Genomic DNA, 144179 nt, shown 5'->3' with positions numbered 1-144179 from the left:
CACATGCAACCTGGTCTCACACGGCAGACGTCAGGATTCGACGTCTGTCGTTTGCATCCAAACGTCGAATTCCGACGTGACATTTCGTTCTGAAAGCGCAGGGGTGCGCAGGGGTGCGCCTGTTATGTGCGCCTGTCGGGCTGGCATGGGTGGCACAATTTTGAGAATGTAACACTTAATTCCCTGCATTCTGGTCAATTTGTGCACCATACAAATGTAATATTAAACTCCCATATTTATGAATGAATGAATGAATGAATGATGAATGAATGAATGGTCTTTATTGTCATTGCTATAGTACAGGTACCAAACAACGAAATTTGGGAGGGGTGGCTCCCCTGGTAGTAGGAAAGAAAAAAAAAACTAAAAACAAAAAAAACAAGAAGGGAAAGGAGCTGGTTTACATAAATAAAGGCTATGTACACTATCCACTATACTATACTGTACAGATAAGACGACTAGGGTTGTCATATTGCACATAGTGTTATTGCACATTCATTTAAAGTTTGCAGGCTTGAAATGTACACATTTGTGCCTCAGCACTACACCTGATTTTTTCAATCCAGCAGCTGCCATCAATCCGTCCAGACTGTCCAGGGCCCAGAACCTAGGTCTTTGCTGTGTTCAGGGCCTGGATGGCCCTGGGGTAGAAGCTGAGCTTCAGTCTGTTTGTCCTTGCGGCCATGGTCCTGTACCGCCTTTTCGAGGGCAGCCGGGCAAAGTGTTCGTACCCAGGGTGGGTTGGGTCTCTGGAGATCTTGGAGGCCTTCCTGAGGCAGCGTGTGTTGTACAGCTCTTCCAGAGAGGGGAGGGGGGCGCCGGTGATCTTCTGGGCTGTTCTCACGACTCTCTGTAGCGCATTTCTCTCCGCGGTTGTGCAGCTGGAGAACCAGTTGCAGATTTATTCTTTAAACAAACAAATCTGGGGGAGTGGTCGGAGTTAACGAGATATTGTTCCAATCCATTACCTGGCCATTACCTGCCTGTGAAAAGTATGAAAAGTTTGCATTGCCTAGCGTGTAGGCCCGTGAGAAATTGAGAGCATATAAATCACTAGATGCCTACAACTACGCAATCTGTGGTCATGTACAGTACATCAAATACCATGACATAGATTCAGACTTTTATGTCTTGAAATCAGAAGTCCTCCCAAGCCAAAGACAAGATAGGTTGTCTTACAATCCGTGCGTTTAATTGCAAACTTCCACATACAAAACCGCCAGTTCACCGAAGCTCTCCTTTCCTCAACGCAACACCCGCCCCCCCCCCGTGACCTCCACCAATCACAGGAATGCATTGGCACACAACACAGCTCACAGTAACAGTGCTAACATTGAATTTCTGAGCATTAATTGCAACATTAATGAACATATTATTACACGGTTGCTACAATACTTTACCTGATATAAAATGGGCGGCACATGCACAAGCATTTTTTTTAATCTTGTCCTCAGTCCAGTTGACGCCGCCGGTTGCTCTGAAATGGTCTGATCCTGATGGAATTCGGTAGAACTTGAGTCCGATAGTCGTGGAATATCGATTCTGACAACCGAACACGCAACAAGCAGACATTTCTTTATGCTAGTAGCCGTTGTAAGCTATTTTAAGCGTACCTAACTGATATGATGCGTTTTGTGTAACTATATGCAAATCTTGTGTGCCTATCGAATATTGCAATACTCATTGTTTAACCTTAAACATACTTTAAGTGTGGCCACTCTCAGGACAGAAATTGACCACTCTGAGTCAACATGCGTTTCTGTGTAATTGGACCTGGGCCAGATTTAGAGACCACGGCTAGTGGAGACCAGTTTAACTCTAAGGACATAGGAGCCTTGCAGTGGTCAGTAGGATGGTACAGCGAAAAGGACACAGGATGGAGCCATGTAGGGGAACTAATGTCAGTATATTTAGGACCGGCCAGTCAGCTGACTAGAGTCAGGTAACTGTTGCCATAACAACCAACCCGTTATGGTATGGAGGAGAGGCGAACTTGTATCTAACTTTAGTGTAAACAACATGTTTGACAGGAGAATAATGATTTGCAAGGTACAGCTGATTCCTGTGTCAGCAGGAATCTAGATTATAAGGAGGCACTGTGAATGTCATTCTGTGCGTTCTCTGTCTGTGCCTGCGACGGAACACACCCGGCGCCGTGAATAAACTTGTATCTTAATTGTCTACTTTGAGCAAGCTTTAATTAATTACTCTGGGGAATCAACAAATCTCGGCCTCCGCCCATCACGAGAGAAACATCTATTATCAATTGGCGTTTAACGAACAGGATCCTAGATTCAGCGAAACAGGTAAGGCAGATAACACAATGTGATTGTGTGCTTTAACCTGAATTGCTGTTCTAGAACGGAAAAAAACTGGGTCTAAAGGAGAAAAAAGGGGATGGATGTGGTGATGGGGGATAACAACTAAATTGAAAGTTAAAGGACTAATATTAAACTAAGTTTGAGTACTGCTGTTGATAAACATGAATGTCATTAATTCACATATAGGATAATACATTATAATAGGACAGAGCTGCTAGGTGTCACTCTGGAGGAGATATACTGACACTGTATATTGATTAATTCATAGAAGAATTGATTAAACGGAATTGGGCATTCCGTGGGTTTTTATTTTAAAAAGTAATGGTAATACTGTGGACAGGGTTACAGTACAGATCTTATATTGAGGTATTTGACAGGAAATAAGGTGAACTGCAGATCACGCTTGAGTCAACAAAGTTATGTTTATCTGTAAGGTACAGAAATAAGGTATTGTGTTATAGCACAGGATTTGAAACTATGCAGAAGTAGAATGTTGATTAAGACGGTTAAATGAATAAGGTATTAACACGTAAGTGGTTATGGTATGTAAATTAAGGTGTGATTAAAGAAAAGTGTTTTATAAAAGGTCAAGCAATGTGGGTATATTCTGTAGAGAAATAGAATAATGAAGGAATAAAGGGACAGCGGTAAAAAGACAATTGTAGGACGATAAGAATTTGAACAGATATGGTATTTGTGTTAATGTTAAAGCGTAACAGATTTGAGTGACAAGATTGACTAATTGAGACAGGATAGAATAGATGAGACGTGGATTTAAATGACCTTGATGAAACGCAATACAACAGACTGAATTAAAGTATACAAGAAGTAATAAACACGAATTGTGTAACTATAAAGCTCTAACGAGACAATGTAGATAAAAGAATTCCCTTTTACTAACATTGTGTGCATTTTAATTAATCAAAAATGGGTAATCAAACTTCTAGGACGGCAAATTGTGATAAACGAACCTTGAAATATAAATCTGTAAGGGATCTGCCACGAATAGAAAAGAAAGCCATTAAGAAACTATTGAAAATTGATCCACATATAATTGATATTCCGAAAAAATACACTAATACAGTGTAAGGCTGCCACGATTAGTCGACTAGTCACGACGACGTCGACTACCAAAATCGTCGCCGACATATTTGCTAATCGCCGTAGTCGCTGTTTTTTTGGAGCTGAAATAAGCGTTTTTTGTTTTGTTTTTTTTTGCCTAGCACCAGGGGAGCCCCCCCTCCCAAATTTCGTTGTTTGGTACCTGTACTATATCAATGACAATAAAGACCATTCATTTCATTCGATAAGCATTCGTTTTTCTTCCCTGAAGCTGCCACTGGCTAGCGTCTCCCAGTGTCTTTGATGTACATGCGCAGTGTCGGTCATCCGGGGCACACGTGACTTCCCCGGAAAAACAAACAGAGAAATGTCTTCCTGTCCTCGTACCTCTAAAGTGTGGGAGCATTTCAACCACAACGTTGAAAAAAAGAATGTAAAATGTAAAATTTGCAAAGCTGAACTCGCTTATCATGGCAGCACGTCTATGATGCGCGAGCATCTAAAAAGGAAGCACGTTGTGGCAGATGACGAGGAAGACGATGGCTCGTCTCGGTAAGCTAGTTAGCTTGTTATTGGCTAACAATATTGTTACGTTAAAAGCCTTCTTACATTATTTTACGTTGTCATCAAAGCGATACTTATCAAATAGCTAAAAATGTTGTCTTAACGTTACAGTGCTAAGAAGGCGCGTTCTACTATGAGATGAGTGAAGCAAAGCAAAACTTTTGTACTCTGTACAAGTATTTATTTTTGTTTTTGTATTCTTTTGGTTGCCTAGTGCCTAGCCTACCTCATTTTACTCAGCAGTTTGCACCCTCTACTACTCTTTACATTACATTACATGCAAGTGATGCCAGAAATAAATCTGCAAAGTTCATTAAAATATCTATTTTTGAGTGAACAATCATTTTAATTGTCTTTATTTTTAGTTAGCACATGCCTACAACAACAACTAACAACTTCAAGCTAAATTTAGAAGCTGATTTAGAAGATGATAGCTAAATAAGAGCGATTGAGTAATTGTGCGATAAGCTGTAATTTATGATCCGATTAGTCGACTAATCGTTAAAATAATCGGTGACTAGTCGACTATGAAAATAATAGTTTGTGGCAGCCCTAATACAGTGACACCAGAAGGATGGATTTTACTTAAATTAGGACCATTCTATGCAGAACCATTTCTAACAAAGATTGCGGAATGGAGTGACGATAATTTCCCAAGTATCGGGAGTTTTGAAAAGAATAAACTAAAGATTATTGACGAATATTTGATATCAAACAAAACAATTAGAGATCCAACATGGGACACCGATTACATGAAAGTAATACACATACTCACACGCCTCCCGCCCAACCTGGATCCATACCAGTTCGCCTACAGAGCCCACAGGTCCACAGAGGACGCCATCGCGACGACTCTCCACGCCACTCTATCCCACCTGGAGAGGGGAAACAGCTACGCGAGACTGCTCTTCGTGGACTTCAGCTCCGCCTTCAACACCATCCTTCCAGACAGGCTAGTGACCAAACTACTAGACCTGGGTCTATCACACTCTATATGTGCGTGGATCAAGGACTTCCTGACCGACCGCCCCCAGAGGGTGCGGGTGGGCCCCCACACCTCCACAGCCCTCAGACTCAGCACTGGGTCCGCCCAGGGCTGCGTGCTAAGCCCCATCCTCTACAACCTCTACACCTACGACTTCACCCCCGTCCACCCCAGCAACTCCATCGTAAAGTTTGCAGACGACACCACCGTGGTGGGATGTATCTCGGGGGGGGACGAGGCGGCGTACAGGGATGAGGTAGAGCAACTGAGCAAGCTGTGCAAGGTTAACAACCTGCTGCTGAACAAGTCAAAGACCCAGGAAATCATCGTAGACTTCAGGAGGAAAAAGTCCGAGATCCAGCCCCTGCTCATCGACGGAGAGAGCGTGGAGAGAGTCTCAATCCTCCGATTCCTGGGGATGCACATGCGGGATGACCTGACCTGGAAGGACAACACAAAGAGGGCACAACAGCGGCTATACACCCTGAGAGTCCTCAGGAAGGAACACAGCAAGCAGGAGATACTGGTGACCTTTTACCGCGGCGCAGTGGAGAGCATCCTCACCTACGGCATCTGCAACTGGTTCTCCAGCTGCACAACAGCGGAGAGAAATGCGCTACAGATAGTCGTGAGAACAGCACAGAAGATCACCGGCGCCCCCCTCCCCTCTCTGGAAGAGCTGTACAACACACGCTGTCTCAGGAAGGCCTCCAAGATCTCCAGGGACCCGACCCACCCTGGGTACGTACACTTTACCAGGCTGCCCTCGAAAAGGTGGTTCAGGACCCTGGCCGCTAAGACAAACAGACTGAAGAACAGCTTCTACCACAGGGCCGTCCAGGCCCTGAACACAGCAAAGACCTAAGTTCTGGGCCCTGGACAGTCTGGACGGATTGTATGGCAGCTGCTGGACTGAAAAAAATCAGGTGTAGTGCTGAGGCACAAACATGTACATTTCAAGCCTGCAAACTGTGACACTTTAAATAACGTGAAACAATACTATTGTGCAATATGACAACCCTAGTCGTCTATCTGTACAGTATAGTACAGTGGATTGTGTACATAGCCTTTATTTATGTAAACCAGCTCCTTCCCTTCTTGTGATTTTTTTTTTAAAGTTTTTTTTTTTTCCCTTTCCTAACACCAGGGGAGCCACCCCTCCTAAATGTCGTTGTTTGGTACCTGTACTGTAGCAATGACAATAAAGTCCATTCATTCATTCATTCATATTCAAGAAGTCTATCAAGCATGGTTAATAATGTCTAAACAATGGCCTGGTAATATTGTCAGAAAGCAGGAACATGATAGGCCTAGCAAGAAACGGGAGGTAGAGAGTGTCTCTCCCATAAAATTACGGGCTGAGCAGGCGGAGCAGGCTGTGACACGCAGCGTGGTCCAGGTGCAAGCACCACTGCTAAATATAGAAGAGAAAGTCCTGTACAAACCATTAACACTATCTGACGTATCTACGATTATAGATGACGCACCCAAACCCTTGATTAACCCTAAAGGATTCATAAATTGGTATAAAACAATGTTGTTACATGGTAATTTGAATGGCACGGATTTAAGATACATTCTGATCACTTTAATGCCAGATGTCGAAATTGATACTTTGATAAATGCTTGCGAAACTTTAAATGAACAAAATGATGGACCATGTAAAGGAAAAACAATAAAAGAACGATTCCCATGGCTTGATAAAGAACACAAGAATACTCACATTGAACAATTAACCAAATGTCTAAACGACCATGCCAGCCAAAACCGTGATATCTCACAAATTAATATTTTGTCCCAAGATGGCTGCGCGCTTAGTCGCTGCAGCTGGGGGGGCTACCACACTGGTGTTTCATTGTGTTTTTAAGTACATTTGTATGTTCACTTTTTTTTTAGTACTTATAGGGAACAGTTGTGTATATAGTACCTACAGCAGGCTCGACTTATTAGAAGTCGGCACGCAAAACGACAAGATAGTTACGGCGGATTTCCTGGAGCAATACAGGATAAACAAGGACATCGCCCGGCGACCGGGAGAGCCCTGGTTCACAGTCCCCTCCCTGAGGCGGAAACGCTGGCGCCGAGACCGTAGGAAACTGCTAGCAAGATTGAGACGCAGCCCAAACAAACCAGCTTTGCCAAGCATTTTCCTCTCCAACGTCAGATCCCTGACGAACAAGATGGATGAACTGAGACTACAGGTTGCTAAAAACAACATCGTAGGGGATAGCTGTGTGATTATTCTGACCGAAACCTGGCTAAATGACAACATTGTGGACGCAACTGTTAGCTTGGAGGGGCGCACGCTACACCGCGCTGACCGAACGGAGCTTAGCGGTAAGTCCCGCGGAGGTGGGATCATAATATCGACAAAGGATAGCTGGTGCTTAAACACGAAAACTGTAAGTAGCCACTGCTCCCCAGACCTGGAATACTTGACTGTTAAATGCCGACCCACATACCTCCCTAGGGAGTTTAACGCGGTGCTAATAACATGTGTGTATATAGCGCCTAGCGCAGACAGCAGAGTAGCATTGGCGCGACTATATGAAGTCATCAGTAGCCAACAAAGCACTGATCCACAGGCTATTCACATCATAGCGGGGGACTTCAATCATGTCGACCTGAAGGCAGTACTACCCAAGTTCTATCAGCATGTGAAATGTGCAACGAGAGGAGAAAAAACACTGGATAAGGTATACACCAACATCAAACGTGCTTACAAGGCTAGTCCGCTAGCTCATCTAGGCATGTCTGACCATGTGTCAATCCTCCTGATTCCTGCATACACTACAATGGGGAAAAGTGCTCCCATCACCACTAAGACTGTCAGAACCTGGCCAGAAGGGTCCGCTCCACTGCAGATCTGCCTAAATGACACCCTATGGCAGGAATATGAGCATGAGGACCTGGAACAGTACACGTCGTCGGTTCTGAACCACATAGTGAACTGCACCAACTCAGTCACCGTGGACAAACGGGTCCGGGTCTACCCCAACACGAAGCCATGGATGACTGGGAAGGTCCAAAAACTGATCAACGAGAGGGACAACGCCTTCTTCGCAGGGAAGAGCACACCGCTGTACAGCTCCACCAGGGCCAACCTAAAGCGCGGCATCAAAGCGGCCAAGGCAGAGCACAGAGAGAAGATTGAGGAATGCCTCCTGAGCAACGACTCCAGGCGGATGTGGCAGGGGGTTCAGCAGATGACAAACTTCAGAGCCAACAGGCTCACAGCCGCAGAGGACGACCCCCTGCTGGCGGGAAAGCTGAACACCTTCTACGTCCGGTTCGACGAGGGGCGAACGGAGGTAACCGCAACACAAACACCACTCTCTCCAGCTCTCAGCAGCCTCACCCTCACAGAGCATGAAGTGAGACGCGTACTGAAGGCGGTGGACCCCAGGAAAGCCTCGGGCCGGATGGCGTCCTGGGACGGGTGCTGAGAGACTGCGCCGACCAGCTGGCCGGGGTTTTCACCAACATCTTTAACCAGTCCCTGTCCCAGGCCACCGTCCCACCCTGCCTGAAAACCTCAACTATCATCCCAGTCCCGAAGAAAAGCACGGTGAGCTGCCTAAACGACTACCGCCCGGTGGCACTCACACCAATCATCATGAAGTGCTTCGAGAAACTAGTCCGGGCCCACATACTCACACGCCTCCCGCCCAACCTGGATCCATACCAGTTCGCCTACAGAGCCCACAGGTCCACAGAGGACGCCATCGCGACGACTCTCCACGCCACTCTATCCCACCTGGAGAGGGGAAACAGCTACGCGAGACTGCTCTTCGTGGACTTCAGCTCCGCCTTCAACACCATCCTTCCAGACAGGCTAGTGACCAAACTACTAGACCTGGGTCTATCACACTCTATATGTGTGTGGATCAAGGACTTCCTGACCGACCGCCCCCAGAGGGTGCGGGTGGGCCCCCACACCTCCACAGCCCTCAGCCTCAGCACTGGGTCCCCCCAGGGCTGCGTGCTAAGCCCCATCCTCTACAACCTCTACACCCACGACTTCACCCCCGTCCACCCCAGCAACTACATCGTAAAGTTTGCAGACGACACCACCGTGGTGGGATGTATCTTGGGGGGGGACGAGGCGGCGTACAGGGATGAGGTAGAGCAACTGAGCAAGCTGTGCAAGGTTAACAACCTGCTGCTGAACAAGTCAAAGACGCAGGAATTCATCGTAGACTTCAGGAGGAAAAAGTCTGAGATCCAGCCCCTGCTCATCGACGGAGAGAGCGTGGAGAGAGTCTCAACCCTCCGATTCCTGGGACATCACATGCGGGATGACCTGGCCTGGAAGGACAACACAAAAGGCACCATCAAGAGGGCACAACAGCGGCTATACACCCTGAGATGCCTCAGGAAAGAACACAACAAGCAGGAGATACTGGTGGCCTTCTACCGCGGCGCAGTGGAGAGCATCCTCACCTACGGCATCTGCAACTGGTTCTACAGCTGCACAACAGCGGAGAGAAATGCGCTACAGAGAGTCGTGAGAACAGCACAGAAGATCACCGGCGCCCCCCTCCCCTCTCTGGAAGAGCTGTACAACACACGCTGTCTCAGGAAGGCCTCCAAGATCTCCAGGGACCCGACCCACCCTGGGCACGTACACTTTATCAGGCTGCCCTCGAAAAGGAGGTACAGGACCCCGGCCGCTAAGACAAACAGACTGAAGAACTGCTTCTACCACAGGGCCGTCAAGGCCCTGAACACAGCAAAGGCCTAAGTTCTGGGCCCAGGACAGTCTGGACGGATTGTATGGCAGCTAGTGCTGAGGCACAAACATGTACATTTCAAGCCTGCAAACTGTGACACTTTAGATAACGTGAAAAAATACTTTTGTGCAATATGACAACCCTAGTTGACTATCTGTGCAGTATAGTACAGTGGATTGTGTACATAGCCTTTATTTATGTAAACCAGCTCCTTACCTTCTTGTGATTTTATTCTTTTTCTAAAAGTGTTTATTATTATTTTTCCTTTCCTAACACCAGGGGAGCCACCCCTCCTAAATTTCGTTGTTTGGTACCTGTACTGTAGCAATGACAATAAAGTCCATTCATTCATTCATTCATCATTCATTCAAATTCTTAACTGTAAACGTAAGCCTAATGAAACAATGTCTGACTTTGTAATCAGATTCCAAAAGACCTGGAAAGAAAAGGCAAATTTGGAATTAGAGGACAAACAAAACATATTTTTTTACAAACATGATTCTAGATGGTATTGGAGACGATGCAAAAAACTTCAAATTATCGACACCAGACATTTTCTCAATGACCCCAGCATTGATAGAAAAACGAATAAGGGAACTGGACGCTTTGGGAGTGTTTAATAAGCAACCCCAATCACAAGCTTTGGAGCTTGCACAATACACAGAATTAGACGGATGGAATGAATACTAAGCATTATGAGTGATATAGTTATAGCGAAATCAGTGAGTTAAGTAATAATAATCCTTGTATTGATTAACATATTTTAAACAAATGATAAAGAGTGAAATGAATAACCATTGCATTTTTCAGGACAAGCGAAATAGCTTAGTACTAACAGCAAAAAGTGGTAAGAGACGAGTGCATTTGTGCTCCACAAAGCTGCACCAGAGACAGACAGACACTCTGAACCTATTAATAGAACTGCTCTTGCAAACAAGACGCAGCTTCTGTGACACAGAGACACACAGACACGCATTCTTGCAGATAACACATAGAAGTGTTACACATATACATGTAAATGTAGTTGTCTCTTATTGCAATTATCATACAATTCTGCATTGACTCAGCAAACATAACATTTGAATTTACTTAGTAAACAGAGACATAAACCATGCATTAATGACTGTTAATGTTCACACAAACAGAGAGGAATATGTGACTTTTTGATGGGAGGATAATCCCAAACGGACAACACCTGGAACATTATGACAACTCTTGCCAATTCTATCTCCTGACAGAACCAAGAAAATGCAGAGAAACTGAGCGACGGACTACCACGGGGGCGCTGCTGAGGGCCACTCTAACAGAAGTGGGGGCGAAAAAAGATATTGAACGATTGAACCAGATGAGAGAAAGTGGAAATCACAAATGATAATTCTCTGTGTAAACTGTAAATGTAAATGTTGTTTTTCTGTTTGAAAGCGGAAACATGATAATGACATGACAGACTACAGACTTTGATAAAGCAATTACACATACGAATATGACAGTACTTCACACAATCAACAGTGTTAATCGGCCAACAGCTGAATGCACGAGCATTACACGTTGATGCAACATTTATGATAGAAAACCATTCACACTGACTCAAGAATGTCTCTGATAAATATACTAAAACCAACGAGTGATTGACTGAGAAATATTGATTATACGAGAGGGAGAGAACATTGAAATGTTCACAACAAACTTAAACCTTAATGCAAAATACGCTTATACTGTACATAGACCAACGGGGAAGTATTCACGCTATATGATTGTGATCAGAATTTTTTAACATACGGGTAGAATAGAACCTATCTACCTCATTTAAAGTATATGCTTATGGGAATTGACTCAGATTGCACATTGACAGTGACTAAACTAAGTATTGAAGACTGATTTGGAAATTAAAGGGACGGTTCACGGTTTTTCACAATCCACGTCCTAGTTTGATACCCATGAACCTCAAATGACAAATCCTTTTTGTTTCCTCTAGGAGCATTGATGAAGGACAAGTTAACCCTTTTAAGAGAAACTAAAATGTCTGTCTACCTGTAATTAACGATTGTGCAATCCTTGTATCTAAAACTGTCTCAGCAGGCAAGTGCATAACTCACTACACTGGGGGGACCACAGGGAGCCCAACCCACTCTCGACTCTGACGATAGGACCCAAGCAAAGGGGAAAACGGACACGTATTATGACAAACGATTACTGATTACAGTACCATAATGATGACTATCTCTGCTATTAACAGTTATTCTTGATGTTGTTGTGTATTAAGATTGAAACTAGGACAAGAGATACCGGACAGACGATGCGTGCCGAGAGAAACCGTGTGATCCAGACCTCATTGTGGATAAGGGGGATAATATCCACAATATCGGTTCTGTATACGCTCTGGGTGTTAACTAACGAAACAGACATTACTTTAACTGAAGACTCTGACACTAATCTTGTTCGCATGCGTCGTGACATCCAGGGATTTAAACCAAATAGCGCACTAGACTCAGTTGCAGGAGTTTGTCAGTTTGTTGAAGATTGTTGTACGTATTCACCACAACAGGATTAAACCTTTAAGATCCCCATTTGATTTGACTTAATGATGGAAATGATACCTACTTCATTTGAAATGAGTATTTAGACATAGTAATGAGAAACCTATTTGGATATTTTCTCCTTTAAACAACAAAAGGTTTTTATCCAAAGAAGGTGATTATTAATCAGATAGTTTAACCACAAAGTGACCTTTTACTCATGCCAAGTCAATTGTGGAATGAGATGTTTGTTCATTTTGTCAGGCCACATGACGAAGGACTTACATTTGTCTGTGGGGAAAATCATTTAATGACGATTCCGGAGGAGGAATGTAAGGTCTCAGCCACGTGGAAAGAAAGAGAAATAATTAAAGTTACTGTCCATTAGAGGAGAAAAAAAAGAGTGAGCTGATATGATGCGTTTTGTGTAACTATATGCAAATGTTGTGTGCCTATCGAATATTGCAATACTCATTGTTTAACCTTAAACATACTTTAAGTGTGGCCACTCTCAGGACAGAAATTGACCACTCTGAGTCAACATGCGTTTCTGTGTAATTGGACCTGGGCCAGATTTAGAGACCACGGCTAGTGGAGACCAGTTTAACTCTAAGGACATAGGAGCCTTGCAGTGGTCAGTAGGATGGTACAGCGAAAAGGACACAGGATGGAGCCATGTAGGGGAACTAATGTCAGTATATTTAGGACCGGCCAGTCAGCTGACTAGAGTCAGGTAACTGTTGCCATAACAACCAACCCGTTATGGTATGGAGGAGAGGCGAACTTGTATCTAACTTTAGTGTAAACAACATGTTTGACAGGAGAATAATGATTTGCAAGGTACAGCTGATTCCTGTGTCAGCAGGAATCTAGATTATAAGGAGGCACTGTGAATGTCATTCTGTGTGCGTTCTCTGTCTGTGCCTGCGACGGAACACACCCGGCGCCGTGAATAAACTTGTATCTTAATTGTCTACTTTGAGCAAGCTTTAATTAATTACTCTGGGGAATCAACAAATCTCGGCCTCCGCCTATCATCTGAGAATCACCTATTATCACTAACTCTATGGAGGGTGGATCGTGCCACATTTAAATGCATTACACACATCGGAATGCAATACACACATCGGAATGCAATACACGTGTAACACTAAATACAATGCAAAAATACAGCATATTTGTGCCAAAATAAAATCAATGTGTATTACATTTGAGCGCAGCGTATTACATTTGGTCATGAGTGTATTCCATTGAGCATGTGTATTACATTTGGTCACGAGTGTATTCCATTGAGCATGTGTATTACATTTGAGCGCAGCGTATTACATTTGGTCATGAGTGTATTCCATTCGAGTGTCGGTGGAAGAGTTTGAAGCAGCGGAGACAGGGTTGCCAGATGGGCTGGTTTTTTGTGGATTTAGCTGTTTTTAGACTGGTTAGGCTCGAAATTGTCAATCTCATCTGGCAACCCTGAGCGGAGAGTCTACAGATAGTATGTTTACAGATATCGCACTGCTGGAGATGCACTCCACACTTTGATACAAGCCACTCCCCCTAACTGTCTAAGCCACACCCACTTTGATAAATAAATTATATTTATATAGCGCTTTTCCGAGGCTCAAATACCCTGACAATATGGGGAAAAAGGGAAAGTGCTGTGTCCCTTGTTGTATGAATAGATCCGACCGGTCTCAAAATGTAGCCTATAATTAATGCAAGTGCAATCGGGCTAACGTTACTCATTCTCGCAGTTCCAAATGAATGAACGTTGAAGCGCACTGCCGTAGGGTTGTAAAATAGCCTAGTTTGATAGGCCTATTGACAGCGAATAAAACAGTGAAGATGACAATTGTTTCTGCTGTTGTTATTAAAATCTGTTCTCCGTTGGTTGTATCTCAAAATGTGGCCTATTAAAATCTGTTCTCCGTTGGTTGTATTTCAAAATGTGGCCTATTAAAATCTGTTCTCCGTTGGTTGTATCTCAAAATGATGTGGCCTAACTAATGATGTGGCCTAACTAATTAATGCAAGTGCAGCCAGGGGCGTGTCCAGGGGGTGGCCTGGGGTAGCACGTGCCACCCCTGAAATCTGATTGGCCACCCCAGGTGCCACCCCCCTGATTGATTGGCACACAGCTGACATGATGTATATAATTTGATGTAAAGAACTCTCAAAAAACACATACGAAATATTGTTTTAAGTACAATAAAGATTTATTTTAAGAACGTGTGGAGTGCATCTCCAGCAGTGCGATATCTGTAAACATACTATCTGTAGACTCTCCGCTCAGGGTTGCCAGATGGGATTGACAATTTCGAGCCTAACCAGTCTAAAAACAGCTAAATCCACAAAAAAACAGCCCATCTGGCAACCCTGTCTCCGCTGCTTCAAACTCTTCCACCGACACTCGAATGGAATACACTCATGACCAAATGTAATACGCTGCGCTCAAATGTAATACACATGCTCAATGGAATACACTCGTGACCAAATGTAATACACATGCTCAATGGAATACACTCATGACCAAATGTAATACGCTGCGCTCAAATGTAATACACATTTATTTTTAATTTTTTTCATTTATTTTGGCACAAATATGCTGTATTTTTGCATTGTATTTAGTGTTACACGTGTATTGCATTCCGATGTGTGTATTGCATTCCGATGTGTGTATTGCATTTAAATGTGGCACGATCCACCCTCCATAGAGTTAGGTACGCTTAAAATAGCTTACAACGGCTACTAGCATAAAGAAATGTCTGCTTGTTGCGTGTTCGGTTGTCAGAATCGATATTCCACGACTATCGGACTCAAGTTCTACCGAATTCCATCTGGATCAGACCATTTCAGAGCAACCGGCGGCGTCAACTGGACTGAGGACAAGATAAAAAAAAATGCTTGTGCATGTGCCGCCCATTTTATATCAGGTAAAGTATTGTAGCAACCGTGTAATAATATGTTCATTAATGTTGCAATTAATGCTCAGAAATTCAATGTTAGCACTGTTACTGTGAGCTGTGTTGTGTGCCAATGCATTCCTGTGATTGGTGGAGGTCACGGGGGGGCGGGTGTTGCGTTGAGGAAAGGAGAGCTTCGGTGAACTGGCGGTTTTGTATGTGGAAGTTTGCAATTAAACGCACGGATTGTAAGACAACCTATCTTGTCTTTGGCTTGGGAGGACTTCTGATTTCAAGACATAAAAGTCTGAATCTATGTCATGGTATTTGATGTACTGTACATGACCACAGATTGCGTAGTTGTAGGCATCTAGTGATTTATATGCTCTCAATTTCTCACGGGCCTACACGCTAGGCAATGCAAACTTTTCATACTTTTCACAGGCAGGTAATGGCCAGGTAATGGATTGGAACAATATCTCGTTAACTCCGACCACTCCCCCAGATTTGTTTGTTTAAAGAATAAATATGGGAGTTTAATACTACATTTGTATGGTGCACAAATTGTTTTTGGGATGTTATTAAAAATTCAAGTTTCAGACTTGCACCAATAATCGAGGAGGCTGAGGACGTGGCAGACCAATCAAACGACTCTGATTAGATTTCACGCCTGACTGAGATGTTCAGTGGTCGGGCACAGGTAGACGGTTTTAGTTGAAGACAGCACAAGGGAACGGGACACTGTGGATTAAACGGTAAGGTTACAACATGGGCGTCACCACCATATATTTGGGGGGGGACGTGTCCCCCCCACCTTTGAAACAAGGTCGTTTGGACCCCCCCACATTTGCCATCAAAAATATGTTGCATGACTGGTCAGCGTTATTTTCATTGCTTCACAATCAAATCCGTTCCACTTTATGAGTAGGGGATTGCCCATATCCAGAAGTCCACTCCGCGTTTTACTTCTGTTTTTAACACGGCAGCAGCAGCATCCGACACGCACGCAGATTCAAAACATTCAGACTGAGGCAAGACGTTAGATCATCCACCAAGATGGATATAAGGAAAACATTTTCTAAGAAGATAAAAGTAAGTCAAAGTCATCCAAGTTTTCCCGTGAGTGGCCAAACAGCAACATTGCGTTCTCCCAAGGTCAAACACAGCCAGCTTTTCTGATAAGAATGTTAGCACCTTATGAGACTTTCTCTGTATTAGCAATATAATTAGCATAGCCTACTAGCAACCAAATACGAGCTAGATCAGCTATATGGCACTAGCAGTTTTGTTAGGCATTACTAGTGCGGTTAGACATGTTTAAATGCAGAACAGACACAGGCGAAATGTCATCAAAAGCACAGAATGGCGACAAACACCTCACAGTGCTTACCTGTCCTGTCATTATTGCATCTCCTGCCCGTGTTCATTGCCCTGAGCATTTGCACTATTTAATTTGGCCATTGCACCCACCCAAAGAATCAATTTTGCATCTGATTGCTTGAGCTAGGGTTAAAAAATAAGAAGAAAACACCTGTTCCATTTATTTTTCTATTTCTAAAATGCTTGTGATTGTATTTTTTGTATTGATGATTGTATTTCTATGTCAAATGTTCTATTAGAGAAAAACAATATGAACAAGTGCTCAATGCATCCCCATTTCTCCTGATATAGGTGGTTGAGAGTGAGAGTGAGTCAGAGGCAGGGGCAGCAGGCAGGGGCAGTGGAGACAGCTCTAATTCACTCTTTGATTTTGTTTGTTTGTTATAGTTGTATGTTCTGCAATGCACTGAAGAGGGCTAAGTTTGATTGTAATAGGCTCTGAGTATTACCTCATTCTTTTCTAATTCACTCTTTGATTCTTTTTGAATCTTCATATTTAATAAAGTACCTAAAAAGTGCCACGTGTCAGTGTCAGGCCTCTGTGAGTTAAACCAAAACATAATAGTAGTCAGTAATTGCAGACCATGCCAGCTCCAAGGAAAAACAAAGAAAGAGGGAGATTATTTTGGGTGTAAAACGCACCAGAATGCAGGAAATTGAATCTACTATTTAAAAAAATTCGGGGGGGGGGGGACCCCCAGACCCCCCGAAAAATAAGTGTCCCCCCCACATTCAAAAAGCTGCTGACGCCCATGGGTTACAATAACTGTTTTTAATTGATTAACAGTACTTTGTATGGATACATTTACTTTCTTGACCACAAACTAACCGTTAATGTGAATAACGTCGAGCGTGTGTGTTGTCAGAAATTGCTAGGAAGCTGGGCGCAAAATTTACTTTTATCCACCGTCCAAATCGACAAATTGGTGAACGTTCAGATTTTACCTGGAATGTGTCCAGGTGCAGCAGCAGGACTTGAGGGGAGCAGAAGCCCCACACTGTTCGAGGACTAAATCAAGCAATCAACACTTTGGGAATGCCTGTTTGTCATGAGGATATGTACTGTCAGAGATATGTACTGTTGCAGTGATGATAGGTTCTGACTTCCATGTTTTCAGTATGTACAGTATATGATGTTTTGCTTTTTTTTTTTTATATATATATATTCTCAAATGAAAGCCTCTCCCTGTCTCACCTCTGTTGTTAATGTTAATAAATAATGATACATTATGTTGAAAGACTTGAATATTGATGTTATCAAACTTTTACATGTGTTAATACGTTTAGCTAAAAACATTTTAAGAATGTTTGGGCATAATGTTTTAACAGGGTTTTCAGTAAACATTTTAAGAAGGTTATAAGCAAACGTTTTTAGAATGGTTTTTAGAGCACGTTTGTTACGAGGGGGGTCAGCGAGGACGACTCCCCGATGCCTCTGCTGGTTGAAGAGCAGCATCACTCCAGCCCTGGACTAATTAAGTGATTATTGTCACCTGTGAGTGTTTGTATGTGTATTTAGGTGTGTCCCATTTCCCTGTTCCCTTGTCAGTTGTTCGTACTTGTTAGCGTCTTGTGAACCCTCGTCTTTCCCTTAAGAATATTGTGCATGATACTTGTCCCTGTCCTTTCGGTCCTGGAGGACTTTACCTTACCTGTCGCTACTTCCAGGTATTATTGACTATAGTGTGTTTTGATTTGTTTGTGTTTAAGTGAAGTTTGCTTTTAGTTTGCTCATCTTTTGTTTTCGCTACTCGCAAGTGTTTTGTTTTTGTTATTAGTTATCGACTCGCTACGCAGAGCCTTGCTTGCTCTCCTTTATTTTTCTGTGGTTCTGTATCACGGTCCTATAGATATTCAGTGTATTCATCTCAGTAAAGAGAACTTTATTTTATTCATGTCTCGACCTCAATTCCTCTGAGTCGCACCGCACATGGGTCCAACACCACTCTACATTTAGAACATTATTCCAAAACGTAACACACGTTATCCTAAAACATTCTGGGAACAAACAAAAAACTTAAGCTGAAAATGTTTTGAGAACATAAGGTGTAATGTTCTAGCAATATTGTCAACTCACATTTTAAGAAGGTTATTACCGAACATTATCCTAAAACATTCTGGGAACTTCCCACTGAAAACGTTTTCAAGAACATTAGGGCATAATGTTCTAGCAATGTTGTCACTTAACATTTTAAGAAGGTTATCACACAACATTTTAAAAATGTTTTTAGAGAACGTTATCCTAGAACATTCTGGGAACTTAAAGAAAACTTCCCGCTGAAAACATTACGAGAACGTTCTAGGTAACATTCTTTGAACATTTTTAGAACCAAAAATTGCTAGCTGGGTGGGAGCCCTTGGAGCAGAGTCGGTAACCAAACAAGCGAGACAGACCATCGGGCATAATGTTTTTACAACCAAGCCGGTAGGACAAAGAAAAATTATAGCTATTAAAAAAGAGAGCTGGTACACTTCCTCCAAACACTGGCGCCGCTCCTTCAGGGCCACCTTGATGGTCAACGGCTCCCTGTTACCTCCTCCTTCACGGATAGGAAGGCGCATGGGTGAAACATGTTGTCCCCTGGATACCACTGGGAGACAATAGCCCCAATGCCCACATCCGAGGCATCCACCTCCAACACAAACTGCTGACGGGAATCCCAGAGAGCTCATAAGCGCTATTCGCAAGTATTATCTGGGGACCTCTAGTAATTTGTACTAATTGTGGAGGTCGTCTGTGATCTTAACCCCATGCGAAACTGCCATGTCTGTAATTTGTAAAGTAAAAATTCCACCACAAATTACCTACCATATTTTGCCAAACACAGAGGTCCTGTGATAATATTAGTCCCGTGTGAATCGGCATCTCTGTGATTTGGGGTCATTTGCAATGTTTTTTCTTTTTTCTCCTTTTTTCTGCCGTGGTTTTTCTGCTGCTGTCGGAATTATAAATTCAAGGTTTTGACAGCATTTTGGGTGCAAATTTAGGAGGTTCATCTCACTACACATGGGATGAGGTTCTTAACACTTAATCAGCCGTGAGGTGTTAAACAGCACCAGTGAGTACAAAAAAAAATCTACCTTTGCACTCGATCAAATTTCAGGACCCTCCTTTCATGACTTTTCCTAGATATGTGCGTTCTACCACCCAGCATCTTTACATTTTCAAAATCGAGTTAGTATAAAGCGATTTTGCAGTATTTCCGTGTGTGTCTGTGTATTTGCCTTGGGATTCGGCTGCCATCTTTTTCTCCAAGGCTGCAATTCTCTTTTATATCAGCAGAGGTAGCAAGGGGGCACACACTGTGCTCAACCTTCAGGCTTCAGTGCTGAATTAGATACAGTGGATAAGACTGATATTTGTAACATAATGTGTTTATATATAGGCTATATATAGCAATAGTGATACATAAGATATGTATATGTACAGACAGTTATGAAAATGATAAACTGTACAGTATGTCTCCCAATCCCTTCAGATTTGTTGGAGCTGAGGGGTTTTTTTCACAGCGGGTTTACCCAAGTTCCATGCAATAGTGATAAGATATTATGATATGTGTAGCCTATGTACAGTTATGAATGATACACTGCACAGTATGTACCTATCAAGCTGTGTGGTATTACATAGGTACCACAGCAAAGTAGTTCATCAACGAATATTATATAACAAACGGATATTTATAATATTGTATATAATGTATTTTTTGTATATCACTGTAGACCACGTTGTAGTAGTAGCCAATTGCAGAGTGTATTCATTATTTTGTTTGTTTGAATCCTCACTGTGTTCATGTTGTGCAGTGAACAAACAATTGTTGGGAGAATAAACTGTCTCTTGCCGTGAAATGTGTACATCAAATAAAATGATGTCGGCGATGATTATGCCTGTAATCATATAACGAACTGATATTTCTGAGTGGGGCAGTCCCAGATATAGTGAAGACAGACAGGAAAGTAAGGAGAAGAAGGGAGAGAGTATTGACAATTGATAATAAGATATTGATAATGTAGGAATAAGTGTGTTCATATGCAAACATATTCAATGGCATGTAATTAGTAGGCAATTGTTTATCACAGATGAATCCTGACAATTGATGGTTGATGCATGGGGGAGGGTCATCTTATTCTCAATGATCTCTTTCTGATCGTTTCCGATCACCACACAAAGGATGCCTCCAACAAGCCCTTCAAACCATCCCCCACCAGAATCAACGATATAACGAACGGATATTTCTGAGTGGGGCAGTCCCAGATATAGTGAAGACAGACAGGAAAGTAAGGAGAAGAAGGGAGAGAGTATATTGACAATTGATAATAAGATATTGATAATGTATTTCGCTGTCGACCAAAATCGTTTGAAATTACGTGCTTGTGCATTGAATGACACTATGTACAGTGCTGTCAATTTTCAAATAATGCAATAGGCTATATATATGAATGTTCAGTTGTGATATGAAGTAGCCAACAATTCTCATGTCGACCATGATAATAATAGGCTACAACAAGGTTGTACATAGATATACGCAGATTCATATTTGGATAGTTGATTTTGGCACCATTAGCCAATTGCAGAGAGTATACATTATTTTGTTTGTTTACTGCACATTATAAATGAAATGATGTGTATTAATTATTTTGTTTGTTTGAATCCTCACTGTGTTCATGTTATAATGTTTAGTGAACGAACAATTGTTGGGTGTTTGCCACAAATCGGAATTCTCTTGCCGTGAAATGTGTACTCAATAAGACATGCGCTCTGCGCTGCGGGCTACATTTGATTATGTAATCATCAACGATTGATTAGTAGGCCATTGTTTATCAAAGATGAATCCTGACAATTGAATGCCATTTGAGATCGAGACTCGGTAGCCTAATAGTGATAATGAGTTCAATCTGTAAACAGTTATCATCTCAATAGGACGGCCAATGTAATGCGTTGTTTTTTTGATTTTGCATTCCTTGTTTCGTGGTAAACTAATCTCTTTCTGATCGTCCCGTTCACAAAAACTTAAGGTGCATAAGTCACGTAATATGGTGAAATAAATGTTCGTTCAGACAATACAACATACAACAAACATACTAGGCTCTGTTTCTAACAAGTAGGCACAAACAAAATCACTGTATGGGACAACTCGTTTCTAAGTTACAAACTTCTGAGTTACAATCACTTGATGTTGATGGGGGAGGGTTGATGGCTGTCGATCGTTTCCGATCAATGAACAAAGACATCGGGTTTCCCCCGCTCCAGCACGTCCCAACGGTGTGTTTCTGTAACCATTTTCTCCTCCTTCAAGTCGCTCCTCTCAGGAGACCACTATTTATAAATAATAATCCACAGATAGGCACAGTCACAGTGCTACATGAAAATATCTAGCCACACACCACATATCATAGCTCCGCCCTATATGTATTTATCATAATATTTCTCAATATAAAACGGAGGTACAATATATGGCAGATATATGTATGGTATATTATGGCAGTTTCTGGCGCCTGTCCCGTTCTGTTGTTCAAAGAATATAATATAAAACGCATCACATGTTTGTCATTGTGTGAAAATACAGATACCTGGTCCACACAGCTTCAGATTCCAAGGACATTACTTGGAACTATGTGTGAAAGGGACAACATTGCAATATATATTACAGTTATTTTTTAATAATGCTAATAAACTTTCATTCGTTAGTAATGAAAACTCCCGCAGTCTCGATCAATCTCCTAGATCAATCTCCTCTCCACTTACGTTACATACATGCATACGTTATTATATATATATATAACATGCATAACAACTAAGACATGCGCTCTGCGCTGCGGGCAGTGGGGAGAGGGTTGATGGTCCCCCGCGGTGTGTTTCTGTTGCGTGTTCACGCTTCTTGCGTGACATCGCCATCCAGCGATGTTTGTGGGTCAGTACACACACCCCCATTGTGATTAGTAGTCGTGTGATTCCACACCTCGTCGCGCTTTAGTAGGTAAAAAAACGTCGGCGCCTCCAGTGTTAAGTTACAAGATCTAAATGAAGCCTACCATTCATTTTTTGTTATTTTTAATTCTGCTTTGGATGCATGCTTTCCTTTGACTACCTCAGAAAATAATCACCGACGAGCTAAAAAAAAATGCTCCTGTAAAAAATAGAAATCTATATAGGAAAGCTATTATGAACCCCAGGGTTGCCACGCTACCTGGAAAACAGGGAAAACATGGAAATTATTGAGCCCTGTTCCATACCTGGAAAAGGCATGGAAACTGAGCAAAATTGAAAATTAACATGGAAATCTTGTGTTGTCCTGGAAAATTTGATAGGCTTTCTAAAACATTTAATAATTTAAGTTTATTCTTAAATGTAAGTAGTTGGCTTGGAACTGTCTGTGGCTGTTCTAAATGTGGCTTTATCAATGTTGGTTGGCAAGCACATGGTTCATTGTTGCAAACAAACATTGATGTGCTTGCTAGCTAGCTAACGATGAATTGAGAATCAAGGACCCCAATTGAAATAAGCCAGTGGCTTTCTTGGGTTTTTATCCTGTTAGTTGACCTTGTATGTAATATGTACTTTCATGTACCTACTTCTGCAAATCATCTAATAAAGTTTTCAATCAATCAATCAATCAAGCGCTTGGAATGTGTTGCTAACGGTAACGGCCAATAGCGCTATAGCGCTAATACTTCCTGATATCCGCGAGTGGGGGGCGTAAGTTAAAACGGTCATATCTCAGTGTAGGAACGTTGGATTTACTCAGGAAGTGGTAGAAGTTTGACTGGCGATCAATGCAAATGTGTTGATTGATTGATTGATTGAAAACTTTATTAGAAGATTTGCAGAAGTAGGTACATGAAAGTACATATTACATATATGTGTGATCTTTGCTACTTTAATAGATGATGCATTTGCCAAGTGATCCGTATTTAGCCTGTATGGTATATATAGTATATGTATGTGTGTATATATATTTATATGATGTTATAGCTAGCTAGGATTTATTATCAAAATAATGAACAGCAAGCTAGATCCAAAACTAGGGCTGGTGGAGGAGGGCAAGTGTCACATTGGACAGACTACCAAAACAGAAAAATAAAGTATCTTAACTTCAGCAAGTGATAGATGTCAGAAATACATTATCTGGAGATTCAATAAGGTAATTGCATATGTCAGGTTAGGGTTATATGACATCTCAGGCCGTCTGGTCGTTCAGCCACATAGATGGAGGCAGACTGAAAGGACACACATCAACCTCTATTTCATGATTTTTAAAATATATAACGACGTAGCTCATTGATCGGAAACACTATAAAACTGTTTATCTGACTGGCCATCGGATTTGGGCTCCTAATAGCTAAAAAGCAATACTGTTTTCTTATTTTAACGTATAAAAGTAGCAAAGACCATACATTTGGATTGACCGCAAGTCAAACTTCTAACAATTCTACCACCCAAAAGGGGGCGTGATCGCTCTGATGACAGGGAGATGACGTATGACTGCTCTGATGAATTGGAATCACCACCATCACCTATACGTTTTAGGGAACCAAGTTTTTCAGCCCAGTGGTGTTCTAGGCTGGAAGTTTTAACGGTCTAGATATCATCACAAAACATGGTACCTGGAAAATCAAGAGGTGGTATGGAAAATTATTTCAAGGCAAGCGTGGCAACCCTCCAAATGTGGAAACCTATAAGAAATTCAAAAACAAATTTACCCTTTCACTAAGGAAAACAAAAATGTTTTACCATGCAGATACATTTAGTCAAGCTTCTAATGACATTAAGTCAACTTGGAACCTCATTAACCAATTAATAAATCGAACTAAATCTCCAGCTGTGAGTGAATTCTTTGTTAATGTTGGCTCTTCATTGGCATCTAGCATCAAGGACTCTGATGTGAGCCCTTGTAGCCTAATTAAAGGCCAATTTTCTTCACTCTCAAGTTTCAATCCACCCAGTGCTAATGACGTGCATGATATAATAATGAACCTAAAAATGTCTGCCCATGGTCATGATGGTATCAAAAGCAGTCTTATCAAAGAAACTATTAATTATAGTGTTGATCCCATAACTCATGTAAGAACATGAAAAGACACAATACCAACATTCTACCAACATTCTACCAACATTCTACCAACATTCTACCAACATTCTACCAACATTCTATCTCATCTCATACCAACATTCTACCAACATTCTACCAACATTCTACCAACATTCTACCAACATTCTACCAACATTCTACCAACATTCTACCAACATTCTACCAACATTCTCCCAACATTCTACCAACATTCTTTATCCCTACAAACTGGCATCGTCCCTCAGAAATTCAAAATCGCCAAAGTCATACCAATTTACAAATCAGGCGACACTAAGGACTTTGGCAACTACCGTCCTATATCTGTACTGCCCTGTTTTTCAAAAATCCTGAAGAAACTGATTTATACAATAATCTCTAAGCACCTAACTGTGAAGAACATTCTGTATAACCACCAGTATGGTTTCCGTAAGAAATATTCCACTGAGCATGCATTGCTGCAACTTGTCAACAATATATCCACAGCGCTGGATGACAAAAAAAATGCTCTTAGGGTCTTTCGAGATTTAAGCAAAGCTTTTGATACCGTCACCCATAATATTCTTATCTCCAAGCTTAATAGATATGGAGTGCAAGATATTGCTCTTAAATGGTTTATCAACTATCTAGATAACAGAGAGCAATTTGTTTCCTCCAACAGCTGCTCATCTAAGAAATCAATCATTCTTTTTGGGGTTCCACAGGGTTCCATTTTGTGCCCTTTACTATTTTTACTTTACATCAATGATTTGTCTGTCTTGTAAAAACCTTCTCCCCTCATTATTTGCTGACGATACCAACCTTATAGCCGTACATGATGACTTCAAGTCTCTGGTTGAATGTGTAAATGAGGAATTATCAATTATCTTTAACTGGTTCCAACTGAACACGTTAACCCATAATGTAAACAAATGTAACTTCATGATCTTTTGCAACAAAAACAAGTGCTACTCCAAAGAAGATTCTAAAATAAATGAATGGAACTGAGGTTATTCAAGTGCCACATACTAAATTTGTAGGTGTTATTGTTGACGAGGGGTTAAATTGGTACAATCACATCGATCATGTGTGCAAGAGATCCATGAAGATTGAGATGGGTTTGCCCCCTGATCCATCCTTCTGCTCATCTAAACTTGTATTACAGCTTCTTATTTCCTTACATCAACTACTGTATAGTCTGGGCTGCTACATATCCCTCATATCTCAACAAATTACTCGTAATTCATGCTTATTCATGCACAAATTCATTAACATTCATTAAGTTAGCAGCAGCAGTCATCATGAGTAGTCGCATCTATCAGCGCTCGGGCGCAACGGCGAGGATTATACCACATTTTCTTCTGTTCCTTCTATGGATTACGGATTTGTACATCAAATCACCACAGAACTTGCATCTTATGGAGAAGGAGTCAAACTTTGTTGGAAAAGGTGAGTCCCATAGCGACTTTTATCTCCACGCCGCAAAGAAATGTTTGGGCTTCGGAGCAACAACCATCCACACGACGCTGACTGCGGACCGGACGAGAAGGAACAAACCCCCGGCAGGTAGAATGGACCGAAGGACCGTGATATGGCTCTATCTACTACTCTCGGGAGACATTCAGCTGAATCCCGGACCAGTCTCAACCAGGCAAGCTTCACGTTTAGCCAGAGAACAACAATACCTTTCCCAGGCAAATGTTACTAGCATAGACTTTGACGCCATTGTCGACAAACCGGTTAATTTGCCGGCAGCAGCAGACTTCCAGGTTTCAGACGTGGCTAGCAAAACAATGGGTAGCTATGCTAATAACATTGTAACATAATAACCCCCCCACCTAACTTCCACCAGCTATCCAGTGAGCACAGAGGCCTCCCCCACCCGGTGACGAACCCCCCCCTCCCCCCTCCCTCCCCCACCCGACGACGACCCCCCCCCTTCTCCACCCGGAGACTCTCCAACGAAACCGTTGAACAATGGGCGCCCCCCCTCATCCCCCAATCCTCAACGTGACGATGACCAGAATGGTGGTGACTATTTCCAAGTCAAGGACATAATCTCTCTATTTGGACACAGCAGTAAGGGCCTGCATATTGTTCACCTTAATGTGAACAGTCTTGTGCCTAAACTGGACCAAATCAGAGAAATGTTCCATGACAGTAAGGTTCACATTTTGAGCTTCTCTGAGACCAAGTTTGATGAATCCATCAAAGACCCAGAGATTGAAATAGTTAACTACACAGTCATCAGAAACGACAGAAACAGGTATGGGGGTGGTGTCTGCATGTACATTCACAACGATATTATCTTTAACACCCGTGATGACCTGAATCGTGACAAATTAGAATCTGTTTGGGTTGAAATTATCTTTAACAAAGCAAAACCGGTGCTGGTTGGTACTATCTACAGACCTCCCGATCAGAATGATTTCTATGATATTCTTGAGGGGTGCTTGGATGACGTTGACTGTGTGGAAAAGATTCTTATTGGAGATTTGAACACGGACATGCTCAGAAATGAAGCATCCGTTTTCAAATCCTTCACTAGGTTTTCTGAATTACACGGTCTCCGTCAACAAATTACCAAACCCACTAGGGTGTGTATTTCTACTCAAACCACCATAGATCTCATTCTAACATCGGATGAGTCCAAAATCTCCAAGAGTGGGGTTATTGTATGTGGGCTAAGTGATCATTACATGATCTTTTGCACTCGTAAAAAACATAAACCCAAGGCTGGCGGTCATAAAACTGTAACCACTAGATCCCTTAAATCCTATTCTAGTGAGGCCTTAAACCATAAACTGGAGAATCAAGACTGGTTAGATGAACTAAAATGCACACAGGTTGAAGAGGCATGGCTAGGTTTCAAAACCAAATTCCTAAATATTATTGACAGTATAGCCCCCATGAGAACCACCAGGGTTAAAACCCGATCGGAACCATGGATGAATTCGGACATTCTAAATGCTATGAAAGTCAGAGACCTAAAATGCTCTGAAGTTCAAAAATGCAAATCAAAATTAGTGAAACACTTAAACGAAGATCACAAAACCCACTTTGAGAAAATTAAAAAACAATGCAACAAACTATGCAATCAGGTAATTACCATGACCAAATCTGCTAAGAAAGAATACCTCGATAACAAAATCGAAGAAAACTTAAACAAACCACGTGACCTTTGGAAGCTACTTAATAGCCAACTAGGTTGCAGTCAAAAACTCAAAACCAGGTCTACAAACATCAGCATAAAATCTGGTGATTCTCTCCTTACAGACAAGCTGGATGTGGCTAAGTGCTTAAACACTTTCTTTACAACCATAGCCACTAAATTAGTTAACAATCTACCACCCCACTCAGGGCGTTATGGTGTAGAGCACATCCGTGCGTTCTACAATAAACTGGGTGTACGCAATGATGATTTTAAACTCTCCATGGTGTCAAACGATGAGGTGTTTAAAAAGCTAGGCGCTCTACACTCAGAAAAGGCCACGGGCCATGACAATATTCCAGCCAGATTTCTAAAAGACTCAGCTGCCTCCATTACCCCAATCATCACCCACATAATAAACCTCTCCATCAAACAGGGACACGTCCCCCTTGACTTTAAAATAGCAAGGGTAACCCCACTGTATAAAAAAGGAAGCAAATTAGACCCAGGCAACTACCGACCTGTTTCTATTCTTAATTCCATCTCGAAACTTATGGAAAAAATAGTTTATGAACAGGTCGATAGGTACCTTACCGAAAAAAATCTGATGTATGAATTTCAATCAGGATTCAGAACATCCCATTCCACTGACACATGCCTTCTCTATTTGAACGACCACATCAACCATGAGGTGGACTCGGGCAAGTACTGCGGCATGGTCATGCTGGACCTCCAGAAGGCCTTCGACACAGTAGATCACCACATATTGTTAGATAAACTGAAAGCAATTGGGTTCGATAGAACATCGGTGAGCTGGATGCAATCCTACTTAGAGGGGAGGGAACAGGTGGTTAGTGTGAACGGAACACTGTCCCCCCCCCTCCCAGTGACCTGCGGCGTTCCACAAGGAAGCATATTGGGACCTTTACTGTTCCTATGTGAATGACATGTCATCAGCATGTAATTGCAATTTGTTCCTGTTCGCGGATGACTCGGCTCTGCTGGTCTCTGACAGGGACATATTGCAGGTGGAAAAAGCGCTAAGCACTGAACTGAGTAGAATCTGCATCTGGCTAGCTGACAATAAACTATCAATACACCTAGGTAAAACTGAAACCATCCTATACGGATCCCCATCTAAACTCAGAAAGGCTGAAAATTTTAAAATAAAAGTGGGTAACATTAATATCACAAGAAAAGAGGATATTACATACCTGGGCTCCATCTTAGAGGCAAATCTTTCCGGAGATAAAATGGCAGCAAAAGTAATCAAAAAAGTGAACCATAAAACTAGATTCTTGTACAGGATATCCTCACTTGTCAGTAAAAACACACTGAGGACCCTATCAGGAGCTCTCATTCAATGTCACTTCGACTATGCCGTAACATCATGGTACTATAGAACCACAAAGGCCCATAAAACAAGACTCCAGACAGCCCAAAATAAACTGGTTAGGCTTCTGCTAGGCCTCAACCCTAGGACACATCTAACCGCTGCTCATTTTTTGAGCCTTGATTGGCTACGAGTAGTTGACAGAGTGCAGCAGCTTGCACTGGGCCTAGTCTTCAAGATACGCTACACCACAAAGACACCCAAGTACCTGTCAACATACTTCCAAAAAGTGAACAACGTCCACACTTACAACACCAGAGGAAGCTCCACGAACCACGTGCAACCGCGTTGCACCACAAACAAGGGATTAAACTCGTTTGCAAACTATGCAGTAAAGATGTGGAACGCCCTTCCTATAATCTTAAAGGAGTGCAAAACACTGCCCACCTTCAAAACCACTCTCAAAAAACATTTACAGGAGGCTGCAATCCGTAACTGGACCCTCTAAAACAAAAATCAGATTAAAAGACCCGAACTACCCACTGTACATACTTTGTGTTTTGTCCCCCGCCCCCACCTGTGGTGTATGTCCCCACCTGTCCTACCCGCTGTACATACCTTATGTTTTGTTGTATTGTTCTTCCCATGATGGATGTACGTTTATCTTGTAGATAGTAATAGTTATTTGTCTATATTATCATGTAGATAGTACTAGTTCTTCTCTTATGTCTGTCTTACATGTAACGATGAATTGAAAATCAAGGACCCCAATTGAAATAAGCCAGTGGCTTTCTTGGGTTTTTATCCTCTTAGTTTGACCTTGTATGTAATATGTACTTTCATGTACCTACTTCTGCAAACATTCTAATAAAGTTTTCAATCAATCAATCAATCAAAACAATAAGCAAGATCTTCCTTCTACCTTCCATAGTTTCTTTATTTTTTCATCAGACATTCACTCATATCCAACAAGATACAGTAATCATCTCCACTTACCTCTCTATTGAACATCTAGCCACCAATTCAACATTTGTTATTGAGGTCCAAAATTCTGGAATACTCTGAGCTTGCCACTGAGATCTCAGTCAGTTTTCAGAAACTGAAAGATTATTTAATTTTGTCATAAGATGTTCATTTCATCTTGGTCCTGTGTTAATATTCTTCTAATAATGGTTTTCTTTTCTTTCTTTTCTTTTTTTCTTTTAAATTCCTCATAACTTTTTTTTCTTTCCATGATTTTTGCTCTTATTTCTGTGTTTTGAGCAAACTATGTATCCTTGTGTCTTTTTTTGTGCTATCCTACCTTTTTGCCACATGGATATGATTTTGTTTGTGGTTTCTTTTATCTTATTTACATGTATTAAGTGTTCCTTGTGTTATATTAAAACCTAGCTATTGGCGGGAGTGGAACTATGTACAAGCCTTCTGGGCTTCGTTCCCTCCTTGCACTGATTCACGTGTGCTAAATAAATAAACTAAACTAAACACAGCATGGAGACACATTCACAGAAAGAGCAAGCTCACATCCAGAAATCTCGAAAGATAATGAGATGGGTGACATACGTGGCTTGTTATTGGTATATATATATATATATATATATATATATATATATATATATATATATATCTTGTTGCATAGATATTTGGTATATATTTTGTATGATATTTTGCATATCTACACAGAGCCTTGACATCATATTTGGGGGATAATGTCAGTACATTTTTGTAAAATATAGATTTGGCTTATCCTGTGTGAATGCGCCTCACAAAACACAGACGTGGGGGGGTAATGGGGGGGGTAATTTCTAAATCACATGAGTTCCCCAGATAATACTAGTCCCATGCGAATAGGGCTATAGGCTAGTCCAGGGTCATCAGAACATTTTAGAAGGGGCACCAAATACATGAGTCCCATAGGGGGGTTGTCCATGGTGAAATACATGAGTTCCATGGGGAGGTTGTCCATGGTGAAATACATGAGTTCCATGGGGGGGTTGTCCATGGTGAAATACATGAGTTCCATGGGGGGGTTGTCCATGGTGAGCACTTTTTTGGGTTAACAGCTGAGGGGTGGGGCTGGAGAAATGTAACCACTCTCAAATTCATAGACAGAAGCTTTATTTTAGTAGGGAGTCCCATTAAGACCAAGGTCTCTTTTAGAAGGGGACCCTGAATACACATAATTTACAATCACATATCATACAAAATTACAACATCATAAAATACAATCAGGAAAAACAATCAAATTTTTCAATAAAGAGCTTAATATAATAATTGTTTTATTGCCATGCTATTAACTTGTCAGTCAATTGTTGGAATTCAGTATTTGATGCTCTAGGCAAGGCGTCGGTCATAGACAATGACCCTGGGGCAATTAGGGGTTCAGTGCTTTGCTCAGGTGCACTTCGACACGTGGCCAGCTGTGATTTGAACCGCTGAAAGCTGCCAACTTTTGTGATCATTAGACGTCCGCTCTACCGGCTGAGCTATGTAGACATCTCCCTCATGTCCTTCAGAGAACCATGGTTACAAACACTGAATTTCATTGTCTGGTACTTGTATACTGCAATGACAATACAAAGTAGAGTATGACAAAGTAGAATAATCTAATCTAATACTGTAACCGTAAGTTCCTTTATGCAATGTCTGAAGAAAGGAACACACATTATGTACATCATCCCTACCTTAATGTACATAATTCCTTAAAATGTCTGTTTCAATTACAGATGTGATGCAATGGTTTGATTTGCTATTTCAGTTATCGGCAGGGAGAACAACACAGCCCTGGACTTTCGGGGGGGGGGGGGGGGCAGGGCTGCACGAAAGAAGGAATGGGCCTGCTACGCCGGAGGAGATGGAGTAGTGGACGTTTGGTCCCACAGCCCACATTTTCCCGGTGCTCCAGATTTGCACCGTCCTGACACCCACTGCAAGCTTCCCACTGCTGTCAGGACTGCAGAGTTACTCCCTATCTTCCGCCGTAGACTGAAGACCTATCTCTTCAGGCTACACCTGAACTGTCCCTCCTGAAACCTCTCTGTCCCCTCTACCCCCTGTAGAGTTTCTCTACTGTAAATAATAAAGCATTTCAAAATAAACGTCCTTCTTCTAGCATTTTGAGTGCCTCTGGCCCAAGCATAGACTACTTGTTCTTGCGATGACTGATAGATGATTCACTTACTTAGACAAATGTATTTGTTGTAAGTCGCTTCGGATAAAGGTGTCTGCTAAATGCCAAACATGTAGATGTAATGTAAAATGGTTATAGGTCAAATGATATGGTTGAAAGGGTGAAGCTGAAAGGGAGTGATTGACACTGACTCAAATCTAAACACAAATGGAGCGATAGACCATGTAAATGTGTATGTACTGTACGTCACATTGTGTTACACAGAGGTCATCTGTTTGTTTCTCATTCTAGTGCCTTATTTAGTGGTTGGCAGGATATTCATATGGCTTACTTCAGTGTGTTTGGGTCAAATGTGTTCTGTATCCACCAAAATGGTATGATGCAATATAACTGTATAATTACATTATTACATGTGGTCACCTGAGCTCAGTCAGTTGGTAGAGCATGGTGCTTGTTTAGCTCTCCCTCTCGCTAGCTGAATGGGTGGAGATCTTCTGCTTACTCCGGCAGTTCGGGTGAAATGACGAGACTTGACACAATTCGGTTTGCTTTTCCTTCTTCCTTCATTAAACAGATTGTAAAACTGACAAAACACATCGATCCATTAGTACATGTAAACAACCAACAGTGAACGAACTAACAGAAAAGATTTAACAAAAACACAATCATTCAGAACTCAACTCACCAACTCCCATCTCTTTCTACAACTGACCTTCCGTTTGCCCTGCCACCCAGATTACGCTCATTAAGCCCGCCCCCCTTTCCATCCAAGCCAATCACTCTCCGCATGCATACTCCTAGCCAATCAAACGAACCAAACAAAATAAAACAAACTCCAAATGAAACATCCTCCCATGAATCAGCCAAACAGTGCTAACAACACTCAGGTCGTGGGTTCGACTCCCGCTGGGGCCATATATACTGAAAAATGTAGGCACTCACTGCAATGTAAGTCCCAATGGATGAAAGCGTCAGCTAAATGGCATGTTTTAAAATGGAAAAACGGCCAAGTGTGTGTGTGTGCACGCTTGTATGTTGTTGGAGCCTGGGTGAGTGTGTGTGTGTGTGTGTGTGTGTGTGTGTGTGTGTGTGTGTGTGTGTGTGTGTGTGTGTGTGTGTGTGGAACCACTGTGACAGACACCCGCTCGGCTTCCCCCTCCTGAGGTATGTTGCACGGGTTCCACAGCAAACAGGAGGGCGGACTCTGAGTTCCTAACTTTGAGTGGACTTGTGTGGCAGAACTGGTTGTTGGCTCAGCATTACTGTAACAAATTGTTTCCAGGATGTCAAAATGCACTGTTAGTATTTATGTCCTTTAGAATTGTACTTTGTATGTGGACATAAATAAAGCATTTAAAATGTGTGTGTGTGTGTGTGTGTGTGTGTGTGTGTGTGTGTGTGTGTGTGTGTGTGTGTGTGTGTGTGTGTGTGTGTGTGTGAGTGTGAGTGTGAGTGTGCGTGTATCAAGGCCAGCCCTGCAGTGACAGGCCTGGGTCAGCTCTTTCCACTCCCTCCCCTTGTCACAGCCAGAGAGGGAAGAGGGGATGGAGGGGGAAGTGGTGGTGGTGGTGGGGGGGGGGGGGATGGCTCGGAGCTCAGTGCATTGATTTGGTCTGGGTAATGGAAAGAATGCATTGCTCTGCACAACCCTTAACGAACACACACATGGCCAGGTACACACACACACACACACACACACACACACACACACACACACACTATGCACACACTATGCACTATGCAATCATACAGGCCATTGCACACATAGGCTACACACATACTAACTCTCTCTCTCTCTCTCTTTCACACACACACACACACACACACACACACACACACACACACACACACACACACACACACACACACACACACACACACACAGTTATTTCACTATACTTACTGGCCTCCAGGTCTGAAAGTTGGATCAAAATATATACTGTATATATATAAATATATTTAAAACAAAAATATATTGTCCTATTTTGTTTTTCAACGTCATGTCCTTTCACACATTGGAAAACATTTTATTGGCTTATAATTCTGTGTGATTCTTTTTCTTTTTCTTATTATTATTTCTGGACAAATCATACATCGCTCTCATTGAAAGACAGTGCAAAACAAATACAAGTTTTATATTCGAGAATACAGAAAGAACACATGTTGTAGAACACCAGCAGAATTGAACAGTAGAATGGAAAAAGTGAACAAGCGTGGGGGGCACAGGAAGATGGATGCTCCTGCACAGTGCTGCTCGCTAGGCTAGTTCCTGGAACATGTCAGGAATCTGGCTTCCACCAGATGTGTGTCATGTTTATACTGTGCAACCCCCCCCCCCCCCCCCCACGACATTTACAACTGACCACTATCGTGCTCTTGTGTGTGTGTGATGAAGAGGCAGTGAAGACAGAGAGAGGGAAGACAGGGGGAGAGGGAGAAGGAAGACAGAGAAGGGTCTTCGGGGAGAGAGACAGGGAGAGAGATACAGAGGGAGTGTGTGTCTGTGTGTGTGTGTGTGTGTGTGTGTGTGTGTGTGTGTGTGTGTGTGAGGGGGGGGGGGATTATGGAAAGTTGGCAGCCAGCAGAGGAGTAGCAAGCTGTGGCAGAATACAATGGAGAGAATGAGATGAAACCCAGAAAAATGCAGTCTCATAAAACTTGGAACACACAAAAAAAGATGAGTAATGATGTAGAACTTCCTCTCCTGGAACTGTGGCAGGTCTAGAAGCAGACTGGCTGTTACAGGGACATAGACTGGCTGTTACAGGGACATAGACTGGTTGTTACAGGGACATAGACTGGCTGTTACAGGGACATAGACTGGTTGTTACAGGGACATAGACTGGCTGTTACAGGGACATAGACTGGCTGTTACAGGGACATAGACTGGCTGTTACAGGGACATAGACTGGCTGTTACAGGGACATAGACTGTTTGTTACAGGGACATAGACTGGCTGTTACAGGGACATAGACTGGCTGTTACAGGGACATAGACTGGCTGTTACAGGGACATAGACTGGTTGTTACAGGGACATAGTCTGGCTGTTACAGGGGCATAGACTGGCTGTTACAGGGACATAGACTGGCTGTTACAGGGACATAGACTGGCTGTTACAGGGACATAGACTGGTTGTTACAGGGACATAGACTGGTTGTTACAGGGACATAGACTGGTTGTTACAGGGACATAGACTGGTTGTTACAGGGATATAGACTGGCTGTTACAGGGACATAGACTTGTTGTTACAGGGACATAGACTGGCTGTTACAGGGACATAGACTGGTTGTTACAGGGACATAGACTTGTTGTTACAGGGACATAGACTGGCTGTTACAGGGACATAGACTGGTTGTTACAGGGACATAGACTGGTTGTTACAGGGACATAGACTGGCTGTTACAGGGACATAGACTGGCTGTTACAAGGACATAGACTGGCTGTTACAGGGACATCTTCAGGTCATTGGGATGTTTGGACATTTGTTTGCTTGATTTTTGCTGTTCAACGCGAGACATGTTATTGAGCAAATACATAATCCATACGCTTACCCTGTGCAGGTAAAATACCCCCCCCCTCAGTATGATCTCTGGTTGGGGTCGTCTTTTTCGATTTTAGAGCAGTTTTAGAGCAGTTGGCAACCTGCATGGTGCATTACCGCCACCTACTGTGTCTGTGCGTCGTTCGGAAACCCTCAACCCCACCATCACCCCATATAGTGCGGTGGCTTAAGACCATATTTGAACATAATGGGGACGCGCCGGACAAAAGCACCAAACTTTTTCCATGTGCTCTACTTCACCATAGCTTTCAATTTTTGGTGGGAGCCACTTCATCAAGATGGCCGATGGCGGCCATCTTGGATTTCCAAGGTGGCCGCCATGTAAAATCTATAAGTGCAAATATCTCGGCTTCCAAGCCACTTAGAAGGTCAATCTTGGTGTCAAAATATACATGTTCTGGGTCAGGGAATGCATTAAAGCTATTGAGAATATCATTATGTTATTTTCTTTTTTTGGACCACTGCACTGACTGAGGCTGGTATCGCATCCTCTGGCACAGCTGACTCTTTCCTCAAAGCATCCCACCTCACTAGGACAAGACATGCCCACCAAGTGAGCGCTCTGGCACTGGGGAAGCTGCAGCAGGATGCCTTCTTGGACATGGTGACTGAGGGACCACGTGATGAGAAGATCAAAGAAGCTTGGAGACAAGATATGATCACCAAGAGTCCAACATTCCAGTACTGGGATACCATCCTCAACTTGGAAATAATGGGTCTGATATTTGTACGTGCCCACAGAGAACAGGATTTCCCCCTCTATGTGGAGTCACTGAAGGCTCTCGTCCCATGGTTCTTCGCCCTTGATCACCAGAACTATGCCAGATGGATTCCTGTCCACATCCGCGACATGGAAAGCTTGCCCATGTCCATTCACAATGAATTTGAAGAACATGGTCACTGGGTTATTCCCAAGACCACAAACAGATTCTCAAGCATACCGATAGACCAGGCTCATGAGCAGAATAATGATCTGGTGAAGGGTTCTGGGGGTGCAGTGGGACTCACCGAGAATCCCTCAGCATTCAAGAAGTGGATGATCGCAGGGCCTGAACAAGCACGACTCCTAAAAGAGTTTGAGCAGGAGTATATTTCAGAAGAAGGCAATAAACAACAACACCATGAAGAAGGAATGTCTACACAGAAGACATTCAAAGAACAAGCACTAGCTCTGGTGCACACCATCACTGGGATGAGCAATCCATTCCTAGATGATACCCCTGAGCTTCTAATGCTGGACACACGAAATATAACTGACGAGTCTGTGGTTAACACAGTCCGCAATGTGGAATCAGTGGGCAGAGATCAGTACAACAAGTACCATGAGAGAGTGATCAGGAACCGCACACACTCCATTCACGAGCCCATCAAAAATAACTCACTGCCTCTCTTCAGATGCCCAACACCCAAGACCAAGACCAAGCAGGCAGGGCAGATCTCAATGTTGAAGGATGATGTTGCACTCTTCTCCCAATTATATATAGCCATGCAACACAGAGAGGGTGACATGAGCACCTTTTTTAAGCACGAAAACCATCCATACCCTCCCTCCCTATCTGACAGAGGGAAACTACGCTTGGGAAAGAAGTCAGATCTGCTAATTGTTCTGACAGAGAAGACACAACAGGAACCTCCAGGTACTTTTTTTTTTACCAGCAAGTTGTAATCAGTCAGTGGCATTAAGTAGTATCAGTAATAATCAGAAAAAAGTGCATATCATTCTCTTCAAGGTCTGTAGAGAGTCCTTATTTAAAGTTTGTTTTTCGTTTTTTAACTAACTTTATTTTTTACCTCCAGGGACTTTTGATGTCAAAGTACTTGACGGTGCTGCTGTTGTGCACTTCCTGTCCACCACCAACATTACCACATTCGATGAATATGCCAGTTGTGTCTTTGTTCCCACCCACATCATGAAGCACTTGGAGACCTCTGCAAGAGTTGATGTGGTCTGGGATACTTACATCACCAGCAGCATAAAAGAGTCAACAAGGGAGAAGCGAGGCAAAGGGATACGACGGAAGGTGGCTGGTCAGAACAAGCTGCCAGGGAATTGGCCAGATTTCCTGCGTGACCCTATGAACAAGCAGGAACTCTTCACCTTCCTCTCCAGGAAGATTGCATCCATTGCCTGGCCAGATGGTAAGCAGGTCTTCATTACATCTGGCACCAGAGTGGTCGGCACAGACACCAGCCACTTCATACTGCCATGTAACCATGAAGAGGCCGACACCAGGATACTGATTCATCTGCTTGATGCCCTGGAGCATCGCTCTTCTACCTGCTTGGTACGCACTGTGGATAAAGATGTTGTCGTTATCCTCATCGGCAAGTTCCATGCCCTGCCCTCCAAGTATCCAGCTGCAGACATCTGGGTCGCTTTTGGCACTGGCAAGAACTACAGATATCTTCATATCAATAACATCTGCCATACTCTGGGCAAAGGTAAGTCCACAGCACTTCCAGTCTTCCACTGTTTCACAGGCTGTGACACAACCTCAGCATTCTGTGGGAAGGGGAAGAAGTCAGCATGGGAGGCTTGGAAGTCCTACCCCGAGGTCACCCAGGCCTTCAACTACATGGCAGCGAATCCGCACACTCCCGTGACCATAGATGCCCAGCAATTTCAACTTCTGGAGCGCTACACAATCGTCCTTTACGACAAGACGAGTGATGTGGAATCTATTAATGAAGCACGGAGAGAGTTGTTCTGCCAGAAGAACAGAACCATGGAACACATTCCACCAACACAAGATTCCCTTCTGCAGCACTTGAAGCGAGTTGCCTACCAGTCTGGGATCTGGGCAACATCTGAACTGGCTCAGCAGCCGACACCCAGTCCAGAAGGATGTGGATGGACATTGGATAGAGACAGCCAGGTCTGGCTTCCTGTGTGGAGCATTCTACCAATGGCTTCGAAAGCCTGCACTGAACTGGTCAAATGTGGCTGTAAAAGCGCAAGTGGCTGTGGTGCAAAGTGCTCATGCAAGAAAGCACACTGGAAATGCACAGAGCTTTGCAGTTGTAAATGTGACCGATAATTTGATGATATAAAATGCTTTGTTATGTTAAAAAGTGAAGCACATAAAGTTCAATTAAATTAATGCATGTTGTCCATTTTTCAATATACATGCCATTGAAAACATACATATTAATATATGTCCAGCTGCTTAGGAACCGAGTTGAAAATGATGGATACATTGCCAGAATGAACATATTTATTTGATCTCGGCACAAATAATCATCTAGTGATATTCTCAATAGCTTTAATGCATTCCTTGACCCAGAAAATGTATATTTTGACACCAAGATTGACCTTCTATGTGGCTTGGAAGCCGAGATATTTGCACTTATAGATTTTACATGGCGGCCACCTTGGAAATCCAAGATGGCCGCCATCGGCCATCTTGATGAAGTGGCTCCCACCAAAAATTGAAAGCTATGGTGATGTAGAGCACATGGAAAAAGTTTGGTGCTTTTGTCCGGCGCGTCCCCATTATTTTGCTAAGCTGCCGCACTAATACGGCCAAAGGAAAACGTATTCCCTTTAACTATCCATGGCCAACCGCATGAAGAAGAAGAAGAAGAAGAAGAAGAAGACGACGAAGTGGCGTGTGATTACTGTGATAACCTAGAATCGGTGCAGCATGTATTACTGGAGTGTGAGGAATATGAGGAGCAGAGAGGGCGGCTGAGGTCAGCAATCCATAGGGCTAAATTGGAGTTTACTGTGGAGAGTTTATTAGGAAGTGCAATCAAAATGGACAAACTGGTAATTCAGTATTTGAAAGATACTGGGTACCCCCCCTCCCCCAGTATCTTTCTTTCATCTTTAAGTTTTCCCTGTCAAATATACCGTCCAAGCACAGTCCGGTAGGTGGCGGTAATGCGCCTCAAGTTGGTCGCAAACCGCCATTCAAACTGAAAAGAAGAAGAAGAAGAAGACGACGAAGTAGCAAGGTTGACTGCATGCGCCATTAGGTGAGCGCGGCAACGAGACGCAGCAACAGTTTTTGTCGAAGTCTTGTCATACATTTGACATAACTCGCTTTCTCAGGCGTTGTCATATTTTTACACGGGTTATAGCTTCTGAAAGACGCGGTTTCTTCAGTTGGAAACTACTTGTGGATAACTTGCTATCGTATCGTCAGTTTTGCGACGCGGAAGGAAAACACACGTCGCTAGCTTGCTTTGAGGCCTGGAAGGAAACCTCCACGAGTTTGTCAGTTTGAGCCGAAACACCTGACCCCACAGGTAATCTGCACTATTTTATTTCACACATGTTGCTTCAAATATGTTGCCTTATCTTATATTTTCCAGACGTGTGCAGCGAACTCGCTATCTAGCTAGCATGCAAACAACTCGTCTCGGGCGACGACTAGCAAGTTGGTTATACTAAACAGGCCGCTTTCACAAGCCGTGGTGTCATTTGCTTACTTATATCGTGTTCCATGTATATAGCTACAATAAAAGTATTTGTCCTAGCTCACTAGTATGCCTTAATGCGTATATGCGTGTTTTGGAGGGGAGTCGGCGTTACATAACGCCTATTTTTCGCACTTAGACAGTTACCGTTTGCATGCTAGCTGTGCTAGCTCTGGTCTCAGGGTGCCATCCAATACATACAACTCATGTATGTCGGGCTGTTGTTTAGTGACTGCCTGCTAAATGTAATGCTTGTTTTGCTATTCACCAAATGTGTTGTTAGTGTTGGCGGACTCTTCTCCTTCGGAAGGGAAGGGTCTACTTTATCCAAAATACTAATCTGACCACTTTTGTTTACCGCCGACCATGTGACTCCTGCCATTTTCTAATCTCCAAAAATTGTAGCGGTAAATAAATACAAGTGCTCAGATTACATTAGCTTTTGCATTTTGGAGGAATTACAAAGATACCCTTGCGCTTGAGGAGAACAGTTCATCACTACTAGCAACATATTTCTCGAGCTCATGGATATGATGCGGTGATATCTCCCCAGTGTGCGGAAGTGTACGTGGCTAGCTTTTAAAATGTTAACGTACTGCTGTTTCTATTCTGCAGTGCTCCATCATGGCTGATGATTTTGACATTGAGGCAATGCTTGAAGCTCCATATAGAAAGGTGGGTATTAAGCAACCCAAAGTGTTTGCGATTGTAACCGTGTTAACCTACTGTTAACTACAGTTTTGATCTGATACCTCTTCTCTGCCCCAAACCCTAAATGTGTAGATATCATTTGTTTGTGTTTCTGATGTGATTCATGCCTTGCTCTATACTGCATGTGCTTTAGCTGACTCCTCTGACTGGTATTTGACATAGGAGTGGGCTAAAGCATGTACGGTATGGACCCAGGAAAATGTTATGCTGTACAGTAGTTTTTTTCCAGACTATGAATAAATGCCCATCTATCTCTTTTTGTAGACTTGCCTAACGATATCTCACCTCTACTTCCATGAATTCCAGTGTGATCTGTCAAAAAATGAAGGTAGTAATTGCCCAATGTATTGCTGTACTGTGGTCCCCTTGGTAATATAATTGTGGTCATGGAATGGCCAATTCTACAAGGCGAATGCAGTGGATGCACAAGAACATGTATTTTTCAGACATCAGTGTGCATGGTGTGGTTGAACCACATTACTGATGATTACACACCTCTACTTATAGAATGCAATGTGAACATGTATGTCATGTGTAGTGTACTGTTAAAGGTATGGTAAGATGACACATTATAGACATTAAATGATTTGCATGTCCTTTTACTTTCATTTATAGTTTAGTAGGTCTTCTCACAAGGTCACTCTTGTTTGTCATTCTAGTGAGTTCTGGATTTTTATCGCTATGCAGATCTTTCCATCAGACAATAACTTGTGTAACCTGTGTGAATTCAAATGTGAATCAAACCTCTTTTGACCTCTCATACAGTGTTTTATTGTTGACTAGAAAGTAATTATTTTTGCATGCTCATTCATTAGTATGTAGTCATTTATCCACTAGTACATAACATTGGCCACAGTTTTGAGTTAAAGCTTTGATTTGATAGTATAGTACACAATGGGACAGCTGGATCTCTTATGCTGCTGGCTACGAACTAGGGACATTCATTTTGACCATCATATTTAATCATGACTCTGCTTAGGGGTCGACGTTACTAAGCAGTGTGAATCCCTGTCTGCTTCAGGGCGAGATGTGACAGAGGTGGCATCAGGCTCTTACAGTCCACGAACGAAAATGGGTGAAGATCACTGGAATGGCATCCCCCCCCTCTCCCCCTCCTCCCCCCACTGGAACTCGATCAGTGGCAGGCGCTAGCTTGGCCACATTGGTCTTAGGCAAAGAATCTCTTGGTACTGATCTGGTTGGGCTGCAGAAGACCTGTGGATTAGTTCTAGGACTGTTTTTTTTTTCTGGCTAAATGGCTAACTACAGTATGACTTACAAAGAAGAATGTGGAATTTACAGCAAAAGTGGTTAAAGCCCCCACCCCCCACACTGTACAAGTTGATACCTCTCCACTTGATAACTATTGTTTGAATACGTTTTAAAATTATGATTATATTTTCTCTTGTTCCCACCCCCTTTATCCTGACGACTTGAAATGTTGCCTCTTCGTCCTCATGCTGTTCTTCTATCGACCCTGCTTAGGATGAGATCAAGCCCAGTAGTCCCAATGGCCATGAGGAACGCAGCAAGAAGTAAGTCCCTGCTCTCTTAAGAACAAGACAAGCTCATCAATGTAGTTTGATTATGGGCCGGTTTCACAGACAAGGCTTAAGCCTAATCCTAGACTAAAAAACATCTTCAATGGAGATTTTACATTGAAAGTGTGATTTAGTCCAGGACTAGGCTTAAGCCTTGTCTCTGAAACCGGCCCTATATGTATTAATCTGCCGTGTTGTGGAGTAGTTCTACAGCACTTGGTGGTAGTTAAACTAAATTCAAATCCTAGTAGTGTTTCCAGTACAGTGTTTCCCCTAGGTTTGCTGCCTTGGGGGGGTGGCATGGACCGCAGCTTGGACCCCCCCCCCCCCCCCCCTAGGGGGTAAGACCCTGCGACATACCAGCGTCATGTCCAGGGGGTGTACTTGTACATTAAGCCGCCTCACGCTACGGAAACATTGGCCCATAGGGCAGGAGCCTTTAGGCTCGAACCATCGGTTCTCAAGGCTACTTATGTGGTCTTGACTAGGGATGCACGATATTATCGGCACCGATATTTATCGGCCCGATAATGGGAAATTAATGTTTATCTGTATTTATCGGTTTTATAAAATTGTAGCCGATATAGAGCCGATAATATGAAGCCGGAAATATTTCTGCTTCCGGTTTCCGCGCTCATGCTGCTGCGCATGCGTACTAGGGGTGTAAATCACCAGCTTCATCACGATACGATATTATATCGATTTGTTTGTAATGACGATACAATGTTTGACGATATCACAATGTCAGTCACGATACGATTTCGATTCGATTCAAGATCGATATGACGATATGATCGATATGACGCGATATCATATGCCAATCTAACACAATTATCAACTCACAAAAACAACTAGAATATGATTTGACCATTTTATTTGTGAGCTCTTCCAGGTATCCAGCATTTAAATCATATTGTATTATACAGTATTCTTCTGTTACAAAAAGAAAAATAGACCCGTTCACTAGTCTCACAAACAAGCTTTAAAACATTAATGTCCTATGAAACAAAACTGGAAGAACTTGTCCCCCCTTTTTTAAGGCAGGATTTTTGTAAACATTCATTTTTTTACTGTCTCATAAACACAGTATTTTTAACAGTTAGAACTGAACCAAGGTCACCATTTAACCTACAGTATATTTGTGCAATAATAATAAATAATAAGTGCAAATGCAGTACAGTGCAGTACATCTTATATACATTCTTCTTAACCAAAATAAGCAATTTCAGCAGGAGAACAAAACAAATGTAAACAATTCCGCATTCTTAGTGCATATTGACAGATCACTAAGTATATCCTCCAGTGTTCTTCTTTGGGAGGTTTTTCTTCTAAAAAACTAACTGATCAACATGTTCAGGAGACATCTCTCCCTCTCTCTCTCTCTCTCTCCCTCTCCCTCTCTCTCTCTCTCTCTCTCTCTCTCTCTCTCTCTCTCTCTCTCAAGCACACACATACGCCACGCCCCCTCCCTCCCCCCTCCTCCCTCCCTCCACACGGGAACACCCTGGCTGGCTGCTGTGCCGCATTTCGTTGAAATATTTCCAGACCGCCGACTTATTACCGAGAGGAGAGCGAATTTCGTCGTCGTTATCCCTGCTACTCGCCATGACTTGACCTGCACAGTGTGCAGCGCTCTTTAACTTTGTAGTTTGCCGCTGCTAGTTGCGCGCTGCACGGAAATGGTGACAGTCACGCAGAATGTGCCATTTCAAAATAAAGGTGTCATCTTTAAGATGACGATATAGATCGATGTTTTTACATTGCGTCGATGTAATCAGATCGTTAGTCAATGAATCGATGCATCGATGTGAATCGATGTATCGTTACACCCCTAATGCGTACATACGTATATATATATATATATGCGTATAGACGACAGCGAAACATGAGAGCTTCCCCGGTGTGTCTGACATTCTGCAGAGTTTCTGAGGCAGATAGTGCGTTTGCAATTTGCAACACATGTTCGACAAAAGTTCGGAGAGGAGGGCAAAGGTCTACGAGTTACAACACAACGAATCTCATAAGTCACCTTAAGATTCACCATTGCAAGCACGCTGTATGGAAGGAATATCAACACTAGTAGCCTAGTAGCATAGCCGCGGAAAAAAAAGCTGCTGTGCCTATTGAACACGCATTTGAAAACTGCAGGAAGTTCACTCGAGACAGCTCAAAGGCTCAAGCAATCAATGAAAAAATAATGGAGTTGATGGCCCTCGACGACCAGCCTTTCTCTGTAGTAGAAGATAAAGGATTTCGCCAGCAAATTTCACATTTAAAGCCCCGGTATACACTCCCAAGTCGCCGCTATTTTGCAGACGTGTGCCTGCCTGCTATGTATGATACAGTCGCCACACACATCCATAGTCTGATCGATACTAGCGTAAGCCAGATAAGTTTTACCACGGACATATGGACTTCTGACGTTAGTCCAGTCAGTATGCTTAGTTTGACGGCCCAGTGGCTGGATGAGGACTTCAATATGAAGAAGACACTGCTGCATGCGCAGGAGTTCTCCGGTTCGCATACTGCGACAGCCATCCGCGGTAATAAATTACTCTTAGGTGAGCCTTTTTTGTTTTCATAAAAGGAGGCCAGATCTTGGCTAAAAAAAGCATTGTGCACTGTCTATAACAGATTCTGTTTGTTAGAGGAAATAATAAATGAACATTTGAAGAGTCAGAAGTGTTCTCTTTGTTGTGTTAACAATAGTGATGTAAGTTAGATTTGGTGAGATCACTATGGAATATTAAATCATCAATCTTTGCTCACTACATAGCCTTTCTTACTTTCAGGTGTGCATGAACTACAGGTTATCAACTGTGAAATTATATCTGAATGGTCTTTATTGTCATTGATATAGTACAGGTACCAAACAACGAAATTTGGGAGGAGGGTCTCCCCTGGTGCTAGGAAAGAAAAAATATATAAAAAATATCGGTTATCATATCGGTTATCGGCCACGAGAAGCGGGTAAACATCGGTATCGGTTGGAAAAAATGCATATCGTGCATCCCTAGTCTTGACTACCTGTCCACTTTCTCACCTGGTTCTTGCTCTCTCTCTGGTGTGCTGACACCATCCTGCTCTCTCTCCTTCTCTCCCTCTCTATCCTCCTCTCTCCCTCTTTTGCTGTCAACCAAAAGGCAAACATAACAACCAGAGTATTTATAATCTAATAAGAGGTGAAGAGGCTTCTTAACCATCCAAATAGTCTCTACATTGGGTGAGTCGTAGGTTCCAACAAACAGTTCCCAAAAAAGGAAGAGTGACGCGTGTAAAAATAAACACATTCTTTTATTTACTCAAAATAAATATATCTCCATCAGCATAGTCCATCATTAACGATCCTGTCAGCAAAGTCTATTACTGTCTGAACTGTCAATTACTTTTTCTTGTCCTGAACTGTCCACTACTATTGAACTGTCGTTGAAACTTTGTTTGCTCCCAATTAACTTTCCCCTTCCTGTTCCCTTATATCCCCAATATTCATTCATCCCAACCACCAGGGGGAAATGACTACAAGGAACAATCTAAATAACATAAAATAGGGAATATAGACTTAGAAGAAAATATTATCATAATTAAATTAAAGCAATCAATATCATAAGTCAATAACTCAAAATGTATATTAGAAGATTAACATAAATAACATGTATGGCTCCTACAAGAGGTATAAATTGATCCAGTTATCAATTTATAACATAATTCTAATTGAATATTGGATTGCTGTGGGCAATGCAGTCAGATAATGTCATTTTGACTTTAAAAAAATGTATGTCCAACTATAAAAAACTGAGATTTCCAATTAGGGATGCACGATATGCATTTTTTTCCTACCGTTACCGATGTTTACCCGCTTCTCGTGGCCGATAACCGATATGATAACCGATATGAGAACAGATATAATTTCACAGTTGATAACCTGTAGTTCATGCACACCTGTAGTGAGGCTATGTAGTGAGCAAAGATTGATGATTTAATATTCCATAGTGATCTCACCAAATCTAACTTACATCACTATTGTTAACACAACAAAGAGAACACTTCTGACTCTTCAAATGTTCATTTATTATTTCCTCTAACAAACAGAATCTATTATAGACAGTGCACAATGCTTTTTTTAGCCAAGATCTGGCCTCCTTTTATGAAAAACAAAAAAGGCTCACCTAAGAGTAATTAGATCAAAAAAGTGTCAAAAATAAAGTGCATCTTGTCTATCCCTGTAAATTGAAAATGCATAAATAAAATATCAAAAAATAAATAAATAAAGTGCATCAGCAGGGCTCGACATTAAGGCTTGTCCGCTTGTCCGGGACAAGTACATTTTATGTTTGGACAAGTGGACTTCCTCCTGCAGTTGTCCGATGGACAAGTCAAAACAAAAAAACAAATCAATATGTATTAATATCTGCAAACATTAATTCCTCCTTCCGATCTGAATAGTAAAAAAAAATAGCAAGCAAAGCAATGCCGCGCCTCATTCTGGCTATTTCAGTCTCTCATAGTTCGTTATCGTCATAGTTCGTAAATTCGCTCAGAGCGCACACTGCGTTCAACGTCATAAAGAGACCAAGTAATTTGATTGGACAAAAGGCATTCCATGAGTGCTGATCAGATTCCAGAGCGAGTTTACGAACGCAGCCATAGTGTTGTGGGTCTCCTGTCACTAGTGCCATTCACGTGAACATGCGCATATTCGCTTCTTCTCAATGCCGCTTATTTTCATGTAGTTCGATGCGATCGTATATTTTAGGTTTGAAGTTTTAAGACCAGCACATCGCAATACGAACTTCAGAATGACACTAATGATAGATTTCTCAATTTGAATATAGGATACTATCCAAAGGCTAGCAAATAAGATTGCTTCCATTGGGGAGGGACTGTAGTTACAAACATTTTTTGTAAATATTCCTAGATATTCATCCCTTTTGTGGCCAACCTTAATCTAAAAGGGTTAGGGTAATCACTGATTACCCCTACGTTTTTAAATAATTACAAAATATTGTTTAATGAATACATTTGAAAATTAAGGATACATCATTATCAAATCAATAGTAGTCAAATGTGTTATTTGCATACACATACACTCACTGGCCACTTCATTAGGCACACCTTGGGGTTGGACCCCCTCTTTTGCCTTCAGAACTGCCTTAATTCTTCGTGGCATAGATTCAACAAGGTGCTGGAAACATTCCTCAGAGATTTTGGTCCATATTGACACTATAATATCACGCAACAGCCCGTCTGGCACCAACAACCATGCCAGGTTCAAAGTCACTTAAATCACCTTTATTTCCCATTCTGATGCTGGTTTGAACTTCAGCAGATCGTCTTGACCATGTCTACATGCCTAAATGCATTGAGTTGCTGCCACATGATTGGCTGATTAGGTATTTGCGTTAACAAGCAGTTGAAAAGGTGTACCTAATGAAGTGGCCGGTGAGAGTATAATATATTATTATTCATATTATTGCTTTTTCAAAATCTTTGGATTTGGACAAGTAACTTGAGCTCTAGGACAAGTAAAAGATAAGTTCACTTGTCCGAAGGACAAGTACCTGAAAAAGCTTAATGTCAAGCCCTGATCAGTCAATACAAAAATAAAGACTTTTAAAGAACCAAAAGTTGTATAGAACTTTTACAGAAACTAGTGCCAAATGGCTGCTTAGTCTGCAGATAAACAGAATGACACAAGGCACATAGTAGGCTACACTAGTATTAGTGTTGTTCCGATACCATTTTTTGATCCCGATACCGATACCTGACCGTGCAGTACTTGCCGATACCGAGTACCGATCCGATACCACGGCGTTTGAAAAAACAAAACAAAAAAACATGTTTTTTGAGCCGCATACTCACCTCGATGTAAAATTATTGCTAACACTTAGTCTGGCACTGCTCAAAACCTTTGTAAAACAGGAAAAAATACCAACAGAGAGTGAATGCTATAGAACTTTTTTTTATTGTCTACCTGGTATGGTGACAAGAAAATCAACCCCTTATAAAACCTGAAATGTGGCTCTCACAGATGCCAATCAGTGCAATATCCATTTAAGATATAAAACAGTCGTAGTGGTAGTGCAACAGCAAGTAAACAATTACAAACAAAATAACTTTAAGATATAAAACAGTCGTAGTAGTAGTGCAACAGCAAGTGAACATTTACAAACAAAATAACTAAGATATAAAACAGTCGTAGTAGTAGTGCAACAGCAAGTAAACAATTACAAACAAAATAACTTTAAGATATAAAACAGTCGTAGTAGTAGTGCAACAGCAAGTAAACATTTACAAACAAAATAACTTTAAGATATAAAACCGTACAAGTAGTGCAACAGCAAATAAACATTTACAAACAAAATAAGGCCCATTTGAGACTAACATAAGATGTAGGCCTACCTGAGGGAATAATAATATTTTAGAAGTGCAGCCTGAATTTGGTAAAATAAATAAAAGGATATTTTAAATGTTAGGAAATGTTATCACAAATGTAAACAAACTCCACTTTAAAAATCAAAAACAAAAGAGCTGGAGCAAAATAAAGTGCACTGCATTAGATGACAGAAACTCTTCGTGCTCTTTAATATGTTTTGCCTTTAAATGAAATATCTCCAAACCGCCGACATGTTCTCCTCACTACACCTCTACAGTAGGGCTGCACGATTTTGGGGAAAAAAATCGAATTGCGATTATTTGGACAGATATCGCGATTGCGATTAATTTGCGATTTTTTTTTTAAATAGCAAAAAAAAAAAAAAGGGGAGTTTTTGTAAAGTGTGGCCATATCTCCGGCTAGGAAGGTCGTATCAACGTGCAGTTTGTTTGTACGTCTTCAGGGGACTTAGAGGCTCCCTCCTCTAGCACCCCCACAGCCCGAGCTACGAGTGAAAGAACTAAACTTACATTGGGTTGCTTTAAAGTTGGGTTGCTTTAAAATCAAGCTTCAGATTAAAACATGTGATGGAGCATTACTAACCTGACTCAGGTGGTTTGTTTCACACAACCATCTAGGAAAGCTTAATTGGAAGCTGTTTGGAAAAGGGCAGGTACTTTCAAAAAATACTTGGCAGGTGATTGGATGAATCTATCTATCACCTATTTTCAGAGAGCATTACCACATGATACCATCAAACTATTAACTGCTCTAATTCTAATGCAAGGATGAGAACTTAAAAGATATGAATTGGGACAACATATTTATTTATGTTTTTTTTAAACAGCAACACCATTTTGTTTCTCTCAACAAGTGTCTTTTTTTTTTACGTTCATTGACGTTGACGTTCATTGACGTTGAATCCGACGCGCTGTATGACGTATCCCATACGGGTAGTGGTGTTTCTCAACCCTCTCCTCGGGGCGCCCCAGCCGCTCCACATATTTGATCTGTTCCACCACCAGCACACCTGATTCAACTAATCAAGTCCAAAGCAATTATGATTTGGACTTGATTAGTTGAATCAGGTGTGCTGGTGGTGGAACAGATCAAATATGTGGAGCGGCTGGGGCGCCCCGAGGAGAGGGTTGAGAAACACATAGTGAGTTGGACTTGTGATCGGAAGGTTGTGAGTTCAAATCCCGCCTGAAACCACACCACTACTAGTGTGCCCTTGAGTAAGGCACTTAGCCCTCAGTTACTCCAGGGGGAATGTCCCTGTAATTCGTAATTGTAAATCGCTTTGGATTAAAAAAGCGTCTGCTAAATGGCAAAAAAACAATTTTTTTTTTTTTTTTTTAAAACGCAGTTAAATCGCAGGCTTTGCGATTAGCTAATCGCGTCATTTCAAATCGCGATTTCGATTTAAAATCGATTAATCGTGCAGCCCTACTCTACAGCATGCGTGTTTGTTTTTCCGTGATAGTGAAAAGCTGCCACGCCATTGGTTGAGAGCAGCTGCTCTGGGCCAATAGCGTTCCAGCAGAGGAGCATGCCTGGGCATGTCTGGGCATGTCTGTGTTAAGGCCAAGCTCCACCGGCTGTTGTTTTGGTTTTTGTGATCCCTCCATTTAAATGTAATGACATACAGGATGTAATAGGCAACACTGTCTGTATGTTCCAGGTAACATTGTAGCTGTTATTAATTTCAGTCTACCCCTATAGACCCCCTACTACCTCTATAGATCTATCCATATTCATATCCACCAAATCAATATAATGTCCTATTAACTCTCTATGAATAACGATATTACACAACCATCAACTAAACATGCATCAGACAGATCTTTCAAATACCATAATCATGGGGTATATCCTTCCACAGTCTACACATCCCGGCATATTAGGCTCTTTCTTATTCAGGTACACATATCGTGAGTTTAGAATGATAAGGTTCTGTCTCCGTTTAGAATGATAAGGTTCTATCTCCGTTTAGAATCAGAAGGTTCTATCTCCGTTTAGAATGATAAGGTTCTATCTCCGTTTAGAATGAGAAGGTTCTATCTCCGTTTAGAATGATAAGGTTCTATCTCCGTTTAGAATGAGAAGGTTCTGTCTCCGTTTAGAATTATAATATCATTATATCAATGATACTGTCTAACTACAATCTATCATTTGTCGCATATAAAAAAAAATATTTTTCGACCTCAAGGATGAGCCGTTCGTCGTCCATTACTGCAACAAGAGTTCACCACAGGTGCGGTGATTGACGCCCCACGTGGGCGCCGGGGCCCACGTGGGGCGTCTCATTGTGACGTCTGCGTCCATCCACCGTCAAAAATCAAACTTTTTTGAAAGTCTACTTTGGACGCAGCCATCGGACGCAACGCTGACGCGACGTACCGCAGCAGGTGGAGCACCTTTCATTGATTACAATGCATTTGATCCCAATTCCGGACGCAACGCACATTTGACGCAACGCTCGATGGCCACGGTGGAGCTTGGCCGTTAGGAAGGCTGTGTCAGGCTACTATAGCAGACAAGCTGAGAAAAACGCAACGTGCTGCGTTTGAACAAGAGTTTGGTATCGGGTGTTATTATTTGTTAGTACTCGCCGATACCGATACCAGCATTTTTGTGCGTATCGGTGACCATGCCGATACTAGTATCGGTATCGGAACAACACTAACTAGTATGCTTAATAAAGCAACTGAAAAGGGCTGGGCTATGCTACTTTTAGTGCATGAGGATGAGGTAGGTTGTGATACTCATTACTCACTACAAATGCGTGTTCAATAGGCACAGCAGCTTTTTTTTTTCTTGGCTAGGCTACTAGGCTACTAGTGCTTGATATTCCTTCCATACAGCGTGCTTGCAATGGTGAATCTTAAGGTGACTTATGAGATTCGTTGTGTTGTAACTCGTAGACCTTTGCCCTCCTCTCCGAACTTTTGTCGAACATGTGTTGCAAATTGCAAACGCACTATTATATATATATCTGCCTCAGAAACTCTGCAGAATGTCAGACACACCGGGGAAGCTCATGTTTCGCTGTCGTCTATACACTGCGTGCCTGTACGCAGGCGCAGCAGCATTAGCGCGGAAACCGGAAGCAGAAATATTTCCGGCTTCATATTATCGGCTAAATATCGGCTAAAATTTAATAAAACCGATAAATACCGATAAACATTAATTTCCCATTATCGGGCCGATAAATATCGGTGCCGATAATATCGTGCATCCCTATTTCCAATGCTTCAGCTTCAATCCACTGTCCATGTACTATACTTATGGTATTACCATAAAGCCCAATTCTAGCAGAATAAGAACGATTGTATATCTACTTTAAGTAAAATAATAAAGTGCATCCAGTTAGCTCTTTAGCTGGCAAGTGTGCAAGCAGACTAGCTCATCTCATCACCTCTGAGCTAGCTAGCTTACTAGCTCTTTGACACTATTTACACCATGGAATTATAGTCAGACACTTTCTAGTCACAATAATAACGACCAATTTTAACCAACTTTCTCTGTGAAAACACTTTCAACTTGCTTCCTTTCCATCTGCAGACATCTCACCCGGCGTTGCGCGCACACACTCGCGCAAAATCTTTTATTAATCTCTAGCGATGGCATAGTGCGAAGCGAAGTGTGGAGATAGGTCTGGTTATGTGAGACTACTGGCGGACTAACGTTACCAACGAGCCCATTACCCCCTACCAGATTCGGGTTGGGTGCGTTTAACGCGGATGTTTTAGCCTGCTTGTTTAGATGTTTGGTGTCTACGTCCGTAATAATTCCTCTTTCTTGGGGAGGCGGGGAAACACTGCAGTAGTTAACGACTTTGTTTGCCATAATATGGCAATGACATTAATTGTAGTTAGTAGTCATACTAACTATATTATACTATACTACTATTATAGTGTTGTAGTAAGCTACTATGACTACTAACTACAATTTTCTAACCCCATGTCTTACTTGTCTTTGCTCCCAAAAAACACCAAACTCTCCCAGTGCATTTTCAGAGCATTTCAGTCGCACACTTTCTGTCACATGGGTGTGATATCTTTCAGTAACCATTTCCATGTACTTTTTCTCTAAGGAGCTTTAGTTTGACAAACGATATTTCTCTCATGGGTAGCTTTAGTGTAGTTCAACTTCTTTCCTTGTGTAGTATTTGATAATCTAGTTAAATCATTTTCCAGACTACCTTCCCCAGCATTGTTAATTTGACACAAAGTGAAAAAAAACTAGAAAGACTGTGAGGATGGTAAAGCAGGTGCTAGTCAACCTCCCAGGCCCCACATCATTCTGTCTCACTCCCCCCTCCCACCAGGAAGAAGAAAAGCCGCAGCCGCAGCCGTGACCGGAAGAGGAGCAAGAGCCGGGATCGCAAGAAGAGCCATGACCGCAAGAGGAGTCGCAGCCGCGAGCGCAAGAGGAGCCGCAGCAAGGACAAGCGCCGGAGCCGCTCACGCAGCAGAGAGCGCGGCGGACGCTACAGAGACCACAAGACCACCTTGTATGTATCTATCACATCAGGGACCGCTCCCTCTTAAGACCACCTTGTATGTATCTATTACGTCAGGGACCGCTCCCTCTTAAGACCACCTTGTATGTATCTATCACGTCAGGGACCGCTCCCTCTTAAGACCACCTTGTATGTATCTATCACGTCAGGGACCGCTCCCTCTTAAGACCACCTTGTATGTATCTATCACGTCAGGGACCGCTCCCTCTTAAGACCACCTTGTATGTATCTATCACGTCAGGGACTGCTCCCTCTTAAGACCACCATGTATGTATCTATCACGTCAGGGACCGCTCCCTCTTAAGACCACCTTGTATGTATCTATCACGTCAGGGACCGCTCCCTCTTAAGACCACAGTGTATGTATCTATCACGTCAGGGACCGCTCTCTCTTAAGACCACCGTGTATGTATCTATCACGTCAGGGACCGCTCCCTCTTAAGACCATGTATGTATCTATCACGTCAGGGACCGCTCCCTCTTAAGACCACCGTGTATGTATCTATCACATCAGGGACCGCTCCCTCTTAAGACCACCGTGTATGTATCTATCACATCAGGGACCGCTCCCTCTTAAGACCATGTATGTATCTATCACGTCAGGGACCGCTCCCTCTTAAGACCACCTTGTATGTATCTATCACGTCAGGGACCGCTCCCTCTTAAGACCACCTTGTATGTATCTATCACGTCAGGGACCGCTCCCTCTTAAGACCACCTTGTATGTATCTATCACGTCAGGGACCGCTCCCTCTTAAGACCACCATGTATGTATCTATCACCTGGTGTCAGGGCTCAGCCCCCCTCTGGACAGGGACAGGGCAGAGCCAAGCTCTGTTGGAGGTTATGTGTCAGAAAAAATACACTGCACCTCATTATAACCAACATATCTAGCAAGTGAGCCCATGTAGGTAGAATAAGAGGTGATATGGCAATGTTGGCTCCAATATGTAGTTTGCTTTCCATTTGTAACACAAGCCAGTTGCCTTCCATAATTAGGGGTCTAAACTAGAGCCTGACCGATAGAAAACAATGGCAAAAGATGTGCTCTTAACGCTGGTTAGACAAATCTACATCTCCATAATGACCTGAAATGACCTCCATTAATAAATACAGCAGCATTAATTCTTTTGTGCAGTTATTTGTACTATACCAAATGAGAATTTCCCATGTTGAGTGCACTGCACATTGATGTCAGTGATTATGCTTTTCAGTCGAACTTATCGCTACAGTTTGATCATCCACTGATTTGTTGTGGATTTAGCCCAATCCCATTTCACCCCTTGGCCCTCAGTTTTAGCCCTACCTCTCGGTTTTGCGCGTTCACATGCAGGGTAGGGGTGTCCCAATTAGGGTTGGACAGCTTCCCATTTTTAAAGCTGATAAACCGTTACCGAACACAGCCGCGGTTTTTCGGTTAATGGGATTCAAAATTACATTATTGCAGGGTTTGACTGAGCCGCCAATTTCAAATGATTAAGCCCTATCCTTTTTGCGAACCTCTGGAACACTTTCCACGAGCAGTGCTGTAAAAATGTGCTTCAAATAAATAAATATGAACGGCCAGCCAAAGCGAAGACACCGGGGCACTCATACAATCTGCACGTTTATTGCAGAGGAACAGGGTGACTAATCTGACAGACACCATACTACCAAACCAGTGGATGAAGCAGTTATACTGTGGAAGCCATCCTAATAACACAAGATGGACCTTGTGCACTAGTCTGTTTGAAATTGATGATAAAATGCACATTTGAAAAGCATTAGATGTGGTGGGACAAAGTTCTCCAATGTTTTACTAATGTATTTTTTTTCCATATTCATTTATTTGCCTGTGTAGCTCCTTGAAATGTTTTCTTAGTCATCCTTGAAAGTGCATGAATTCTGACGTCCGATTTGTCTAATGGCAGAGAAAGTTGCATTCCAGGAGAGCTCTGTTATCTGTTGATACTTTAAAAAATCCATACATATTGCTTTATTATTACCAGTAACGTCTGTAAACCTATACTAAAAGCTATTAGCCATGGGAAAATCCTTGAAAAAGAAATCCCAGTCTACAGACAATCAATCTTCTGATGGTGATCAACACGGCGAGAAGCTTGCTAGCCGAAACGACCCCACTGCTAGCAGCGCGCCACTAACCCTGGCAGACATTGAGAAACTTCTCTTAACAATGGAGGGGCACATTATAGCCAAACTAACCATCCAACTCACGAGCGACCATCAACAGACAATACAACACATGGAAACGTCACTTAATGATATGGAGACCAGTCTTGCTGGTCTGGTCGAATCCACCTGCTTAACCCTGGCCAGAGAAAACGAGGAGCTAAATTAAAAACTCAAATGGACCGAGGTGTATAACCGACTTACCTGAAAAAACAAAGGGCCAGCAACCGACCAGCTTTATGGAGGTATTACTGAAGGACACATTCAGAGTTGATGCCTACCCCACTCCTCTGCTAGTCGACAGGGCCTGTAGGAAGCATGACAACCCTCCACGTACATTCATTGCACGGATCCACCATTTTCAGACCATGGAGCGTATCCTGAAGCTGTCCAGAGAGGCGGGACCTCTCTATTTCCGCAGTGCCAAAATTGTGACACGTTCTAATCTTTTTGTCCACATTTTCTTTTGAAACACAAACTCGCTTGTCAACAGGCAGAGAGGTTCAGCCAAGGCAGACAGCAGCAGCCCGCAACTCATAGGAGAAATCGAGAAAGAAAGAAAAAACATTGCGCTGAATTGGTACTTGCCCAACCGGGTTGAACTAGAATACTAGTCGAGGCAGCAGGAACCCCCTCCCCTTCTATCTCTCTATTTTAATATTATTATTCTCTTGTTCATTTCTTTTCTTTATATTGTATTTAATGTTCTTCTTTTGTACTCCTTACAGCCAAGCTCCATCTACTGCGTTGCGTCACCTCGCCATCGGCGTTGCGTCAACTTCCCGTTGTCCATGCTCCACCTGGGCGTTGCGTCACAGTCAACATTCTACCTGCTTCACCGTCATTTGTGGCATTTAAAAATATATATTTTTAAAGTATCAGCCGTTCATCATCCATTTTTGCAGTTGACTCGCGTGAATAGCAATTCGCAATAGCTGCGACTAGGGATGGGACGATTATCGTGATTATCGTTAATCGCGATAAAAACACACGCGATAACTTTATCGTGGAGAATTTTAATTAGTTGAATAATCGTCATAATCGTATGTTATAAATACATAGTAATATAATTTTGATTTCTCACATGAGCCGCGCGCGAATATCCTCACAGAAATTTGTCTCGCGGGATTGTTCAGCCTGCACGTGACTGTCAAGTCAGCGTTGTCAGTCAGTCACTAGTATGCTAGCATACACCATGGCTGCATCGGCCCCGTGTCCATTGTATCCTCCGAATAAAAAAGTGAAATCTGATGTGTGGAAGTACTTTGGCTTCACAAGTCAAGAACGCCAGGATGAAGAGCCAACATGCCGAACTTGCCGGAGGAAAGTGTCTGCCCCGAGGGCAAACACGTCCAATTTGCATGTGCACCTCCGTGACCGTCACCCTGCGTTGTACTCTGAACTCCAGGTAAAATGAGCCTGGCTTTACTAGTTAGTTAACATGTGACTGTGACATTCATCTGAATGCTCGTTAGCAACATGAATCATGATGCACTGATAGGGCTTACACACCGGCAGTTCCGAACGCGGGCTCATTCGCCAGACACGCGAACGCGAACCGGCGTTCGGAACTGCCGGTGTGAAAGCCCTATGTGTGAACGTGCAGGCTATCCTACTGTATACATGCCCAGCTCATGTCACGAAAGTGTCCTTATCTAGCTCTCAAATGGATTGAAATGAATGGATACGGATAGACTACGGGTGTGTGTGGCCACGGCATCCTATCCAGTCAAAAATAATTTTCAATGTCATAGAATTCGTTAGAATAGTCTCCGTGAAAAACAAATCATACAGTGAATTAACATTAAGTAGACAGAGCATCTTTGATTACAGCTTGTGCAAAAGTGAACAAAATAATGACATGGTTGAAGTAATGAATTAAAAGTATATAATAGAAGTAATGAATTATGAATGAATGAATGAATGAATGAATGGTCTTTATTGTCATTGATATAAAAATACAACAAAATATAAGTTAAAGTGATTACAGTGTGTTTTATTGGCATTCTAAAGTTTTTTTTTTTTTTTTTTTTAAATTTTTTTTTAATTTTTTTTTTTATTCTCGCGATAATATCGTGGATCGCGATTATTTTGCCCACGATAATCGTGACATGACATTTTCTAATCGTCCCACCCCTAGCTGCGACCACGAGCTATAGAGTAGTTGGCTACAAGCACAGGGCTTAAAGTTCTCCGGCACGGTGCCGGATTTCCGGCGCGGGGGAATTTTGAGCAAAAAAAAACAAAACTGCAATTGCGGCATTGCGCAAGTCCAGAATGCCTGAGAGCCTTATATTGCATTATATTACATTTTGAATGGTCATCTGGTGCCTGAATATTGTTTTTTCCTTTACATATATAATGAAATTTCCACCATAAATTGATGGAGAAAGGGCACAAATTGGTGCATATCAATTCACCAGAATGCAAGAAATTAAGTGTTTGATGCTCGTTTAAGGACCCCCAGACAGCCCCGCTTCATGGGTCCCCCCCCCCCGATGTCTAACACCACTGGTACCACCTCCGCCTCATTTTGAGCCAGGAAAAACCCTGAGTAGTGACGGGAAGCCTTATGGGACGTGGTGCCAAGAAGGAGAATATAAGTGATAGTGGCTTAATAAGTAATCAGTTTGTTCTTTTAAAGACATGTATATATTTTATTCTGTATTGTTATAGTGATAGTGGCTTAATAAGTGATGCAATCAGTTTGGCCTTTTAAAGACATCTAAATATATTATTTTATTTTGTATTAAGTATAAAACAGTATTATGAATGAATGGTCTTTATTGTCATTACAGTTTTTCCCAATTGCTAAAACACGAAAGCCAATTCTCTAAACCAAATGACCAGTTCTAATAATAATAATAATTCATTGAATTTATATAGCGCTTTTCCGAGGCTCAAAGACGCTCTAAACACATTTAATAAAACTAGCTCCCATTTGCCAAAACCATAAACACATTTCACATGAAGACACAATTCACAAAACACAATCCTCCTTTTCTCATAAATCTAAACACATTTTGTCTTGCTAAAACACAAGTTGCAAAAAACTCAAATTCTCAAATTAAAGCTCATGTGATGCAAAATGCTTGCCACAGTCAGCAAAATTTGAACACAATGAACACACCTGGCTTCATTCATTAAACATAACGACTCAAAATTTAAGACACTTGCAAATTATTGTGGTGTGTGTGTGTGTGTGGTATAGTTCCATAAATAAATAAAAAAACATCACACCCTGAACATTGTTTTCAGTGAGTATTGTTGTGTGTAATGGATCCTCTGTAGTGTTTGCATTGAGTTGTGATACAGTACAGTATTGTACATGTTACGGTACATGTGGGAATACGGTACATTTTTTCAAACCTTTATTTACGTAAAACTCGATAGGACAACAGTGCAACAACTTCACGGCTGAACTTTAGTAAAATTTCGGACATCATATGCCATTTACAGTTTTTCACAAAACTTCCCTCCATTTTCCCAAAACTCTAAACACAACACACTTTTCTAAAGCTACATAAGCAAAACCACACCTCTCTTCAAAACTCAAACTTTCACACCAAAACAGCTGCGCAAAGCCTGCAAAAATGTAAACACTATATGCAGGGGTGCACATAACTGGTGCGCCAGTGCGCATGCGTCGCCAAAATGCATTCTGCGCGGCAGATCAGCGGCATGAACGCGCTCTTTCGCACCAACAGCTGGAAGCGCTGGGAGAGGAATTTACTTCCTCAAAATCCAACTGCTGACTGCTGCATCACTGCAAGCCCCACTAAGTAACTATCTGCCGTCCCCTCAGCCGAAGGCCCGACGAGTAATGCATCACAACAGTCGACCGACGACGACCGACGACCACGACTCCCCTCACGAAAACATTCGGAAAGTATCGTAACTCGTACTTTCATTCCGCGTATCGCGTATCGCACGGTTATCACGCCGCACGTGAAAATTCAGTGCCGAACGACTTGTCGCTAAAAGGAAAAACAACACCACTTCACGTTTCTTTTCTCTGAAGCTTTCAGACGTTTGTTTTACAGCTGTTTTTCATTATCGCACCTCGACCCCTGACCCAGGATATGGTTGGGAATTCTATTAGAAAAAAAAGACTTTGTTGCACAATCAAAATAATGAGCTATTTAAAGTGATGGCCTACAACATCCTCTACCATGGTTGAAATTGAGGACAGTATTAACAGCAGTCAATACAGCAGTGATGATGATGATTACGCTTGTAGCATAAATAAATGCTTAGGCTGTAACTTTTTGTTGAAAAGTTGATTTCAGTGTTTACAGAACAGAGCAGTGCTTAAAGAGATGTCAGTTGATTTCATTGTGTTTAAAGAACAGACATTCAGTTAGTGCTTAAAGAGATGTCAGTTGATTTCATTGTGTTTAAAGAACAGACATTCAGTTAGTGCTTAAAGAGATGTCAGTTGATTTCATTGTGTTTAAAGGAGTCTGACAGACTTTCATGCTTAAAGAGCAGTCATTTGATTATGCATTTGTTTCTTTTGTTTTGCACACAATCATTTGTTCGTTCATCTTTATTTATGAACAAATGTCGTTTTGCTAATATAAGTTATCCATGTATCCCTTTTTCATCCATCCTGTGGGACGGGTCGTGACTCGCGAGCTCGGAGCACCAAGCAGCATCCCTAGGTGCTCCTCTGAGCACTGGCCCCAAAAAGTTATGTGCACCCCTGACTATATGCATCATTACAGACTACAACAACACAATGTTCAGTGTGTGAGAATGTTCTTTTTTTCACAACTGCCAAAGCACATTTTAGAAACCTTACAGTATCTGTTCTCAGAATATATCACTGTAGAGTATTGGGCATTCATAGATTTGTGTGTTTCATATGAACAATATGTAAATCTACAGAAAATACAGTATGTATGTTACGGTACATGTGGGAATACGGTTCATGTGGGAAAACTAGGGTTAGGTGCTAGGGTGACTTGGTACATGCCTGGCATGTCTAACCCTAACCTTAACCCTACCCCTAATCCTAACCCTAACCTTAACCCTAGCACCCTAGCACCTAACCCTAACCCTAGTTTTCCCACATGTACTGTATTCCCACATATACCGTAACATGTACACTACTGTACTGTATCACAACTCAATGCAAACACTACAGAGGATCCATTACACACAACAATACTCACTGAAAACAATGTTCAGGGTGTGATGTTTATTTATTTATTTATGGAACTCAGTGGCGGGCGGTGCATTTCACACCTAGGCCTTCAGTGATGTCCGACACATTCCTACCTGAATTATTCTACCTCTTAATACCATCGTTATGACGCCATGGCTCTAGAAACTAGACAGAAACACAGTATAACCGGGCGTTGCATCACCTTAACATAGTCAGACAAGTACAACAGAGTTATATTAATATTTCCGAAGCATTTTTAATCAATAAATCCGCATTTACAATGAAGAGTGTTAAACCAACATCTTTAAGATCGCTACATTACCCACGTCTGTCGTCTCGTCCACCATAATAGCGACAAAGGGTGCCTTTTTAATCTCCATTTTGATCTCTTCTCCCATCACTTCAGCAATAGCAAAAATCAGGTCGTTTTGTATTTTGCCTGACGTCCCAGTAAACACTTTGTTTGTGGACAGGTGGTAATGTAAATCTGGGTTGTTTTCAGCAAGAAAAGAAAGAAGCTCAACGTAGTTTCCTCTGTTTGTGGACTCGGCGCTTTCATCGTGTCCCCTAAATGAAAGTTATTGTTTACCCAAAAACAGGACACAATCGATCAGTATTATCGATCAGTCAACGAAAGCTTTCGTTGTGGAGCTCCGTTTCCCTGCGCACTTGTTAATTGAGCTGTAAATCCACTCGGGTGTCCCCAGAGGTGTTCAAAAGTTTCACATCTACCGGCATAGTTACGCATCTCAATAGTGAATATCAATAGTGCGTATCAATAGTGCGTATCCAATCAAAAGACGTGCTGGGTGCTGACATCATTGAGCCTTACAGCAGGCGCCGTTGTTGCTTTTGCTCGCCAACTCGAAATCTACGTAGGTTTCCACTAGGTACGCCACAGGTTTTCTTGTTCAACGTTAAGTTACAGGTCGTATTCGCGGCACCGTTTATTGTGCAGGCGGGCAGATTTTGGAGCCCCCTAGCAACACATTTTGATTGGATAAAAGCTCTAACATAAAGGCCAGCCCTCCAAATCTCAATCGGAGACTGGAAGCAGCGCAACCAAGAGGAAAGCTATGAAATGAAGAGAATAGACTATGGGGAATCATTAATACATATTTGTGGAAAAATATATTAAAATAAAATGTATATTCTGATGATGTTTAGGCCAGCAGAGAAGGCCTTGCTGGCCCTGACGGCACACCACTGCCATTGGAACTATACCACACACACACACACACACCACAATCATTTGCAACAAGTGTCTTACATTTTGAGTCGTTATGTTTAATGAATGAAGCCAGGTGTGTTCATTGTGTTCAAATTTTGCTGACTGTGGCAAGCATTTTGCATCACATGAGCTTTAATTTGAGAATTTGAGCAGAGTTTTTTGCAACTTGTGTTTTAGCAAGACAAAATGTGTTTTAGATTTATGAGAAAAGGAGGATTGTGTTTTGTGAATTGTGTCTTCATGTGAAATGTGTTTATGGTTTTGGCAAATGGGGGCTAGTTTTAATAAATGTGTTTAGAGAACTGGTCATTTGGTTTAGAGAATTGGCTTTTGTGTTTTAGCAATTGGGAAAAACTGTAAAGGGGGGAAATAGATATCTAAAAATGCATGACTATCATGCAAAATCAGCCTTACTGTAATGTATAATATGTATATGTTAGATATAACGTTAGACAGGGAGCGCAGATTTATTTTTATGCATGACTATCATACATGTGGGAAAACGGGTTAGGGTTAGGTGCTAGGGTTACAGTAAGGTTAGGGTTAGGATTAGGGGTAGGGTTAGGGTTACGGTTAGGGTTAGGGTTAGACATGCCAGCATGTACCAAGTCACCCTAGCACCTAACCCTAACCCTAGTTTTCCCACATGTACCGTATTCTCACATGAATGAATGAATGAATGAATGAATGAATGGTCTTTATTGTCATTCATATAGTACAGGTACCAAACAAAGAAATTTGGGAGGGGGGGCTCCCCTGGTGCTAGGAAAGCACCAGTACGGTAACATTGAAGGAAGTTATACTATTTCAATTACTGTAACTCTCACCCACCCCTGTGGGTGAATGCGTACTTCAGAATGGTCAAGAGATCCCTTTAGAAAGAAGTCGATTGTCCACACGTAAGATCAAGTTCGAATTACTGTACTGTAATGGCTTTTAGTTATATAGTAAAATTATCCAAGCATTACAGTAAAACATTCATGAAGAACATATACATACTGTAAAAGGATATTTTCCAACAACGTACATACTGTATTTTCTGTAGATTTACATAATGTTCATATGAAACACAAATCTATGAATGCCCAATACTCTACAGTGATAGAGTATTATATTCTGAGAACAGATACTGTAAGGTTTCTAAAAATGTGCTTTGGCAGTTGTGAAAAAAAAGAACATTCTCACACACTGAACATTGTGTTGTAGTCTGTAATGATGCTTATAGTGTTTACATTTTTGAAGGCTTTGAGCAGCTGTTTTGGTGTGAAAGTTTGAGTTTTGAAGAGAGAAGGTGTGGTTTTGCTTATGTAGCTTTAGAAAAGTGTGTTGTGTTTAGAGTTTTGGGGAAATGGAGGAAAGTTTTGTGAAATGTGTTTTAGCAATTGAGAAAAACTGTGATACAGTACAGGTACCATACAACGAAATTTAGGAGGGGGGGCTCCCCTGGTGCTTGGAAAAAGACTAAAAACACGAGGGCCAAGGGTAAAATAAAAAAGGGAAAAGAGCTGGTTTACATAAATAAAGGCTATGTACACTATCTACTATACTATACAATAAAACATGGTGCTGTACTCTATGCTATGCTATAAATATCCTAACTTTTCCTATATCTGAACCTTATGTACACAAGGGTTGTCATTAGGGCTGCAACGATTAGTCGACTAGTCACGACTAATCGATTACGAAAATTCGTCGACGTGAATTGTTGTTGTCGACTAATCGCATAAAAAATGTATGTTGAAAAAAACGGGATTTTTTTTTTTATTTTTTAATTTTTTAAACGGGAGCCATGCAAGAATCAGCTGGGGAAGTTTTAGCTAACGTTGTTAGCCAACTGGCTAACGTTATATTGTTAGGGTCGTAATGTTTATGTTAGCTTTACTGTTACATGTTGGAAAACAACGTCTCATGGACAGGGCTGTACATGCTATGAGCGTTTGTGCTATTAATTTATTTGCCCTGTGGCACGCATGTGACAGACAGAGGCGCTTGTATGTAACGTTACGTAGCAGGGGTTTTCCATGTTGAAGCCAGGAGAACGCGAGATGAAATGAAGTGAGGGGTGGTCGCTATTAAAATACCAGGTAGTCATGGTGGATGATCATGAATGATGCTTGATAAGTGAATGCTATTTCAATTATGTTGAGTCCACCAGCGAGCTGTCTGTAAGATAAACAGCGCCAAGCGTAGCCTACTAACGTGAGCTGTCTGTAGTCTAGCCAGCAATGCTAGCTAGCCAGTCAACTAGCTCTGTGAGCAGCTGTAGCTTGGCGTAACGTTAGGTTAGATAGCTAGTTAAGCCGGATTTATGCTTCTGCGTCGCCATTTACGCGCAGCGAAAAGCCACACGACTAATCGCGACTAACCGAAAAAATAATCGACAGATTAGTCGACTACCAAAATAATCGTTAGTTGCAGCCCTAGTTGTCATATTGCACATAGTATTGTTGCACATTCATTTAAAGTATTAATGCATTTTAACATTGAGACATATATTTTGTATTGACTATAAAATAGTATTAATGCATTTAAACATTGAGACAAGAAGTTGTCTTCTGTACCCGCTCTCCCAATATCTCAAACTGTGACCCCCCTCCCCAAGAAAAAGTTTCAGGCACAGGATTTTTTCCCACTTTAAGCCCTGCAAGCATTTTCAATCTGCTATTATCTCTCTTAGTGGATTAATCGCTGTGGTGATTTAACAGCTGATAAAAATACATCAAGTAGACTACAAGAGCAAAACAAGAAAACAACACCAGAAAACAACCAATGTTGCTGTGACAGCTCCTGGTGAAATGTGCAACCAGAAGGCAACGTCATTTTTTAGTTTTTACATGTGCCTAAACTACATATTGTAAGCTTTCAAATGATGTGTCATACATTGAAATCGGAGAACATTTGAAAACGACAGGCGTATTTGAATGTTGGTGCACCTCAAACACTAAATGGGAGAAAAGTGACTCTAAACGCAGCCACTGCTACGAACGCTGCTAACAGCTAGCGGATAACAAACACATCGTACGAAGGTCTAAACTGTATTTTAATAACATGACAACATACTGGGAGAACATCGACATGCTAAAAACACATAACTACACATAATTAGATGAACACACGGTTCTTGCTTTTGAACACGAGCTAAAACGAAAGTATGTTTACAAGTCAACCCTCCCTTACCGGTAGCCTCTGGCAAACGAGAATAGTGAATCCAATACACAAATTATAAGTGTTTAGTGATTGTTAAGCTGTTGTTTATTATATCGAGTGGGTACTTAAAAACTTGAAAGTTGGTGTTATGAAAAAAAACGAAAACGAGAAAAGTTTCACTTCTCCCCTTCGGGTGAGAGTGTTGTTTGCAAGTTCACCAGTCAATATACAATTGGTCTCATTGTGACGTCTGCGTCCGCCGTCAAAAATCAAACTACGATGAATTTTTACTTTTGACGCAGCCATCGGACGCAACGCTGACGCAACGCAGCAAGTGGAGCACCTTTCATTGATTACAATGCATTTGATCCCAATTCCGGACGCAATGCACATTTGACGCAACGCTCGTTGGCCATGGTGGAGCTTGGCCGTTAGTCAGATTAAAGCATCAATGGACAATTATTGGATGGACATTTTTGACTAAAATGGACATGGGGGGAGGGTTGGAGTAATGATAACTCGTGAAAACTGTTAAACAAATATTAATGCAAAAAAAGTCCACATGAATGAAGCGTGCATGGCTGTGGAGAAATGACTAGGCCAACATGGAAGCATTTAAAAAGACCAGAATCATCACATGGTCCACCCTCCACTGTTTTTCATTAAAGCTGCAGCCCCCCACTCCACCGCCAATAGGACCTAGGAAAATATGACCAGTGGTAGTAGTCTTAGATACTGAGACCAACCTTGTTTTCAATCACAGCTCTGGGCCGAAATTTAACGGTGGTTCCAGAGGGAAGATTGGCCCTCCACCCGCCATCAAACTAAGGTTTCTATCACACTACTTTCTGTCCTTTGTGTGGGTGGTCATTTTGTGCTGTGCTTGTATGACACAAACGCGTCGACCGGGATGAACGCTAACGGGGTTCTCTCTTTCAGCCGGAGACGATCCAGAAGCAGAAGCCCTTTCAAGAAAGACAAAAGTCCCGTGAGGTAGATGACCACCACAGACACATCAGGGGGAAGTTGACCACCCCACATTTTAAATGTCATATCCCCCCTAGAAGCAAAGTATATTGAACCTGCTGTGCATAACGCAAGATGATGGGCTATGTTGTGTCGCGTCAGCTGCTTTTGAGATGAGTGATGGCTGACTGGCTGCTGTGTGTTCCAGGCAACCCATAGATAATCTGACCCCAGAGGAGAGGGACGCTCGCACAGTGTTCTGTATGCAGCTGGCTGCTAGGATACGACCACGGGACCTGGAGGAGTTCTTCTCTGCTGTCGGGAAGGTGAGCATCTCTGCCACCAATTCTAGCAATGTTTGTTCACCCCCCCCCCTCCCCCAAAGCAAATGTTTTGAGAAGTCCGATTCATGTGCGCAATTGATCCGTTTAGGTGAGGGACGTGCGTATGATCTCAGACAGGAACTCCAGAAGGTCAAAGGGCATCGCCTACATAGAGTTTGTGGAGGCCAACTCTGTTCCCCTGGCGATAGGACTGTCTGGCCAGAGGCTGCTGGGGGTGCCCATCATTGTACAGGCCTCACAGGTAATGGTCAGTAATCGTCAGTTACCAACCGCCTTCACCCGGCACTTTGAACTTCTGCTCCGTCGTTCAAGGCTGTGCAGTATTCGTCTACATGAGGACTGTGTGTGTGTGTTTGTCACCAGGCGGAGAAGAACCGTGCCGCTGCCATGGCCAACAACCTGCAGAAGGGCAACGCCGGGCCCATGAGGCTCTACGTGGGCTCCCTGCACTTCAACATCACAGAGGAGATGCTCCGGGGGATCTTTGAGCCTTTCGGAAGGGTAGGGTAGGATGCATGTCTAAGCCAGCGACTGCTCTCTCTGATTGATTTATTCCTCTTCAGTTTTTAACCTATTTTCCATTATTCTACCCACCACCAGATCGAGAGCATTCAACTCATGATGGACAGTGAAACGGGGAGATCCAAAGGATACGGGTTTATCACCGTAGGTCTCACGCAGCCGGGCTAATATTTGTATCCCAACAAAAAAAGATGCTATTGCATTTGTTATTCACTGTTTTCTGGTCAACCTTGTAGCGGGTCACAGCATGTTCCCTGTTCAGTTCTCAGATGCTGAGTGTGCCAAGAAGGCCCTGGAGCAGCTGAACGGCTTTGAGCTGGCCGGCCGGCCCATGAAGGTGGGCCACGTGACGGAGCGTACGGACGCCTCCTCGGCCAGCTCCTTCTTGGACAGTGACGAACTGGAGAGGACGGGCATCGACCTGGGCACCACAGGACGCCTGCAGCTCATGGCCAGGCTGGCAGAAGGTAACCCTAACACTGTGTTACACCAGGGGGATATTCCATCAACATCGCTAAATGAAAATCCTGACTTATTTTGACATGTTTTTGCGAGATTTGTAAAAAAATAAACCTGGATTTTCCTTTAGCGACATTGATGAAATACCCCCCCTGAACTCTGCATGCATCCCCCCAGGGCTGCGTGCTAAGCCCCATCCTCTACAACCTCTACACCTACGACTTCACCCCCGTCCACCCCAGCAACTCCATCGTAAAGTTTGCAGACGACACCACCGTGGTGGGCTGCATCTCGGGGGGGGACGAGGCGGCGTACAGGGATGAGGTGGAGCAGCTGGGCAAGCTGTGCAGTGCAAGGTTAACAACCTGCTGCTGAACCAGTCAAAGACCCAGGAAATCATCGAGGACTTCAGGAGGAAAAAATCTGAGGTCCAGCCCCTGCTCGTCGATGGAGGGAGCGTGGAGAGAGTCTCAACCCTCCGATTCCTGGGGGTGCACATACAGGATGACCTGCCCTGGAAGACCAACACAGGAGCCATCATCAAGAAGGCACAACAGCGGCTCTACTTCCTGAGAGTCCTCAGGAAAAAACACATCAGCCAGGACATGCTTGTGACCTTCTACCGCTGCGCAGTGGAGAGCATCCTTACCTACAGCATCTGCGTGTGGTTCTCCAGCTGCACAGCCGCAGAGAGGAATGCGCTACAGAGAGTCGTGAGATCGGCCCAGAAGATCACCGGCGCCCCCCTCCCCTCTCTGGAAGAGCTGTACAACACACGCTGCCTCAGGAAGGCCTCCAAGATCTCCAGAGACCCATCCCACCCTGGGAACGAACACTTTGCTCGGCTGCCCTCGGACAGGCGGTTCAGGACCATGTTCTTAAGGACAAACAGACTGAAGCTCAGCTTCTACCCCAGGGCCATTCAGGCCCTGAACACAGCAAAGACCTAGGTTCTAGGCCCTGGACAATCTAGACATTTGATGGCAGCTACTAGATTAAGATCAAGTGCAATACTGAAACACAACTGTGAACATTTCAAACCTGCAAACTGCGACACTTTAAATGAATGTGCAATAACACTGTGCAATATGACAACCCTCGGGTACATAAGGTTCATAGATAGGAAATGTTAGAATAGGTATAGCATAGCATAGAGTACAGCACAGTGTTTATTTGTATAGTATAGTATAGTGGACAGTGTACATAGCCTTTATTTATGTAAACCAGCTCTTTTCCCTTGTTTTTAGTTTTCTTTCCTAGCACCAGGGGAGCCCCCCCTCCCAAATGTTGTTGTTTGGTACCTGTACTATATCAATGACAATAAAGACCATTCATTCATTCAAAGTCAACACACACTCACTGTTTGCAGGGATTAAAGTTCTCCATCGCTACGACGGATTTCCGCCAATTTATTCCAAGTTGCGACAGATTTATTCCAAGTTGCGACGGAGTCTATTGGCTACCTGGTGTAATATGATTTGTACCATTTATATATTCCCAAAATGTGTCCAGTTTATCAAATTAACCAGTTTATATATCTGATCTGACGTTTTTTTCCCTCTTCTGTTCGCTAGCTACATTACGGCTGCTTTCGTAATTTTGCCCTGGAAATCTGATCAGCACTCATGGAATGCCTCTTGTCCAATCAAATTACCCTTTATGACGTTGAACCAAGTGTGCGCTCCGGCGCTCTCAGTGTGAATTTACGAACGCACCCTACGTTACGTAGATACTAGGGGTGCAACGGTTCAGTTGGTCCACGGTTCGGTCACCGTTTCGGTGCATGTTTTTGTGCGTAAGGAGAAAATAAATGCTACTATTTATTTACAAACTGTTACTTTACTTTATTTTGCTTATACTTGTGGAATTTTAACATTTAGACACATTCCAGAATATGACTAGTATATTGTATAATAAAAACAAATATAAATACAGGGTTTAAAGTTCTCCGGCACGGTGCCGGATTTCCGGCGCGGGGGAATTGATGAAAAAATCACATGCTATTTGTTTACATCGTAATTTAAAGAGTCATCTTCAGCAAAGAGACAGTTCCTACCAATGGTATCACATTGCTCAAGCCAATCAACGACTTCTAGCCAATCGGAGGCAGAATAGTGGGGCGGGCCTTAAGAAGTTTGAATGAGTGTAATGTTAGCTTGTAGAGACGTTCGCTTTTAGCAGCCCGCTATCTCACTAACTTTAGTTAAGTTTCTTAAACCTGGCGAAGACACAGCTATACTAGAACGAGGAGTAAGGAATAAATGGCGCTGGGCATGGATAGAGGAGAGTAGCAGGGTTTTTCCTGCATAGAGAACTATGAGGCCGCCTCAGTCATATTTCTAGCCGCCTCCAGCTCTCGACAAAACTCTGACGGTCGTATTTTCTACCAGCGTTGCACTCGGTGGATTTCTGTCATTTCTAACTGCAATTGCGGCACTGCGCCGACGTGGTGGCGGGGGCGCTGTTTCACAAATAAGTTAGCTTTCGTGTTTGCTAGCGAAACAGCTGATAGTTGATGTTGACTGCTCAAGGAGAATACCTATTTGAAAGTACAGAATGCCTGAGAGCCTTATATTGCATTATATTACATTATATTTTGAATGGTCATCTGGTGCCTGAATATAGTTTTTTCCTTTACATATATAATGAAATTTCCACCATAAATTGATGGAGAAAGGGCACAAATTGGTGCATATCGATTCACCAGAATGCAAGAAATTAAGTGTTTGATGCTCGTTTAAGGACCCCCAGACAGCCCTGCTTCATGGGTCCCCCCCGATGTCAAACACCACTGGTACCACCTCCGCCTCATTTTGAGCCAGGAAAAACCCTGAGTAGTGATGGGAAGCCTTATGGGACGTGGTGCCAAGAAGGAGAATATAAGTGATAGTGGCTTAATAAGTAATCAGTTTGTTCTTTTAAAGACATCTAAATATATTATTTTATTTTGTATTGAGTATAAAACAGTATTAATGCATTTTAACATTGAGACATATATTTTGTATTGACTATAAAATTGTGTTAATGCATTTAAACATTGAGACAAGAAGCTGTCTTCTGTACCCGCTCTCCCAATATCTCAAACTGTGACCCCCCTCCCCAAGAAAAAGTTTCAGGCACAGGATTTTTTACCACGCCCTGCACATGATTCCGATATGATTCCGATTCTCTCGTAGGCCAAAATGCGGAAGCCATGACAGAAATGTCATTTACTTTTTCTGTAATTACTTATTAATAAAGATTAGAAAAATTATGATGACCATCGCAGTGTTTCCTCCAGGAATTTTTACAATGGTGGCGGGTAGCGTTGACCGATTTTTTCGCGTGCACGCGCATGAAACGCGCACGCGCGCTCAAAACAACGACGTAATTTCAGCCAAAACTCGAGGATGGCCAAAAAAAATAAAATGTTTTCCCGTACGTCTCTTATTGTCTGTGTCTGCATGTTTTTCCAGCATGTAATTCCGTTGTCAATAAAAAATTCGTCTCCCCTTCTTTTCATTATCATTATGGAGGCTTTATGGTTGTTGTAACTATTATGGGAAGCGGTTGACACAGTAGCCGCTTTTCGTGTACGCTGCAGTGGATCCCTTCACAACGCAGAAGAAAGAGGAGAGAGAAAACATTGTCAATGTGCAGGGAAGAATCATGTATCAGCAGGGTTCAACAGTAACGCTTGCCTGGGGCAAGTAAAAAAATTCGCCGGGTTTGTTTGCGCGAGCCCGAAGACGCTGCTGGATCCTGGATCTGTTTACCTGTGTGCAGGAAGAAAAACAGACGGAGCAGGCGCCAGACCAGACTAGATGATTGTGGAGTGAAGAGATTATTAAAGCGTACGCGATGCGACGGGTGATCGACAAGCACGTACACTTTCATAATATCTTCACTCCACGATCATCTAGTCTGGTCTGGCGCCTGCTCCGTGTTCTTCCTAAACACCGATGCACAGATCCAGGATCCAGCACCGTCGTCGCGCATATTGTAACATTTGAAGTAGTTTGTCTACACGCAGCCTAGATGTATTCGACCAATCACAAAACAGTTTTGCAAGCGCGTCGCTTCGCGCTTGTGGGTGTGTCTAAAAGAAAAAGCGGCCTAAATCTTTTTTTTTTTTTTTTTTGAGAAATCTGCATGGTGGCGGAGGAAATTCCATCGTGGCGGTGCGCCACGATGAAATGCATGTAGAGGAAACACTGCATCGTATTATCTTAGTTTAATGTCATTTCAATGCATCAGAGAACTTTTATTTACAACAAGCATAACCCCCCAAAAAATCGCTATTATGCCCCTTTGAGTACACCGTTCCAACGGAGCGCCCTATGGAAGCGTCAGGCACAGCCTTCCTATAAGGAGCGCGATTCACATTTACGAGATGTACAATCCTGTTTATTTCAAAATAAATTATTAGTTACAGGGAGCCCCATGGCTGTTCGTTGGGTTTAAATTATATTTGTGATGTAATGTAAAGTTATCTATAAGAACTATGATTGGTCCGCTTAGTTGCATCACATTCCGACTCGTAGGAATGCGGAAGCCATGACAGAAATGTCATTTACCTTTTCTGTAATTACTTATTAATAAAGATTTGATAGCCGCGCGTAAATTCGACGCAGAAGCATAAATTGGGCTTTAGCTGCGGTGCTGCAGCTGAAGAGTATCAAATAGAGTGAAAAAAAACAGCATCGGCACACTCAAATCTGTGCAAAATCGATGTTTATTGCGAGCTTTCGGTCTCCAGGCTATCGGACAATGTAAACAACAGCTGTATGACGCAGTTATTTTTTTGCCACCCTCTAGTTTTTGGTGAAATTACATCTCTTTGTTTTAAGCACACGTGCGCATGTGGAAAGTCACCACCCCACCCCAGCCCCGACTTGGCCTGAAAAAAAATTCTGTCAGGAGATTTTTTTTTTTGCTTTAATGCTGTTTATTGCTGTTTGTGGCCCATGCAGTGTTTAAATATAGGGCTGAAACATCATGGGAAAAGAGCTAGCGCTAGCTGACAATTTGACACTGGCAGATGTAGAGGAGGTTCCCCTGCTTGTCTGTGATGTCACAAGTGTGTTTTGTGTTGCTAGACACTGTGATGTAACAGGTTTGGTTTGTGTTGCTAGGCACTGATGGAACAGGTTTGGTTTGTGTTGCTATGCACTGTGATGTCACAGGTTTGGTTTGTGTTGCTAGGCACTGTGATGTAACAGGTTTGGTTTGTGTTGCTAGGCACTGATGTAACTGGTTTGGTTTGTGTTGCTAGGCACTGTGATGTAACAGGTTTGGTTTGTGTTGCTAGGCACTGGTATGCAGATTCCTCCCGCTGCACAGCAGGCCCTACAGATGAGTGGGGCGATTGCTATTGGTGCCATGGCTGCAGTCTCTGGTAAAACACCCATTTATCAACTGATCATGACGACAAACTAATGTGTAAAGCAGCCCCTAACAACATCTGGCTGCCTTCAAGGTTTTCAGTTTGGTGACTTTTTGATTTGACTTTTCTTCTAGCTGCCATGAATCCGGGTATGAACATGAACATGAACATGAATATGAACTCAGCGATGAATCTGCCGTCTCAGCCACTCGCCACTCACTGCTTCCAACTCTCTAATATGTTCAACCCCCAGTCGTACGTATCTGCCTATACACCCATACATCTGTGCTGATGAAAGGATGCAAACTGCACTACTACACTACGGCCAAAAGCTTTACAACACTTTCTTTTTTCATTGGGATAATTTTTTGGATGCAAAAATGTCAACAAATCACTCTAAGTTGAATTGAGTCCAACTTAATGCTTAATGTTTGCCATTTTGAAATTAATATATTTTAAAATATTTGTATAGGGTCTCGATTTGCATGCGAATCAATTACACACTGTAGATTAGAATGTCACTACCAGTACTACACTATTTGTCCCATCCACTGTACTTTTTCCTCTCCACCATTCAACTTTGTAGATGTATGTAAGTCTCCCCAGGCCTCAGGGTTGATTGTGTAAGTCTCCCCAGGCCTCAGGGTTGCATTCCTGAGCAGTTTTGCTCCTCTCCATTTGCTCAGTTTGTAATGACAACCTGATCCACACAGTGTGTCTATGATTTGCACTATCCTAAATGACAAACTATTATCCTTGCATTAAGATGGACTCAATTGATGAAATTGTTGTATTGTACAGTGGGTTGCAGAAATGTTGGCGCCCCTAGTCAAAATGCCTTTTACAATTAATATAAAAGAAGCAAGCCTAACCTCTAAATGGTACAAAGTTAAATATTACACATTTTAAAGCAAGTTTTATTTACCGTATTTTCCGCACTATAAGGCGCACCGGATTATAAGGCGCACCTTCAATGAATGGCCTATTTTAGAAATGTTTTCATATATAGGGCGCACCGGATTATAAGGCGCACTGTCGTTTTTTTTTTTTTTGACTGGGGTTGCGTTATGCATCCACTAGATGGAGCTGTGCTAAAGGGAATGTCAACAACACAGTCAGATAAAGTCAAACTTTATTAAGCGTTCTGACAACTCCGTTCACTCCCATGGTAACGTTGTTCAAACGTTAATGTGCATATTAACAATATTAACAATATTAACAATAACATATTAACAATATCTCCCAGCCTTGTTCACTCTTCTCCCAAACGTGGAGGGGAACTTTTCCCTGATTCAGTAAACACGTAGTAAAAGAAACAGTCTGATAGATAGATAGACTTTATTTGTCATTGCTACAGTACAGGTACCAAACAACGAAATTTAGGAGGGGAGGCTCCCCTGGTGTTTAGGAAAGGAAAAAAGAAACACATTTTGGAAAAAGCATAGATGCATAAAACCACAAGAAGGTAAGGAGCTGGTTTACATCAATAGAGGCTATGTACACAATCCACTGTACTATACTGCACAGATAGTCAACTAACACTACTACTGATAGTATTGTCGTTAGGTATACTGTGTCGTCGGAAACGTATCTACTGCCATCGATAATGTTCTCTCTTCTCTTGGGGTTCATAACAACGTAATGATCAAAGTGATCTTAAGTTCAAAATCTAAAGCCTATGATACACGGGCAACTGTGAAGAAAAGGACAGGATGTTATCCTCCGTCTCGTCAGGTTCTCCTCCTTCATTTAAGATGTCTTTGTCTTTGTAGACCTCAAGCTTCACATTCCAAAGGCATGGGTGTTCTACAATGACATGGAGACAGAGGGATGAGATGTTCATTAATTCAATTCAGTCAAACATTCAAACTTTATTTCAGTAAACACGTAGTAAAAGAAACAGTCTGATACCACTAAATCAAACGTTAGTGCATAACTCAACATTGTTCAGTTATGTATAACACGTAAAGCTCACTTTTTCAGTTCATTCCTCGTCCACGAATCCCTTGAATTCTTCTTCTTCAGTGTCCGAATTGAACAGTTGGGTGAGTACGGCATCCATTCAGAGCACATGATAGCATAACAATAGCATAGCATTCGCGGAGATTCCAAGATGGCGGCCGTCGTTTACTGATTACCGTAATGCTGCAAGCGGTGCGGCTTTGTAGTTTACCAGTCGTACTGAAACATTTTATTATTATTAAAAAAAAAATATTGGTCATGTAATTTTTACATTTTGATCCATATATAAGGCGCTCCGGATTATAAGGCGCACTGTCGTTATTTTTATTTATTTTTGGCTTTTAAGTGCGCCTTATAGTGCGGAAAATACGGTAAATCTTTAACTTTTTGGAAAAAGGCCTTGTGCAAAAGTTTGGGAACCCTGTCAGCTAGTACTAACTCCTCCTCAGGCAACTATAACAGCTTGCAAACGCTTCCTGTAGCCAGATAAGAGTCTTTCAATTCTTGTTTGGGGAATTTTCCCATTCTTCCTGGCAGAACACCTCTAGCTCAGAAATATTCTTCGGCCTTCTTGTTATCCATTCTTCCTTCCTCCCGCACAATATTGACTGTGCCCCCAGCTGCTAAACAACAAAGCATAATGGAATTTCATAAAAAGAAACCTTGCTTTAAAATTAGCAGAAAGGTGTCATGTTTAACTTGCAGTATTGTTAAGCAAATGCTTTAATGCTAAGCGTTTTGCTTTCAATCACTTGGAGATTAATTGTAATTGTAATTGTATTGACATTTAAACTAGGGGTTTTCTTTGCACCGCACTGTAGCTACATTTAAATAAAAACTGAAAAAATGTAGGTGTTCTCAAGCTTTTGCCTGTGTATGTACAACTCTAGTCTCTAGTAAAGACAATAAATATGCAGTACAGTTTAGGTCTTTGTTATATTCTGTTATAAAGGTCCAGTATACATTTTGTCCAGTATAGGTTTCCCTGGTAACCTGTGAGTGATGGTTTCCCTTGTTGTTTTGCAGTGAAGATGACCCAGGCTGGGATGTTGACATTCAACATGATGTCATTGAAGAATGTAACAAACACGGAGGTGTTGTGCACATATACGTCGACAAGAACTCTACTGAAGTAAGGCTCTTTTTACACCAGTAGGCTTGATATAAATCACAAATATATTAAATAGTAAACATATATATACACAAATATATTAAATAGGGGCATCGCCGGTCGCATTGAATATTCATTGAACATAATTTGAACAATGTAGAGAGCACACCAGAATAAAAAAAAACTGAAGTAAAGACAATAAGAGAAGAGCCTAAAACATCAGAACTTATGAACAGTGATGTTGCAGCTGCATGATCAGTAACTGGACCTGCTGTAACCTAGGGTATTCATTTCACCATGGATTTATCTATGCATTGTTTTCCCCAATATTTCCCCGCCACCTGACCTGAAGGGTTGTGGGTTATGGGTATACATAGGAGTTTGCTGCTGTTGGTCCGCATTAGGGATGGACGGTTTACCATTTTTGAACGAAATTAACCAAAAGAACAGTTTTTCAGTTAGCCAGGATTGAAAATGACATTGTTGAGCCGCCAATTTCAAAGAATGGAGCTCTATACTATACTACTACAATACGTTAATGTCAAACACTGAAAACACCGGAAGCACAGTCGCAACACAATTAGGCTACTTCATAGTTTCACAAATATAAGTGGTCGCTAGAATGTGATTCTTTTCACTACATTATTTGTGCATTTAATCAATAGACGGAAAGGAAAATCAACCAGCAAACATAATATTCACATCAGCAGCGCAGCGGCAACTTCAAAGAGACAAAGCAGAGATTCCTTATTTGACAGCATCTCGACAACACAGCACTGATAGTCTGCCCAACCAGGATAATGACAGCACTCCAAAACCAACTCAGCCGTTAATCAATCAGCCAAACAGCAGTGAATATGCAAGCCGTATACCAGGGGTCGGCAATTAGGTTTGGCCTCGGGCCACATTTTTTTTGAGCCACTAGATGGCGGGCCCGAACATAATCAAAGGCTAATTTAAGTAATTGATTGTTTAAAAATGTGACACGTTCTAATGCTTTGACTTTTCTTTCGACTGTACACATCGCTAGTCAACTAACAGCTTGTTTTGTGAACCTGCTAACAATGTAAAGTAGTGTTCTAGTTAACTAGGTAGCTGTCCAATCCATTATGTTGCAGTATTTTGGCTTGACTAGCGAGTTTGTGTTGTGATTCTCAACAACGTTGAAACGTAGTTTCACACTTTTCCATATTTTTGAATAATAAATGTGTGGACTGACGATGTAGCGTAGCCTAACTTATTCTAATAATTATGTAACATAGTTTCATTCTGATAATTATTCCCCCCTCCTCCCAGACAAGGTCACATTATTATTATTGGATTGGTTGTTTGCGTGCCGGGTGAAGTTAGCCAAACATTTAACATGCTAGCAAGAGAAACATAATGTCACTCTCCAAAGGTCTAAAGAGGAAAGTTGACGGTGGCATTTAAAGAGGAATGGACAGCGAACTATACGTCCATCCTACCTGGTTTCATGAATGCAAAGCCGTTGTGAGAGACATTTTCCGTGCTCACAATGTTCCCTTTCTATACATGCGAGTCGTCCTTTTCGTCAATGAATGCGATAAAGACGCACGAGAGGAATCGATGGATGCATAAACATACAAATAAACTGCCTGCGGATTAAAGTGACGTCAATATCACCAGATATCAAGCAAATACTGACCGATGGGAGATGCTTTTTGTTTGCGCCGATTTTGTTTTCAATGTTTTTCAGAAAATTAAACAGAATTTGCGTTGTTACTGTTCATATGTGTGTTGCAGTCACATATACGTAAACATTACGTTTGAATGGCTTACTGAGCTCGTGTTATTTTGTTCAAACCACACACGGTATGTCGGCTATTTCAGCACCGTGACGCGTTGTCCACCTGCTTATGATTCACTCTGAGGGGTTCAGCGTCAGTGCGCTTCGGTGCACCTTGCTGCCTGATTGTCTGTCCCTGTGTCATTCACTCTCAACATGGATAAAAGTACAATAAGCATTATTCAGGTGGAGTTCGATTCTCTATTCGGACATTATAGGCGCTATATGTGGGACTGTCGGTCCGATATTATTATTAAAAATAAAAATAAAAAAAATAAGTGGATTCTCAAAATAATCTGCTGGGCCAAATATTATTGGTGACGGGCCAGCAATGGCCCACGGGCCGCCTATTGCCGACCCCTGTCGTATACCATCCATTAATACACAGCTTAATGCGCACACCCACATAAGTCTACCTGGCTTCTGTGATTGGCTTTGGCTGCCGCTCCCGAAGAAGTAGTTGACAGGTTCGGTGATCTATCTCCGATGGTCACTTAGTTAATCTGCTTCCATATGATCCTTCAGCCAATGCGCCATCCGATGTTATTGCGCAAGCTTTCATTCTTTCATAGACCTTCTTCAGGCATACCATTGCGGTCTGCAATGTACCTCATCACAGTGGCCCTGAAAGTTGCATTGAGTCCAGTGTTTCCTCCAGGATTTTTCACATTAGTGGCGGAGCGGTCCTCTTTCGCGCGTGCACGCGCATAAAACGCGCACTGTCGCTCAAAACAAAAACTAGAGAGTGGCAACAATTATAATTTCTTAAATAGCGGTTAAGTCATTAAAGCCGAGCAGGTGATTTTATATAGAAGGTGATCAAATACCAATATATCCTACAGCTGCAGCAGAACATGCGGAACGCGCATTACACACACACACACACAGAAAGATCAATACGAAGTAGGCCAGTGGTGTAGTCTAGGTGATACGCAGGACTACGCCGTATACCCACTAGGAAAGCCAAGGATTTCCAAACACCCACTTAAAAATGTGTGAGGATACGTAACGGCGTTTTGTGAGAGAACTTTCACTTTCATTCATAAAATTCACCCCGTCTGTGTTACGAAGCACTTGACTTTTGGACCATTGGGACTGACTATAGCGTCATATACCATCAACGGGGGGAGATGCGACATGAAATATGACAAAATGCAGCACTATCATGCACAGATCAGCCTTATAACATGTAATGTTATATATATAACGTTAGACAGGGAGCGCAGATGTATTTTTATGAACGATATGAGGCTGGGAGGGGAAAATCACAGTATACCCACTAGAAAAAACTAGACTACACCACTGAAGTAGGCCTACGTGAGAGTACACGCACAAAACCGGCTAACGTTACTCATTAACTGTTTACACAAGTAAAATCACAGTGGGACAGTCAGATGGAGCATTCGGTAAACAACAACAGCAAGGTAATGCATCAGCTGAGTTAAAGAAAACCAACTCTTACCTTTGAGGACACCAACATGAGCCCTGCTTACCGGTACCTCCGCCGTTCTGTTCGTGGTGATTTTAGAGGCAATAGTGAATAGTTCGAAGCTAGGTGCTTGCACGTTAGGTGCGAGAATGCTGGGTTAACCCATTAGCGGGAACATTATTTGTTTCACAAAATAGGCTGATTTAGTTGACCATGAACATCAGAGACATACATTACGAATGTTCATTTAAAATACTCTATACTGAGCACTGGTATAAGAACATGAACCAGAGAACAGCAGTAAATGCAATAACCCACAGTCGTCGCTGATGATGTTGCATTTTCGATTAGGATACGGGATTAAAGGCACCGGCGACGGGCTAAGAGAGAGAGTGAGGAGAGGGATTTCCTGATATCCAAATGTCCCGCTAAATTCGGACCAATCACAAAACTGTTTTGAAAGCGCGTCGCCTTGCGCCGCGTGCCTGTTGAGAGATTCAGTCTCGATTGCAGTGCGAACACAAACGACGAGGTTAATTGCAACATTGTAACATATTGTAATTGTAACTAACTACGCCCTAAATCGTAACGAAATGTTGGTCTGGAAGCCAAAGTCTAAATCTAGCTTCAATCTGCTTTTTTTCTGCTCTCCGGTCACTTGCTGCCTTTCTGCGCATCCTGAATCAAAGTGGACTGTCTGAATCAATTAGTGGCGGAGGAAATTCATTCGTGGCGGCCCGCCACCAATAAATGCATATAGAGGAAACACTGGAGTCTATTTAGTCCGTAAGGATATTCTATGTTGTTTTTGCCCCAAAAACAAGCTTCTTCACCTTTTCAGTCTTCAGAAGGGCTCGTAACTTTGCCTGCTGTGCTGAATATGCTCTTTTTTTTCAGGGATCATCTCACTTCCCTAACAGTGTTTCCAGATGGTATTGATTTCCAGCCCAACCACAGTCTAAAAACCGCTATGTGATAATATGTAGCCCGATTTTGGTTGCCAAGCAGGCAACACTGTTTAGACTCCGTTCTGAGGAGAAGCTGTCACGTGACGTCTTTTTAGACAGTTAATTTATTGGCAAATGACATTGTTGTACACATCACATTCATAGCATCTTCAACCACACACTCACTTCTTATCCCCTCCCCCATATTTGGGGGGAAAGTCGGATCTATGTTTAATATAACAGATATAAAGAGCTTACCTTTATCAATAAAGTTCATCGATATCTCAAACGATTCATTAGATTCCATTCTAAACGACCGCATCGTTTTTTTCCGTGCCCGGTAAATAGAGAGAGAGTCACAAGCCCTTTTTTACAGCCACGTCACATAGGAAAACCAAGCATGCTTGGTTTCAACCCCCGAATTTCCATATCATTGGTCCTCGGAAGTAATTTTTTCAGCCTCGGCTCGATTCTATTGGCTCTGACGCTACAAATGAGTGGTCAATCATGACATTTTGACCAATGGGTTCGGGAGAAAATTCGCTGCGTATCCGGAGCTGGTGTGAAAACGAGGCGGGTGCGCTATAGGAGCACACAGAAAACCATGCAGGAGACCCCTGGAAACAGAGTGTAAACAGTTGGATTTGGATGCAATTTATACCTATAGTGATATGTCAATGAAATATAATCAGTTTTACAGTCTCATACATGAGAAAGTCTGATACACTGATGGTGCCAAAATGTCTCCAAATGGCACAATTTGGTTGTCCGCCTAAACATACCTGTACTAAAATAGGTACAAAGTTGCATTGGCTCTCATTACTAGCATCTCATTTGGCACAAGTACTCATCAGACCATGAGTACTGATTCCTAGATGATTTGGGCTATAAGGTCAGGTTTACAAGCTGATATTCACTCTAAAAGCTTTAGGCGGAGAGTGAATTTGAGATTTTTCACAATGTTCTAGCTCTATTTACTCTGACACAGTAACATACATATATTTTGATTCTGCCTCACTTCTACAGTCACCCCACAGGTGTTAGCTTTCATTTGATACCAAGATCATTATGAAGGCCCTTGTGATTGTGGAGATATTCTATATTCACTGTGGGCATGTCATTTCGAGCAGAAAACCTGAATAAAAAATAGGACCGATAAGAACAGGTTGCGGCATATATAGCAATTTATGACGTGATAAAATGTTGTTTCAAGTCCAGTTGGTTTTGATAAAACAATTTTTAGGGACTGCTGTTTTCAGTTTAACCGTAAAACCGTCCAACCCTACTCACACGTTTACAGTGGAGAGAAGTATTTGCGGACCTAGCATATATACGCGCTATAGACAGACTATTCAAATAATATTTAAAATGCAACTTTAGCGTGTCCAAGAAATCCAACCTGACTAGAATGTGTCCACAATGCGGAAGGCTGAATACAGGCTGAATTCAAGTGACTGGTCTAAAAAGGGACATAATTAAGTTATTTTTAACTGATGCTTTAACTGAATAAGAGTGCTGTAAAGCAACAGAACACTATATTTACATCTTATAGTGGTTTTGCATTAAGAGTTGATCAATCACTCAGCAGATTTTAGGTGTATTTCTCCTTATTTAGATGCAGCTTTTAGCCAACTTGTTTTTCCCTTTGAAGCCCATTCATTCTGTAACAGTATCCAAATCAGACTCTGGACACTAAAATCAAGGATATTACAACAATATTGCTTCTGAATGTCTTACTTTTTACATAAGTAGTTGAGCATTTGAAAATGTATTTCATTGAAAAGTTTCAATCCAGCCGGAAAATGTTTCTGTCGCATGCACCACTTGTTTTCACTACACAACTGACGGCGTTTCAGTGTTGTAGACTCTTGGGGGGACAAATTCAGACACATAAAAACTGTCTACTAGTGCTACACAATTACAACATTTAAATAGTGTGGAACACCTCTAACTGTTTTTTTTCCTTTCAGGGAAACGTGTATGTGAAATGTCCCACCATCCCAGCCGCCATGGCAGCAGTGAATGCGTTACATGGACGATATTTTGCAGGTAAGAGCTCAACACAAGGGCCGCCTTTTTTGAATGGTCATACACGCAGTATTGCAGTCTATGTGGACATGTTTTTTTACAGTGCACGTTTGTTGTCTCCAGGTAAAATGATCACAGCTGCGTACGTCCCCCTCCCGACGTATCACAACCTCTTCCCTGACTCTGTGACGGCCACTCAGCTCCTCATCCCCCCAGCGCGCCGGTGATTCTCCCATCCTCACAACGACACATTCAGAACCTGCAGAGTGGTTGGACACTGAATCTCAGTTTGACCCCTGATCTCTTTTTTAAAGTTAGACATTTTCTTGTCTGTGCTTTTTTCAGTCCTGCTAGTTGTGGCAGTATGTGTTTCTTTTTTCTTTCTTTTTTCCCCTCCCCTTCACCACACCTGTTTTGCGGAGACTTACGTTGATGACAAAAAGAATCAGCTTTACTTGCCATGTTGGGCATTTAGCAAGGAGTTCCAGCCAGTGGAGTAAAAGGGTTGGAGTCCCTAGAGAGTTTATGGGTTGATCTTGACAATTGACCATTTTATCTTTTGTAAAGTTTATTCTTGTTCATACATTGTCTTGTGCTTGATAGCTTTGATAGGCATGTTTTTCCCTGAGACAGTGTACCATTTAGACACCCTTCCACAACAGGATATTCAACATTTTTGAAGAAGAGAAAAAAAAAAAAGTGCAGTTTTTGCTTATGCATCAGATTATTTACCAATGTTTTAAGCTCCATGAGCTCTGGAACTATAATGACTGATTATTCATTTGTGCTCATTAATATACCGTTTGGTATTTCAGTATCTGTTTTCTAATCAAGATTTGATTTTGTAAAGACCTTGATTAAAATTTATTTTAAAGTCATTCTGGTAGTTTTATCCCCCCCCCCTTTGTCTGCAAAACTCTAAGCCAATAGACCTACACAATACACTTCAGCCAGAGTCAATAGACCTACACAATACACTTAAGCCAGTCTGAATTTAGTAAATGGTCAAATGTACTGCACTTATATAGCATCTTATTCCAAAGCGATTTACAATGTTTCACCCAAAACACATTCACCCATTCACACACCAATGGCAGCAAGCTACCATGCAAGGCAACGGCCCGCTCATTGGGAGAAATTTGGGGTTCAGTGTCTTGCCCAAGCACACCTCGACACATGAACAGCCGGGGATTGAACTGCCAACCTTGCGATCATTAGACACCGGCTCCACCTCCTGAGCCACGGCCGCCTCCAATTGAGTATTGGTCTAAGCCATGAAACAAGCATGGATTGAAGTCTGTGTTTCCCCAAACCCAGGTCTTTGCCAGAATTATTGAATGTAAATAAAAAGTACATAATTATAATTCAGAACAATGTGCAAATATAACAACACCTGAAATGTATGTGGTCTTGGCTTTACAAGTCAGGGCTGTTCAGATGGATGACAGTGATGGTGATGTCATCCCTGTACATCCTGGCCATGTCCGGAGGAAGACTCAACATCTTAGACAGGCGCCGTGGCTCCACACTGTCAAACCCATCGCTGCCTAAAGCGTAGCGGATCAAGTGAGTGGCAGAGTTCTCATCCTCCAGAGCAAACTGAGCTCTGCTCTTCCTCTCCTGCAGTAAATGATGCATCTGTCCTAGGGTGACGTTAAGCCCAGAGACTGGCTTCTGCCAGTGCAGACCTGACAGGTGTTCCCCTATCACCTGAACCACTTTCTGCCTGTGCATCAGGTCCCACAGCCCGTCTGTGGCCAGGATCAGAAACGTATCCTTCAGCCGGACTTTGTGATGGATCACTTCCGGCTCCGCTGTGAGGTAGGGTGGAGTGTGGTAGTTGGGAGGCAGCGTCTTAGCAAACTCGTTAGCCGACAGGATCTCCGGCCGCGCCTCGTGCAGCCGGTTCAACATCTCGCTGCTCCATTTGAACTTGATGTCCCCGAACCCTCGGAAGGGCATGAGGAGGCCCAGCAGGCGGTTGTGTTTCACCACCGTCTTGCGTTCCGATGCCGGGTGCTCTGAGAGGACCCTCTGGAGCTCTTCCTGGTTCTGGGCGTTGTGGTCGTTGGTGACTGTGTGCGCAGCCCAGGTCCTGTCCTCCTCCTGGACCCCCAGCACGGCTCTGCTGTCCCCCAGGTTGGCCACGTGCAGGTGGTCCCCGTCTACATGGACCACGCATGCCGTGCACCCCGACAGCGCCGCCCTCAGGGGGGTGAAGTGAGAGAAGGGGTCGCTGAAGTCCACCTGGGCCTCCAGCGAAATGTCGTTGTCTAACCTCTTGAACGTGTTCGTCAGAGCCGTCGGGACGTCTCGGTCTTGGTCCTCGTCCTCCTCCAGGTCGATCCTCTCCTGCCAGTATGTCCTCAAGCTGCTGAAGTAGAGCTTCCCGGAGTCTGTGCTGACGTAGTCGTTGGGGTGCTTGTGCCACTACAGCACGGGGAGCACCGGCCTCTCATGTTCTAGGGCGTCCTCGATGTCCACCAGGGTCTTCACGGGGAGAAGCGCCACCGCGATGTAGTAGAGGAGTCTCTCGCTGACGGCCTGAGCACACGCGTAGCCCCCGTGTCCGTCAAACACCCCGAAGAGCATCCCTCGACTCTGGAGGCAGGTGGCCGCACTCCTGCGGTCCTCACTAGGGGAGTTGGAGGCTACGGTGTTACTGTCGAACCCCATCACAGAGCTCACAGAGTTTCGACCGTCATACCCGTTGACTTGATGACTGTACTCGTTGGCTTTTAAGATGTGATTCATTTTAGAGGGGGACATTTGACTAGTCTGATAGTCAGTTCTATACTCCCGTCTTCCACCGATGGTTGCTGGGTAGTTGATTTTGGACAAGTCAATTGCAGGGCCAGAAGAGTGACACAGTCTGGCGTGGAAGTCAAGACGTTTCAACCAGTTGAAGCTGCGCTGACTTATCAGTCTTAACTGGTACATGGCAAGATGATGAAGAGAATGTGGAATCATCTTCAGAGTTATGGAGTGGTGTGCACTCTTCTTCACCTGGCAACAGAAGAAGCATATTAAAATGTATACATGGGTAACTTTTAGAAAGCCAACAACTCCTGAGGTTGTCAATATTGAAACAACTTTGTGTGTAGTAAACATGTCCCCCACAAATGATGCTGTGTGCCTCTATAAAAGGAGATTGATGGAGTAGCCTGTGAATTATTCAGAAATCTTTTACTGTGGCACTCTTTCCTGGTTGTCTGTGTTTTACAGTGCTGTGTTCCCGTTGTGCACAGGGAGGGCTTTTTTCTTCTCGCAATTACCTTCTGTGATCAAATAGAACGATTATTTGGGTGCCATTAGGCTACTATCGCACCGTCTCTATTGATAAATACGCCTTTATGCCAAGCACAAATTTCACCAATAGGCTAAGTATTTGGTTACAAATGTCTTACTTCTTGCAGCTTTGCGTTGATTCCTCAAAATAGTACTCCCAAATAGAAGGGGGGGAAGACAACATATTTACACAGGCAAATTATTTGGTTATATATGTGACTAGCTATAAACCAAGGTTACACAACTATTGATATAGGCCAAGTTTCAATATTAAATTATGCTGCATACCAGACTGGACTCAAAATATTGTTACGCTATCTGCTAAGCTATAGGCCTACAGCTACATTTGTGGCCAGACTGAAAAGTTATCAGAAAACAGTGCTTATTTGATTCATTATCAGTCTCTTGCTTTGCTTGATTTCACAAAATAGTATTACCACATTTGTTAGGCTATATGCCTACTGCATTAGGCTACACTCTCCACCCTATTAGCTCTGCACTTTGCACCTTACTCCGACGTGTCTAATGCCCTCGAAAACTCGTACACAATCTACAGTTGTGGTCAAAAGTTTACATACACTTGTAAAGAACATGTCATGGAAGTCTTGAGTTTCCAATAATTTCTACAACTCTTATATTTCTGTGATGGAGTGATTGGAGCACATACTCTGTCACAAAAAAACATTAATGAAGTTTGGTTCTTTTATGAATTTATTATGGGTCTACTGAAAATGTGACCAAATCCGCTGGGACAGAAACATACATACAGCAATGTTGATATCTGGTTACATGTCCCATGGCCCTATGGGGCTCTTTCCATTCCTCATTCCTTTGAGATTCTGGTCCATTATGACATGATTGCTTCACTCAATTCCTGCAGATTTTTCAGGTGCACGTTCAAGCTGTGAATCTCCTGTTCTCCCACATCCCAAAGGTGTTCTATTGGATTAAAATCTGGTGACTGGGAAGGCCACTGAAGAACTCATTGTCATGTTTGTGAAACCAATTGGAGATGACTTTTGCTTTGTGACATTATCATGCTGGAAGTATCCATTTAGAAGATGGGCATTGTGGCTGGCTATGAAGGTATACACATGATCAGCAACAATACTCAAATAGTCTGTGGCATTCAAGCGATGATTGATCAGTATTAACGTCCCAAAGTGTGCCAACAAAACATTGCCCACACCATTACACCACCTCCATGAGTGAGAAGGTGTACAGGTGTTCACTTAACTTACTTACTTTAGTGAGTGTAAAATCTCCATTGAAGATGCTTTTTAGTCTAGGATTAGGCTTAAGCTTTGTCTGGGAAACCAGCTGTTAATGTTGGTTCATTAAGCAGTTTTTAGTAGTGTACTAATATTATTGCTTATCACAAGTGATCTACCATATGTGCATTTTTCTGTGCATACAGAATATGAGATTCTATATTTTTTATTTATAATAAAGAACAACATCATTATTATTGTATGGCCATAGGTGAGAAACAATGAATTAAAAAATTAAAATAAGTCTGAGACTAAAAGTTAGATAATGGTTAAAGGCTAAATATTATGGGAAAGGAAATGGGCAGTGTTAGTGTTAGTGTCTGTAGTTTTACGACAGTTTGGACTTTACTACAGTGCCGTATTACGTTATGTGTTACACACGTTGTTGAATAAATGGAGTACCAGTTCCAACTTGAAGCTCTGAGTTCAGTCTCCATTATTGAACATAACATTGGCGACGAGGATGGCTGATTGTTCTCTACCTCCACCCTCTCCTTTCCTAGCAGTCCCGGCAGAACCACCGATTCCGTGGAACCGCTGGATTTCTTCTTTCGAGACATACATCCTAGCCGCCGGCTTGGAAGACATCTCCGACAAGAGAAAATGTGCGCTGTTGCGGCACTGCCTAGGAGCAGAGGGTCAGCGCGTGTATGGAACTCTCAGCACTGCGGCGAGATACACAGACGCTGTGGAACTACTGAAGCAACACTTCGCCCCTCCACAAAGCGCTCTTCTCCGCTGCGTCATATTCAAACGAAGACACCAACGTACAGGTGAGACAGTGACACAGTATGTGGCTGATCTGCGGGGTTTGGCGAGCTTATGCAAGTTCGGGACATTACAGAACGAAATGATAAGAGACCAACTCATCTTACACACGAACTGTGACAAGATTAGGGAAAAACTGTTACTGGAAAATGATGAACTTACATTATCAGCAGCTTTGAACATAGCGGTCCAGGTGGAAACAGCCTTGGAATGTGCAGTTAGTTTTTCAGCCTCTCCCAGCTCACCGGCAGCGGGCGCGCACAGCCTACAGGTGCCCCTCCTCCACGTGAGTGCAGCCAGCGGCGGGGAGAGCGTTTTACTGGCCTCTCGGTCACGCGACCAGCCACACCAGCCGTGTGGGAATTGCGGCTCTTCTGCACACAATTCAAGAGCTCAGACATGCCCAGCCCGTGGTAAAACCTGCTCCAACTGCGGGAGACTAAACCACTTTCACAAGGTCTGCAGGTCTGCCCCAGCTAGAGCTTCCCAGTCACCTACCACAGTCATCCATAATGTCAGCTCAGGACGAGCGCCATTCAAAACATGCTCGTTGATGGTTGGTGATGTCACTCTGCCGCTCCTCCTAGACACTGGAGCCACAGTGTCCCTTGTGAACTTGACGACCTATACACAGTTCTTCTCCCATGTGCCCCTGGGGTTGCCCTCCACCACCCTGCGTGGCTATGCCAACTCTGAGATTGACATTGTGGGCTCTTTTCAGCTGCCTGTGAAGTACGGGGAGAGGACACTGCCGGCTTTCAGGTTCAATGTTGCACGCAACGGGACCAACCTGTTAGGCCTCGACCTGTTCAACGCCCTCGGTTTCACCCTGCTAGACACAGCTGGCTCAGAGATTCACACCGTTTCCATCCCCTGGCAGCAACAGTGGCCTGCGCTGTTCAGCGGTGTAGGCTGCCTCGACACTTTTGCCCACCAGCCTCTGTTAGATCCTACAGTGATGCCTGTTATACAGCCCCTCCGCCGCTCCCCCCTGGCTCTCCGCGATGACATCTCCTCTCAACTACAGAGCATGCTCGATAGCGACATCATTGAGCAGGTGAATGCATCGCCTTGGATCTCCAACCTGGTGGTGGCGAAGAAGAAGTCTGGGGGGCTGCGCATCTGCGTGGATCTGAGAGCGGTAAACAAGGCCATCATCCCTGAAAAATACCCCCTGCCAACGATAGAGGAGCTCACCGCCCAGTTCTACGGGTCCAGCGTGTTCTCTAAACTGGACCTCCGTCAGGGTTACCTCCAAGTGCCACTACACCCCGAGAGCCGCAACCTCACAGCGTTCATCACTCACAGAGGGGTTTTCCGCTACAAACGCATGGCTTTCGGTTTAAGCTCCGCCCCCAGCTGTTTCCAAAAGATCATGGCCTCCATCTTCGCTGGGATCCCAGGTGTGGCCATCTATCTTGATGACATCGTGGTTCACGGGGCCACCGTCGAGAGCCACGACGAGCGTCTCCACAGTGTGTTCAGTGCATTGGCCAAGCATCACCTCACACTCAATGGTGAGAAGTGTGTATTCGCCGCCCCAGCCATTGACTTTGTGGGGTTCCGCCTCTCAGCTGATGGCACGTACCCGCTGCACTCGAACACCGAGGCCATTCATCATGTCCCGGAGCCCACCACAGCCGCTCAGTTGGCCTCCTTTCTAGGCATGACGGCGTACTACCTCCGTTTCCTGCCACAGTACTCGGCCACAACCACACCACTGCGGAGGCTGTTGAAGCATGACGAGCCCTGGCTCTGGACGTCTGCCTGCTCAGACGCCGTACGCCTCCTGAAGGCCCAACTCACCTCGCCACCGGTCCTGGCGCATTTCGACCTGGCCAGCCCCACTCTTGTCACGTGCGACGCCTCTGCCACAGCCATTGGTGCGGTGATGTCCCAGCTGCAAGGGGGGGTGGAGAGACCGATCGCCTTCGCCTCCCGTGCTCTCAGCCCCACGGAACAGAAGTACTCGGTGGGGGAGCGGGAGGCCCTAGCATGCCTCTGGGCATGTGAGCGCTGGCACATGTACCTCTATGGACGTCTATTCACACTGAGGACAGACCACCAGGCCCTCATCACCCTCCTGGCCACGTCTGGCACCGGTCACAAACCACTCCGCCTCCACCGCTGGGCCGACCGCCTGCAGCAGTACAACTACCGGCTACAGTTCACGCCAGGACGAGACAACGTGGTAGCCGACTTGCTATCACGCTCAATCCCCAGCCCACCCACAGCCCCAACCTTGACCCCCGGACTGGACCAGGCTGAGCATGACCTCGTCCAGCTCCTCCACACACCCCTTCAGGAGACGGTGTCGCTGAAAGAGCTCCGGGATGCCTCAGCCGATGACCCCACCCTCTCTACACTCTCAACCTACATCACGCAGGGGTGGCCGGCAAGAGTACCTGACGAGCTACTCACTTACTCCAGGATCAGGGAGGAGTTGTCGGTTTGGAATGACACCTGTGTCGCTCGCGGGTTCTGGACTGTGGTCCCAGGTGTCCTTCGGGCGCGTATCCTTGCTATGGCGCACGAGGGTCACCTGGGCATAGTCAGGCTCAAACAGCGCTGTCGTGATGTTGTGTGGTGGCCAGGCATCGACAGGGAACTCGAAACCCTGGTCAAGGATTGCACTGCCTGTCTCCTTAGTGGTAAGACCAGGGCTCCAGCTCCACCCCCGCCCATGCAGCCGTTGGACTGGCCATCTCAACCCTGGGAGCACCTGCAACTGGATATCTGCGGCGAGCTGCATGGGGTACCACATCACCAGCGTTTTCTCGTCGTGACCTACGACCTCCACTCTAAGTGGCCAGAGGTGACACCTGTGGGCTCGGTCACAGCAAAGGTGCTGATCGACATTCTCGACGCTCTGTTTGCACGTTGGGGCCTGCCCAAGAGGATCACGACTGACAACGGTCCTCGATTTCCCATGAACTGTCCTCCTATCTAGTGGGTAAAGGGATCCACCACATCCGCACAGCGTTCTACCACCCTGCTGCGAACGGGGGGGTGGAACGGCTGAACCAAACACTGAAAAATGGCATCAGGGCCCACCTGGCACAAGGGTGCACGCTCACCACCAGCCTCCTCCAGACGCTGTTGCATTATCGGGCCACGCGACACGCCACTACAGGAGTCTCCCCAGCCTCCCTCATGCTGGGGCGGGAGCTCCAGCTGCCTCTCGATAGGCTCCGCCCTACACTAGCTCAGCCCCCGGTCCATCCAGTTCAAGCCACAGTCACCAAACACCAGCGCTTGATGAAGGATCGTTTCGACAGGGCCAGACGTGCTAGGCCACCTGTCATTGCTGTGTCGGACTGGGTCAGGATCCGACGACCTCATCGGGACAACAAACTCCAGTCGTTTTGGTCTGACCCTGTCCAGGTCAGCAAACAGCTTGGCCCGGCCTCGTTTAGGCTCGCCGACGGCACTCGTTGGCATGCTACCCGCCTGCGTAAGGTGCAGCCTCCCCCTGGCCCAGCGCTGGGTGTGGCCTCTTCCACAGTCTTGCCAGCCGCACGGTTGGATGAAGCAGCAACCCCGGCCTACCAGGCTCAGCCCCAAGGCGTGGAGCCGCCACCAGTGGCTGTGGCTGCACCAGAGCCACGTTTGGTTCGAGCATGCAACAGGCCCGATCACTTGCGTGACTACATGACTGAATATCACACCTAGGTTGTGTGAGGGGGGGGGAAATGTTACGTCTGTAGTTTTACGACAGTTTGGACTTTACTACAGTGCCGTATTACGTTATGTGTTACACACGTTGTTGAATAAATGGAGTACCAGTTCCAACTTGAAGCTCTGAGTTCAGTCTCCATTATTGAACATAACAGGCAGGTGAAACATGTGTGCGCGTGCGTGAGCTGGCACCCTGTTTTTAATCCTGGACAGAACGAACTACACAAGATGGACACATAAGACAGGTCTAAACTACTGGGTCAGAATCACCATCATGGCCCTCCTACCATCAGCCCATCTCTGGAGAGTCATGGGACCGACGGCTGCCATCTGCCCATTCTTTTTTTCATGGGCTTGGTCACGTATGTTTTGGGAGAACCTAAGAGTTAGAAAATTCTTAGCCAGCATTTTCCTCAATTTTAAATAACGGTAAACTCAACTTGCTATCTCAAAAGTCTTGTCTCCTCTTTGTACATGTCCCACACACATTCTGTCACAGTTCTTTAACTGGTGTGCCCTAGCCAAGGTAAGACACTGCTGCCATATTCACCAAATGTGAAAACTTGTTGGGTAGGCATTTAGTGTAAAATGGCTGGATAGCACTGATGGGTACTCTTCTGCCCAAGCAGTCTGTTTTGCCTTTACCATTTTTGCCTTTGGTAACACAGCTTGTGAATGAGTGGAATTTTTGTAAAAGCCTGACAATTTTGCCTCAAGCTTTTCTTATGGCATTGACACAGATACTCCTGATAGTTCTTTCCCATAGCAAAGGCAACCCACATGTCCATGGTTGGATATTGTAGTGTGGGGGTTGCAATGAAGAACAGACGATCACTTTATAAACTGCAAAACGTTTTCAAGCCAATAACACCAACAGATGTACAGTCACATGTAACACTGCCGATGAATTAAAGTATGTCCAGTCCCAACTACCCCTCTAAAAGTGAGGAACTAACTGTGAAAACCCCCTAACAACTTCCTCTTAGGTATAACGGTAAGTAACATACAGCAACATGAACACAGGAAATATTGAATTACCCACATACCCACTATACCCACCCCTTTCCTTCTGCAAGTCTGAAGGACAAACCCGTTAGTAGCACTATAATGTGTAAACACTGTTTGAAAAACAGTTAAGGTCTGTGCAACTTTTTTAATGGCATTTTTAAGATGAATACAGACTCTTGTGTCCGCCTCTTCATGATTACATTGAGGCCTTTTGACTGATATTTTGTGATATGGATCTCCTTTCCAACTTGGTAACCGTGGATACAGATAGCATAGTCCTACTTGCTTGTTTGATCTAGAGACTTTCAGACTAGTTTGTTTACAGACTTGCTAGAGTGATATACAGTACATGTGTTACCTTTTTTCCCAAAACAATTTCACAATGCTAAAACTGATGATACTTGGTCACCTTTGTAAGATTCACTTACCAGAATCTGTCAATGTTTGCGGAGAACTGAGGTGTGGCTGCAAAAGTTGCGCCTCTGTTCTAGGAAGCCTCTATGCTGCCAAAATGCTGCATTGTGCTATTGTGCTATTGTGCTGGCACTTGTGCAACATTCTTTCACTAAGGCACCAGACTAGAACATTACCAACTTCTTGGGTCCGACTTATCAGGGTATGACTGAAGTATGCCCAGCAGTCTGCCTTCTATGGTCACTTAATGTATTCTCGGTCACAAGCAGGTTATTAACTTGTCTGACAAACTTTACATCTAGTAAAATCATGCCTGTTGAAGTTTAAGTAAAAATAAAGTAATAACCCTACTAACCCTAACCCAAATAAAGTAATATAATATAATAACATCATTATTTATCTAACACTTTTATCCAAATTGACTTAAATTGCAGTGAATGCAAATTCAACTTTTACTTGAGGAAAAGCAATAAAGTTTCTTAGTACGGTGCCTTACCTGTTAACAGTGATCTGTGAACTGTGCTGTTCTTGAGAACTGTTTGGTTACACTTTAACGTACTACCTCCTACATATGGCTTATCTCTAGAGCTACATGTGAATCATAGGTCAACATATGCACAAAATAAAAGGCAATAGATTTGATCATATACTTATGATCAAATGACAATAGATTTGATATAGACAGATAATGTAATATTATGTTCATTTTCAATCCAGAGTTCTACATTTTGTTTTTTAAGAATCTAAGACTGTTGTATACACTGGATTTAAGAATGTAAGAATCTTATTTACACTGGATTTGAAATAACAGAATGACTACTGGGTTAAATTACAGACTTGCATATGTGCAGAGGAAGATGATGAATAACAATGATGAATAATAATAATAATTAATAATTATTATTATTATTATGATAATAATAATAATGATGAATAACAATTTACGAGTGGATATGTAGGCCTATGTTTGTGTCAGGTGTCATGTAAGTGTGTATGTAGGTGTTGAATGAATGAATGCATATGTACAGTGGGTGCGGAAAGTATTCAGACCCCTTCAGTTTTTCCACATTTTGTTGTATTATAGAATCAATTTAAAATGGATTAAATTAAAATAATTTGCCATCAATCCACACTAGTTGGGGGCCTTAGGGCTATATGAGGCTATGTTCGTGCAAATTTGTGCAAAAGCACCGAATATGGCCCAGATGTAGCTCAGAGTATGCTCTAATGATTTAGCCAGGGTGCCCGAGCCAGCGACCAATGGGGTCGCCATGGCGGCCAAATCAATATGGCCGCCCTCCGAAAAAGATTTTGGCTATAACTTTTGAACCAAATTAGCTTCAAATAAAAACTTGGTGTCTTATTTATGTTTCTTGGCCGTTAGAAACACATTGGAATGCTTATATTTATAATTGGGTGTGTCTGGACCTCTAATTTGCATATTTCCAAGATGGCGGCTCCCGGGAAATGAGTTTTACCATAACTTGGTCAATTATAATCCATAATCCAATATTGACCCATTTTGAATGTTGGGGAGCATGTGGGAGGGCCATACCTCGTGAACTTAAAGACAGTTACAATTTGAATTTGAATTTTAAAAAGCTGTTTACAGTAGTGTGACTTCATGCTTGTGTGCAACTTGCACAGTGCAAGTCATAAAGATGGACAGTAACGTGTACAACTACTATTTTCTTCCTCACGTAAGGAATTATTCACGTTATAATTCATCATTCATCATCAGTAATTTTCATAATATTCCAGGATCCCGCTCTCTGCACCTCACAACATTAGCTAGCTAGTTAACGCCCAGGCTCCACTATGGCCATCGAGCTGTCAGCCAGGGAACGTTTCTTCTGTAATCAATGAAAGTGTTAGGGATTTGTATTAAATACTGTGTGTTCATTTAAATAACATGTGACTGGGATCAGTTGAAGTCTCACAGAGTCATGGAAGAGAGGCTCTGCTTTTGAGCGACATGGGGGGAAGGGGCTCCCGACTGGGAGAAAGTATTGTGGTTCAAACCGCCTGTAGATTGCTTATTTTTACCTATGTACTAACAACCATTTTGTACCTGCTGTTATGATATCCTATTTTCCTATACTCATTTTATACTATCATAACTAATGATTAATGATAAGTCTATTCTTCAATATTGTATTTTAAACTTGTTAATCGAATCCCAAGTCATGGGAATCTGTGGGCCTGGCAACAGTGATGTTTACACAAGCGATCCTGATAAGGACAGAGAACCATACAGACCTGGTCATGGAAGGAATGTGTTTGAAGATTAAATAACTGGCCAATTAGTGCTTTAGAACGTATGTAGAATACACCCAAAATAACTATCAAAATATCTGTGCATTCTAAAAACATAACTGTGTGCATATGCTTACTGGTTCCTTAAAAAAAACATTAGAATGTGTGTGTGTCTAAGGTCGTGTTAGGCTGTTCAGGACACCGTTGCAGACAGAGTGTCCAAACACTCCCACCATGACAAACGACCGGGGGGTCAGAAGAAGAAGATAACACACTCGCACGGACACCGAAAGGAGTCGAACGCCACATTCAGACATAAAACAGACGTTTACCATAAAACCTACGAGAGGGACAGCCCATCCCAAAATGTTAAAGAAAAATAGATATAGACTGTGGACCCAGGCAAAACGTGGCTCTTGTCCGGTGAAGCTTCGGCAGTGAACCAGCTATTCTGGTCTGCGGAGGTGAAGCTAGATAAGACCCCTTTCCATGGAATGAAATGCTATTGTATGCTGATATTATTGTTTGCCGATGTGCTCGAATAAATATTCTCTTAAAGAACAGTTCAGTAGTGGTGCCGAATATTTGATTGGATCATTTTATCTTAGAAGTTATATCAAGGACGTCTCGTTGAGATTAAACGGACTCGCTTGTAAGTGACGACTCAATTAAATCAATTCTGGAGAAGTTGATCACCTTACAAAATGTGCTCAGTTGCGGCCGCGTTGCGTTGCGGCCGATGGCTGCGTCCATTTTTTTTTTTTTTAAAGTAAAAATTCGGCAAAGTTTGATTTCCGATGGCGAACGCAAACGTATATTTACAATTGTATATATATCTTGTTTTGCTCTGTTTGTAGTCTACTTGATGTCTTTTTATCATCAGTTAAATCACCACAGCGGTTAATCCACTACTAGAGAAGATACCAGATTGAAAATGCTCGTAGCCAACTACTCTATAGCTCATGCCTGGTCGCAGCTATTGCGAATTGTGAATCACCACAGGTGCTTGAAGCTTGTTGCAGAAATCGATGACGAACGGCTGATACTTGAGGTGGAAAAATCTATATTTTTATATGCAACAAATGACGGTGGAGCAGGTACAACGTCAAGTTAATGCAACGCCGATGGCGAGGTGACGCAACGCTGGTAGTGGAGCCAGCCTGTAATATTCTACAGTAGCTAGCTATCAAGATAACAATGACTGATGCCTTCTTCTGTTTACACGAACACAGCCCATTGTCATATATGCATTCTTATCATTTCAATTGATAGGAGACATGCTGAAAATAAGGTATTGTCTTGTTTCACTTCTGTCTACAACTACTATTTCCTGCAATGACAACATGTAGGCTACAATTTCCTCAATCTCACGTAAGTCATGTATTATGTCATCACAATATGGCCTCTGCCTCTAGTAGCGGCACCATTAATTGGGACCTATGCTGTCTCTGCCAATGAGATGCTGATGAACCATTGCAAAGACCCAAGATACAACGACTTGTATCATTAGAAAGGGAAAAAAAGATTTCTTAGCTATTGCTAATGTTCTTCCTTCTTCTGTTAATGTTACAATTGATCAGTTGAATGACGGTTCAGGTATTGCAGCAATGCTTAAAACACATAATGCTATATATCACAAACGCTGTAGAAGCTACTGTAGTAGTTGTTGTGTCAAAAGGGCTCCAAAGTATGACGTTGGCTCCTCCTTAGTAGTGAGTCCTAAAAAGCTTCGATCATGTCAACCCAAAGCCTGTGGCATTCATTGTGTCATATGTGAGGGGGGGATATGGATGACCTTCACAAGGCAGTAACAGATAATGTTGATTCCAATCTGAAAAGCTGGGCAGAATCCTGTAAACATTTTTAGCTTCTTGGTAGATTAGTTACACAAGCTTCCGATGTACACGCAGCAGGTGTGTACTACATGCCAAATGTTATCTCATGTTGCGATATGCAGCAAAACGGCAAGCATCTCATGACACTGCTAGGCCAGGGTGTCAGAAGGGGAAGCATCTACCAGTGAGTGGGGGACAACCTTTGACCATCTAACTATTGCACAAATTGTTGCTCTGGTTGAGGATTCAGATCCTCCTTCACAATCTCCTATTACGGCAACTCTACAGGAACCTTATGAAAGAACGCAGGTGTTTGTGTCTGATTATGAATCCCAAACAACAACATTCAAGCAACATCTCCTCAGCTATCTGCCTGAATAGAGTGAACACCAGAAGGGGAGGGAAACCTACATCGCAAACAAGGAACAAGTGGCTAAGAGGAACAATTGGCTCAGGATGAGGCACACATTTGACGGCTCCTTCCTGTCCAACTGTCTCACAACATCTGTTGCTGAACCCTTACGAGTGTTCAATGATATCGTCCTCCATGGTACAGAGTTCCTCAAACCCTGTGCAGCTAATACAGAAGATGCCAACCTGCAACCGAGAATGTCAATGTCAGAAGTACAATGCATTTTGGCGGCACCCATCACACCTGCAAGACCAACGCAATACGTCACAGCAAGGACATTGACATTTGCCAATCAACCTGACCCAAAATCCAAACAAAACAAAAAAATGTTATTATGCAAATTAGGGGTCCAGACACACCCAATCATGAATATAAGCATTCTAATTGTGTTTCTAATAGTCAAAAAACATAAAATAGACACCAGGCTTGCATTTCTAGTTCATTTGGTTCAAAAGTTATAGCCGAAACCTTTTTCAGAGGGCGGCCATATTGATTTGGCCGCCATGGCGACCCCGGTGGTCGTTGGCTCGGGCGCCCTGGCTAAATCATTAGAGCATACTCTGAGCTACATCTGGGCCAAATTTGGTGCTTTTGCACAAATTTGCACAAAAATATCCCTAAGGCCCCCAACTACACACAATACCCCAGAATCACAACATGAAATCAAAAAATCTACAAAATTGTACTAAATGTAATGCTTTGTAGTAAAACCAAATAAACACATTTCCTGCAACTTTCTTTGCTGTATCATTTGAATTCATTGTTGCAAACACAATTATGGATATGAGATAGATATTTTTTTACATTAAGGGATTATTTTTTGCCACTTGGTTACAGACCAATTTTGTCGAGTGACAGGCATGATGTTGTCCCATCGGCTGTGCTTTTACCCCTCCACCATTCAACTTTGTAGATTTTTGTAAGTCTCCCCAGGCCTCATAGGCGGTGGGCCGAAGCTGTCTATCTGCTTTCGTTTGTGAAATAATCGATCTACAACTATGGACTAGTTGATTTTTTCATATAAGCTAAATAGGTTTTTTTGGAACATGTTTCCGTCTGTTGGCAGCCGATTTTCGATCGACGTTTTATGAAAAGTAAACTTACGATCCATAAGTTAATAAGGAGAATGATTGGGGCTACTATGCCGCTAACCAATCAAAACCTGTTAAAGCGTCACCTGACTTGACGTCTGCCAATGATATTCCTTCAAAATACGTAAACAAGGAAGTAAACAACGTATTATCTGGAAAGACGAGAAGACTGAGTTGTTTCGGATAACTTTACTGTCAAGTAATGTTTCAGGTAAGATTTGCATGTCATACTAATTCATATCACATATTAATGAACACGTCCATGTCATGTTGTGTCAATACAAACATGTTCTAATATGCTATTTTAGTGAAAAATCCAACCAAACGTCACACGCGATTGTGAAGCTAATGAATTAACAAGCTATCTAACTTTAAAGGGTACAATAGCTAAGTTACCAATGTCAACTATGTCTATTCTCAATCATTTCAGTAATAATTGTGCCAAATTGGGACCAGTAACATTAACTTGTGTGTGAGTACGTTACAGTATATGTGTGTGCAAGCATGTTTTTGATATTGTCAATCGTCTCACTTTTACGAGGTGAGCTGGTAAGACAAAACCCAAGACTAAATGTATCTTCACTTGCCTTGCCTATAATTGACGAGACTAGACAAAGATTCAAGTGTTTAGAGAACATTTATAACACTATTGTGTTTTCGCAGTGCAAACACAGACACATGTCTGTACATGGTAGGTTGTTAGATTTGCATGTGCATCTCCCCTTTCACACATTTTGTTTTTTTGCAGGAGCAGTATACAAGCTCTAAAACTGAAATATTTGTCCCGTCTGCATATTATGCACTGGGCGGGAAGAAGATGTGGTTTTTTATTTAGGCTGAACGTAGTGGTAGTCTTTGAGCGGAGAAGTCTAGGCTTTGGTGGTGTATCATTGTCAGTTTGACCTTCTGCTTCTACTACATTGTAAGGGAGGGGGGGGAGGGAAGGGAGAGAGAGAGAGAGAGACATATGATACTCTATGCATTGTAATAGTAATGCTTCCAAAGTTATAGCCTAGTTTATTTACAACTCTCCTAATCTGTTTCCCCAGGTAACCCCAGATGCTCAGCCCTGGACTGCACTGCACATCTTCTGGACCTGACCTGACAGGGCTGACCCTGACCCATTGATGCCTTGTTCATATCTTGTTCATGTCATATCTTAGCTTGTTTATATCATATTGTTAATAATGTTCATGTCATATCATGTCATATTAATCTTAGCTTGTTTATATCATATTGTTCTTATAAATAACTTATATTGCTATAAAACACACCTGCAGCCTCCTGTACTGATTTTTCCCTTTTCTTGCGCTCTCTTTCAATGTTTCGTATGTTGGCATACTGCATATAGCATTGTCTATGGTAGCCAATATTGTGGTTATAGTGGTTCTCCAGCTGCACAGCCGCAGAGAGGAAAGCGCTACAGAGAGTCGTGAGATCGGCCCAGAAGATCATCGGCGCCCCCCTCCCCTCTCTGGAAGAGCTGTACAACACACGCTGCCTCAGGAAGGCCTCCAAGATCTCCAGAGACCCATCCCACCCTGGGAACGAACACTTTGTTCGGCTGCCCTCGGGCAGGCGGTTCAGGACCATGTCCGCAAGGACAAATAGACTGAAGCTCAGCTTCTACCCTAGGGCCATTCAGGCCCTGAACACAGCAAATACCTAGATTCTAGGCCCTGGACAATCTAGACAATTTGATGGCAGCTACTAGATTGTAATCAAGTGCAATACTGAAACACAACTGTGAACATTTCAAACCTGCAAACTGCGACACTTTAAATGAATGTGCAATAATACTATGTGCAATATGACAACCCTCGGGTACATAAGGTTCAGAGATAGGAAATGTTAGGATATGTATAGCATAGCATAGAGTACAGCACAGTGTTTTATTTGTATAGTATAGTATAGTGGATAGTGTACATAGCCTTTATTTATGTAAACCAGCTCTTTTCCCTTCTTGTTTTTAGTATTTTTTTTCCTAGCACCAGGGGAGCCCCCTCTCCCAAATATATATAATACCAATATATATAATAGCAATTTGGCTTTCTGCAGTGTGAAGATTCACCCACTGTAGAGAACAATGTACAAATTTGGTCCAACTTGCATCTGAAAATGCTGTAATATTGTCTGTTCGGTTTGTTAAATGCATACAACACTCCATAATTCATCACATCTCGTTATTTCCCCGCGGTTGCTAGGGTTAACATACAGTCAGTTGCTAGGGTTAACAGCCATTGTTTACATTTCGGGGTCCTAATGTAGCCGTACTCGAATTCTGATTGGTTTATCAACTAGAGCGACCAGCGATGTGCCTGAGCAGACAGACTATTAAAAAATAAGTTTGTGAAAATCTCCGACATAATACAGCTGCAAACAAAATTGTTATAGACTTAAGAGAATTACTTAATATCGTATGTAAGAGATCGTTTACTCCGTAGATGGAAAAAGATAAACTTCGCGATAAACGTGTTCGGCCCACCACCTATCAGGGTCACATTCCTGAGCAGTTTTGTTACTCTCCGTTTTCTCAATGTTTTATGGCAACCTGATCTCCACAGAGTCTCATTGACTCCTATGCAAATTAGAAACCCTAAAAAAACCAAATATGTTCATTCCAAAAGTACACAAACTATTGTTCTTGCATTAAGATGGACTCAATTCAACTTATGCAGTCATTTGTTGATGACATTTTTGCATTTTAGCTCATTTTAAGAGTGTCATAGCAAAGGGTCTGAATACTTTGTACATGGGGGTTTTCTAGTATTTCAATTTTAAAAAGTTTACTAACATTAAAACTGATTTCCTGTTGTGATTCTGGGGTATTGTGTGTGGATTGATGGCAAATTATTTTAATTTAATCCATTTTAAATTGAGGCTATAATACAACAAAATGTGGAAAAACTGAAGGGGTCTGAATACTTTCCGCACACACTGTATACCCTCCTCAAATGAAGAGTTACCAAAGGTTTTGTTCATGTCCCTGAGTAATCTGCACATATGCAAGTCTGTAATTTAACCCAGTAGTCATTCTGTTATTTCAAATCCAGTGTAAATAAGATTCTTAGATTCTTAAATCCAGTGTATACAACAGTCTTAGATTCTTAAAAAACTAAATGTAGAACTCTGGATTGAAAATGAACATAATATTACATTATCTGTCAAGTATTACATTATCAGTATAAAAAAAAAAAGACCCACCTGAAAGTGTAATACATTCCCAATAATGTAATAAGGTATTACATTATCAGTAAAAATGTTATTACAAGATCAGTCAGGTTATTTTATTACATTATTGGTCAATTATTACATTATTGGGTTTTATTACATTTTCGATGGAGTTAAGTGGACATTTTATTACATTATCAGGTGTTATTACATTATCAGATAATTATTACATTATAGGGTGCTACAAGGCCCAATCCCGATTCCCTTTTCTACCCCTATGGCTCGTTTTCGAGTGTGACTCGATTTCGAGCCAAGGCCTTCGAACAGAGCCACAAGCCGTCGGGGTTGAAATCTACCCCTATGAAATGGGACAACCCTTCAAGACTGATACGTCATTTTCAGATTCAGATTCAGATTCAGATAACGTTTATTGCCATTATGCTTGACACATATAGGAATTTGCTTTGGCATTACAGAAGGTGCATTTATGCTTTTTTCACATATATATGAACAAAACAAGTACAATACAAATGCAAAAACAGGCAAAAACAGGACAACACAGGACAGACAGTGCATGGATAGTGCTGTATATAAAGTGCAGTGCAGAGTTATTCAAGGTCTAGTGCATGTTCAGTCCTGGGCAGACTTGGAGGCGGGGGGAGGGGGAAGCCAGAGTCATTTTGCAGCCTGGCGGCTGAGGGGAAGAAACTGAGCCTGTGGCGGGCCTTCAATGCCTTAGGCAACCGCAACCTTCTTCCAGAGGGAAGCAGGGTGAGGAGGCCGTGGCCGGGGTGGAAGGTCATCAGTAGTATTGTAGAAAAGCATTGACGCTCGCGACTCATTCACAACTTCACTTTTACGCTATCAAACGATCAAACAAGTCAACAAATAAAAAAGAACAATGCTTCATTATCAGACCATGACAGAATAACGGCACTCTAACCTGTATAAAACCTGTGCTCCTACCCTGCCAGTCTGCACTGATTTAGGACAACAGTGCAACAACTTCGCGGCTGAACTTTAGTTAAATTTACGGCGTCATATACCATCAATGGGAAACATGGGAAAATGCATGACTTACAGATTTCATTTATGACGTTCCAAAATGACAGTAACGCTGGAGAAACAGCCGCTGTCCACTGCATTAATTAACTACATGTCCTTGAAGAGTCTCCCGCTCACTGCCCTCCATCAAAAATGGCACATCCATCGATAATATTACATAATAACAACTGCTCGGATTAGATTGCGAGCTGTTTTGTTTTCGCAATACAACTATAGCGTCATATACCACCAAGGGGGGGGGGGGGGGGGGATTCGCGCCTATCATGCACATATCAGCCTGTGGATAGATAACTTTAGATAGATAGCTTTACATTAAATATGTCTACCATCATCCGCTGTCAAACACCACAATTTATTTCTAAATAAACATGATTGTACATCTCTGAAATGTTAATCGTGCACCGATGTATTTCTATGGGGAAGGCTGTGCTTGACGATTCCATTGGACTGACGCCGGGGCAGAGGAACAGGGTGACTGTCACCCTGTGACAAACGCGCAGATATGAGTGCTCCGGTGTCCTGCTTTGGTAGTCTAATGGAAGTGATCAGGTAGGCTACCAGTCCTCTACTGCTAAACCCGAGCACGCTGGACTGTGGAACTTTCTATGTTAAGCATAGGCACACGCATAGGCACCTCGGCATAACAGCGATTATTTTGTTATGCTTGTTGTAAAGAAAAGGTCTATAATGCATTGAAATGACATTAGTACATCAGACATTAGACATGGAAATATGTCATATGCGCGACTGTCCACAAATCAGCCTGTAACGTTAGACACAGCACCTCGACATAAAAGCGATTTTTTTTTGTTATGCTTGTTATAAAGAAAAGGTCTATAATGCATTGTAATGACATTAAAGTAAGATAATAAGATGGTTATCATAATTTTTCAAATCTTTATTAATAAGTAATTACAGAGAAAGTAAAATGACATTTCCGCATTGAATAGAGCGACATAACATTTCTGTAGATGATTCGCAATGCATCCTGGAATCAAGGGGTAGCGTACCCCTATGGCTTCAAAGCTAGTCTGGTCCTGGAATCGCTCGAAATGAAGCCATAGTTAGCCCTCGAAATGAAGCCATGGCTCGATGAAATATGAATTGGGACATCCCTACCCCTAAACGTGAACGCGCAAAACAAAGCCATAGGGGTGAAAACGAAGCCGTAGGGGTGAATTGGGATTGGCCCTAAGTATGCGAAAACCAGCCGACCATTTACACAGTATGCATACTGCCTCCCAGAATGCATTTCGCCGGGAGCGGGGAATTTAAACTTCAATTTTAAACCTCCATTGGCTAAAAGATGTAATTTTGGCTTTACAAGTGTTAACATGTCATTTTATGAAGTTTTAATATGTTTTCAGGCGAGAAAGTAACCACATATATTCCCAAAATGTGTCCAGTTTACCAAAATATATAGTTTATATATCTGATCTGATGATTTTTTGCGTCTTCTGTTCGCTAGCTGCGTTCGCAAATTCGCCCTGGAAATCTGATCAGCACTCATGAAATGCCTCTTGTCCAATCAAATTACCTGGTCCCTTTATGACGTTGCACCCAGTGTGCGCTCCGGCGCTCTCAGAGCGATTTTACGAACGCACGCTGCGTTGCTTAAATTCACTTACGGAGTTCGACAGAAATATCTATCGTAACATAATTACAACACGTTGTAAAATGATTTGGGGGGCCAACATCTTTAGCTAGCTCAAGTAACTAGCTTACTATATTGTTGTCTTAACAGTTGGTAAAATAACATGATTAAAATAAATATATATGAGCAATAACATATCGTGGGCAAGCACTACAACCAACTTGTCCGTCTGAAGCTACAATACTGGGATCATTCGTGATTGGGCTACAAGCAGTCAAATTCTAGGTGAACATGTGTGTAAGACACAAATAAACTTGGATTTCATATATTTCAAGTGGGATATTTGTAATCATGATGACGTAGCCTTGTCTAAGAATGCATTTCACCATGTTAATTCCCAGTATAGTGAAAATACCACCGCTCATCCGTGATCAGACTTAGCTGGGGTGGTTGCAGCTGAAGAGTATCAAATAGAGTGCAAAAAAGCAGCATCTGCACACTAAAATATGTGCAAAAAACGATGTTTATTGCAAGCTTTCGGTCCCCAGGCTATCGGACAATGTAAACAAAAGCTGTATGACAAGTTTGTATGACGCAGTTTGACAAGGCTGAAAGCGCACAGGGTTGCCAGATGGGATTGACAATTTACAGCCTAAACTTTCTATAACCTCAAAATCAAGTAGCCCATTCGGCGGTAACCCGCCCCATCTGGCAACCCTGTGGACGCAACTCTGCAACCCTGGACGCGAAATGCATTTTGGGAAATAGGACCCGAGCTAGTGTCCATCGTAACTGACTTCAATTTTCCAGGAAGTAACTGCTCGCCTACTAAATTTCTCGCATACTCAAATCTCGCATACTGTACAGTGTGAACGTACTACAGACTCAAAATCTACGTCATATCTAGTATGAGTAGTATGCTAGTACGCTATTCCGAACACAGCCTAGGCCTTCAGTAGACCTTCAGTACAGTACGTCTAATCACAAATAAGAGCTAAGCCCAAAAAAGCCTTTTGTACCACGAACCATGTGTGACCTCAATTTCTGTTGGCTGATGCTGTTGCTTCCGGTAAATTAGTTCATTAAGCCACGCCCATAAAAACACCAAAACATTGAGAATGGACCAATAAAATGTGTCCATATCCGCGGTCAATGCAGCCGTCTAATCCCATTGACTTGTGTAAGCAGCATTGCCTCTTATGATAGTGCCACTCGTGTTTTCCCTTGCTTGCAGGTGGATTTCTAGGCACACCAGACTGTTCATCAAATATATAATTACACCTGGATATTATACATTTATCCAGAGTTAGTTTAAGAAAACCTAGTAGCTAGCGAGGTAATCTACTTTCCTCGAAGTGAATCCTGCGTATGACTGGTTGAGGTTAGTTAGCTAACCGTACATCTAATAACAACATGATGAGCAAGACTCTTAGTACCACCAAGTTCTTGACATCTCTTCGAGGCTTTCCGAATCCTCGAATGAACTATGGTCAAAGTGCTGCAAATACTGTCGATAAAGGTAGGAGACAGCAGCATGCTTGCTATTCAAAGTTGTTTCATTTCGCTCCATAGTTATCGTGTTATTCGAGAGGTTTCTGGCTTACTTTGATGGTGACGCACTTGCAACTAAGTTGTCAGTTAGCTAGCTAGCTGTTGGCCTTCCTTTCTCACCCAGGCTAACAGAAAGAATCAGCTACTTTTCTGACTCAATATCTTTATCGCCCAACAATAAGCCATTCAGCTAGATGGCTACATGTGTGTGCTGAATCCTCACCTGGGCTTGACATGACGAAATGCTGCTTTCACAGAACTGATCAAAAGTAGGGAGCTGGAGAGAGATGAACTTCGGCCACTCTACATGGATTTCCAAGCCACAACACCAATGGTATGTGGCTCAGTTCTCTACGGTCAGAAGCGTGTCTGTCTGTCTGTCTATTTGTTCACAAATAGCCTACTTCATTCACTAAATGTTAATGTTGCTTTCCACTCCATGATTTCACAGGAATGTTTGTTCATGATTTCCCTCCCATGACCTTGCAGGATCCTAGAGTTCTGGATGCAATGCTTCCCTATCAAGTCAATTACTACGGCAACCCTCACTCCAGAACACATGCCTATGGCTGGGAGAGCGAGAGTGCAATGGAAAAGGCCAGAAAGGTAGCCTTGGTTGGATAAGTTCTGAATTAGCTGTGGACAGATGTACTGAGGTAGATGATGACATGTTGATCTCATGTCCACGCAGCAAGTGGCGGACCTGATAGCTGCGGATCCCCGTGAGATAGTGTTCACCAGCGGCGCCACCGAGTCCAACAACATGTCAATCAAAGTAAGTCCATGTCCTGCTTTAGCGGTTGGATTAGGACGATGGTGGCCATGGGCAAGGGATGAGGAGGGTGAATACAGAACATGCCCAGGCCCATCAGCTGATGGAGAGATTATCTTAATGTATATCATGTACAGGAAGTGTTTTATTTCAGTGCATGTAGACCCCTATGTTGTGCCTATGTGCAAGTATAGATGTTGGTTTTTGCATCATTGCCATTTTGACACTAAACAATATACTGTCATTCTTTGATGTAGTTGTGTTGATAAGGGTACAAACACAACAAATATGAAACGACAACAAACTGAATGCGGGTATTTTCTTGAGTCTCCGTTTGTAAACATGGACTCACGCTCGCACTGAAGAGGAAGGTGAGTTGAATGACTGTTTTCTCCCCAAATGGTTCTGCTTCCTAGGGTGTGGCTCGGTTCTATAAGTCCAAGAAGAAGCACGTCATCACCACTCAGACAGAGCACAAGTGTGTGCTGGACTCCTGCCGCGTCCTGGAGTCAGAGGGCTTTGACGTCACGTATCTGCCGGTGAAGATGAACGGTCTGATTAACCTTGAGGCAAGGCTCAACACCAGACACGACTGCACATGTGTAGCGAATGCCCTCTCACTGGGTCCTCATAGCAGATTTCTTTAGCACTACCATTAGGGACTATTCTACATGCTTTCATACAAGTGTGTGTGTGTGTGTGTGTGTGTGTGTGTGTGTGTGTGTGTGTGTGTGTGTGTGTGTGTGCGTGCGTGCACTGTTTCAGCTCCTGGAGGAGGCTATTCGTCCAGACACTAGTTTGGTGTCAGTGATGACGGTCAACAATGAGATCGGGGTGAAACAGCCTGTTAAGGAAATAGGTAACCTCTCCTCCTGTATCAACCAACAAGCATTGACTGTGCCTTTGTTGGACTTTTTCCACACACTTACATTTTTGGCATTTAGCAGACGCTTTTATCCAAAGCCACTTACACCAAATACATTCACTAAGTAAAGCCGGGTACACACATTAAGATAATCTGGCGTATTTCGGGCCGGTTTTCCCCCTTCCGACCAAAGACAGCAAACGCCCGATTATCGGATGGCTCTAAAGATTATCCTACAAGATTATCCTGTGGTGTGAGGTGTGTTAAGAGTCCATTTCTCCCATAGGTCAGTCAGGGTACTACGTTAGATCACGCGAGATTTCTGGCTTGGGGAACGAGACTCTAGACCAGGGGTAGGCAACCTTTTTGATATGAAGTGCCATTTTTAAATGTTCTTGTTAGTCAGTGTGCCAACCACAATATCAACATTAATTATGACTCGACATCAAACCAAACCAAACAGACCAACAGATCTGCAATTTTATTCCACAACATGAACAACAATTTTCAGCAAAGAGCTATGTATGCAAAGCAATGTATGCTAAATAAACCTAAAAATGTAACTAACTGAAACTTGAACAAAATTACCAACATAACATCTAAGACAACTAAACTTTGTGATGCGTAGCACAACTTTAGGCAAATTGGAGCGCTCAATTTCTACCAAAGTTGCTAACTGCGCTCCCTATGGTTATCATTTTAATAAGTAGGCCTAACTGGAGGGTGATTATACAAGGGTCTTACTTGTATGAATTATAATTTATATTTATATAATTATTTGGTTGTTACTTACATTTTATTCTTTTATTCCAACCACAACAAACATATATTTTTTTGGGGTTGCAAAGAGCTATGTATGCAAAGCCATGTAAACAGTCCTAACAATCAATGTGATCCCTGGCCCTGTTTTCCTTTGCTCAACTCCATTAACTATGAAGTTAACAACCTTCACCACTGTAGCCATAACCTCATTAAGATCAGACTTTGACATCTTTTCACATAAGTTTTCTTGGTGTATGATGCAGTGGAGTTTCATAATGGGGTGACCAACTCGTTCCTCAATTAATGCAACCGCTCCCCTCTGTTTCCCGACCATGGCAGGGGCACCATCTGTTGTCACCGCAAAAATCCTGCTAATGTCAATCCCTCGCTCCACAAAATGCTCGATAAGAAGTTTAGCGATGTCCTCACCTTTTGTTGTTTCTGGCATTGGTTTTAGGCAGCAGAGCTCCTCCCTTACAGCAGAATCACAGTATCTTGCTATGACAGCCAGACGTGGCATGTCATTCACATCTACGCTCTCATCAAGTGCGAGGCTAAACACCGTCGCATCTTTCAAACCAGCGGTTTGCTGCGCTTTCACGTTTTCTGCCATTTCTCCTATTCTTCGTTCCACACTTCTGGCTGACACTGGGATGTCTTTTATTCTTGATTTTATTGTGTCTTTGTTTGATAAGCCTTCAAACAAAACATCTGAGCTACAGAGGAAAGCATCCTTAATATATTCTCCATCAGTGAATGGCTTTCCACGTTTCGCAATGCAATGAGCAATGCGAAAGCTTGCTTCAGTTGCGTGATTTTTAGCAGTGGCAAATGCTTTAAAGGTGCTGGCCTGCTTCCCATACCTTGACACAGCACGTCTTATTGATTCGGCCTTGTCTGCTTCATCCTTGAACGACTTGAGTTATATTGATACAAGTATCGAATCGAATTCAGAATTTTACTTTGAAAATTGGCGCCAGAATACGGCTCTCGTGGAATGGATGAGAGACTAGGGCTGCATTCGTAAATTCGCCCTGAGAGCGCCGGAGCGTCCCTGAGACTGCCTCTAGTCCAATCAAATTACTTGGTCCCATTGTGACATTGAACCCAGTGTGCGCGAATTTACGAACGCGGCCAACATAAAAAAATAAAAAAACATTCTCCCATTCTCGCACTTATTGATTAGCTGTCGCGTGCCACTGTTTAAGCTGTCGCGTGCCACTGCTGGCACGCGTGTCATAGGTTGCCGACCCCTGCTCTAGACTGTCGTAATGTTAATCTTCATGTATGTGGTGTGCTGAAATGGGAATATCGGCGCACACCACACACAATATTCATATGATCAGGGGTGCACATAACGTTTTGGGGCCAGTGCTCAGAGGAGCACCTAGGGATGCTGCTTGGTGCTCCCCGAGCTCGCGAGTCACGACCCGTCCCACAGGATGGATGAAAAAGGGATACATGGATAACTTATATTAGCAAAACGACATTTGTTCGGAGCAGGCGCTTTCACGTTTTCTGCCATTTCTCCTATTCTTCGTTCCACACTTCTGGCTGACACTGGGATGTCTTTTATTCTTGATTTTATTGTGTCTTTGTTTGATAAGCCTTCAAACAAAACATCTGAGCTACAGAGGAAAGCATCCTTAATATATTCTCCATCAGTGAATGGCTTTCCACGTTTCGCAATGCAATGAGCAATGCGAAAGCTTGCTTCAGTTAGCAGTGGCAAATGCTTTAAAGGTGCTGGCCTGCTTCCCATACCTTGACACAGCACGTCTTATTGATTCGGCCTTGTCTGCTTCATCCTTGAACGACTTGAGTTATATTGATACAAGTATCGAATCGAATTCAGAATTTTACTTTGAAAATTGGCGCCAGAATACGGCTCTCGTGGAATGGATGAGAGACTAGGGCTGCATTCGTAAATTCGCCCTGAGAGCGCCGGAGCGTCCCTGAGACTGCCTCTAGTCCAATCAAATTACTTGGTCCCATTGTGACATTGAACCCAGTGTGCGCGAATTTACGAACGCGGCCAACATATTTTTTCCGCGTGCACGCGCATGAAACGCGCACGCGCGCTCAAAACAACGACGTAATTTCAGCCAAAACTCGAGGATGGCCCAAAAAAATAAAATGTTTTCCCGTACTTCTCCCGTGTGTCTCTTATTGTCTGTGTCTGCATGTTTTTCCAGCATGTAATTCCGTTGTCAATAAAAAATTTGTCTCCCCTTCTTTTCATTATCATTATGGAGGCTTTATGGTTGTTGTAACTATTATGGGAAGCGGTTGACACAGTAGCCGCTTTTCGTGTACGCTGCAGTGGATCCCTTCACAACGCAGAAGAAAGAGGAGAGAGAAAACATTGTCAATGTGCAGGGAAGAATCATGTATCAGCAGGGTTCAACAGTAACGCTTGCCTGGGGCAAGTAAAAAAATTCGCCGGGTTTGTTTGCGCGAGCCCGAAGACGCTGCTGGATCCTGGATCTGTTTACCTGTGTGCAGGAAGAAAAACAGACGGAGCAGGCGCCAGACCAGACTAGATGATTGTGGAGTGAAGAGATTATTAAAGCGTACGCGATGCGACGGGTGATCGACAAGCACGTACACTTTCATAATATCTTCACTCCACGATCATCTAGTCTGGTCTGGCGCCTGCTCCGTGTTCTTCCTGCACACCGATGCACAGATCCAGGATCCAGCACCGCCGTCGCGCATATTGTAACATTTGAAGTAGTTTGTAGACTACACGCAGCCTAGATGTATTCGACCAATCACAAAACAGTTTTGCAAGCGCGTCGCTTCGCGCTTGTGGGTGTGTCTAGCGATGTGAAGGTCTGAAAAGCGGCCTAAATTTTTTTTTTTTTTTTTTTTGAGAAATCTGAATGGTGGCGGAGGAAATTCCATCGTGGCGGTCCGCCACTGACATCTCTTTAAGCACTAACTGAATGTCTGTTCTTTAAACACAATGAAATCAACTGACATCTCTTTAAGCACTGCTCTGTTCTGTAAACACTGAAATCAACTTTTCAACAAAAAGTTACAGCCTAAGCATTTATTTATGCTACAAGCTTAATCATCATCATCACTGCTCTCTTGACTGCTGTTAATACTGTCCTCAATTTCAACCATGGTCGAGGATGTTGTAGGCTATCACTTTAAATAGCTCATTATTTTGATTGTGCAACAAAGTTTTTTTTTTTTCTTCTAATAGAATTCCCAACCATATTCCCTGGGTCAGGGGTCGAGGTGCGATAATGAAGCTGTAAAACAAACGTCTGAACGTTTGAAAGCTTCAGAGAAAAGAAACGTGAAGTCCCTTGGTGTTGTTTTTCCTTTTAGCGACGAGTCGTTCGGGACTGAATTTTCACGTGCGGCGTGATAACCGTGATAACCGTGCGATCCGCGATACGCGGAATGAAAGTACGAGTTACGATACTTTCCGAATGTTTTCGTGAGGGGAGTCGCCGTGGTCGTCGTCGGTCGACTGTTGTGATGGATTGCTGAGGGGACGGCAAATAGTTACTTAGTGGGGCTTGCAGTGATGCAGCAGTCAGCAGTTGTATTTTGAGGAAGTAAATTCCTCTCCCAGCGCTTCCAGCTTTTGGTGCGCAAGAGCGCGTTCATGCCGCTGATCTGCCGCGCAGCATGCATTTTGGCGACGCATGCGCACTGGCGCACCAGTTATGTGCACCCCTGCATATGATCAAGGCTGTTCAATCCATGATTTTTAATCTTCATGTGTGGGGTATGTCTCAGATTTAAAAATCTGTTAAGATTAACCCTTATGTGTGTACCGGGCTTAAGTGAATCATCTATCCACCAGTCATAGTAAGAAAAAGTGGTCTAGGCTCGGCCCAGGGGCCATTGGCAATCATAATGATAGAAGAAGGAAGATTTTTGGGGGGTGTGTTTACAGTAGAGAAACCTGGGGGTAGAGGGGATGGAGAGATTTCAGGAGGGTCAGTTAAGATGTAGCGTGAAGCGATGGGTCTTCAGTCAACAGCAGAAGATAGGGAGTGACTCTGCAGTCCTGACAACAGTGGGAAGCTGCAGCTGGCATGGCGCAGGCTGACCCGGCCGAGAGATCGTTTTCAAAACTAAAAATTATCAAAAGCTATCTGAGAAGCACCATGTCGCAGGACAGACTCTCCAGACTAGCGATTCTCAGCATTGAAAACCAGCGCGCACGTCAAATGGATTTAACAAATAACTATGTTACATAGTGAAGGACTTCGCACAGACTAATGCCAGTCACACATACAGTGTCAGAATGATTCTGAGCAAACGGCCAGCGCGCTGTAGCTGATAGCTGTCCAGGCCAACCATACGGTCTATGCTGTAGTAGGGTTAGGGTTAACTAACCCAACCATACGGTCTATGCTGTAGTAGGGTTAAACGATACACTGTTAAAGCGAGATTAAATCACTCACTAGACTGGCGGTAGATGGCTTCGCTCACTAGTCTAAATGTCTCTGACAGGCCGGTACTGCAGCCATATTCAGTTGTTTGTTTTGGTGTCTTTATCTTATCAGCAGGGTCCTCCCCACCATGGCGCTGGGTTAGATTGTCAAAACCCAGAAAAAAAAATCCGAAAGAAAACAGCTAAAACTCTGAAATCACTGAGGAACATCATTACGCTTTAGTTTTTAAAGACAAAGTCATTGGTGCTCATTGATAGAGTAACTGTCAATAGTACATTGAAATAGTAATAGAGTTTAATTTGCCTTGAAATGTTTACACAGTTTCACCCCAATATCACATTCAAAACCGTCCGTATACTCTTATGACTCAAGTCAAAACATACATGTAGGCTAGTTTACCAGACTACTAGGAAGCCCTAGCTTCTAGACTAAGTGAGCGTAGCGTAGCCAGGTGACTGGCTAGTGGAGTTCATAAAACTATATTAATGATCTCATACAAATACACCATATGTTAATGCTCTCTCTCACATATACACCATGCTCTCTCTCATACATATACACCATATGTTAATGCTCTCTCTCGTACATATACACATGTTAATGCTCTCTCGTACATATACACCATAATGCTCTCTCTCATATACACCATATGTTTATGCTCTCTCTCGTACATAATAATAATACATTTATTTTATAAGGCGCCTTTCATGGCACTCAAGGTCGCCGTACAACAACAAATTTAAAAACAGTTACAAAATTCAAAATACAAAACACATAGAAATATACAGTATAAAACATAGCTAGCAGCAGAGCAGCACGGGAACAGTAAATCAACACGGATATGCCTGCGTAAACAGGTGGGTTTTGAGGTGGGTTTTGAACGAGGAGATTGAATCAATATACACCATATGTTAATGCTCTCTCATACATATACACCATATGTTAATGCTCTCTCTCTCATATACACCATATGTTAATGCTCTCTCTCTCATATACACCATATGTTAATGCTGTCTCTCGTACATATACACCATATGTTAATGCTCTCTCTCATATATACACCATATGTTAATGCTCTCTCATACATATACACCATATGTTAATGCTCTCTCTCATACATATACACCATATGTTAATGCTCTCTCTCGTACATATACACCATATGTTAATGCTCTCTCTCATACATATACACCATATGTTAATGCTCTCTCTCTCATATACACCATATGTTAATGCTTTCTCATACATATACACCATATGTTAATGCTCTCTCGTACATATACACCATATGTTAATGCTCTCTCTCATACATATACACCATATGTTAATGCTCTCTCATACTTATACACCATATGTTAATGCCCTCTCTCATATATACACCATATGTTAATGCTCTCTCATACATATACACCATATGTTAATGATCTCTCTCATACATATACACCATATGTTAATGCTCTCTCGTACATATACACCATATGTTAATGCTCTCTCTCATACATATACACCATATGTTAATGCTCTCTCTCGTACATATACACCATATGTTAATGCTCTCTCTCTCAAATACACCATATGTTAATGCTCTCTCATATACACCATATGTTAATGCTCTCTCTCGTACATATACACCAAATGTTAATGCTCTCTCATATACGCCATATGTTAATGCTCTCTCTCTCATATACACCATATGTTAATGCTCTCTCTCTCTCATATACAACATATGTTAATGCTCTCTCTCTCCAGGTCAGATCTGTAGGTCGAGGAATGTCTTCTTCCACACGGACGCCGCTCAGGCCGTAGGAAAGATCCCCATCGACGTGTCAGACTGGAAGGTGGACTTGATGTCTATCAGTGGACACAAACTCTACGGTCCCAAAGGTAACATGACGCTAACTCCTTCAACTCAAACGTGTCTGTGATGTGTGTGCGACCTGACTAGGTGTCCAGTGTGATGATGTGTGTGTTGACTAGGTGTCCAGTAGGGGTGCAATGGTTCAGTTGGCCCACGGTTAGGTATGAACCTCGGTTTTTGGGTCACGGTTTCAGTTCATATATACTTATGGAACTGCTTATGCTTATACTTATGGAACTTTAATATTTAGACACATTCCAGAATATGACTGGTATATTGTATAATATAAATATATATAAACAAAAAACACTTTCAAATGTAATAAAATAAAAAAACACTTTCAAATGTGACTTGTTGTTGAACTACAGATCGTAAGCTTTCAAATGATGTGTCATACATTGAAATCCGAAAAAAGACATGCTAAAAACACATACAGTAACTACACATAATTAGATGATCACACAGTCCTTGCCTTTGAACATGTCCTAAAATTAAACTATGTTTACAAGCTATGTATCACCGTTAGCCTCCAGAAAACAATGAATCCATTCCACAAAGTATACATGTGTGTGTGTGTGTGGTGACTAGGTGTCCAGTGTGATGATATGTGTGTGGTGACTAGGGCTGCAACAACGATCAGTGGTAGCCTACCAAGCTACCCGTGAGTTAGAGTGAGGCACTGACTGTCGCCTAGCCTATTGTATGGAGTGAGAGGACACATTGCATTGTTTTGGAGCATATCTGTTATATAAAAACATTAGTGTCTTGTCTGTAGCCTATATTGCACTTTGGGTTACTGACCTTTACATTGAGCAAAGTTATTACCTAAAACAATGCATGTATTGAGCTAGAGTTCAACTACTTTATTGAAACAATCTACCGCCATAGTCCATGGCCTGTTGTTAAACCTATTTGATGTAGCAAAGCCTTTTTTATTTATATTATTTATTATTTTTTATTAATACTTATTCATTTTGCACATGCATATGTATAGGCCTGGCTGATTTAGAAAACATAAAATAAAATGTGCAAAAGAAATCTTTTTTTTCTTCTTTTTTGTATCCGATTAATCGATTAACCGGAAAAATAATCGGCAGATTAATCGATTATCAGAATAATCGTTAGTTGCAGCCCTAGTGGTGACTAGGTGTCCAGTGTGATGATGTGTGTGTGTGTGTGTGTGGTGACTAGGTGTCCAGTGTGATGATGTGTGTGTGTGTGTGTGTGTGGTGACAAGGTGTCCAGAGTGATGAGGTGTGTGTGTGGTGACTAGGTGTCCAGTGTGATGGTGTGTGTGTGTGTGTGTGTGTGTGTGTGTGTGTGGTGACTAGGTGTCCAGTGTAGGGATGTCCCGATCCCATTTTTTCACTACCGATACCGATACCTGGGCTTCAGGTATCTGCGATACCGATCCAATATTTGTAGAGATGCTCCGATCTGATCGGCGCCGATCGATATCGGCCGATATGGCCTTGATCGGTTTTGATCGGAGTTCTCAAAACGGCCGATCAAACACGGCCGATCAGTTTACATAGAGAAATGACGTCGCCAGTCTGGCAATATTACACAGTGTCGGAAAGAGACAACAAATATGCAGTTTGTAATGTCTGCTCAAAAGAAATTCCTCGCGGAGGAACGCACGCAAGGTCTTTCAATACCACGAATATCATACGGCATTTGCTGCGTTCGCCGGTTCGCTCCGAGAGCGCCGAAGCGCACACTGGGCTCGACGTCATAAAGGGACCGAGTGCTTTGATTGGACGAGAGGCGTTCCATGAGTGCTGGTCAGAGTTCCAGCGCGACTACACGAGCGTAGTGTAGGTGGTGTTCAGCGACGTCATGTGACCCCGCGAGCAGGAAGTCACTAAGCTAGGCTAAGGCCCATAGCAACAACAACTATTAGCGCGCGAGTTTTAGGTCTTCCTCTGTGCACCTTGCACAAGTGTAGATAGCGAGCGACTTTTCAGCATAGCAGGACATATTTTGAGATGATAAGAGGAACAGGCTGAGTGCCAAAAACGCTGAGATGCTTGTATTTCTCAAGGCTAATCTGCCAGTGATGCTGCTTAATCAGAAGTAAGGTTTGAGTCTGAAATCTCCTTAGGTGCAATGTTTTGTTTTTTTGTTGTATTGATTATTGCTGACTTGCTGTCTTATCTACTCCTAAATATGACTTGAAACTGACTGACTTGAAACAGTATTTTATATTTGGCTATAGCCTGTTTATGTTGCAGTTTAGTTTGGGTATGTTTATTGTTCCTCAGGAAAGCTACAGTTACAGTATAAGCTCCAAGTTCTCTAAGAGCCCCTAGTTCCTCTCATTCGAGTGGAATGTTGCACATTTGATGTGACAGTGTACATTTTATTTATTATGATTTTTATTTTCACATTTTATTTGTTTTTCCTGAAGTAAGCTACAGGTGGTTGTGAATTCATGATACTTTCTCATCTCCTAATTTCATTTGAATACTTAATATACAATGTCAATGGAGTTAAGAATAATTAAAAACATAAATAATGCTACACAATAAATAGAATGCTTCAATTGCCATTTTCGACGCTGTGATCGGTGATCGGCACCAAAAACCCTGATCGGAGCATCTCTAGATATTTGTATTTATTTTTTTACCCCTGTAGTCCACAACAACAGTTGGCTATTAACACTAGGAAAGCTGTGAGGTGTCATAGGGCACCAGTGAGTAAAAAAAAAAATCTACCTTTGCACTCGATCAAATGTCAGGACCCTCCTTTCATGACTTTTCCTAGATATGTGCGTTCTACCACCCAGCATCTTTACATTGTCAAAATCGAGTTAGTATAAAGCGATTTTTCAGTATTTCTGTGTGTGTCTGTGTATTTGCCTTGGAATTCGGCTGCCATCTTTTTCTCCAAGGCTGCAATTCTCTTTTATATCAGCAGAGGTAGCAAGGGGACACACACTGTGCTCAATCTTCAGGCTTCAGTGCTGAATTAGATACAGTATAAGACTGATAAGTATGTAACATAATGTGTTTATATATAGGCTATATATAGCAATAGGGATGCATAAGATATGTATATGTACAGACAATTATGAAAATGATAAACTGTACAATCCCTTCAGATTTGTTGGAGCTGAGGGTTTTTTTTCACAGCGGGTTTTCACACCAAGTTCCATCCAATAGTGATAAGATATTATGATATGTGTAGCTTATGTACAGTTATGAATGATACACTGCACAGTATGTACCTATCAAGTTGTGTGGTGCATGCATAGCTATAGCAGCAAAGTGATTGCAGTAGCCTACGTTTGATTGTACTCATCAACGAATATTATATAACAAAAGGATATTTATAATATTGTATATAATGTCTTTTTTGTATATCACTGTAGACCACGGTGCTAGACCACTGGACCACCTCAGGCCACCAGTAATAACCATAATTGTGGATTACTATTTACAATTAGTAGTTTCCTAATCTCGCTACAGTTTGAGCGAGACTGTAACTGTCATTGTTTCAGCCCATTCTTGCCTATAGACAACTGTACAATCATTCATATTGAGTTTATTCACCCAATAAAGTAAAGATGAATAATACTGCCCTTCACCTTATTTATTATCAGATGTTCAGTTATGATTAGACCTGTGTCGGCAATGATAATACACAACAGGCAAGACGGTTGTACCATATAATATACGCAGATGCATGCGACTGCAATGTACCATATATATCTGCCATATCATACCGTTTTATATTGAAAAATATGATGGTAAATAAATACATGTGGGACCGATGTATGATATGGCAGAGGTGTGGTGTGTATCAGTCTGTCTCGTTCCAGCGAGTCAACTCGTGTTGACTCAATAAGACATGCGCTCTGCGCTGCGGGCTACATTTGATTATGTAATCATCAACGAATATTATATAACGAACAGATATTTATAATAGGCCTACAGCATATAATGTATTATTATTTTTATTCTGAGCAGTCCCATTCTGCTTGTTCAAAGAATATAATATAAAACGCATCACATGTTTGTCATTGTGTGAAAATGTTTCAGAACCTTGGCTCAATCTGGAGCTGATCAACTCCGGACGGCAATAGCATGTTGTGGGTGCAATTGTGCAAGAATAACACTGGCATGTCTGCTCGCCAACTAAAGCACTTGATTATAAACATAATAAGCTCTACTATTCCAAAGGCACTGTATGTTAGAACTTTATTTATAGAACTTTAACTTTACTCTCATGCGCCGTGGGCTCTCGGAAAGCTGCGCATTGAATGTATTATGTATGAAAATAATGCAATAGGCTACATAGGAATAAGTGTGTTCATATGCAAACATACTCAATGGGATGTAATTAGTAGGCCATTGTTTATCAAAGATGAATCCTGACAATTGAATGCCATTTGAGATTGAGACTCGGTAGCCTAATAGTGATAATGAGTTCAATCGGTAAACAGTTATCATCTCAATAGGACGGCCAATGTAACGCGTTGTTTTTTTGATTTTGCATTCCTTGTTTCGTGGTAAACTAATCTCTTTCTGATCGTCCCGTTCACAAAAACCTAAGGTGCATAAGTCACGTAATATGGCGAAATAAATGTTCGTTCAGACAATACAACATATATTGAAAAATATGATGATGAATACATGTGGGATGGAGGTACGGGGATGATATGTGGCATGTCCGCTCGCCAACTAAAGCCCCTTCTTGCCTATAGACAACTGTACAATCATTCATATTGAGCTTATTCACCCAATAAAGTAAAGATGAATAATACTTCCCTTCACCTTATTATCAGATGTTCAGTTATGATTAGACCTGTGTCGGCAATGATAATAATACACAACAGGCAAGACGGTTGTACCATAGATCTACGCAGATTAATATTTGTAGATTCTGTTCTTCGCCGTGGCCTGCTGGGGTGGAAACATCTGTGCCAGGGATGCTGCGAAGCTAAACAAACTGGTGAAGAAGGCCAGCTCTGTGGTGGGGACCGGGCTGGACAGCCTAGAGGTGGTGGCAGAACAGAGGATGGGGAAAAAACTGGCGGCCATGCTGGCCAATCCCTCCCACCCGATGTACTGCGAGCTGGCAGGGATGAGGAGCAAGTTCAGCCACAGATTTGTTCTCCCCCGTCAAAGTACAAAAAGATTTGGACAGTCCTTTATTCCAGCTGCACTCCGACTCTACAACCAGGCCCTGCAGGGTGGGGGAGACCTGGAGCTGGAACTTTTGGAACTTTTTACTTATTGAGCCTGCACTGTTTTATGTATTTTATTGAATGTTTTTCTGTTTTCTGTACTGAATGTTTTCTGCCCTAACTGAGCTGTTTGACAACAAAATTTCCCCATTGGGGACAATAAAGGTTTTCAATCAATCAATCAATCAATCAATTCGTTTTCGAACATTAGATAGGCCTAGTTGATTTTGGCAACATTGTAGTAGCCAATTGCAGAGTGTATTAATTACATGTGGGATGGAGGTACGGGGATGATATGTGGCATGTCCGCTCGCCAACTAAAGCACTTGATTATAAACATACTAGGCTCTGTTTCTAACAAGTAGGCTTCTAACAAAATCACTGTATGGGACAACTCGTTTCTAAAAAGTGAGTTACAATCACTTGATGTAGGGGGATGGTTGATGGGGAGGGTTGATGATGGCTCTCGATCGTTTCCGATCAATGAACAAAGACATCGTGTTTCCCCCACTCCACCACGTCCCAACGGTGTGTTTCTGTAATCATTTTCTCCTCCTTGTTGCATAAAACAAATCAAGACTCGCTCCTCTCAGGAGACCACTATTTATAAATAATAATCCACAGATAGGCACAGTCACAGTGCTACATGAAAATATCTAGCCACACACCACATATCATACCTCCTCCCTATATGTATTTATCATATTTCTCAATATAAAACGGAGGTACGTTATATGCAGGGGTGCACATAACTTTTTGGGGCCAGTGCTCAGAGGAGCACCTAGGGATGCTGCTTGGTGTTCCCCGAGCTCGCGAGTCACGACCCGTCCCACAGGATGGATGAAAAAGGGATACATGGATAACTTATATTAGCAAAACGACATGTAGTCATAAATAAAGATGAACGAACAAATGATTGTGTGCAAAACAAAAGAAACAAATGCAAAATCAAATGACTGCTCTTTAAGCATGAAAGTCTGTCAGACTCCTTTAAACACAATGAAATCAACTGACATCTCTTTAAGCACTAACTGAATGTCTGTTCTTTAAACACAATGAAATCAACTGACATCTCTTTAAGCACTGCTCTGTTCTGTAAACACTGAAATCAACTTTTCAACAAAAAGTTACAGCCTAAGCATTTATTTATGCTACAAGCTTAATCATCATCATCACTGCTCTCTTGACTGCTGTTAATACTGTCCTCAATTTCAACCATGGTAGAGGATGTTGTAGGCTATCACTTTAAATAGCTCATTATTTTGATTGTCCAACAAAGTCTTTTTTTTCTAATAGAATTCCCAACCATATCCTGGGTCAGGGGTCTAGGTGCGATAATGAAGCTGTAAAACAAACGTCTGAACGTTTGAAAGCTTCAGAGAAAAGAAACGTGAAGTCCCTTGGTGTTGTTTTTCCTTTTAGCGACGAGTCGTTCGGGACTGAATTTTCACGTGCGGCGTCCGTGATAACCGTGCGATCCGCGATACGCGGAATGAAAGTACGAGTTACGATACTTTCCGAATGTTTTCGTGAGGGGAGTCGCCGTGGTCGTCGTCGGTCGACTGTTGTGATGGATTACTCGTCGGGCCTTCGGCTGAGGGGACGGCAGATAGTTACTTAGTGGGGCTTGCAGTGATGCAGCAGTCAGCAGTTGGATTTTGAGGAAGTAAATTCCTCTCCCAGCGCTTCCAGCTGTTGGTGCGCAAGAGCGCGTTCATGCCGCTGATCTGCCGCGCAGCATGCATTTTGGCGACGCATGCGCACTGGCGCACCAGTTATGTGCACCCCCAAGAGGGCACAACAGCGGCTATACACCCTGAGATGCCTCAGGAAGGAACACAGCAAGCAGGAGATACTGGTGACCTTTTACCGCGGCGCAGTGGAGAGCATCCTCACCTACGGCATCTGCAACTGGTTCTCCAGCTGCACAACAGCGGAGAGAAATGCGCTACAGAGAGTCGTGAGAACAGCACAGAAGATCACCGGCGCTCCCCTCCCCTCTCTGGAAGAGCTGTACAACACACGCTGTCTCAGGAAGGCCTCCAAGATCTCCAGGGACCCGACCCACCCTGGGTACGTACACTTTACCAGGCTGCCCTTGAAAAGGCGGTTCAGGACCCTGGCCGCTAAGACTAACAGACTGAAGAACAGCTTCTACCACAGGGCCGTCCAGGCCCTAAACACAGCAAAGACCTAAGTTCTGGGCCCTGGACAGTCTGGACGGATTGTATGGCAGCTGCTGGACTGAAAAAATCAGGTGTAGTGCTGAGGCACAAACATGTACATTTCAAGCCTGCAAACTGTGACACTTTAAATAACGTGAAACAATACTATTGTGCAATATGACAACCCTAGTCGTCTATCTGTACAGTATAGTACAGTGGATTGTGTACATAGCCTTTATTTATGTAAACCAGCTCCTTCCCTTCTTGTGATTTTTTCTTGTGAAGTTTTTTTTTTCTTCCTTTTCCTAACACCAGGGGAGCCACCCCTCCTAAATTTCGTTGTTTGGTACCTGTACTGTAGCAATGACAATAAAGTCCATTAATTCATTCATTCATTCATCATTCATATATGGCAGATATATGTATGGTATATTATGGCAGTTTCAGGCGCCTGTCCCGTTCTGTTGTTCAAAGAATATAATATAAAACGCATCACATGTTTGTCATTGTGTGAAAATGTTTCTGTAGCGAAGAACCTTGGTTCAATCTGGAGCTGATCAACTCCGGGCGGCAATAGCACGTTGTGGGTGCAATTGTGCAAGAATAACACTATTTACAGCGCTGTCTTTTATTGCTATATTTATTACTGTTATATATAAATGTGAACATTACAGATACCTGGTCAACACAGCTTGGGATTCCAAGGAAATTACTTGGAACTATGTGTGAAAGGGACAACATTGCAATATATATTACAGTTATTTTTTAATAATGATAATCAACTTTCATTCGTTAGTAATGAAAACTCCCGCAGTCTCGATCAATCTCCTAGATCAATCTCCTCTCCACTTACGTTACATCGACAATGACATGCATACGTTATTATATATATATATATATGCCATCATTTGTTCCATAGTTCCTTATCAGCTGACTCTCTGCTCTGTCCCCACTTCTCTGGAACTGCATTTTTAGAGGTAGTGTCTTGTCATTTTCTCTTCTTGTGTGACATCGCCATCCAGCGATTTTTGTGCGTCAGTACACACTCCCATTGTGAAGAGTGGTCGTGTGATTCGACACCTCGTCGCGCTAAAAGTAGGTAAAAAAACGTCGCGCGTCTAGTAGGGTTGGGTATCGTTTGGGTTTTATCCGGTACCGGTACCTAACCGATACTTTAAAAACAGTACCGGTACCGAAACGGTACTTAATTCGGTACTTTTGATTTTTAAAAATGACATATATATACTGTATATATAATAATAACACGGTCGACAACATTAAACAGCTTTTCACTTTTTTATTGCTGAGGCACAATATATATCAAATTAAAATAAATTAAAATAAAACTCCTGCTGACTGAGGCACAATATACATATATATAATATTACAGTTAAATATACACTCAAATCATAATAAATAAAAATAAAACTCCCACCTCAGCAATTCTTTTGACTTTTTTATTGTCATTTTGACTTTTTGTTTTGTTTTGACATAATTGTCTAATGGCACAGATTTATAAACATAAAGTAAACAAATATTGTTTGCTCGTCATCTAGGCCTATAACTGACTATATATATAATACCACTGGCTTGTTTCGATTATAGTTTAGTTCTGTTTGATATTTCCGTGGATGTTATCGTAGCACTTACAAGAAGATATACCGATGATTGTCCGCAGAGAGTTGCGTATGCAAGACAACACTGAGAGCGAATCGAGTAATAAATGATCATTAGGCCATTTGGCATTCATTTCAAGGACTGTCACGTCCAAGAGAGAGGGATGATTCAGATAAACACAGGTGAATTGCGACGGTGGTCACAAACGCGATTGTGTGTGTGTTCACCTTTCTTGACTACTGTCTGAATTGTTTGGGGGTGCGTTCGTAAATACGCTCAGGAAATCCGACCAGCACTCGTGGAACGCCTCTTGTCCAATCAAATTACTCGGTCCCTTTATGACGTTGAGCCCAGTGTGCGCTCCGTTGCTCTCGGAGCGAATTTACGAACGCAGCCCTCGCTGTGTTGCAGCTGGAGCCACAGAAATGGCGTCATCCCCTGCTTTATCTAGCGCAGTACAAGGAGACAATTTTGTTGGAGCTTTTGTTGTGAGGTCTTCTCGGTGACCTTGTAGCTAGGCTAGCTAGCGAAATTCGATAATATGATGATGATGATAATAATAATAATAATACAATTCAGATAATATAATAATTTAGTATATATGCTTTTACTCACTCTTCTTAACTCGTAACACAACTGCTCAGCTCACTACCACGACACGCACTGAGTGGAAATTTAACAGGCGATGTCACGTCACGAGTCACCAGTTGACTGTTGCATGACACCGGACTCCAGGGGGCGAGATAGAAAAGTACCGAAATGAGGTACCGAAATCTCCTTTGCAATTCGGTACGGTAGATACCGAATGTAAAGTAACCTTCGGTACCCAACCCTAGCGTCTAGTGTTAAAGACTGCCAGCCTTTATTCAAGCAACAAAAACAGTACTCTGCGGTACTCAGTGACCAACTGGTTTAAAGTTAAAACAATTTAAACAGCAGCATTCAGCATTGTAGAAAAAAAAAGTTACTGTCTGATTTCTAGTTTTAGTGCCTTCAGGTTTTTATTCTATTTATCTTATCTTACAAATGGCAAATCAATTATAGGACCCTTTTTAAAAGTGTAGCCTAGTGACGCCCGCTGGTGAGACCAGAAACCAGTCGCAGAATCGAAGGGGTGTCAACAATATCTGGTTTTCGTTTTTTTTCAAAACAGGCAACTCTTATGTACCCTGTCCATATAATAAAAAACAGTTTAACGATCACTAAATACTTATAATCTGTGCATTGGATTCACTGTTCTCGTTTGCCGCAGGCTACCGGTAGGTGATAATGACTTGTAAACATACCTTCGTTTTAGGACGTGATGAAAAGCAAGGACTGTGTTTTTAGCATGTCCATGTTCTCTCAGCATGCTGTGATGTTATAAAAATGCAGTTAGATGTTCCTAGCTATGTACCACTGTTAGCCGCTAGCTGTTAGCAGCGTTTGTTGTTGTTGTTTGATCAGTCACTTTTCTCCTGTCGCATTCCCATTCGGTGCACCAACATTCAAATACTCGTGTCGTCTTTAATTTGTTTCCGATTTCAATGTATGACGCATCATTTGAAAGCTTACCATTTGTAGTTTCAGACTATGTTTCAGACTATTACTTAAGCAAATGGTTTATGATTTCACCAGCTGGCATCATGACATTGTCAGACTCATTACACACAGGTAGCTACTAGCCAACTCTCATGCATGTGACCACTGACTACTACTGTTGTCATCACGTGAGTGACACGCCAGATCGGGCACGCAGATCGCAGCCTATTTTTTTCTGGTGCGATCTGCGATCCAGCATTCAGGACCAATATCGCAGCGATATGCAATATCAATATTGGATCAGGACATCCCTAGTCCAGTGTGATGATGTGTGTGTGGTGACTAGGTGTCCAGAGTGATGATGTGTGTGTGGTGACTAGGTGTCCAGAGTGATGATGTGTGTCATGTGACTAGGTGTGGGAGCCCTGTACGTGCGAAGGAGGCCCCGGGTCCGAATGGAGCCGCTGCAGAACGGAGGCGGGCAGGAGAGGGGTCTGCGCTCCGGGACGGTGCCCACCCCCCTGGCCGTAGGACTGGGAGAAGCCTGCCAGATCGCTCAGCAGGAGCTAGAGGTAGACAAAATGGCCGTTTGTCTACCGATGTGTAGGGTTGATATGTTATTGTAAATGTATCATACCGTGTTCGGACGAGAGACACGTTGGAAGGATTTAGATTTTGTTCTTCCTGTCCAGTATGATCACGGGCGTGTGTCCATGCTGGCTAACCGTCTGGTGCAGAAGATCATGGCAGAGCTCCCGGATGTGGTGATGAACGGTGACCCGGAGGAGAGATACCCAGGTGAGGCAGACCATTAACACTTAATCACTTAATCTTAATCAGTGAGTAAAAAGAAATGTATTTGCACTCGATCAAATTTCAGGACCCTCCTTTCATGACTTTTCCTAGATATGTGCGTTCTACCACCCAGTATCCTTACATTTTCAAAATCACATCAGGATAAGCTAATTCGCAGTTTTTCTGTGTAGGAAGCAGGCTCATTTACAATCGGCCAACTAGTGGTCGTTGTGTGTAAATAGCAGCTTAGCATTGTAAAGAGGGGGTCATCTGACCCCCAAACTCTTTACCTACTCTTTTAGTAGGTAAAAAAGGCACGGCTGTTCTAATGTTAACACACTCCCCAAGAGGTTATTATGACAGAATAACAGACAAGTGATGGGCGGACGTCGATTAGAACGTATGATATTTCTCACGATTCAAGTGAGTAGTCTGCATCTCGTGTTACAATTAACGGGTCTGAGGTGGAGTCAGTTGACAGGAATCATTGAAGACGTGATTCATAAGCAGGTGTATTGATGACGTGAATGTTTTTCGGTTCAACCCAGGGTGCATTAACCTGTCATTTGCCTACGTGGAGGGAGAGAGTCTGTTGATGGCGCTGAAGGATGTCGCTCTGTCATCCGGCAGGTCAGTTACATATCAATACAGTTTGTTCTGAAGATAGACATTTGTACTGTAGCGGAAATGGACAGTTTTCCATTTGTGGTGAACAGTTACCCCCCTGGTGGTTTGTTGGGTGGTTTCTAGCTGTTGAATGGCTTCCGTTGAGGAGAGGGCGGTGGTTCATTGCTGAGGGTGTTTTTCTGTGCGTAGCGCCTGCACCTCAGCATCCCTGGAGCCTTCCTACGTCTTGAGGGCCATCGGAACAGACGAAGACCTGGCTCACTCCTCCATCAGGTGAGGGGAGGGACGGAACGGGGATGCATCAACAGGACATTTATGGTGCTTTTCTACTACAGGGCTGACCCGGGTCGACCCAGGCTGGCCTGCTTCTTTGGCGCTTTTCCATTTGTCGGCCTGGATCAGCACGGCACGGTACGGCACGCTTCTTTAGCTACCCTTCGCGGGCAGGAACCTTTTTGCGAGCCGGTACCTTTTTGCCAGGCTGCGTGTGACGTGTGACGCTGCACACCGTTGATTGGTCAATGGAAATCGTCACAACATCGTCATCGTATGTTTTCACAGTACACCTCTAACCGCCATTTTTAAATCTCACAACAGCGTTGAACAGCAGAGACTACTACTTCTTACTGTTCTTACTATTCAGTGTGTTCAGCATGCTATTGTGATCATGGAGAATTTTTGTTTGGAATTATAACCCATTGTGACGCGGAGATATTCGGCCTTAAGCGACGGGTCCCCCCCCCCCGATGAGCGTTTTACGATGTACCATAAATCTGCTTTGCTTATTCTATCTCGTTAACGGTTAGGGCTGGGACGACGCGTCGACGTAGTCGACTACGTCAATACGTCGACTTGCGTAATGTGCGTCGCAAATAAACAACATGGCTGCGACCAGTTACGAGAGCGACGTGTCATTGATTTTCAACTCGCGCTTTTATTTTGAAGATGCGAAAACGAAACCGGAAGTCTATAATATCAGAATGTGCCTCTTGTTGTCTTTCAGAGTCAGAGAACAGATACCAAACTGCCGGCATGTTTGCTGTAATTATATTACTTGGCAGTAGGTAGTCATCACTCAATGCTCGTCTCATTTACAGAACAGCATGGTTTGCTTGCACTGTTTGATCGCGTCATAAAAAATGTACGTCTCACATTGGCGAACATTCACACGGAACACAGAATGGCCGAACTCCGACTGTGCTGTAAAGTGGGTGGAGTGGAGTATGGACTCCGCACATGCGATAGTATGTATACTAGTATACTAGATAGTAGTATAATCATGCGAGCTTTTATCGATAGGAGATCTCCGACACAGTCGTACATCAATGGCGCGGTTAAGGCTTATCCCTCTGAACCTGGCCGATCATTCGGTGCATCCCTACTCTCAAGTATTGTGATTTTCTGTCGTTTTTCTTTTCCCTGTCAGTGTCCCTGTTAGACATGCCATCATTATGAACAGCTAAGATACTGTAACTTGTTGACCTCCTAACTGTCTCTCGCGACGCACCCGCCCCACACTTTGAGAAACACTGACCTATAATAATAATAATAATAACCAGGAGGCAGGCGGGGGGAGAGAGGAGGGGGGGAGAGAGAGGAGCGTGGGAGGGGGAGAGCAGAGAGAGGGGGAGAATGTTATGAATGTGAGAACTTTTATATTTTATAATATTATATTTTATGTTGGACTGTAAGAAAGAGAGGATATTTTTTGTTGTGGAATATTGCCCTGCAGTGCAGAAGCCTAATTTATATATTTGTACAAGAATAATTGAATAAAATACTGAAATGTTAATAAGAGAAGTTTTTGCCATTTATTTCGGGAAAATTAAGTGACACATTAACCGAAAAAAAAAAAAAAAAATCGTTAGACTAATCGTTAAATTAGTCGTTAGAGTAATCGACTAACCGGAAAAATAATCGCTAGATTAATCGTTAGAAAATAGTCGTTAGGGACAGCCCTATTAACGGTACATGACTAAAGGCCGATTTAGACTTCTGCGTAAAATCAACGCCGTAGCCTTGCGTAGTCCCGCGTGGGCCCGTCTTGCCTACGGCGTAGGTTGACGTGCACATCTCCAAAAATGTAAGAACGCGTCAGTTTCTACGCAACCGTAAGCTCTGTGATTGGTCCGCTTGGTAGCACATGATTCCGACTCTCTCGTAGACCAAAATACGGAAGCCATGACAGAAATACTCATTAATAAAGATTTGAAAAATTATGATAACCATCGTATTATCTTAGTTTAATGTCATTTCAATGCATCATAGAACTTTTATTTACAACCAGCATAACAACAAAATGGCTGTTCGTTGGGTTTACATTTTATTTATGATAGACATATTTAATGTTAAGTTATCTATAAGAACTATGATTGGTCCGCTTGGTAGCGTCACATTCCGACTCTCGTAAATGCGGAAGTCATGACAGAAATGTCATTTACTTTTTCTGTAATTACTTATTAATAAAGATTTGAAAGATTTGAAAATGTATGATAACCATCTTATTATCTTAGTTTACTGTCATTTCAATGCATTAGAGACATTTTCTTTACAACAAGCATAAAAAAATAAGTTTTTTGATCGCTATTATGCCGCTATGAGTACACCGACCAACGCGGCGCGGTCCGCGGACCAACGTAGAACTATAAACTTGGAGAGCCCTCGCATAGGCTACGGCGTAGCTGCGTGTAAATTCGACGCAGGAGTATAAATCAGGCTTAAGACTCCATTCGAATTTCAGTGAATAACACCGGCTATGAAGGTGGTACAAACACAATACTCCTTTGCTAACTTCACCATCGGTATACGGTCATTTTGAGCCCTTAACCACCGCTCTGACACCCCGAGAAGATATGCTTTTAACCGTAAACTCAATGAACCGGGAGTTCACCCGCTGCTGCCTGCAGCACCGCGCCTGCTGGTTGAAACTCCCGTTGACAGCGGGGGGAGAGAAAAGTTTTACCAGGGAATTCGCTCCGCGCTATGTCGACCGTGATAAGAGTGTCGTATCGACACCATTCAAATGGTTTTTGGATTCCCTGTCCTCTCCCCTATCCGAACACGTTTTAATTGTTATCCTAACCCACGGTAAATCACAGTTATTAACCCGCAAAGGGTGCCTCCGGGCACCGTGTTTGTCCGTGAATAACACCGGCTATGAAGGTGGTACAAACACAATACTCCTTTGCTAACTTCACCATCGGTATACGGTCATTTTGAGCCCTGAACCACCGTGGTGCCACCCCGAGAAGTGAACCGGGAGTAAACTCAATGAACCAGGAGTTCAACATGCGTCAAGTGCTTATTCACTACGAGCAGTGTCGACATCGATCAGGCAGTACCCATCTCATATGCAGGGCTTGACATTAAGCTTTTTCAGGTACTTGTCCTTCGGACAAGTGAACTTATCTTTTACTTGTCCTAGAGCTCAAGTTACTTGTCCAAATCCAAAGATTTTGAAAAAGCAATAATATGAATAATAATATATTATACTCTCACCGGCCACTTCATTAGGTACACCTTTTCAACTGCTTGTTAACGCAAATACCTAATCAGCCAATCATGTGGCAGCAACTCAATGCATTTAGGCATGTAGACATGGTCAAGACGATCTGCTGAAGTTCAAACCAGCATCAGAATGGGAAATAAAGGTGATTTAAGTGACTTTGAACCTGGCATGGTTGTTGGTGCCAGACGGGCTGTTGCGTGATATTATAGTGTCAATATGGACCAAAATCTCTGAGGAATGTTTCCAGCACCTTGTTGAATCTATGCCACGAAGAATTAAGGCAGTTCTGAAGGCAAAAGAGGGGGTCCAACCCCAAGGTGTGCCTAATTGAAGTGGCCAGTGAGTGTATGTGTATGCAAATAACACATTTGACTACTATTGATTTGATAATGATGTATCCTTAATTTTCAAATGTATTCATTAAACAATATTTTGTAATTATTTAAAAACGTAGGGGTAATCAGTGATTACCCTAACCCAGTGGTTCTCAACCTTTTTTGGGCCAGCGCCCCCCTGTCCATTATCCAGGTCTCTTACCGCCCCCCATCAAAAAAAAGTAGGCTTATTTTCTTCCCTGAATATTAACGTTGACTAATATTCTGTCTTATATCATTTAAAAAGCATGTCAATGAATGCCAAATAATGGATTTGATTTAACTGGGCAGTTGGAATATCATTATCATTAGTTTACCAGAGAGCAGAAAAGCGAATGTGAATGTGAATAAAAATGCTGTTTCTGAGTGTTGAACAAACTTAGACAAGATCAGAGAATACAAACAGACTGCTAGGGAACAGCAGCAATTTCACACATGTCCGATGCAGAACAAACAGTAGGCTGCAGAACTGTACATTACAACTAACATTGTTAGTTTTTTTTAAGTGTGCTGGTGTTGCATTTCGCCAAATTGCTGTTTTATGATGCTAATATTTATTAATTTTTTATTGGACTTTGGGGCGGTGGTGTCACAATATGGCGGCAAACGCTAGGGGGCTATTATTTTAATATTTATTAGTATTCTAAGGTATTATTTTCATAAACTGACCACTTAGTTCGAATTTCTCATATCAAAACATATCAAAACTTAACAAAGTTCCAAAGTTCAGAGCTCTGCGCTCTTGGAGCGCTCAGAGATGGGTGCTCTGACTGAAAACACGGTTTTGTCCGAGCGAACTGACCATTCGTGCATTTACGAACGTACCCGTAATAACACTGCTGACAGCTGATCAATCGCAAGCAGACAGAGTAGTGGTTTCCTATAGCAACAAAAGACCCTGACAGCTGTTCGGAGTGCTTATGTGTTCGTTTCCAGGACATCAGAGGAGCAACATATCACTAAAAAGCGATCGTATATTTTAGTTTGTAAACGTTAAGACGAACACATCGCAATGCTAACCTCAGAATGGCACTAGGGATAACATCCACAACAACACTTAACAGTAATACATTTATGTAATATACTGTGATGAACCTGCGAGGGGAGGGGACATTCGTAGCTGATTTCTCTAGGTTCGATTATTGGTAAGCGAGAGAGAGCTTTCCGGACTACGATCGCTTTTTTGAGATAGGTTGTTCCTGCTGTGATGTTCTGGTATGGTGGTATGGTATTAGCACTAATTGTAACTAAATTAAATAAGCTGTATTGAAATGAAGCGAATAAAGTGAATGCGTAAGCGCAGAGGGTAGTGTGTATACGCGGGGAGTGAGTATTTGGCACGACAGGCTTACGTCACCGGCATTAAGGGAGGTCGACACAGAGTGTATTAAGCACGTATTTATTACGTTTCACAGGCTAGTCAATGTCACAGGCGTGCTGGAGAGAGAGATGATCCAAAATAATAATAATAATAATGTCCGCTCGAACTCCGCTGGCGCGCGGCCGCTCCTGCGCGTCCCGCCCGCGAATTTGTGGAACCTAGGATGGTAGGGGAAGGTAGGGCAATACCGCTACCTGATTGGTTGGCGAAGCACTCGTGAAGAGCCCCCTCATTGGCTGGCGGTATTGCCCTACCTTCCCTGCTTCGCCAACCAATCAGGTAGCGGTATTGCCCTACCTTCCCCTACCATCCTAGGTTCCGCAAATTCGCGTCCCGCCCAGCTGTTCCCCTTCCGGGATAGTTCTCCGCGGTGTCTCCGCTACACACACCCTTTCAGGATCTGCTGCTGCTGCTGTGGCTCTCTCTCTCTTCACCACTTAATGCGCGAACGCCCCCCAAGAACACCTCAACGCCCCCCTTTTTTTAATATCTGTTCCAGCGCCCCCCGATGTTGTCTGAACGCCCCCGTTGAGAAACGATGCCCTAACCCTAACCCTTTTAGATTAAGATTGGCCACAAAAGGGATGAATATCTAGGAATATTTACAAAAAATGTTTGTAACTACAGTCCCTCCCCAATGGAAGCAATCTTATTTGCTAGCCTTTGGATAGTATCCTATATTCAAATTGAGAAATCTATCATAGTGTCATTCTGAAGTTCGTATTGCGATGTGCTGGTCTTAAAACTTCAAACCTAAAATATACGATCACATCGAACTACATGAAAATAAGCGGCATTGAGAAGAAGCGAATATGCGCATGTTCACGTGAATGGCACTAGTGACAGGAGACCCACAACACTATGGCTGCATTCGTAAACTCGCTCTGGAATCTGATCAGCACTCATGGAATGCCTTTTGTCCAATCAAATTACTTGGTCTCTTTATGACGTTGAACGCAGTGTGCGCTCTGAGCGAATTTACGAACTATGACGATAACGAACTACGAGAGACTGAAATAGCCAGAATGAGGCGCGGCATCGCTTTGCTTGCTATTGTTTTTTACTATTCAGATCGGAAGGAGGAATTAATGTTTGCAGATATTAATACATATTGATTTGTTTTTTTGTTTTGACTTGTCCATCGGACAACTGCAGGAGGAAGTCCACTTGTCCAAACATAAAATGTACTTGTCCCGGACAAGCGGACAAGCCTTAATGTCGAGCCCTGTCATATGCTCAACATAACAATGATACTACAGTTCATAAAGCAGACAAGTGAAGGCAGTGGTTTTAAGGGTTCAAAAAACATGACTTTATTATGTGTACATAGCTTCCTCTCTCTCCCTCTCTCTCTTTCTCTTTCTCTCCAAAAAACCACGGTTAATAATATACCACATGCGAGGAAAAAGTATACGATAGCTTCAAGTTCCTCCATGTTGCTATTGTTGTGGCTGTGTTGTGTCTCGTGAAAATATACGTCACCACCATGGCGCGCTGTTATGACTCGTAACTCCGCCTACTATCTCCTACTCCTCCTACTCCTACTCGTTCCTGGTCTCTTGTGTATAGTAGAAAACGTATTGTACCCAGAACTGTTCAAAAGCGTGCCGAAGCGAGCCGTGCTGACCCGAGCCGGGCCCGGTAGTGGAAAAGCGCCATTAGGCTGTGCTCGGCCTGTTTTCATCATTTGGTGGAAGTTTTCTTCATAGGCCAGTAGTGACAGCCCTAGTCATCTTTCTCTCCTTTGGAGGAGAGACACTGTAGGCCAGGGGTGCTCACACTTTTTGGAACCAAGATCTACTTTTCAAGTAGCCAGTCTGCCAAGATCTACCAGTCTAGTTTCAACATCGCAAACGTACATGCACGTACTACAAACACACACACACACACACACACACACACACACACACACACACACAGTTCCCAGCCTGCATAGTAAACTCACAATACACTTTCCCTCTCTCTGTCACACAGCCACAGGAGAAGACAATCACAAACCCTCCCTCTTTGCTATTCTCGCTCACACACATTCACACACACACACACACACACACACACACACACACACACACACACACACTCACTTTCTCTCACTCACACACTGACAGCCAGTCTGCAGTACCATAGCCAACTACTGATCCAACAAACAGAAAAGTAAACCAGATACAAAACAGGTAGTTCCCTAGTTTGAAAGGAGGAAATAAATGCATTTCTCTACCTTAGTGGGAGACCTGGCACTGGGAGGAGGCAGCTCGTTTCTAGTAGTCAGGGCTGTAGGAGCTGGTTGCAAGGTGTCATCAGCCACTGTGGATCTGTAATCGAAAAGGCAATCTGCAGCCTCGAGAAACTTTTTTCACAATTTCGCCGTCTTTGAATGACTTCTTGTGATTAACAAGAACGTGACTGACGCGATAAGAAGCTATCGTTGCAGCCGTACGTTTTCGCTCTTTTGCCACATTTCCCTTCTTCGAAATAGCCATCGTAGATTTGCTGATCAGACAGACGCATTTCCAATATCACATCGTGTAAAAAAGTCCTCCTCCCATTCTGGATGGAAGTTATACGTTATTGGTTTCTTACTTGGTCCAGCTTCCCCACTCATTTGTATAGCCTTTATTTTGTATTATATAGTAAATAGTAGAAATTGGAAGGCTAACTAGGTAATTAGTCTCGCCGGTATTTTGTATTTTGTAGTTGGCGCTGTTGACTGCGCATGCGTGGTGAACCTGTGTTAGGTGTAGGTGAAAAGATCAGATCTCAGACTGGCTTACCTGTACGTCAATCAAGTGGCAAAAGCCATAGTGAGGATGGATGATAGGCGAACTTTTTTTTTCTTTTCCATTTTTTTTTCCCCCGTTTTGTTCAATGCCATGCGATCTACCCATACTACCTTTGCGATCGACCGGTCGATCGCGATCGACGTATTGGGCACCCCTGCTGTAGGCCATAGATAGCAGCACCCTCCTGCAAAGGCTGGGTTTCTTTTTTTTTGTAAGATTTTATTTTCCTTTTTCCATTTTCTTTTTGCACAAAACATTATACACACATTACTTGACAAACATCACAATACATCACAACTTGACAAACATCACAACACATCTCAACTTGACATACATCACAACGCATCACAGCTTGACATACATCACAACACATCACAACTTGACATACATCACAACACATCACAACTTGACATACATCACCACACATCACACCTTGATATACATCATAACACATCACAACTTGACAAACATCACAACACATCACACCTTGACAAACATCACAACACATCCTAACATCCCAAATAAACCGTCTAAAGTTTATCCCAGTTTACCCCCTATACTTATCTAACTAATAATTCTAATGCATAATCTAATTAATCTCTTAGTACTATGTTTCTTGCACTATCTTTACGTCTTAGCTAAGGCCTTCACTATCTCTCCCCATATCTTTTCAAACTGATCTTTCTTATTATTGTCTATGGCTAAATTCTTCTCTATATTGGTATAATAAAGAATTTCGTTTTTCCATTGTTGTAGTGTTGGAGGTTTACTTGATTTCCAACTTCCAAGTATTAGTTTTTTAAATATAATTGATGAGTACATAATTATCCACCCCCTAGGGCAGGGGTCGGCAATTAGGTTTGGCCTCGGGCCAATTTTTTTTTGAGCCACTAGATGGCGGGCCCGAACATAATCAAAGGCTAATTTAAGTAATTGATTGTTTAAAAATGTGACACGTTCTAATGCTTTGACTTTTCTTTCGACTGTACACATCGCTAGTCAACTAACACAGCTTGTTTTGTGAACCTGCTAACAATGTAAAGTAGTGGTCTAGTTAACTAGGTAGCTGTCCAATCCATTATGTTGCAGTATTCTGGCTTGACTAGCAAGTTTGTGTTGTGATTCTCAACAACGTTGAAACGTAGTTTCACACTTTTCCATATTTTTGAATAATAAATGTGTGGACTGACGATGTAGCGTAGCCTAACTTATTCTAATAATTATGTAACATAGTTTCATTCTGATAATTATTCCCCCCTCCTCCCAGACAAGGTCACATTATTATTATTGGATTGGTTGTTTGCGTGCCGGGTGAAGTTAGCCAAACATTTAACCTGCTAGCAAGAGAAACATAATGTCACTCTCCAAAGGTCTAAAGAGGAAAGTTGACGGTGGAAACAGGGCATTTAAAGAGGAATGGACAGCGAACTATACGTTCATCCTACCTGGTTTCATCAATGCAAAGCCGTTGTGAGAGACATTTTCCGTGCTCACAATGTTCCCTTTCTATACATGCGAGTCGTCCTTTTCGTCAATGAATGCGATAAAGACGCACGAGAGGAATCGATGGATGCATAAAAACCTTGAGAACTGCCTGTGGATTAAAGTGACGTCCATATCACCAGATATGAAGCAAATACTGACCGATGGGAGATGCTTTTTGTTTGCGCCAATTTTGTTTTCAATGTTTTTCAGAAAATTAAACAGAATTTGCGTTGTTACTGTTCATATGTGTGTTGCAGTCACATATACGTAAACATTACGTTTGAATGGCTTACTGAGCTCGTGTTATTTTGTTCAAACCACACACGGTATGTCGGCTATTTCAGCACCGTGACGCGTTGTCCACCTGCTTATGATTCACTCTGAGGGGTTCAGCGTCAGTGTGCTTCGGTGCACCTTGCTGCCTGATTGTCTGTCCCTGTGTCATTCACTCTCAACATGGATAAAAGTACAATAAGCATTATTCAGGTGGAGTTCGATTCTCTATTCGGACATTATAGGCGCTATATGTGGGACTGTCGGTCCGATACTATTATAAAAAAATAAAAAAAAAGAGTGGATTCTCAAAATAATCTGCTGGGCCAAATATTATTGGTGACGGGCCAGCAATGGCCCACGGGCCGCCTATTGCCGACCCCTGCCCTAGGGTATCTTACTGTGGCTACATCCTGGAAAAGACAGATTGAAGGATCAAATTTGAATCTTTCCTTATGTACCCCTGAGAGCCAATGTTCTATGTCAACCCAGGTTTTCTGTACTCTGGGACACTCCCAGAATGCGTGTATTAGTGAGTCTTTTTTTCCACACTTTAAACAGTTATCTGATACATTACTATAATACTTATGGATTTTATCTCGCGTGTGGTAGACTCTATACATTATTTTATATTGGATTAAACGTAGATTTTCATTAACTGTCATGTCATTTGTAGTATTCCAACACTCTTTCCATTTTAAACCTATATCTGTTCTTCCTAGTTCTCGATTCCACATCTCAATCCTACTTTCTAACAGTTTTTCAGCTACATAGGTCTTCTGTAGAGTTCTATAAATTTTACCTATCAAATTCTTATCAATTTCTCCATCAAATATGATATCCTCAATTGTACTCTGCTGAAGGCTGGGTTTCAATTCACATGTGTTTCGCATCCTCTGAATTAAGATGCCATAATCACCTCAAAATAACATCCATGCTGGTTTGGTGTCTCATGTGTTCTTCTGGTTCCTCCGATGATCTGCAGGTTTGGCATTGGTCGCTTCAGCACTGAGCAGGAAGTGGACTACACAGTAGAAAAATGCATTCAGCAGGTCAGACGCCTCCGAGACATGAGGTAAGAGAAATGAAGTAGTACCTAATTCATTATCTACAGTGGGGTGCAAAGATTTTGGCACCCCTAGACAAAATGCCTTTTACAATTAATAGCTAAGTGAAAAGAAGCAAACCTAGCCTCTAAATGGTACAAAGTTAAACATGACACATTTCATCCCATTTTAAAGCAAGATAAAAAAAAAGAAGAAAAAAAAGAAGAAAACAAGGAAAAAGGCCTTGTGCAGAAATGTGGGAACCCTGTCAGTTTGTAACTCCTCCTCGGGCAACTATAACAGCTTGCAAACGCTTCCTGTAGCCAGCGAAGAGTCTTTCATTTCTTGTTTTGGGAATTATTCCCCATTCTTCCTGGCAGAACACCTCTAGCTCAGAAATATTCTTCGGCCTTCTTGCATGCACAGCATGTTTGAGATCTCTCCACAGATTTTCAATAATATTCAAGTCTGGGGACTGTAATGGCCATTCCAAAACCTTCATCGGTATTTCCTGGAAGTATTTCCTGGTTGATTTTGAGGTATGCTTCCGGTCATTGTCTTGCTGGAATACCCAACCTCTCTTTAACTTCAATTTCTGGACTGACCTTTGAACATTAGCCTCTAGAACAGGGGTCGGCAATAGGCGGCCCGCGGGCCATTGCTGGCCCATCACCAATAATATTTGGCCCAGCAGAATATTTTGAGAATCCACTTTTTTTTTCTTTTTTTTTTTTTACAATATCGGACCGACATTCCCACATATAGCGGCTATACTGTCCGAATATATAATCTACCACCACCTAAAGAATGCTTATTGTACTTTTATTGAGAGTGAATGACACAGGGACATACAATCAGGCAGCGAGGTGCACCGAAGCGCACTGACGCCGAACCCCTCATAGTGAATCAATAAGTGGACAATGCTTGGTGCTGAAATAGCTGACATGCGGTGTGTGGTTTGAAAAAAATAAAACCAGCTCTGTGGTAACCTTTAAACATAATAAAGCCACATGACGCTTGATGTCCTTTCGGTTTGTACTTTATATAGAACGGGAGCATGGAGTCATACATATGTCTGTGCGTCTTACACTGCGCACCTGTAATCCATATCTGAATACCGGATACGGAAACACATCCTGCCTACATATGCTCACATTATAACAAGCTCAGTAAATCTTCAAACGTAATGTTTACTTATTATGTGACTGCAACACACATATGAACAGTAACAACGGAAATATTCAGTTCAATTTTCTGAAAAACATTAACAAAATCGCCGCAAAAAAAGCAGAATCCGCTTGGCTTGATCTTGGAGGCCGAGGGGTGGTGGTGCATAGGCCTATGCTCCTGTAACGACAGAGCAAACACACTATTAGGGATAATAATTACAATGAGCCATTCATTCAAAATATACAAAATACAATTAGGTTATTAAATACAACAACGACAGGCTTGGTACTCACTTAATGTGAAAAGTGACATCTCCCATCGGTCACTATTTTCTTGATATCTGGTGATATGGACGTCACTTTAATCCGCAGGCAGTTCTCAAGGTTTTTATGCGTCAATCGATTCCTCTCGTGCGTCTTTATCGCATTCATTGATGAAAAGGACGACTCGCATGTATATGTGGAGGGGAACATTGTGAGCACATAAAAGGTGAGTCTCTTGATCATGCTATACTCCTCTGAGCATGCCACCCAAAAGGCACTCACAGACTCCGCACTTCTGAGCCCATCACTGACCAGGGAGCTTGTTTGGAAATCAATTAGCTCCATTTCTAATGCAGCCTCGTCTAAGGAGGGGATCATTTTTTTCGCCTGGGAGGAGAAGTCTCCACTTGGTCTGACTGTGAGAGGGTCGCGTACAAAGGCAATGATGTCTTTTGGGATGGAGTAGTCCTCAAACCTTGAAGTGAAGTTGGCCCGTAGCTGCTTGATGAAGTCCACCATCAGCTCTGTCACTTGTCCCGGTGCCTGTGATTTTAGTGTACTGAAATGTAGGAGCCTCCCAGTGGATATATCTGACTCGAACAACTCCAGCTTCCTCGTGAATGATTCAAGCTTTTCAACCATGTCAACTATGGTTTTGCCTCTCCCCTGTAGCTGCAGGTTAAGCTGGTTTAGGTGGCCAAATATATCCGCTAAAAATGCTACATTGGACATGAACTTTTCGTCTCCCAGAAGGGCAAGGTGGTCAGCTGCTGCCCTAATCTTGCTCAATCTAAGAAACGCCTTGACCTCATCCAGTAGCGCACAAAAGCGATCCAACGCTTTCCCTTTGCTCAACCAGCGCACGTCATTGTGTAACAGCAGGTCATCGTGGGTGGCCTCTTCTGACTCAGCCACAAGTTGTCGGAAAAGCCGATGCTGGGTGCTTGATGTACCCCTGATAAAATTAATGACACGCATCACTTTATCCATGACTTCCTTTAGCTCGCCACTGAGTCTGGCGCAAAGGACACTCTGGTGGATAAGACAGTGCAGTCCATGCACTTGGGGTGCGTGCTCCTTCACCCTGCTTACCAGACCTCTGTGCTTTCCCACCATAGCAGGAGCCCCGTCTGTCACGATTAGGTTAACTTTCTCAAATGACAATGAATGCAGCCTAAACAACTCTTCCAGTTTCGTAAATATAACGTCCCCAGTGGTGTGCCCTTCTAATGCAATAAGAGACAGCAGCTCTTCCCTGAAATCCTTTCCATCAAAATATCTAGCATAGACGCACAACTGGGCTACATCTGTAACGTCAGTGCTCTCGTCAACGGCTATGGAAAAGTAATTGGCTTGACTGAGACCCTCGATAATTTCTCCCTGCACAGCGTCGGACAATGCCTCTATGCGGCGGGTAGCGGACCTCGCAGAGAGGGACACCTGTTTCACTGACGCAATGACACCATCCATCAACTTGTCGGTGGCCAGTTCCTCCAAAACTACCACCATCACCTCCTTGAAAACCTCTGCGTCAGTGAATGGCCTGTTGTTCTTTGCGAGCACCCACGACGCCTTTAGGGACGCAGTTGTCACTTTCTGTTGAGGTGTGAGGCCTCGCACCAAGGTCCTGCTGCTGTGCCCATAACTTGCTGTCAGTGCTTCAATCTTGCGCCGTCGTGCCTCTGTCTTGGGTGGAAAGGCCACTTTGAAGGTGCCATGCTTCGTCTCGTGGTGCCGCTTAATATTATAGTCTTTGCAAGCAGCCACAACTTCATTGCAGATAAGACACATCGGCTTTGCATTAATGAAACCAGGTAGGATAAACACATAGTTCTCTGTCCATTCCGCTTTAAATGCCCTGTTTTCACCTTCAACCTTCCGCTTTAGACATTTGGATGCCATTTTTCTTTTGCTTTTGCTAGCTAGCAGGTTAAGTGTGTAGCTAACGTCGCACTCAATTAGGCCCGCGGGCCATTGCTGGCCCATCACCAATAATATTTGGCCCAGCAGAATAACAACACAGAATAACAACACAAACTCGCAAGTCAAGCCAGAATAGCAACGCAATGGATTGGGTGAGTAATCCACACTGCTACCTAGTTAACTAGAACACTACTTTACATTGTTAGCAGGCTCACACAACAAGCTGTGTTAGTTGACTAGCAATGTGTCATTGATTTACAACAACGCGGAAATGTATTCACATTTTTCGAAAGAAAGGTCAAAGCATTCGAACGTGTCACATTTCATTTTTTAACAATCAATTACTTAAATTAGGCTTTGATTGTTTTGGCACGCCATCTGGTGGCTAAAAAAAATATGGCCCGAGGCCAAACCTAATTGCCGACCCCTGCTCTAGAATGTCTTGATATTTGGTGGAATCCATTCTTCCTTCCACAATATTGCCTGTGCCCCCAGCTGCTACACAACCCCAAAGCATAATGGATCCTTAACAGTTGGCAAGGTGTTCTTCTCTACAAATGCTTCATTCAACCTTCTTTGGTTGTGGCCAAAAAGTGAAATGTTGGTTTCGTCAGTCCAAAGCACATTGTTCCAATAGGCTTCAGGTTTCTCAAGGTTTTCTTTTGCATACTTCAGATCCTTAATTTTGTGTTGAGGTCGTAGGAAAGGCTTCTTTCTGGCAACTCTGCCATGTAGGTCTTTGTTGTTTAAGGTACGCTGTATTGTTGTCCTGACTGGTGTCCGTTACTCTTTTTTGCAGCTCTTTTGCAGTGATGTGTGGGTTCTTCTGAGCATTTCTCACCAGATCTCGGGCCATTCTATCTGACATTTTTCTTGGTATTTCAGATCTTGCCTTGACTTCAATTGTTCCAGTTTTTTGTAGCCTTCTCCTTGATGGTGGAAGTGAACTATCTTGATTCTGACATCCTTGGACAACTGTTTAGAGCAGAGGTTCCCAAACTTTTTTTAACCAAGGCACCCCTGAAGCTTTCCCCCTTCTCCAAGGCACCCCAACTCTACGAAGATTTTAAAAATGCCTCGGAGCTTAAACTAAAAACAATACACGATGAATTGGTTTGAAAATGTGTGTTTATATATAATACATAAGTATTGCCCCAATGAATTTTAACAAGATAATAAAAGTCATAAATGAACTGTAATGGATGGGCAAGAATGCATAGGTCAGTCAAACTATCGCTAAATTAAATAAAATTGTGGCCCTCAAGGATTGTACAATATGGGAGGAGACTCAGAGGGAATTCTTCACACAAATACAATATCAAAGGCCTGTATAATCAATCAATGGAACAATGCTTTTTTGGGGGGCTTAAAATAATGCCTTAAAATGTAATTCTCATTTCAATGCTCATTCTGAGATTATTATTTCACATCTGAACCAAACGGGTAACTCACAACTATAATAATTTAACAATAATAATCATGACAGAATTGTAAAAATTGAGAGAAATAAAGCAAAGAAATATGTTGTGCGCATTAGTGGGACACATGCGCCTGCTTTTGGGAGCAGAGTCTCTTTATGCGGGGAGAGATAGTGGACAGCGCGACACGCAGGTCCTGTTCCACTGACAGACGCGTGCGTGTCTTGTTCTTGACGAGAAGGAAGAAAAAGCCAGCTCGCACAAGTAGGAGGTTGGGAAGGGTAAAAGCACATTGATGGCGCTCTCTGAGAGAGATGGATATTCATGTCCCACAAGCAGCCAAAACCTATCCAAACCTAGCTCACCATGTTTGAGCTTCAGTGTGCGGCCCATAATGAGCTCTGCCAGTTCATCTGGAGCTTTGCTGCTCAAACTAGCGGCTGATGCTGATGAGAGGGGGTTGAACGGATCCCGGAGCCAGTCGAAGTCTTCGTTCATTGGAGGGAAATAGGACTCAAATCTCTCCTCCAGCATACGGAGGTGCGCAGCGATCAGATTCAAGAAAGACGCTAACTTGTGTGCTGCGTCATTGGCCGTCAACGTAAACATTTCAATGTTTTTCTTGGCCACCCCGTCTTGCCACCGTCTCAATTTGGATCGGAATCCGTTCAGTTTGTCTGTCGCTGTCAGGATATTCTTGCATTTTTATGTTGAGGTCATTAAGGTGGCTAAAAATATCTGCCAGATAAGCAAGCTTAATCCACCACGATTCATCTTCCAATTGTTCTTTGTATGGCAAGTCGTGCTCACTGACAAAAGTTATCAGTTCATCTCGGAGCTCATAGACACGGGATAACACCTTGCCCCGCGACAGCCAGCGGACCTCTGTGTGTAATAAGAGCCCCTCATGCTCGGACCCCATCTCATTGCACAATGTGCTGAACAGCCGTGACTTCAGCGGGCGTGATTTGACATAATTAACCATTTTCACCGCTTGGTCCAAGACTTCAGTGAGGAGTAGTTAGTTAGTAACTAGTAGGCCTAGTTAGTAAATTAATATCTTTCAAATCTGAGAAATATATCTTTTATTTGCTTATGAACTCCATTGCACATGTAATAAACAAACGTTTATTAATGTATTATAATTTAATATTATACTTTTTTTTTTTTTTTTTTACGAGCAGATTTGGCGGCACCCCCGGACAGGTGCTGCGGCACCCGAGGGTGCCGCGGCACCCACTTTGGGAACCTCTGGTTTAGAGGAATCCATGGTTTTTAGCACCAGACACAACAGCCACTGCAGTCGGATACTTTAGAAGGCATGGAGTTACTTCAGAATATATAGTTCAACCCTGGAATTCTATTCACCTGACTCATTGAAGCCCTAACGAGTAAATCACCGTGGTCTGGGCCTTAGTAATCATCTTCTCAAAAGGTAACAAAGAATAATCCAAAAGGGTTCCCAAACGTTTCCACCCAGCCCTTTTCCTTTTTTATCATTTAAAAACTCAGAACAATTAAAATAAAAAGAAACCTTGTGTAAAAATGTGTAGAAAGGTGTCATGTTTAACTTTTGTAGCATTTAGTGTTCAGGTGTGCTTTCAATCACTTGGAGATTAATTGTAACAGACATTTAAACCAGGGGTGCCCACATTTCTGCACCCCACTGTATATGGTGAGCTGGCCCATAGATTTAATGTTGAATAAGTGTTTAAGAACTCATATTTATTGGTATTTGAATTAGTAACATCAAACTGGAACATTCATTCATTGCACTCTGTCTCTCTACCTCCAGCCCCCTGTGGGAGATGGTGCAGGAAGGAATCGATCTGAAGAGTATTAAGTGGACGCAGCATTAAAGAGTCTGGAGGAAGCTGGATGAGCTTTGTGAATACATGTCTTGTATAGTTTGCCTAATATGCCATTCCCTATTAATTCTAGGGGGTATCTCTCCTGTCAAGAAACACGCACAAACTTCCTGGTTGGGGTATTGAGTATATTTTGTGTTGCAGAACTGTTCTTTTTGCATTTGATAAAGTATTATTGAAATATAATGATGAGCTCTCTTACATTTTATCAGCTTTTGGTCATGGCCCCTGGGGCTTTCTGACTGTGAGAACGTTAGGAACTAGTACAGGCTACATCCAGTGAGTTCATAGTAGGGATGTAATGATGCACTCAACTCACGATTCCATACGATTCACAATACGATTTTCTCACAATTTGTTTTAGCAAAATGCAGATAAATTATGACATGAAATACATATGATATGATATGAAAACGATTATTTTATTTATTTCTCAGACCAAAACTACAAAATACTGTATTTTCTTAAAGAATCCCTTTTTATTTTTGAGGTAAGGTATAACTAAGATAGGGTATAACTTTGAACAAGCTACGTCAAAAGTTGATCTGCTGTTTAAAAAGAGTATCTTGATAAATGTTTCATCTCACCGATTTGATTCATTACATATTTGTATTGATAATGACCTGTCTGGCGATGCATTGTTACTAGGGCTGGGCAAACGATAAAAATTTCTTTTTCGATAATCACAAGAATTAACGATCAATTATCGATCAATTGCTAAGCTTTTTTTTTCATAAAAAAAAAAAAACTAGGGCAGAAATAACAAGCATGTTTTCCTTG

General features: G+C 42.5%; 3 protein-coding genes across 6 annotated transcripts; 2 read left to right on the top strand and 1 right to left on the bottom strand.

The window, feature by feature from the left end:
• Positions 1–39667: 39667 nt before the first annotated feature.
• On the top strand, positions 39668–82789 carry rbm39a (RNA binding motif protein 39a). 4 transcript variants are annotated; one of them, XM_080534021.1, is made up of 16 exons: positions 39668–39930; positions 40717–40776; positions 42298–42347; positions 53060–53245; positions 65735–65800; positions 65911–65964; positions 66146–66263; positions 66370–66522; positions 66645–66782; positions 66882–66947; positions 67066–67270; positions 72553–72639; positions 72762–72882; positions 75616–75721; positions 81854–81932; positions 82035–82789. In XM_080534021.1, exons 2-16 carry the CDS (start codon positions 40726–40728, stop codon positions 82136–82138), a joined length of 1584 nt encoding a protein of 527 aa, XP_080390147.1. In that variant the 5' UTR covers positions 39668–39930; positions 40717–40725; the 3' UTR covers positions 82139–82789. The 4 variants fall into 4 exon arrangements, with proteins under 4 accessions (XP_080390147.1, XP_080390146.1, XP_080390149.1 ...); XM_080534020.1 differs by having other exon boundaries at positions 66370–66528; XM_080534023.1 differs by lacking the exon at positions 65735–65800.
• Positions 82790–83327: 538 nt separating this feature from the next.
• LOC308159435 (pyruvate dehydrogenase [acetyl-transferring]-phosphatase 1, mitochondrial) lies at positions 83328–84665 on the bottom strand (the record flags this gene model as incomplete). The annotated part of the gene is given in 2 exon segments (XM_080533219.1): positions 83328–84341; positions 84345–84665. Coding segments are annotated over 2 exon segments (1335 nt in total).
• Positions 84666–104995: 20330 nt separating this feature from the next.
• nfs1 (NFS1 cysteine desulfurase) lies at positions 104996–143745 on the top strand. Its single transcript, XM_080535394.1, has 13 exons — positions 104996–105281; positions 105571–105647; positions 105803–105919; positions 106005–106088; positions 106502–106654; positions 106851–106944; positions 113886–114020; positions 124903–125060; positions 125181–125286; positions 125832–125913; positions 126100–126183; positions 136697–136786; positions 143327–143745. The coding sequence occupies exons 1-13, from the start codon at positions 105176–105178 to the stop codon at positions 143388–143390; spliced, it is 1350 nt and encodes a 449-aa protein (XP_080391520.1). The 5' UTR covers positions 104996–105175; the 3' UTR covers positions 143391–143745.
• Positions 143746–144179: the final 434 nt, after the last annotated feature.

The sequence above is a fragment of the Nansenia antarctica genome (assembly GCF_963989245.1).
Source record: "Nansenia antarctica genome assembly, chromosome: 6".
NCBI classification, from domain to species: Eukaryota; Metazoa; Chordata; class Actinopteri; order Argentiniformes; family Microstomatidae; genus Nansenia; species Nansenia antarctica.
This window is presented reverse-complemented; position numbering and strand designations above follow the sequence as displayed.

Coding starts and splice junctions, on each gene's coding strand:
- rbm39a (XM_080534020.1), top strand. CDS start 40,726: ATGGCTGATGATTTTGACATTGAGGCAATGCTTGAAGCTCCATATAGA. Junction 40,777..42,297: donor TTGAAGCTCCATATAGAAAG/GTGGGTATTAAG, acceptor GACCCTGCTTAG/GATGAGATCAAGCCCAGTAG. Junction 81,933..82,034: donor ACATGGACGATATTTTGCAG/GTAAGAGCTCAA, acceptor TGTTGTCTCCAG/GTAAAATGATCACAGCTGCG.
- nfs1 (XM_080535394.1), top strand. CDS start 105,176: ATGATGAGCAAGACTCTTAGTACCACCAAGTTCTTGACATCTCTTCGA. Junction 106,655..106,850: donor ACGGTCTGATTAACCTTGAG/GCAAGGCTCAAC, acceptor GCACTGTTTCAG/CTCCTGGAGGAGGCTATTCG. Junction 106,945..113,885: donor ACAGCCTGTTAAGGAAATAG/GTAACCTCTCCT, acceptor CTCTCTCTCCAG/GTCAGATCTGTAGGTCGAGG.